The 141066-nt window shown below is 53.1% G+C and overlaps 6 long non-coding RNA genes across 11 annotated transcripts; 2 read left to right on the top strand and 4 right to left on the bottom strand.

Moving 5' to 3' along the window:
• Positions 1-10323: 10323 nt before the first annotated feature.
• Positions 10324-17474, bottom strand: LOC137227354 (uncharacterized). Of its 2 annotated transcripts, none has more exons than XR_010944816.1 (4): positions 17296-17474; positions 15793-15940; positions 13623-14312; positions 10324-10454 (listed from the first exon to the last, which is right to left on the bottom strand). It is a non-coding gene; the product is annotated as an uncharacterized lncRNA (long non-coding RNA). The 2 variants fall into 2 exon arrangements; XR_010944817.1 differs by having other exon boundaries at positions 17408-17472.
• LOC137227355 (uncharacterized) lies at positions 15718-51965 on the top strand. Its single transcript, XR_010944818.1, has 5 exons — positions 15718-16390; positions 39200-39317; positions 43043-43239; positions 51431-51690; positions 51865-51965. It is a non-coding gene; the product is annotated as an uncharacterized lncRNA (long non-coding RNA).
• Positions 51966-52852: 887 nt separating this feature from the next.
• Positions 52853-54255, bottom strand: LOC137226960 (uncharacterized). Its single transcript, XR_010944625.1, has 3 exons — positions 54037-54255; positions 53485-53719; positions 52853-53126 (listed from the first exon to the last, which is right to left on the bottom strand). It is a non-coding gene; the product is annotated as an uncharacterized lncRNA (long non-coding RNA).
• A 7581-nt stretch (positions 54256-61836) lies between these two features.
• On the bottom strand, positions 61837-81289 carry LOC137227353 (uncharacterized). 4 transcript variants are annotated; one of them, XR_010944815.1, is made up of 6 exons: positions 79798-79891; positions 72477-72554; positions 65290-65312; positions 63678-64542; positions 63163-63279; positions 61841-63016 (listed from the first exon to the last, which is right to left on the bottom strand). It is a non-coding gene; the product is annotated as an uncharacterized lncRNA (long non-coding RNA). The 4 variants fall into 4 exon arrangements; XR_010944813.1 differs by lacking the exon at positions 79798-79891 and adding an exon at positions 81097-81289 and having other exon boundaries at positions 61842-63016; XR_010944814.1 differs by lacking the exons at positions 65290-65312; positions 72477-72554; positions 79798-79891 and having other exon boundaries at positions 61840-63016; positions 63678-63892; positions 64314-65280.
• A 7144-nt stretch (positions 81290-88433) lies between these two features.
• LOC137227351 (uncharacterized) lies at positions 88434-97852 on the bottom strand. Of its 2 annotated transcripts, XR_010944810.1 has the most exons (4): positions 96852-97852; positions 93618-93682; positions 91611-91774; positions 88434-91283 (listed from the first exon to the last, which is right to left on the bottom strand). It is a non-coding gene; the product is annotated as an uncharacterized lncRNA (long non-coding RNA). The 2 variants fall into 2 exon arrangements; XR_010944809.1 differs by having other exon boundaries at positions 88434-91774.
• Positions 97853-98450: 598 nt separating this feature from the next.
• Positions 98451-118117, top strand: LOC137227352 (uncharacterized). The gene is made up of 5 exons (XR_010944811.1): positions 98451-98603; positions 98791-98979; positions 106368-108765; positions 108864-109038; positions 115508-118117. It is a non-coding gene; the product is annotated as an uncharacterized lncRNA (long non-coding RNA).
• The last annotated feature ends 22949 nt before the right edge of the window (positions 118118-141066 follow it).

Below are 141066 nucleotides of genomic sequence, written 5' to 3'. Positions count from 1 at the left end.
CAACAGGGGCCAGCATTTCCCAGCAGCCCCATGGGAGGACCACAGCTAGGGTGTGGGACATCCAGGGCACCCTGGAGAGCAGTCCTCTACACCTGCCCCTCTCTGCTGCCCACAGAGCGAGTGAGTCCCCCAAACTTCATCGCCCCCTCTCTGGGAACCACTGCCCACGGGTGGCACCCAGCCATCCTGCTTCCTCTCCTCCTCACGCCTCCCACAGTGTGCAGCCACTCTGCCTCCCTAGGGCATTGCACATCTGCGCCCCCTCCCAGCCACCGTGCCCCCCTCTACTGCTCCTCCGTCTCCCACCTGGAACACCACACCAGCCTCTTCCAGGACCCCCTCCAGGACGGCCCCCAATGATCCACACTCCACAAAGGGCCCTGCAGTTCTGGTGAAGTGTCACCCCAGCCCACGATGACCCAGTAACGCAAATGCCCCCAATCGGCTCCTTCCCTTGGCTTTGAAGGCTCTGGGGACCTGCAGCCTCCCCGCCCCCCACCTCTGCTCCAGCCAGACCAGCTATCTTCTGGCCTCTGTGCCCTTGCACATGCGGTTCGGAGGACTGGAATTCTCTCTTGTGTCATCGGATCAGCTGTTCATTCTTTGGGACTCAGCCGGGGCTTTCTCTCCTCCGGGGAGGTGCCCCTGGCCCTCCTGTGCCACGGTCTGTCTACTCGTCTCTCACCTCCACTAGACTGTCCAGAGGGGCTGTGTCTTGTTTCTCTCTAATCCTCTAGCTTGGCTCAAGGCCTGCCTGGGAGATGGGGTCACTAGTGATGGTCAAAGGATGGCTCCATCCCACCCCATCCCACTCCAGCTCCATCCTCACACCCCACTCCTTCCCTGGGACCCATCTTCCTTTCCCTCTGTTCTCTCTGTGGGGTAGCATTGTGCTAAGGGTACCCACTTTGAAGTCACACGACCTGGGTCCTGAGCCCACCTGCACCTCCTCGAGGCACTGAGCTTCAGTTCTTCATCTGCAGAATGGGGAGAACCACAGCACCTTCCTAAGGCTGTTGGAAAGATTAAGTGAAGAGTGTTTATCGTGTCCTTGGACATCATAGGAGTTGAGTAAATGTTAACTAATATTGTCCTTGTTCTGTATTATCCAGCCCAGCCTGTTGTAATCACCTCCTGGCCTGGGTCTGGGTCTCCTGTCACCACAGCTCTCTGCTCCAAGCTGCTCACAACTTGAATTGTTTCGTCTTCACTTAGAACACTCAATGGCTCCCCATTGCCTCCCCCAGGACATAAAAACTCCAGCTAATTTTAAAAGCTCTTCATCACCTGTTTTTCCGGTGAGGCTGCCCTGACTAGTGGCCAAAAGAAGACCTTCCAGGAGGAAGGGGCTTCCTCCTGGCAGGCCCCTCCCCACCCCACCCCCCAGGGAGCTGGGGGACCCTGGATGGGCCCTTCACTTCCCAGCTGGCTCCCTCAGCTGCGAAGTGGAGCCGGTACCAGTGCCTTGTGCTGGTCCCCTCCTGGGGGTATAGGAGACGGGGACGCTGCGTGCAGAGGGCTTAGCCTGGCATAGGGACGTGCTGAGCACCAGAGCCTCGTGGCTGGCTCAGGCCAGCCCACAGCCCGGCACACAGGCTCTGGAGCGAGGCCGGAATCCACACTGATCCTCGTCTCCGCAGCGTTCCCATCTTTCCACGCTGAATATCACCCTGACTTGTGTTGTAGGGAAAGGCAGAGGACATTTGTTCTTTTTCTAAAGAAAATTACATTTTTCTCCATTTACGAAAGTAATACACGTTAACTGTGGATAATTTTGAAATTAAGATAAACCAAAGAGAAAAATTGAAATGATCTATAATTCCTCACCCACCCATAGCACTTTGAGTGCCTGAGCCTCTAGCCTCCAGACTTTGTACTGGGTATGCAGCATGAGCTCTGCTTTGAGCCCAGCAAGGGGATCACAGAACATTCTGGTTTGCAACCTGGTTCTTCCTTTCACCAGCAGAACTCAAACTTCTCCGCCACCCAAGGCCTCTACCCGCTGGTACCCAAAGAGTGCTCCCCAAGCAGCAGCTGTTAGAAGTGCAGGATCTTGGGGGCAGGGGAGGGGGTAGTTCCTTGGTGGCCTCGTGGTTGGGATTCCAGGCTTTCACTGCCCAGGTGCAACCCCTGGTCAGGTAACTGAGATCCTGCAAGCTGTGCTGCAGGGCAAACAAACAAACAAACAAGAAGTGCAGGATCTCAGCCCCGGGCCCCCAGAACTGCATGGCGCCAGGAGTCCCAGGAGACTCTTAGGCACAGAAGCAGGCCCGAAGCCCCCTTTCCAACAGCAGCTGAGTGCCCACAGTGTTGGTACGCTCACACTTATTTGAGCCAATCCCCTATTATTGAACACGGAGGTGGTTTCCAAGTTGTGATATCATAAATAAGGCCACAGAGAATAGCATCACGATAGCTAAACCCTGGGCACGCCGTGGGTATTTTCTGGGAGTGAGTATTAAGGAGCTTCCCCTGAAATCTGCTTCGTTCCCCTTCTCCCCAGAACATTCTGGTGGGGTGGGGACCATCTTCATCCCCATTCTGCAGGTGAATAAACTGAGGCTGGAGGCAGGGGTGACAACACTCGCCACGGTCCCATAAACAGTGGCCAAGCCAGGACTTAAGCCGTCCTGGCCGGGTTTCCTTTCCTCCACACCCATCCTACTGACCTTTGCTGGAAGTGAGTCTGGGTCCAGTGTCAGCCTCTGTATGCACAGTGTGGGTCTCACGCCTGCCCCAGGCTGGGCACACAGCTGCTTCCGGGGGCGTCCGTGTCCCTGCCCAGTGGGACCAGTTTGCCCTGGTGACAGACGAGGCCTCGCTGGGTGGATGGGGCGGCCTCACGCCACAGCGGGAACCTGGAGGGGCTGGTGGGCGGGGCTTCAGGGAGGGGACAGGAAATGGTAGAGGAGAAAGTGGGGCTTCCAGGTCAGCAGGGAGGGGGCTCAGGCCCAGAAGAGAGGAGGGAAGGACGACGGCAGGGCACCTTCCAGTGAGGTGGCAGGAGGCACAGCCATGTGACCGTGAATCCTTTTGGGGGAAACCCTTGGCGGGGAACAGAATGCCATGATGGCAGCGGATTCTATTAAAAGCAATTCTCATTACTGTATCGTTAATTATTAATAGGATTGGGCAAATAAAAGATGGGAAGACCCAGCTGGACCTGACTCAGATTCTGCCTCCCGGGCAAATGGCTTTTGGGTCCCATCCAGGAGACCCAGCCATGAACGTGCCTGTTGGAAAGTAATCACAACCCGCGGCTGCCACGGTGGGACGGGCACCACTTATATCTGCTTTGAAAAGATAAAGGAAGGGAGCCCAGAGGAGGCAAACATGGGCCTCTGTCCATTCTCCCCAGCTGAGCTCTTAGGCCTAGGCAACCTGGCCATCAATTCCTGCAGACCTCATCCTTCTCTGAGCACTGCCCAGACATGGGGCTGTTCAGCCTCTAAGGAGATCCAGAGGGGAACTTTCTCCCTGTCGCAGCAGAAACCACAGTGAGAACTAGGCCAAGAAGGAGGGTCAGGTTTGGGCTGAGGAGACCCCAGAGAGAGAGACTTCGCCCCTCTCTCTTGCTCCCCCCTCCTTATCTACACAGAACTCCTATCCACCCTTCAGAGCCCAGCTCAGATGGCCTGTCCTTCAGGCGGCCCTTCCCAGTCCCAGCTGTGCTAACAAACAAGGATACAGACACTGTTCCTGCACTCACGGGGCTGCCAGTCTGACAGGAGTCTAGTGAGGTGATTATTCAAATAATCATCACAAACCATGATGAAAACAGGCACCGTGCTCTACAGCAGGGAAGTGGAAGCTGTGTACCATGAGGGCAGGAATCCTAACGATTTTATCTTCCTCTCCCCTAGGCTACTTCCTTTCCCCTTACTTTTGCCTGGAGCAAAAGAAAGTTCTCAATAAATGTGTCTGATTTCACAGACTGCTAATTTGGGAGCACAAGAACAAGGTCTTCAAGATGCAGAGATCTCTGGAGAAGTCAGGTTTGCAGAGCGGAGGAAGGAAGAGGCGGGGGCCTGGGCCTTTTCCCTATTCCTCCATCTTTGCAGAACTCTCCTGTATTATTAGCTGATTTATCCTGACATCCACTAGGAAGCCAAGCCGTGAACACACTACTTTTTTTGAATAAATAAATGTGCATGAATGAGTGAGTCTGAGCTTTAAAAAAAAAAAAAGCACTAAAAACCTGTGGACTTCTATATAAGATGACATGTAACTAGAAACCCTGATAGAGCCATTCTTAGTTTTCCACTAAATACCCATGAACGTAGTGAGAAATATGAAACCTTACGCATTGTGGGGAACAGCTGCCAGCCCCATGCCAGGATCTGGGAGGAGCCCATGCTGATGACAATAGTGGGGGTGGGGGGCCGGTGTTGGAGAGAGACGGGGGACAAAGGCAGGAAGGGGCTCAGAACCTCCTCCATCATTTGCCCCCAGTCAGAGACCCGGAATCTGTGCCACTCTGAAAACTGGATAGCTGTCCCTCTCCCACAGATGCTATTGGAGTAATGTCCCCTAGTCATTGAGAGAAAGTGGGCAAGCAGGGGGCTTTCATGGTGCATGGGATTCTGGGAAGCAAAGGTGATCATTGTAGGGGGAGTGGGGGTGAGGAGAACACTAGGAAACTCCCCAGTAGCAGTGCATGCTGGGACTTTTGCTTATTTTATCTGTTCAGAAAATCCAAGAACCATTTAGCTGGACCAGAGCGGATGCCACCTTCGTTCAGCTGGGCTGCAATTGGCAGAACCTGCTGGAAACTGGGACATGGATTGAGCAAAGCCCACTTGATCCTGTTGCCCAGACCAAACCCTGAGAATGGGATGGAGCCACCAAACAAGTAATAAGAGGACAGGACCAGAGGCAATCTACACATCCTGTCTACTTAAAATCCTGGAGTGTGGGTTAATGTTTCTGTGTCTGAGGGACAATACGGAGGCAAAAGCATCAACCACAAAGGACTGTGAAAGAACACTGCTGAGCATGGAAAGGGAATCAGCATTCTGCAACACGAGAGCAGGCGGCTCACAGCAGTTTCCTAAAGGAACCAGAAGACGTCAGGAAACGGTGTGGCAACCCTAACGGAAAGACGTGCTCTGCAAAACAGGAGCGGGAAAGCACAGGGCAGCCCCGACAGATGGGAAAAGGCAGCATGAGGCTATAAAAAAAGGGACGTGGACGTGGACTGTGTAGTGCCTTGAACTGTGGTCTCCAAAAAGACCTGTCCAAGTCCTACCCCTTGGTAATTGCGAATGTAACCTTACTTGGGAAAAGGGTCTTTGCAGATATAATTAAGAATCTCAAGATGAGATCATCCTGGATGAACTGGGTGGGCCCTAAATCCAATGATAAGTGTCCACATTAAAAAAGAAACACAGACAGGAGAGAAACAGGAGGAGGCCGTGCAAAGGTAGCGGCAGAGATTGGAGTGATATAGCTACAAGCCAAGAAATGCCATAAGCCAGGAGAGGGGCATGGAACAGACTCACCCTCAGAGCCTCCAGAAGGAACCAACCCTGTCAACACCTGGATTTCAGACTTCTGGCCTCCAGAACTGTGAGAGAACACACTTCTGTTGTGTTAAAGCCACCCAGTTGCCGTCGTTTCACATAGCTGCCCTAGGAAACTAAGACAGATGGGGTTAGGAAAGATCGCAAGGAGAGAAAAAACATAGTAGCAGAGTTCAAGTCCATACTAGAGACAGTGAAAAGCGGAAATTGAAATGCAGAAAATGCAGTCAGTGATGGGGAGAGGCCAACCTTGAGACATTTTCTAAAAAGTGTGGCAGAAATCGAGAGATGAAAACAAAGCATGAGAAAGTCGTGAGGATTAGCAGACAGCAAACGCATAACTGGGATTCTTGAAAAAAAAAAGGCTAGAATAAGAGATAACTTAGAATATAATGAGGAAAACTCACCTGTGCCTTAAAACCAAACAAAAAGATCTGAATATGCAGATTGCAAAGGTTCACTGCATTCTGGGGGAAAAAAATAGAGGCCTCTACTGAGACATTCTGGAAAACAATGTGATTTATACAAATAATGACAACTTGTATATGCCTGCAGGAAGGAAAGTGAGTTACTTATAAAAGAACAAACCCAGGCTGGTTTAGATTGTGACATGCTAAGTGATGAGGGAGCCATGTTTATGAGGTTTGGGGGAAATACTGAGCACTTGTTACCGAAAGATATGCTCCCATCAACTGGGAGTCTAAGAATGATAACCCCTGTGTCTTAAGAAGTCTGAAACCAGCTAAAAAGCAGCAAGTCTAAAGATTTATTGTCAGTATCACTTCCAGACTAAAGACAAGTGTCAAAAATTGTTCTTAAATGACAAATCATAGAATGGAAAAATAATAATCTGACCATCTGAATCTAGAGCTTTAAGTCACATCAATGTGGATCAAAAGGGACCTGAGAGACCTCTTAAATAAGAGGGATTCAGGATGCACTGTTTCTCCTTGAATGATCAGGCAGCTACAAATGAAAGACTTTTATCAATGTAAGATAACTTCGAGTACAATTAGAAATGAAATAGCTACAAACCAAAGTCTGCAAAAGACTAAAGCAAAAAGTCAAAGTCCATAAAACAAAATGCAGGAACAAAAGGAAGTAGCTGAGAGGATGAAGAGAAAAAGGCGGAGACCAGCTTTTCCATAGAAGTGAGATGTGCAGGGTCAATGTTAACAATGAATGTAAATGCATGATGTTTTCCTAGTAAAATACCAAAGACTCTCAGATTGGATAAAACAAAAACTAAGATGGAAATCTAACTATACGGTGCTTGTAAGAAATACACTTAAAACCAAAGGACATGAAACAGTTAAAAATAAAAGATTGCGCAAAGCTACATGAGACAGGTTCAAGTCAAAGGAAAGCAAGGGTAGTAATATTCATATCAGACCAAGAATCACAGGCAAAAAGCAGGAGATAGGACAGAGGTCCTCTGAATTGATGAAGAGTACAAGTCACAGTAAAGATCTGATTGTCACAATCTTTTATGTCCTACATTGCATTAGACCTGACCAGAGGAAGTGATAACTTAGATACATAGAAAGGTAACAACAACAACAACAAAAAACACTGGAGGAGACTTAACATACTTCTGTCTTCGACATATTTACATAATGTTCTCCCCCTCCCATGTTTGTATAGGACTGGAAAAATATAATTATTAAGGTTGATTTAATAATTGAACTTTGTACCCGACAAATAAAAGATACTCATTTCTTTGCCAGAACCCATCAAACATTTATGAAAATTGATCATATATTAGACCATAAAGAAAAATTCAATATAATCCCCAAAACACATATAATGAAAGCCCCATTCTTTTTTTTAATTAATTAATTAATTTATTTTGTTTATTTATTTTTGGCTGCGTTGGGTCTTCGGTGCTGCGCACGGGCTTTCTCTGGTTGCGGTGAGCAGGGGCTACTCTTCGTTGCCGGTGCGCGGACTTCTCGTTGCAGTGGCTTCTCTTGTTGCGGAGCACGGGCTCTAGGTGCGCGGGCTTCAGCAGTTGCGGCACATGGGCTCAGTAGTTGTGGCTCACGGGCTCTAGAGCGCAGGCTCAGTAGCTGTGGCGCATAGACTTAGTTGCTCCGCAGCATGTGGGATCTTCCTGGACCAGGGCTTGAACCCACCCGTGTCCCCTGCACTGGCATGGCAGATTCTTAAGCACTGCGCCACCAGGGAAGTCCCCGAAAGCCTCATTCTTTGACCACAATGCAATTAAGCTAGGAATTATTAACAAAAATTTAAATTAAAAAGCCAACCTTTTGAAAACTAATAACCATTTTTGTAAATAACTCTAAATAAAACCTACATGACAAGTTATTTTAAAGTAATAATGCTGCAAATACCACATATCTGAACACATGGGAAGGTGGTTAAAGTGTAACAGGGAGGAAAATTCATAGCTCACTGATGTGAATTTTTTAAATAAGAAAGGGTGGAAGGCAAAAAAGATAAAAAGCAGAATTTAAGAAATTAGAGAAGAGAAAAATAGAAATAAAAGATAAATCAATGACTTGTTGTTGTTTTTTTTTGTTTTTTTTTTGGTGGTACACGGGCCTCTCACTGTTGTGGCCTCTCCCGTTGCGGAGCACAGGCTCCGGACGCGCAGGCTCAGCGGCCATGGCTCATGGGCCCAGCCACTCCGTGGCATGTGGGATCTTCCTGGACCCGGGCATGAACCCGCGTCCCCTGCATCTGCAGGCAGACCCTCAACCACTGCACCACCAGGGAAGCCCCGATGACTTGTTTTTTTGGGCAGTCTAATAAATTAGGAAAACTTCTAGCAGATCCAATGATAGTAAGCAGAGAGAAATGAATGCACAATAGGAACAAATATTTTTTAAATTAATTATATTAAGTAAAACCTTATGATAATAAATTTGCAAATATGAATAAGCAGATATTTTTGTAGGAAAATACATATTACTAAAACCAATCCAACAAGTAGAAGAAAACCAAAAAAAATCTATTACTACAGAGTAAATTGAAAAGGTAGGTAAAGAGCTACTTCCTAGAGAAGTGTTGGCGCTGACACTTTTACTGGCAAATATTCAAATATTTCAAACATTCTGTTTCAGGATACAGGAAAGATAGAGAACTTCCCCAGCTATCTTTAAAATGTAGCATAGGGGCTTCCCTGGTGGCGCAGTGGTTGGGAGTCTGCCTGCCGATGCAGGGGACACGGGTTCGTGCTCCAGTTCGGGAAGATCCCACATGCCGCGGAGTGGCTAGGCTCGTGAGCCATGGCCACTGGGCCTGCGCGTCCGGAGCCTGTGCTCCGCAACGGGAGAGGCCACAACAGTGAGAGGCCCGCGTACTGCAAAAAAAAAAAAAAAAAAAATAGCATAACCTTAAAACGAAGAGTTGGCAGATAGCACAAAACTATAGACCAGTCCTGCTTAAGAATATGACAAAAATCCTAAATAAAGCACCAGCAAATTATCCTGGTTGGGACTCTTTGTGGCAGAAGAAACAGAAATCTGCTCAAATGAGCTCAGAAAAGGGGAAGATTCCTTATAAAGATTCAGAGCCCTCATGGAATTAAAGAGGGAGACATGTATAGCTGAGCTCCATTGGAGACAGTAGCCATCAGGGCCTATGAATGCATGATTTCACCTTTTTCTTTACGCTAGCATCCTCTGCTACTGATCAGACGGCCAGTGCCAATTGACTTTTCAAGTTGACTATTAGGGTCTTTCAGGGTCCCAAGCCTAAACTTAGCAATGAAGAGATGCTTCCTTAACATGGTTCTGGTGACATCTGCAATGTCTGCCAATCTTTCCAGTCCTCCTTCTAGGCTGGGATTGCACTTTCCACTGGGGTTAAGCAGGGCCGTGTGAGCTACTGTGTGCCACTTCTGGGTAGAAGCACTTAATTGCTGGTACAAGACTCTCCTATTCCATATCCCTTGCTTCAGTAAGACAGGAGCATTTGGTGATGTGGAGGTGCAAAGCTGAACCAGTCACAGCTGTCCTAGAGAACTGTCTGAACCCACAGCTAACTTAATATGAACAAGAAATAAACTTCTCGGAAGCCATGATATTTTGACATTATTTGTTACTGCAGCATAATCTACTTATCCTGACTAATTCAATGACAAAGAATATCTATCTCAAGCCAAACGCCAATATCATATTTAATGGTAAAATACTGGAAGCATTCTGAGCCATGTCCAGAATAAGGCAAGGATGCTTAATAATGCCTCTATAATTTTACATGGCTCGGAAAGGTCTAGACAATGCAATAAGGCAAGAAACATATACAAAAGGACAACCACTAAAAAGAAGACAAAATTATTATTTGTGGATAATTGTCTACTTGAAAGCACAAAGGAAGCAAGTGAAAAAGTATTAGATATTAGAAGAGTTCTATGAAAGTAGTCAGTTATAAAATAAACATACAAAAAATCAGTAGCTTTCTTCCCTCCCTCCTCTTTTTTGCTCTCTATTGGACTGACTGCATTTTCTTCACTTCCGTTTTCACTCTGTCAGTATAAAAGTTATACATTCCATTTCTGCATTTTAGACGTTATCTTTAAATTTTTATCAGGCATAATTGACTTAGTATAATCTAAATCAAAATTCTCCACCCTCCTCCTAGATAGTACAAAGTCTTATAGTGATTTAACTCCAATTATAGCTTCCAATCACCATGTATGATTTCCTAGTATTTTGGTTCCATCTTGTTTTGAGCCTACATTTGTTGTTATTATTATTAATTTTTACAGCCAACTCTTATTTAGATTTTACCTACATTTTAATATATTTGCTCATTGCTCATCACATACCTGATACAGGGTTTGATCTCCTTCCTCCTTAGATAATCCTTTATTAGTTCTTTCAGCAAAGCTCTGTGAGTGGTAAAGTTTTTCAGTCTTTGTCCAAAATGTCTTTATTTTGCTTTCACTCTTTAAAGGTAGTTTAGCTGAAAGACATTTTCAGTTGACAAATATTTTCTTTCATCATCTTGGATATATTATTACTGTATTTTCTTTTGGCCTTTATTGTTGTTGATGTTTTTTGTTGTTTCTTTGCAGGCTGTGTGGGATTGTGGTCAAAGCATATGACCTGGAGTTCTTGGCTGCCTAGGTCCACATCCTGGCCCTGCCATTAATAATTGTGTAATTTTGTGCCCAAGTATCTACTGCTCACAATTCTGCTATTTGGGCTGGGATCAGTTGGGAAGTTCTTCTGCTAATCTCCCCTAGAGTCACTCATGTGGCTGTTCTCATCTGGGGTTTGAATGGGGTAAAGGGTTCAGATGGCCTCAGTCAAAAGCCTGACAGTTGGTGCTGGCTGTCAGGTAGGTCATCTCAATTCTCTTCCACCAGTATTCTACACTGGGTTTCTTGACAAGAGGGCAGAAGTGATCTAAGACAGCAAAACTAGAAGCTACAAGGCTCCTTAAGGTCTGGTTTTGGAAATAACACAACATCATCTTGGCTGCATTCTATCAGTCAAAGCAAGTCTCAAGGCCAGACCAGGCTCAAGGGTGGGGAAATAGACTAAGATTCTCCCTTGTGACAAGTGTGTCCTCTTGAAGGCAGGAGGAGCAAAGTCACATCACAAAAGGGTACTGTCAAGGGGAAGTGTGATTCTTCAGGGGTCATTATTGTAACAAGAATTACTAAAGTAACATGAAGTAATAAAGATTAGCTAAACTTTCTGTGCCTCAATTTTCCATTCTTAAAAGGTTTAAGAGTGTTATTTTGAAGACTTAAAGAGCTAGTGTGCAAAGTGCTGAGAGCACAGTTTTTCCTTCTGGTTGCTTTAAGTAATTTTCTTTGTCTTTAGTATTACATATTTAGTATCTATATCTAGGTGTAGATTGACTGTTATTTATCCTTCTTGGAATTAATACACCTCTTAAATCTGAGGAGTTGTGTCTTTCATCACTATTGGAATATTCTCAGACATTATCATGTTGAATACGATCTCTCCTCCATTCTCCTCATAATCTCCCTTCTTCTAGGTCTCCTCTAAGACATATGTCAGACCTCCTCACTCTATCCTGTTTGCTTCTATTTTTGGTCTTTCTATCTTTTTATCTTTGTAGGCTGCATTCTGAGTAATTTTCTCAGTTCTATCTTTAAGTTCATGAACATTTGTTCAGCTGTGTCTAATCTGCTATTTAACACACCCATTGAAATTTTAGTTTCAGTGGCTGTTTTTCATTCTTAGATCTTTGTTTTCCTTCAAATCTGCCTCTTTTTTAAGGTATCTTTTTATTTGCTTATGGTGCCTTTTTTTCTTTTAATAATTTAACGCACACTTGGTTTATAGTCTCTTTCAGACTGTGCTATGATCTCAGTTTCACACTGTGCTAATTCTCCCTTGTGGTAGATCATTTCCTCCTGTTGTTTCTATTTTTTAGCTGTCAGCACCTCTTCACTGAGGATCTTGCCCCTTTTGGGGGTTGTATGTTATGGAATATTTCCTGGCTCTGGTTTTCCCCTCCCAACTTCCAGGACCTAGGAGTTTCCCATTCTTTTTTTCAAGATTAATTATTTCTGTTGCTGTGCTAAGTTTTGTTGATGTTCCTTAGCATAAGGAGTGAGGGGAGTGTCACCATTAGCTCAGTCTGCTAGGTCACTGGAACCAGAAGTCAAATTGAATATATTATAAAGGTATCATTTAAAATCAATAGGGAAAATATGAACTATTTATTAAGTGGTATTAAGACAACTGTTCAATAATGAGGGGGGAAAGCAATACACCTTAACATACACCATCACTAAAATAAATTGCAGAGATAACAAAAAATTAAATATAAAAGTGAAACTATAAAAGCGCTAGATGAAAATAATGTCAGTGGGAAAAGCCTGATGGTAAAATGCTCTCGAAGCTTTGACTACAAAAAAATGTAAAAGTTATGTACATTGAAGAACTATGAGAAAACCCCCAAAGCAAGTGACCAATTAGGAAGATATTTACAAGATATAATAAAGGTTCAATATCCTTAATCTACAAAGAGCTCTCACACACGCAGAAGAAGACAATTAATACCTAATAAGGAATTGAGCAAAGGACATGAATCAGTAAAACAATAAGAAAAATGACCAACAAGCATGTGAAATAAGAATTGCAAAATAAGAAAAACAAATGACCAGCGAGCAGATGAAAATATGTTTCTCTTCACTGATAGTAAAAGAAAAGAACAGAACAGAATGCACTTGGAAGCAAGAGATCCTTTTTACCTTATCAACTTGGCCAAACATTTCAAAAAGGTTAGAATATCCTGTGTGGCGAGGGGAAAAAGGAATTTTACACAACACTCTTTCCTTGGTAGGAGTGTGTGTGGGTTCAGTGGTAGCCCCCTGAAGCCATGAGCATGTCCTAACCCCACAACCCATGAATGTTACCTCATTTGAAAAAAAGGGTCTTCGCTGATATAATTAAGGATCTTGAGATGAAGAGATCATCCTGGATTATAGGACAATGTCCTTGTAAGAGGCATATGGGGAAAAAATAGACAGAGGAAGAGGTGATATGACCACAGAGGCAGAGACTGGGGTGAGGGGGCTACGAGTCAACTGACAGAAGCTAAGAGAGGAAATCCCCTGGCGGTCCAGTGGTTAGGACTCCACACTTTCACTGCCAAGGGTGTGGCTTCGATCCCTAGTTGGGGAACTAAGATCCCACAAGCCACGTGGTGCGGGCACCCCCCCCCCAAAAAAAAACCCCAAAAAGACAAAACCAAACCAAACCTGACACCCTGATTTTGGACTTCTAGCCTCCCGAACTGTGAGGGAACAAATTTCTTTATTTTAAGCCACCAAATTTGTGATAATTTGTCACGGCAGTCCTAGGACACTCACGCCGTGTCATCAGAACATTTTCAGGAGGGCAATGTGGGAGTGTGCAGACAGACCGGTCCTAAAACGTGCGCACCTTTCCTAACATGGAAACTTTTCTCCTAGAAATCACTCAAAATTAATAATTGAGCATTTGTTAAAGAATTCTCGGCAAGGATATTCACTGAAGGCTTCTTCGTTAAGGGAATTTGAATACAGCCTAAATGTTCGATGACAGAGGGTTGGCTAAGTAAATGATGGTTTTGCCATGTAACCATAAGGATAAAAAATAATAATACCTGAAGTGGATGGAATATTTTTGATGTGCTCCGCAAGGAATGAGTACTTTCTGTCTCTTGCCTCCTGTAATTCTCACCGCAAGGCTGTAAGGCAGTCAGCAGTAGCCCCACCACACAGAGGAGGACGGCAAGGTCAGAGGGTGGAGGCCACCTGCCCGACGTGACGTAAGCAAGGGGCCAATTCCTGACCCCAAGCCCTGTACTGTGCACATGTCCACCACGCAACAAGATGACTCATGGTGCAGCCAGCAGATCACCAGGTAACGGCACAGAGGGATCCTGGCTGCAGAGTGTCGGATGAAAAACAGCAGTTGAGCACGTCCTACTTTTGCAAAAATAAAAAGTGCATTCAACTTGCAGAGAAAAAAGGCTGGAAGGATTTACTATGCACGTTAACGGGGAGGTTACCTCGGGGGATGGATTTGGTGATTTTGATTTTCTACACGAACACGCACAGCGTTGGTAATCAGAACAAAATAATGAAAACCAAAACCACACCACCGGGCCTGTGCTGACCACACTGACCTCTGACTTTGCTCTGGGAGATGGGGAACAGCCAGTGCCGCAGCGGAGGGACCCCAGGCGCCTGACTCCCCCCCGCCCTTGGTCTTCTCCCCTCTGCTGCTGTCCACACCTTCCCTGCACCCGCTCTTCCGTGGGCATCGATTTTTCCATCCTTCAGAGAAGCGCCTGAGGAAAAGGAAAGAGCATCTCTGGATCAATGAGTAGAGCCCTGCAGCCCCGGTCAGGTGGTGTGTCGCGGTGGTCTGCGGGCTGTCTGTCACTGCCCTGCCCGGGACTCAAGGGGGAGGTTGGCTGGTGGGGGGAGAGTAAGCCTGGCTGGGCTTCCCCAGTGGCCCCGTGAGCGCGCCGTGTGTGCGCGCGTGTGTAGTGTAGGCGTGGTGGTAGGGGGATGTGTGAGATGTGTAATGGGGTGTGGGGCTGTATGTGGGGCAGGTGTGTGTGTGTGTGTGTGTGTGTGTGTGTGTGTGTGTGTGTGTGTGTATGAGATGGAGGTACACTAGGGTCTAGGATAGGGTGGGGGGTGGTTTTGCCCCCTGCCAGCTGCCAGCGCTGATCTTTGCCTAGAGAAATGGGGAGCAGCCCAAGCCCCCTCTGGCAGGCTCCCATCAACTCACCCTCACAGCTCAGTAAGGAAGGTGCTGGTAGCCACCCACTGCCCAGGTAGAGAAACTGAGGGCTGTGTGTGGAGAGAAAAGGCGAGACAGGGAGGGGAGGGGGAGGGGAGAGAGAGCGTATCACTTGTGGCAGCTCCCAGACTGTGAACCAGACTCCTGTGTAAGGCACCAGCACTCACCTGTGCCGGGCGCTGGGAGTGGGGGCACAGACAGGAGACACCCGCCTTGGCCCCGCCCTTCGGGGCTCCCAGTGAGGGGAGGGAGTCGGTCTATGGGCACTCTTGGGCCAGAGCTGGCCAGTATGGGTCAGCAGACACCTCCCCCATGCTCTTCAGGCCTGTCCGAGCTTCTCCCACCCACCACGCTAGCCTCTTCCTTCCGGTCAAACCGTCTCCTGACTTGTCACTTGAGCAGAGCCTGGTCCCCTCACTCATGCAAACACACCTCCTCTCGGAAGTCCCCATGGACCAAGCCCCAGCCCTACAGCTCCCTGTGCTTCTCCTCCAGGGCCCCGGTGACAAACATCCTTGAAGATTTCAGTCCACTGTTTCCCGTCTGTCTTCTCCCAGCCTAGACTGTGAGCTCAGAGAAAGTCAGGCTGAAACTGTGGGTCCTCTTGGCTGGCTGTGCTGTGCCCACCCCCTGACCAGGCACCTAAAATGGCTCAACATATGCTTGTTGCATGAATGAATGAACCATGATAATTGCTAAGAAAAGAAGTATGCAGATGGTCTATGATGGAGTTCTGTGAGCATGGATTGGGTTTGTGTCCGCGTGCACGTGCGCTGAGGTGTGCTCACGTGTGGGTACGGTGCGTTCACGGACACGTGCACAAGTATGTGCGCGGGCACGGGTGCGTGCACGTGTGCCCAAGGCACCCAGTGCTTGCGCGTGTGTGCCACGCATGTGTGTGCATGTACTGGGGTCCACGCGTTTCTATGTGCCAGTGTGTGCAGGTGTGTGTTTACACCTGTGTCTGTTTATGCTGCTTCTTGCTCAGGGTTGGAGGAACGTCATCATCCTTCTCTCACATTTGTTCTCTCTCCATGACCTGCAGCCGACCTTGCCGCTTTTCGCTTTCTGCAGCCTCCAATCCCAGTCCCAGCAAAGACTCTAGCTCCAGCGGGGCTTCAGCGCTACCATTCCAGCCCATTCCACCACTCACGGCCCAGACGTTCCCTGGAACACAACAAACGTGTAATCTCGGCTGGAGGCTTTTGCCTCTTTCGCCTTCTCATCTGTAAAGTGGACACCAAGCTCACAGACACGCATAAAAGGCACGGCCCAGGACCTGGTCTATAGTGAGCGTTCGACAAATGTTTCCCACCACGATGCTTCTGACGGTGATGGTGGTGACGACCTTCCCCTGGTGGCTGCAAACCAGGGTGACCCAGAGGACGCGGGGGAGGTAAGGCAAAGCAGCGCCCTGCCTGGGGCGGATGACTACATCCCACCCTCCTGGCCACGGGCTCCCAGAAAATGCTGCGGTGGAAGGAGTCAGGGGAATGAAGAGCAGACATGAAGCCCAAGTCCTCATCCCAGAGCTGCTTCCCTGGCCCGCTGCGGTCAGGGCGCGTGGGTTCTCCCACAGCGGCTCTTCCGGCTGGCTCCACGCCAATCACACGTGAGGTATGTACTTGAAATCAAACCCCAGCTCCTCTTCGTGGCCTGCATACCCCTCCTTCCCTGTGCTCCAGCCACACAACTGTCTTTCTGCTCTTCTTACACATGTTCCTGCCTCAGGGCCTTTGCATTTGCCATTCCCTCTATCTGGTGTACCGCATGGTCTTAGGGCTGGTCCCCCACCCCCCCCACCCCACCCCACCCCCGCTCATCCTTCAGCTCAGAGGCCCCCTCCTCAGTACCCCCAGTCACGCACCATCACACCACTTATCAACAGCTAACATTATCTTAAAACGTGCATTTATCAGGCTATTGTGTCTTAATCACCACCTGGAAGGTACTCAACAAGGACTTGTAGGAAGGGAGAGAGGGCGGGGCCTGGCTCCTGGGATCCAAACCTCATAGTTCCATTTATTTAGCACTTACTATGCGCCAGGGTGTAGCCCAAAGTCTAGCCAGCTGGGTGACCCGGGGCAGCCTGCCCTACCTCTCAGGCCTCAGTTTCTCCATCTTTAGAGTGAAAGGCAGCCCCAAGTCTCTGGAGGGATCCTCATCTCCATTTTCACGGTGTCTCCAGCTCTCTGCAACCTGGCAGTCTGCAGAGCCTGGGAATGTGAGGCCTCTGGGGTCCGCAGCCTCCTGAGCCTGCCCTGCTCTCCCGACTTTTCAGTCCGACTTCACCTCCTCTGGGATGCCTCCCTGCCTCAGGCCTCTTCGGAGCTCTCAGCACACCGTAGTTTGATCGTTTACTTCTCTGGCTCCCATTAGGCTATGAGCTCTGGGAGGCCTGGGACAAGTGTTTTCTTTCAGCATCCTAGCTCAGAAGGGGACACCCTGCAGGACCCCGGAATCTTACCCAGCTGAGACAAGGTCTGGGATGGGTCATCCAACTCTGCCACCAATTTGCTCACCCCTGGGAAGAAGCCACGCCCTTCTCTGTGTCTTCAGAAACATTGGTGCTATTTACTGCCCACCAAGAGCTCCAGACTTTGCAGCCCTTGCAATGCTATTCACAGCTTCTACCTGATGTCTGTCCAAAAGGCCCGACTCGATGAGCACCCCAGCATCTGTGCCTTTTTTATTGAGACGGGGCCTGGTTTCTGAGTTTGTTTCAGCTGTGAGGGTCCCTGGGGCGCCTCTGCAGGAGGGGTGCGGCAATGGCAGAACACTACGTGGGCAACCAGCTTCCCTGTTTTCGCTCTTCCCACCCAAGCCCCAGGGGTGGAAAACAAATCCACACTCGCCAGAAACCTGACTCGGCTGCCGAGCTGGAAAAGCTGGTTCTGGAAGGGAAGGCTGGGGGAGGGGGACTTCCGAGGCCCCAGGGCCGCTGTCTGGGAGCTGTTCTCACCAGTCAAGTGGCCCTTGGCCTCCCAGGACGCCGTCACTTGGAGGTTCTCTCTCTGGGAGACGGGAGGCTGGCTCTCAGCCAAGGCCACCTGAGCAACGACCACTGCAGGGTCTTTGGCGTTCCAGGGAGCCACCGGGAAGGGCAGTCCGTGCAGACGGTGGGGAAGGGGAGAGGGCGAAAGGGCTCAAACGCTAAGTCAGGGTCCTTCGGACTCTGGGCTAAAGCCCGGGCCTAGCAGCAGGACTTGGCCAGCGCCCGGGGCCGCGGGGCTCGGCGGGCACACATCCGAGCACCGCTGGGTGCCTGCCCAGCACTGTGCCGGCCGGGGCGAGAAGAGGCGGAGGCGGCCCGAACCAGGGAAAGGGGAGGGAGCCTGGCCGCCGCTGGGCCTCGGGGACGTGAGCGACCCCAGCGACCGCCTGGTCCAGAGTGGCGATTCCTCCGCGGGGCCGCCAAGCCCAGCTGCCGGGAACGCGCCGCGTGCGTGCGCCCAGCTCGCCGCCACCGGCATCAATTCCCGAGATGTCTGTGCATGTCTTTTTCTTTCACTAGAGGTTGCTCACTTTCACTTCTTGCTTCCTTTCCGCTCCTCCGCCAGCTCCGTGAGCGCGTGTGCGTTGGGGGGCGGGGGGTGCGCGCGCCTGTCCGCGCGCTCCCGGCGGATGCTTACCCCGCCCGCGGGCAGGGCGCTCGGGGATCGCCGGGTGCCCGCCGCCTGGCGTCAGGCGCGACATGGCCCAGCCGCCTAGCCCCCTACGGGAGCGTGAGAACCGGTTCCAACAGCCCCCAAAGCCCTGACCACCCTGCGTTGCCCTGGAAGATGGGGGTCCCAGGTGGAGCAGGCCGGAGAAAAGGCCTGGCCTCATCGCTGCGTCCCCCCTCCGCCCTCACCGACTTCTCTCACTTTCTGGGTCTTTAAAAAAAAAGTAACAATTCGCCCCTGAAGCCGCTGCTACTTCTCCTGACTCCAGAAGCATCTCTCTGGGCCTCTCCACTCCAAACAGGAAACCAAGGCCAGGATGGATGGAGCCTTGCTTCACTGAGCAGGAAGCCACATCCCGTGGAGGCCAGAGCCTTTTGCTTGAGAAAGTAGGATTTGGATGGGGCTGAGAAGGGCCTCTTCGGCTTCCTTTCCGGGCCCAGCCTGCTGGTCTCCTTACTGTTCTTTTAGTGCATCTTGTGCGGGGGTCCCGCCTCAGGGCCTTTGCACAGGCTCTGGGCTCCAACGGGCCAGAGACCTCCATTCCTCACTAGCTGTGTGACTTTAGGCAAATGACCTAACCTCTATGAAGCTTCATTTCCTTGCCTGTAAAATGGGCTCATAATAGGATGTTTGAAGGTTCAAAGTGATGCCCAGGGACTGAGCAGTTAGGGCACAGGGAAGGACATTTGGTGAGCCCAGGGCAGATGTGGGGATCGGGCAGAAGCCCAACCCCTTGGCTGGGATACCTCCCCTCACTCTTTCAGGGAACCTCGTTACCACCCATCTCCCCAGTCCCTGCCAGGCCTTCTCAAGGCCTCATCGGCTGACCTTCACCCAAAACAATTCCCTGCCCCAACCTCTGCTGTGAGGACCAGCAGGAGGCAATAGAAAGGGGACCAGGTCAGAAGGCAGGAGAACTGGGTTCAAATTCTAGCAAATTCTGCCTCACTGTGTGATTGTTAGCGAGTTGCTTGGCGTCTCTGTGCCTGAATTTCTTTCTGTGTGAAACTGAGGCAGAAGGCTGTCTGGCCTACATCTCAGGACCCTTGGCAGACAAAGCAGCCTGTGGGTGGGATGTCATTCCAAGAAGTGAAAAGCCTCAGATAGAAGCATGTTGCCGCTGTAATTTACACCCATCCTCAGAGCATCAGCTCGGGCTTGAGGAATCCACTAGTCAGCTGGATCTGAGGGGTCCCTGCCACCTGTGCTAATGGAAGGTGGCTGGAAGGCCGCTTCCAAGAAATGTACAGATTGATGGGTTCTGCCACTCACAGCTGGCCTTAGTCATCAGTTCCAACAATGGGGGTGCCTGAGGCACTGTAACAGCCCCTGAAGGGAGTATACTGCAGGGAGAAGCATCATGTATTTCGCTGATGAGTAAGGCCTTGGCCATGGGCTATGGTCCGTGGCCTTCCTCAGCCCTGCCACTTGGCCCCCACCTTGACTCTCCTTTGCCTCAGTTTCTTCCTCCTAAGTGCCAGCCCCTGAAAGTCCCCATGTGGGCTCCCTAGAAGCCTCCCATGCCCCGGGTTAAAGCTGCCATCTTTCCCCCCCAGTTCCCTCCTCCTTTATTACTGAGATCATCACATGCTGGGAGTTGCCACCGATTCTTCAAGCCACGCGCCCATGGCCAACTTGTTTGCTCCAGACAGAAACACCAGCATTGATTTTGCTGCATATTCATTGTAAAACTGCAAATGATATAAAACACGTACATTGAAGAATGGAAGTTCCCTCGTTATTTGCCCTCCAAAAATAACTACTGGCCACATTTGGTGAATTCTGGTATCTGTTTAGACTCTCTGAGTTATAACAGGCAGAAAATCCAATCAAAATAGGAATTATGGGCTCATGTAATAGAATAATGCAGAGGCGGCTGTGGGTTTCAGGCATGGTTTGATCCAGAGGTTCATGATGTTATTGACGCTCTGGCTTGACTTCTCTGCAGTTCTTTTCCCTCTGCCCTCCTCATGGTGTCAGCGGGTCCAGTTAGGGTGGTAGCAGTGGCTGCTGGGGTCCCAGGTGTTATACTCACACTGCACTATCAGAGGAGGCAAGACCAGCTCATTCTTGGTTCCCAAGTAAGAATGAGGAATCCCGTTTCTCAGAGGTGTTCTGACCCAGCCTGGAGGGGGTCAGAGAAGACTTCCTGGAGGAGGTGGGGCCTGAACTCATGTTGAAGAGCCCCCTGTCAGGAGAGTTGGGGCCCCTTTTAGGTATGAGGAAGCAAAGTGCCCTTTCACCTCTGTTGAAACTTGAGGCTCAGAAAACTTAAGTCGTGGGACTGAAGAGGCTGAAGTGGTCCAGTGGGACCGCATGAAGCGAGTCAACAGGTCAAGCTCCCATTTTGCAGACAGATCTGGGCCGGAGCCTCGGGTTGTGTGGCCTCAGGCAAGCCGGCCTCATCTCCCTGAACCTCAGCTTGCTCACTCCCTGTGAAATGAAGGCAGCAACAGACCAGCCTTCGGGGTTATTAGGAGGGTTAAGGCCCATCCCTCATGTGCACTCGGGAAACATGACTTGCTATTCATATTGTTGTTATCGGTGCCTTTGTTATTACGGCCACTTTGATAGAAACTCCTTAGCACAGTGCCAGGTACCCAGCAGGTGCCCGGGAAATAATAGCTGGGACCCTGATCATTATCGCCAGCTCCCTGGGGCACAGCAGATGTGGCTGGGCCCACCCGAAGCCCACTTGCCCATCAGAGTGACACCGCCACCCTCAATGAGCAAAGAAGGTGAGTGGTGGGACAGGCCCAGCCTGGGCCCAAGCTCGTGGGGAGCCGGTCTCTCCAGCAAGGTCCTTGCTGCACCTGCTCACACCCGCCCACGCCAGTCTTAGGGAGGTTTCTGGGCTGGGAGGGGTTGCCCCACTCCCTCCATCCATCGGAGCCTCGCTGTGTGTCTGGCTGACCGGCTACGTGTCTCTCCCTGGCAGGTGAGCTATGAAGCACCAGGCCCCAAAAGCACTGGCCTGCAGCCTCAGCATTAAGTGTATTCGCAGCCATTAGCAGGAGGCCCCAGCCTGGCCAGTCAGGGCGAATCCTCAGCCCACCCCTTGCCCCCGCTCCCTGGGGGCTGCCTGTTAAAGCTCCATCCTTGGAGGGGAGAACAGAGGCTGAGAAGAAAACATGGGGCTTCTAGGGCCCACGTGGACATTTGTGTAGGTTGTTCACTGCACAAAGATGCTGCTCAGGGGGCAAGTGGAGCTGCAGTTCAGCCAGCCCTCCGCTTCCCAGGCTGTGGGACCTGGCTCAGGCTGCATTCCACACAGGAGGTGGTGCCCTTTTCTAATCCGTTCAAAGGAGCCTTAGGGGAGAGCTGTGGCCTGCGTGGGCTGCAGAAAGAAGCTATCTGAGAACTCGAAGCCTTATGTAGCCTTTTTTTTTAATTGCATTTTTAGGGACATCTTTTTAGAGTACAGTTCTATGAATTTTATCATGTGTATAACTTTGTATAACCACCACCACAAGTAGGATACAAAACAGGTCTATCAGCCCAAAAAAGTCCCTTGTGCTATCCTTTCGTAGTCACGTCCTCCCCTTGCTCCTAATCCCTGGCAGCCCCAGATCCGTTCTCCATCATTGGTCTCTTAGAAAATGGAATCATGCAGTATGTGATATTTTGAGACTGGCCTTTTGCATTCAGCATAGTGGCCTTGAGATCCATGCAAGGTGATGCGTGTGTCAATAGTTTGTTCCTTTTCATTGCTGAATAATAGTCCATGTTCGGGACGTACCATTTTATCCATTCACCCACCGAAGGAATTTGGGTTGTTTCCACTTTGGGGCTTTTACAAATAAAGCTGCTCTGAACATCCATGCCTCTGTGACTATGAACATGCCTGTCTCTGCGTGGACCTAAGTTTTCATTTCTCTGGGATAAATGTCCAGGAGTAGTACAGCTGCATCATAGGACAAGAATATGATTAACTTTTTAAGAAACTGCCAGACTGTTTTCCAGAGTGACCATACCGTTGTGCATCCGTATCTATAATGTATGAGAGTTCCAGTTGCTCTGGACTCGTCAGCACTTGATATTGTCAGTTTTTAAATTTTAGCCATCCCAGTGGGTGTGAAGCAGTACCACATCACACTTTTAATTTTCACGTGTCCCTGATGGTTAACAGTATTGAGTATTTTTTCATGCATTTATTTGTCATCTGATAGATCTCTGATGAAGTGTCTATACAAGTCTTTTGCCTATTTTTCAATTGGACTGTTATGAAACTATTGAGTTTTGATGGTTCTTTATATATTCTGGATACAAGTCCTTTGTCAAATATGTGATTTGCAAATATTTTCTCACAATCTGTGGCTTGTCTTTTCATTCCCTTAACAGTTTCTTTACAGAACAAGTGTTAAATTTTGATGATTTATCCATTTTTTTTCTTTTGTGGGTTGTACTTTATTGTTATGTCTGAGAGCTCTGCCTAATCCCAAGTCTCAGAGATTTTTCTCCTATGTTTTCTGAAAGTTTTATGTTAGAGATTTAGGTCTATGATCCATTGTGAGTTGATTTTTTCTTTCTTTTTTAATATGGGGTGAGGTAAGGGTCAAGATTCCTTTTTTTTTTGCATGTGTCCCACAGTATTTATTAAATTAATGAATGAAAGGCACAAAGGATCAGGTAGCAAGGCTAGCAAAATGGGGGAGATCAAGATTGTGTACTAGTCAATGGATAAAGGATTGTTTTTTTCAGCAAATGATGTTAAAACCATTGGACATTCATTTTTTAAAAAAAAAATGAACCTCAACCTAAACCTCATATCTTATACAAAAAAATGACTCTCAGTGGATCATAGATTTAAATGTAAAAGGTAAAGGACTCCAGCAAACCCATCTATGTCGTAGGAGATTCCCAGCCCAGCTCCGCTGTCAGATGACATAGGACTGGTGAGAATTATACGAGCATATAGGGTAAGTCAAGTGAGAACCTTCTATGGCCACCTCTGACCTGTCCAGGGTTTGAGAGAACCAACATTTATCAAACGTGAACCCTGCACCAAGTGTTCCACTGAATGCTTTCTTTGCATCCTCTCATTGAATCCTAAAACAAATCAATAAACTTTTAGAGGTTGGTGTTTTTGTGCCCACTCTATGAATAAGGAAATTGAGCTCAGAGAGGTTAAGAAACTTGCCTAAAGTCACAAAGTAAATGGGGGAGCGAGGTTTTACCCCAGGGTGTTCACCTCTGCTGGAGGCAGGCAGGGCACAGTTGGGACAAGCTGATGTAGAGCTGCACTGTTGATCTATCACGTGGTTATGGGGCCTTGGTTGGGGTGGGTGCGGGGGGGTGGGGCAGGTATGCTTTTCTCCCAGGATTCTGGGGAGATTAGAGGCCCCCATTCTCCGGAGAGCCTGAGCTGAGTCCCCTTCGTGCTGATGCCTCCTCCTGGATGGCTCTTGTTTGGGGCACTCACCAAACCCATTCCCAACAGACGGAACCGTTGCAGGCCTGACGATGGCGGATGCCTCCAGGCAGCGCATGCGCATGACGGCATATGCCAGTCCTGGGCTGATAGGATCTTCTCGCCTGCGCTGGGGCTCCCTGCCTCCTGTGACTGGTCATTCCAGCCCCTCGGCCTTTCCCTCGTTCCTAGTGCATCCCCACCCGCACCCCTTGCCCAGCGTGTAACCCCCTACTTAGGGGGCCGTCTCCGCGTCTTCTCCCTTGTGTAAACATGACCGCTGTTTCAGCACTCAGCTCAAGTGGCGCCTTCCCGGCAGCTCCTCCGAGCCCCCCTTCATGCTGCTGATAAATACAGTCTAGTCCCACGTGGTCTGAAAAGCTGGCATTTGGTAACATAGCTTCCTAGAGATGCATGGGCCTCTCTAGAGCCTTCTGGATGCACCTAGAGGTGCGTCTGGGGGGGCAGCCTCAGCCCCAAATAGATTGTGAGGGCAGGGACTGAGTTTTTTTTTTCTTTTGGCTGCGCCGCGCAGCCTGTGGGATCTCAGTTCCCCAACCAGGGACTGAACGCAGGCCACACGGCAGTGAAAGCGCGGAGTCCTAACCACTGGGCCACCGGGGAACTCCCTGGGGCCTGAGTCTTAATCCCCTCTGCTGGGCCCAGAGGAGACTGGCTCCCAGCGCATGACTCAGGGTCCATCAGACCCATCTCTGCCACCTCCTTGCTGTGTGACTCAGTGTCTGGCATGCCATAAACGCTCCATCGATGGGAAGAGTTGCTGCTGTTGCTTTGGGGGCTGTTATTTTTATTCCCAGGATGCCTCCTAGAGCGGTGTAGCCAGGTATGGATGGTGAGAGGGTCCGCTGCTCTCGGAGGGAAGCAAAGTCCTACTGCAGCAGGAAAGCTTCCCTCCTCTCACCCCCACCCCCGAACCCCGGCCTGGAACAAGCCCACCACACCCTGCGGGCGCCACGCAGCTCCCTCCAGCCAGGGCTGCAGGCTCCTAGGGGCAGGGTGGGGGCAGGGAGAGGGACCAGCTTTTAATTCTTTTCCCCCTTCACAGCCTGGAGTTGACCCTCAGGAGTGACACTGAAGGGGCCCCAGGGAGGCTGGGGTCAGGCAGAGGGGAGCAGCCTCTTGCCTAATGAAGTCTGCCCAGAGCCCAGACCTCCTGCAGCCTAATTAGATTTCATGATCCTGAAGGAGGCACCCTGGATCCTTGCTCACCTCCAAACCTCATCAGCGCCCGGCCTTGTCCAGTCCAGGCCCTGCATCTCAAACACAGCTCCTGCTGGCAACCTGCCACTGTCCCTGGCCTCCGACCTCTCCCACCTGCTCCTGCCACCTCTCCTGTCTCGCCCACTCTTGATCAATGCTGGGGATGTCTTTCTAGAAAGCAAATCAGATCGTGTTCCCCTCCCCCCTCTCCCCACCCCCAGACTCCCACTCCCTTCAACGGGGGCCTCTCCATCTTTTTATTCACAATTATCACCTGGTGATCCTGTTAAAATGTAGAGGTATTGGGACCCATCCCCCAAGAGTATGACTTCCTGGGTCTGGAGCAGGGCCCAGGAACCTGCATTTCACAAGTCCCCCTTTAGGGCTGGGGACAGGAGCCCAGGGTGTGGCTCTACTCATACTCTCACGTTCTGGCTCAAAACCCTGAGGCCACAAGGATACAAATGTGAACCTGGCCTTCTGGAGTACTGTGAAGGTGTGTCTTCAAGGAAGGCGGTTAGAACAGGTTTGCACAGAGCAGTTTTCTAGCCAGGTTACTAACTTGTAAATGTCTAGACAGTTGATACATGGACCTCCATTTGGCCTTGGGTCCCACAAATTTGAGGAGTAGTCCTGCTTGGCTCTCAGCTCTTTATCGCCTCATCTGCAGAATAAGCTCCAGGGGGCTCAGCTTGGCTCAGGTCTCACCCCCTCCCTTCTCCACATTACCCTCCAGCATCTAGCTTATGGTCTTTGAAAACATCAGGCAGCTTGTCACCTCTGTGCCTTTGTACATGTTCCCTCTGTCTGGAACGCTCTTCTCCCACTTGTCCCCTTGGAGAACTCCTATTCATCCCTCAAAACCCAATTTAGGTTCCATGATTCCTGAGGGCCCCTCTGTGCCCTCGCCCCCTTCTCTGGTTGCACATACCCTGCTTTGCTATAACTATTTTGTTTGGTTCCTTTCCTGGAGACAGTTTATCATCTTTGCCATAATGGTTTTAGATTTGGGAGACTTGGTTTTGCCTCTGGCCCTGATACTTACCAGGGCTCTGAACTTGGATGTTGTCTACCCACCTCTCTGAGACCTTTTCATTACTGATAAAATGGGGATTAAAATATTACCCTCTGCATTGTGTTGCTTTGATGTTTAAATAAGATCACACATGTGTGGGGCTTGGCACAGTGCACGGCACAGAGTTACTGCTTCATTATTTTGACGTCTTTCCTGATGTCGGGCAAGTTCTGTGAGACCAGGGAGTGTATCTCCTCCTCTTTGGACCCTTGGGAGTCCAGGATGGGACTTCTCCCAGAGTAGACCCCAGGAGGACAAGTTGCTGGGTAGCTCAGGGCTCTGCTGTTCTGCCCTGTCTCTGGAAACTGTCCCCACTTTGAGTGCCATCTTTGACTGTGCTTAGGGAAAGGGGGGGCCTCGTGTCCCTCTAGGGACATTCATTGGAAGTGAGAAAAACCAGCAGGGCCCACGGGGTGAGAGAAGCAGGGATGGGGGCAGATGCTCAGCCCCAGCTTAGGAGAACAGCTGTGTAGTCCGGTGTGTGTTCCAGGGTGCCGGCCCCCTTCCCATCTCCTAGGGTCCTGCCCAGTGTCGGGGGGAAGACAGCGTGCCCGGGAGGCACGAGGACTGGCCCCAGCTGCAGAGCTGGAGCGAGAATCTCTTGATCTCTTGGCTACACCAAGAGGCGGAGGCAGCCGGGGCCCTGGAGATGGTCTCCATGACAACTGCTGCCACTCACTCCCCATCTCGGATGTAAATTAGTTACAATTTTATTAGTGTGCAGAATTTCAAGAGGCCGGATCCTGCCTTGGAAGGGAAAAGGGTGGTGGGGGGACAGGGAAGAGTCTCCAAATGCTTCATACTCCCACAAGGGAGCCAAACCCCGAGGTAGGTCCACGGAGACTGAATTGGGCCGCACGCCCTCATTTGTCTGGCCTGTCAGCCGGTCTGGACTGGGCGAGTCAGCCTGTCTCTGGAGAGGAAGGGACACACAGGCCCAGAGCACCAGCAGTGGGCCCCGTGCTTTTCAAGCCTTGTCTGGCCTCCTCCTTTTGGCAGCCTGTCCACCTCCCCACTTGTCGGGGGAGGCGGCTGAGGGCCACAGGGGTCATTAGCTGGTCCGAGGGTGCCCGGCTTGTCACGACCAGGCTCTGCTCTCCCCTCTCTGCTCAGCTGCCTCCCGATGGGGGGTCAGAGGTCACTGAGATGCTGCTGGGCACCAAGGCAGGCAGGTGAGGACATTGCCAAGAGTTTGGGTTTCTGAGCAAACTTGGGGCCCTGGGCGCCAGGAGTCAGCATGTGGGGCTGCTGCAGATGTGGCCGGGGGGTGCCCAAGTCACGGCTTCCTGACGTTCGATGATCTGAATCACATGTGCAGATACACAGGCGTGCACACACACACATTTTTCCCCCCAAGGAGGGAAAAAAGGGACAAATGTGTCTTTCTCCTAAGGCTGTTGTCAAAATTAGTTGCGTCTCCCAAGGCACATCGCACCGTGTGTGCCCCTCAGGTGGTGCCACTCCCTCCGCTGCTGCGGAGATCAAGCTTTGGAGGGCGGGGCCCAAAGAAGCAGCAGGCCAGCCACGCCCCCTGGGCTCCTAGCCACGCCCCCTGGGCTCCTAATTGCGGCTGGCTTGGTGGTGGGCACTGAGATGCCCTCCCAAGGGCAGAGGAGTTGGCACTGCAGGGGCAGGGGGGGTGCCGAGGGACAGAGGACAGGAGGGGATGAGGGAAAACTCCAGGTAGGTGTGAATGGCCGAGCCAACGAAGAAAAGAAAGCCGAATACAGGCTTGGAGGTGCGCGACAAAGCCTCAGCGAAGGCTCAGGGCATAGGCTATCGGGAGGACGGATGGAAAATGGATGGGGGGCTGGACAGGGGACTAGATGGGGATGAATCAGAAATGGATGGGAGGTTGGATAGGAAACTGGATGGGACATGGTTGGGAAGATGGATAAGCTGGATAGATGATGGACAGGAGGAAGGATGGAAGGGCAGGTGGGAGGCTGTTTCACACACCGGTTAGGCTTGTGGGCTACGGCCACACGCGCTGGGATTCAACCCCCAGCTAGTCCATTTAGTAGTGCTGTCACCTTGGACAAATTTTCATAATCTCTCTGAGCCTCAGTGTTCCAGACGGGAGGGTGGATGCAGGATCAGTGGAAGAAGCAGTAAACTGGGGGCTCATGCATGTAAAGCACACAGTAAGTGCTTAATAAATGCTCACACTATCATTTCATCCCCGAATCCCGAACTCGGCCTTGGGGACATGGTGGTGAGTAAAGAAATGCTGGGGTTGCCCTCGGGGGCTCGAGTCCATCGGGCAAGGTGATCGATCCTGATGCAGGGCCCCTTGGGGTGGAGAGAAAAGGAGGGGAAGGGGGGAGGAGAGGGGTCAGGGTTATGGGATCTGTGTCCCTGGGGTCTCGGGACAGGGTCAGGGCGCTGGCAGTGTTCAGGTGAAAGAGAAGAGGGCCTGGCTCTGGAGGTGCCAGTGCAAAGCGGGAGGGAAGCCAGAAGCAGGGGTGAGGAGGGCGATTGTGCTTCACGCAGGCAAGAGGCAGGCTGGACGAGGTGGAGCCAGACCAGGTGCTTTTCAACAGGGGGTGCTACTCCGACCGTCTCTCCCTCGCTCAGTCAGTACCCAGGACCTGGCCCACCCCTGCCTCTGGACTTCAGTTTCCCCAGGTGTACGTGGCCTGGAAGATTCCTAAAGGTGCTTCCAGATTTGGGGACAGTCTGCGCCTCATCCAGGTGGATGGTGGCATGGACCTCTCGCTCCTCCTTGGGAGTGAGCCAGCCATCGTGGCCGGCCCCTCCTAAATGGACTAGCTGGGGTTTGAATCCTAGCCCATGTGGCCGTAGCCCACAAGCCTAACCGCTATATGAAACAGCCCCTCCCGACAGGGATGGAGAGGCACCAGCCAGGCCACAGGCCTGCCCTCCCGAGGTCCAGCCCACATGTGTGAGACAGATGAAAGTGTTAGGGAAAGATCTATAGGAGGAGAGCATCCTGCTGCTTCGACAGGGCTCTGTGTCTGTGGACTGTCCATCTGTGATTAGATCATGGCCCAGAGGCTGGGCAGACCCCGTGGCAAATAGGTCCCGGTGACCCTGTCCTGGAAACACGCCCTTATGGATAAACCACTGATTCTACAGAGACAGCGAGACCCCTCTCTCACTCCATACTGCTGGTTCCGACCTCCGCGTGAGGGTGACGGGATCCCTGAGCTTCACCCGGGTTCAGTGTCTGGCGCCAGGTGCGTGGTAGATTCCCTGTAAGGCAAGGCCACCTGCCCATCTCCCGTCACGTGGAGACAGAAGCCCACGGAGCGAGGTGGCAGCTCTGGCTGGCTCCCCCGCCACCCCGTCTCCTCCATCCCCCATCTCACAACGCGCCATATTTTGTGGCCCGAGGGCTGAGAATCCTAACAGGCAAGAGCAGGGATGGGACCGCCCACCCTGTTCCAGTCATGTGTCTTCCTAATTATGCCGCACACCGGAAAACTTAATTAAATTGATGCTTGGTGTGTAATTTCAACTAGTTTGGAAGTAGGGGCAAATCAAACAAACAGGCACACGGCCCTGCCGGCCAGCGCCACCTTCGGCAAAATCCGGCTGGGCCCGGGATGCTGAGAGTTGCGGGCACTTGTCCTGTCCGGCTCAGCTGTGGTGAAAACGCCTATTTCCCTCTGAGCCCCCAGAGGAAGCTCTGCTCCCTGGACTTCCCAGCCCTAGAGACACACACACACGTTCACACATAAACAAACACACACGTGCGTGTACAGACACACCAGGAACTACAGGAGGGAGCTAGATAGCCAAGGGGACAGGGAAGGTGGGAAAACCCTATGAAGTAAGGGCTGCACTCACGGTTAGCAAGACTGTAGGATAAAAATACAAGGAAATACGAGGAAAGGCCAGATACATAAAAATGAAGTCCAGTGTCCGATTCTCCTGGGACTCATTTCCAGGTCACTCTAATCCTTCTCCTCCTCCTTCTTTCTGTCCCTCTTTGGGTGACCCCCTGCTCCGTGTTTTGCACATGAGGTCGCCCAGCTGCAGGCTGTGTCCCCCTTGGGGACAAGGGTGGTCCGAGAGGGAGGGAGGCCACCCCCAGGAAGGGCGTCCTGGTGCCCAGGTAGGGATGTGGTGGCAGAGGAGGGGGTGATGGATGGGAAGGGGACAGGAAGGGCGGGCAGGGAGGAGCTGGGCACGCTTCTATTTGATCCTGGTGTCAGCGGAGAGAATGTGAAGCAAAACAAGAGAGGCATCCCTCAGCAGCGGGGGGAGCTCCAGAGGTCTCCGTTGACTCAGCTTCTTTAGCCACAGCACTTAGCGGGAGCTGGCGTGGGCCAGGCACCTGGTGCACTGTGCACGGGTCAGACAGGCCCTGCTCCAGATGACTTGCCATCCAGGGCGGGAGACGCAGAGGGAACGAGGCAGCTGCAGAGACAGAGGGGGCCGCGGGCCAAGGCCTGCTGGAGAGTCCCTGTGCCGGGCGTGGTACCAACAGCTGGCAGAGTTAATTTTTTTTCATTTATTTATTTTTTTGCGGTACGCGGGCCTCTCACTGTGTGGCCTCTCCCGTTGCGGAGCACAGATTCCGGACGCGCAGGCTCAGCAGCCATGGCTCACGGGCCCAGCCGCTCCATGGCATGTGGGATCTTCCCAGACTGGGGCACGAACCCGTGTCCCCTGCATCAGCAGGCGGACTCTCAACTACTGCGCCACCAGGGAAGCCCTGGCAGCGTTACTTCTGACCCCTCATACAACAGCCTCCGGAGGCTGCTGCCATCCCCGTTACAGCCTGGGGAAATAGAGGCACAGACAGTTAAGTCACTGCCCAGGGCTCCCTGCTTGTAGACATCGCAGCTGGGCTGTAAGCGGTGGCCTCTCACTGGATTATAGTTGCTGTGGACAAACAAGGCTGCAGGGAAGGGTGGTCGAGGAGGCCCTCTCTGGGGAGGGGGCTTTTGAGCTGGGGCTGACTGACTGTGTTTACTCTGGGCTGGGCACCAGGCATCCCACCAAGACCTCACCGGAGCCCCATTTTAGAGATTAGGAGACTGAGGCACAGAGGTTAAGGGATGGGCCTAGGTTCTCAAGGCCAGGGAGAACAGCTTGGGGCTCTCAGGACCTCAATCTGCCCCCAGCCCACCTGGCCATCCTGCCCCCACAAGGTCGTGGCCTCTTCCTGGCTCAGAATGAAAAAGATGGGTGAATGAGAGAAAAGAGGCCTTGCTTCTCAGAGACGTGAGGTGCTTTTCCCAGTGTCACCGGGCCCTGCATGGCCTGACTGTCTGTCCAAGATGCTGGCGCATCTGCCCACTGCCACGGGGATGGCCCTGCAGGCGGCAGGTTGCAGTGCGCTGGGACTGCGGGCCCCCATGCTACTAAGGAACTAAGGAGGGGTGGCTCTCACCCCCACAGCTCCTGGGCCCCGGGGTCCCTCGGCCTCCTTGCCTCCTCCATCCACCCTGCCCTTGGCCCAGGAGCCGCAGGAGAGCCCCGGGTACCTGCTTGGACTGGTGTCAGCTGGGCCTGGGTTTGAATCTTGTTATGCTGCTGCCAATCCTGTTGCCTCAGTTTCCCTCTTGGGAAACACGCCTCAGAGTTTCAGTGGTTCCTCACCACTTGGGTTTTGGGCTCATGTCATCTCCTGGGAGAGGCCCTCGTGACTGCCCTCTCCCAACTCCTACCCCGCTGATTTCTCTCTTCCTTATTTGCTCACAGGTCCAGGAACATCTTTGCTCATGTGGGGCAGGCCCTTTCCTGTCTTGATCTCCCCAGCACAGGCCAGACCAGAGAAGGTGTTCAGTGGATGTTGGTGAATGAATGAGTCAATCTGACTAACGCGGACAGCATGGGTCTCTCCCTCTCCAGGACCTTCTGAGTGTTAAAGTAAGCGGGATGTCAAAGCTTAGCTGGGGCTGGGCTCAGGCCCTGGTTACATAACTAGCGGGTCTTCGCCAAGGAGCCAGACCCTAACCTTGGGCCCATCCTTCCCGTGACCTGACCAAACACTGGGGTGCCACCTGGCACAGGCCTGCTACTCAACCCAGACAACCCCAGCCAGACCCCCCAGTATCCAGGGCCAGAGGTTAGGGCGGAGAGCTGGCGGTCTCTCCCTCAGGGCCCCAGGGACGGTCCTCACCCTCTCCCCCCTACCCTTCCACTCTCTGGTCCTCCCTCCTCCCTCCTTGTCCTCCCTTCCCCCCCTCACGCTCCCCCTTCGTCCCCATCCCTGCCCTTCAGGGCCCGGCTCGCCTAGATCTCCCTCTTTCTCAGGTTTCTCTCACTCCCTGCCTCTCTCCTTTTCTCTCTCCAGTTCTTTCCTCCCCGCCTCACCCCCTCCAAGGGAGGGGCCGCCAGGGGCCGGTGATTTGCAGTTCCCCAAGCAGCCATCTCTGCAGCTGCACATCTGGGTCATTAGGACGCTCTGGAAAACCGGGCTGCCTGAGCCCGGCTCCCGTCCCTCCTCCCTCCAACCTCCTCTCCATCCTCCTGCCACCTCCCACCCTCCTCCTTCCTCTTCCTCCTTCCTCCATCCTCCCCCGCCCCTCCCCAGCTCAAGCCAGTATTTTTAGCTCGCTGCTGTGCATCGGCGTGCACGGCGCTCCTGGTGAAGCCTGCATGAGGCTTTATCTGTTGTGACAGCCCCAAGGGCAGCTGGCAGACTTTTCTCCCTCTTCAGTTCGGAGCGCGCTCCCTCTCGCGCGGGTCAGAGCCTCCGCTGGATGCGGGGGCAGGGTCTCGGCTGGGTTTGGAGCCCCCGCGCCGCGTCTGGGCCGAGAGCTTTCCTCTACCTCCCCCTCCCTGCCGCCTCCCTCCCCAGCTCCCCTCCCCGCGCCTCCTCCGCGGGCCTCCGGGCCTTTGTCTCTGGAAGACTCCGCCGCGGAGCCTGCCCGCCGCCGCACGTTGGGCTCCCGCGGCCCCGCCGCTCTTCCCTCCCTTCTCTCCTCATTTACTCTTTTCCTTGGGCTGCTTCTCTCAAGGTTCAATCCCTCTCCGTTTGTGCCTCTCCTTGCTTGCCTCCATTTCCACCTCCCCCTTTCTCTCCTCTCCCCAAACCCCTCCTCCCTGCCTTTAGGGAGTGGAACCTATTCCCGGGTTAGAGCACCGACCCCAGCCTCCTTCCCTGTCTCTGTTCCCTTCCGCCCTTGGCAGGTCCCTCCTGGACCGCAGCATGGGGGGATTGTGAAGGGACCCCGGGGCTTGGGGGTTCCTGGAGCCCCCTTCTCCAGGGTCAACCTTCAGGGGGGCCCACCTGGGTGCCCAAGCCTTTCCAGGACTCCCTAGTGTCCAGCCTGGCCCCAGTGGGACGTGCTGCTACCGGCTGGGAGCCCCCAAGACAGCCCTGCTCCTCCTGGGACGGCCCCGAGCGTCCCGTCCAGGTGGCAGAGTCGTCCTGTGGAGGGGCGGGGCAGGGAACTCTTCTCAGAAACCTAAGCGTACCTTTGTAAATGACCATTTAAGATAAGCAACCCTTTGTGCATAGCACTTCACAGTTTCCATAGCTCTCTGTTCAGTGCCACAGCAACTGTGCATCACAGACCCAATTTGATTATCCCTCGCGATAGAGGAGGCACGGGGCCTCAGAGAGGCCAAGCGCCTGGGGCACAGATACCAGGCCAGTCTGGGTCTGACGCCCGCAGCCCAGGCCTTGCATCCCCCGAGCGCTGCCTTCTACACTAAGCTCAGCACCTTTCAGGGGGGCTCTGAGCCCCAGAGAGGCAAAGTCCCTGCCCAAGGTCACACAGCCCAGGCTGATGCAGGGAGAAGCAGGGTTTGGGGGCTCAAGGGCAGAGAGCCTGAGGCCCCGAGGGGTCCTACCACCAGCCTCCTCGGCTGGACCCCTCACATGCCTGTCCTCTCCCCAGGGCAGCCTGGGGGTGGGGGCTGAGGGAGCCACCCTTTGGCCCCCTGCCTCCCCCAATCCCAGGGCTGACAAGGGATGTCATGAGGAGAAAGCCCTGGCCCATCTAAGACCCCCAGTCTCAGCCCCCATCCCCGCTCAGGGCCCCCAGTTGTACTCCGGGCACGGCTCCCACCCCCCCTCCCTGTTCCCCACCTCCTCTCCCTTATCTTGGTCTCTCCCCATCCAGCCCTTCAGGGCTCTGCTTTCATGATTCTCTGATTCTTGCTGCCAGGCCGGCCCCTCGCTGGTGTCCCTCTTTCCCTTCTGTCACCTCCCCCTCTCTCTGAACTCCTCTCCCCAGCTTTCAAGCGTCCTCCTCCCTGTGTGTTTGCGTTGCTGCCTCTCCCTGTCACCCAGCCCTCTGCTCAGTCTGGATCTCTCTCTCCCTCCCGCCCTCCCTCCCTCCCTCCCTCTCCCATCCACTGTTTCTGCCTGCCCCAACACACACACACACACACACACACACACATGCCACATGGAGACACACACACAGAGCCCTGCCCATCATCACTGCAGTAGTGATGGGGTGAGGACTGGCCCCAGAAAGCTAAGCCTGGGGTGGGCTGGGGTTCCAGGCTCCAGCGGCTTGGCAGCGGCATTTTCTGAGGCTCTGGGGCAAGGTTTACCCCTGACCAGGCTGAAGTTTCTGGAAGGCGGGATCCCCAGAGTGCCCTGCCAGTGGTCACCACGTTGCAGGGACCCAGCAGGGGAGGGCAGCTCGGAGGGCAGAGGGTTAGGTCCGGGCTGGGACCCTAGAGATGGTAACAGTGAAGGACAGAGTAGCCAGGTGGCCACCAGGCCTGCCTCAGAGGCGCCTGGTCCTCCAGGCCCTGGGTCTACCCAGCGCATGTGGACACGGCAGGCCTGCACCGAGGGCCTGGCACACCAGAGTTCTCAGGTCCCCTGCTCCCCTTCTCTTCCCCTTGTTCTCCTAGGTACATGGGAGCCTGGGCCCTGGAGTCCAAAAGTCCTGGGTTCGAATCTCACCCCCTCTCACTAGCTGTGCAACTTTGCGGGTAACTGACTCCCTCCCTCAGGGCCTCGGTTTTTTTACCTGTAACGTGGGGCTAATGCAGCTGCCCACCCTCAGGACCATTGTGAGGACCCGGGGGGGGCCTCCGTGGGAGGCACCTGGCCCACCCTGGGCTTGGGCACCCTCGCGAGCTGCCATTCGCCCGAACCCCGATTTCTCCACCATCCTGCCAACACCAGCTGAGTGTCGTTAGCCCTGAGTTGGCTCCTTGGCTCTAGCACCTGAGCAAGTTATCAGATCCATGGAGCCTCAGTTTTCTCCTCCATAAAATGGGGCTAATGATAGTCCAACCCTCCCTGGCTGCTCTGAGATCATCTGGGAATACTCTTAGTTCAGTGAATGTTGAGGGTTCGAACGGGAGTGGCTGCCGAGGGCTGTTTTGTTATTTTTGTTTTGTTTTTAAATTTTATTTTTTTTATTTATTTTTGGCCGCGTTGGGTCTTCATTGCTGCGCACGGGCTTCCTCTAGTTACGGTGAGCGGGGGCTACTCTTCGTTGCGGTGTGCGGGCTTCTCATCGCGGTGGCTTCTCTTGTGGCGGAGCACGGGCTCTGGGCCCGTGGGCTTCAGTAGTTGTGGCATGTGGGCTCAGTAGTTGTGGCTCGTGGGCTCTGGAGCACAGGCTCAGTAGTTGTGGCGCACGGGCTTCTCATCACGGTGGCTTCTCTTGTGGCGGAGCACGGGCTCTAGGCGTGCGGGCTTCAGTAGTTGTGGCACGTGGGCTCAGTAGTTGTGGCGCACGGGCTTAGTTGCTCTGTGGCATGTGGGATCTTCCCCACCCAGGACTTGAACCCGTGTTCCCTGCATTGGCAGGCAGATTCTTAACCACTGCACCACCAGGGAAGTCCCAGCTTTTTTGTTTTATCTGCTGCTTGTTGTTTTAAATATTCAGCCCTGCCTCCTGCCTTCCAGCCCGCAGGAAGTGTCCACTCTGGGGCCTGGGGCTCAGGGGCCCTGTCCCACACAACCCTTTGTGTGCCGGGCAGAGGTTGCATTGTGGAGGGACAGGGAGATGGGGCCTGTAAGAGCTGAGTCTGCGCCCCTCACCGCAGGGCTGGTGCTTTGAGCCCCTCCTCAGCTCAGACACAGGTCCCTGGGTACTGGGAGGTTGTTCTGCTTGCGGGTCTGGCTTTGTCCCCAGATTGGCAGCTGACCAAGGAAAGGAGGGACAGAGGTTCGAGGGAGGGCCAAGAGGGGGAGAAGAGGGACGGGGAACAATGGTTCCGGAGCCCAGAAGCCCTGCTCGCTCTTCCCTCTTGATGATGGGGGAGCCATCATATCACTGTGAGCAGGGGAGGGGGTGCGCCGGAGGACTCCCAGACTAAAGGAGCGTCCATCAGGACTTGGTCCCCAAAGTCACCATTCCAGCTCTGACACTGAGACCCTGCTTTCTCTGGCTGTGCCTCCTTCCTCCCCATCACACCTGTACTTCTACCTGACTTTCCATTTGCTTCTAAACCTTCAGCCTCTGGATGGAAGGCACTTGCTCGTATTCCCTGCTGTGTTCCTGGTACTGGTGAGTTGAGGAGTGACTAATAGTTGTCGAATAAATGAGAGAGCGAGTGAAAGAATGACTCATTGGGTGGCCAGGGGTCAGCCTGGCTCTTTCTAGATGATTAGACTCAGTGGTGCCAGAGGGCGGATGCTGCTGGGCCCTGGGTCTCCTTGAAGCCCCGCGGGGCATGGAACGGCCTGGTGCTTTAGGGCACAGCTGTGGAGTCAGCCCTGGGCTCAAGTTTTGACACTTAAGGTAGAGAAAGGGGGAAGCGCTGGGGGGCTGTTCCTCACCCTTTGTGGGCCTGGGCCAGCCCTCTCCTGGTGTCCACTGGGGTCACAGCCTCCACTCACCTTTCAGGTTTGCCGGTCATTGCTACCTTGATGTGCTTCTGGGTCCCCAGGGCTGCTCGCCCTGCGAGGCAAGGGCTCTTCACTCCCTCCTTTGGTTTATTTCCCCGTTTCACTTGCCTCCGGCCCAGCTTGCCTCCTCTTTGGGGCTGGTTTCTCTGGGCACTCAGTGCTGCCGGTCTAGCCCTCTCCCCTCCCCACCCTCCCACCACAAGAGCCTTTGCAGCTGCTGTTCCCTCTGCTGGGAATGCCATTCCTCGTGCTATGGCTTGGCTGCTTCTGAGATGTCAGCCCCAACCACTCTTCAGTGTGTGGCCTGATGACTGTCTTGAAAAAGCACACTGCTGCTCCGCTCTGTTGCACTTAGCACCATCTGTGAGCATCTTGTCGTGGTGTTTCTCTTTGCTCGTCACCTGCCTGTCTCCTCCTTAGAAAGTCAGCTCCGTGCTGGTTGGGCCAGGGTCTGGCTTGCTTGCCATTGCCTCCCCAGTGCCTGCACAGTGCGTAGCATGGAAGAATCACTGCATTACCAGACCTTAGAGCGACGTTTCGCATGCAGTGCAGACAACAGTGAATGAATGGACAAACAGATGAGCTTACAATGGGACAAATAAGAGGATGGGCTTTGGAATGAGACGGCCTGGGTTTGTACCCTCATCAGCTCCCACCCTTGGGCAAATCGCCTCTCTGTGCCTTAGTTTCCTCATCTGTAAAATGGGGATAACAGTAGTGATTACCTTGTAGTATGGTTGTGTGGATTTTTTATTATTTTTTTATTGAAGTATAGTTGATTTGCAATATCTTGTTAGTTTTAGGAGCACAGTGGCTTTGTCCACTGTGAGCAGCACAGTGATTCAGTAATACATATATATATATTCTTTTTTAAAAATTATTTTTTGGCTGCCTTGGGTCTTCATTGCTGCTCGCGGGCTTTCTCTAGTTGTGGCGAGCGGGAGCTACTCTTTGCTGTGGTGCGCGGGCTTCTCATTGCAGTGGCTTCTCTTGTTGCGGAGCACGGGCTCTAGGTGTGTGGGCTTCAGTAGTTGTGGCACACAGGCTTCAGTACTTGTGGCTTGTGGGCTCTAGAGCACATGCTCAGCAGTTGTGGTGCACGGGCTTAGTTGCTTCGTGGCATGTGGGATCTTCCCGGACCAGGGCTCGTACCCGTATCCCCTGCATTGGCAGGCAGATTCTTAACCACTGCGCCACCAGGAAAGCCCTATATATATATATATATATAAATATAAAATATAATATATATATACATTATATATATGTTATATATTATATATATATTCTTTCTCAGATTCTTTTCCCTTATAGTTCATTACAAAATATTGAGTAGAGTTCCCTGTGCTATGCAGTAGGTCCTTGTTGGTTATCTATGTTATGTATAGTAGTGTGTATATGTTAATCCTAACCTCCTAATTTATCCCTCCCCGCCCCTTTCCCCTTTAGTAACCATAAAGTTGTTTTCTATGTCTGTGAGTCTCCTTCTGTTGTGTGGATTAAACGACAACATCTGATAGCTCTAAGTGCACAATATGTGAGTATCAAACAGGCTTTTCCGACATACCGTGCCCAAATGCCAACTCTTGATTCCACCCCCCGCCACCCCCCCTCCCCCCGCACCTCTCCTATATTCTTCCTCCATCTCAGGAAATGGTACCTCCCACCTTTTGTGACACTGCAGTCATCCTTGACGTTTTTCTTTCTTCTACGCCCACATCCAGTCCTTTGGCCAATCCTGATGGCTCTACTTGAAATAAACCCTGAATCCAGCCATTTCTCTCTCTCCCACTGTTGCTATCCACAGCCAGGCCATCACCGTCTCTCACCAGGACTCCATCAGCTCCTAACTTCTCCAGCTTCTCTCTGGCTCCTTCAGGCTGTGATCCACTCAGACACCAGAGAGATTCTTTAAAAATGCAAATTAGCCCCTGGCTTGCTCTGCCCGCCACTGCCCCCTCCTCCCCGCATTGGCTTCAGGTATACCTAGAGAAAATCTGAGCATCCCCCCTCCCATGAGACCTGCACGTGCTGTGCCCCCCAGCCCTCAGGGCACCAGGATGTACCACCTCAGGACCTTTGCACTTGCTGTTCCTCTGCCCAGGACCACTCCTCCTGGCTTTGCACAGGGCTCACTCCCTCCCTTCACCCAAGTCTCAGTCCACTGTCACCTCCTCACAGCCCTGACCTCCCTTTCCAAATTCCAGCCCTTTTGTTCTCTGTGTAGCCCCTCACCCTGTTTTCTCTCGGACTTGTCTAGCTCTCTGGCTCTTGTATTGCCCTGTTTCTTTGTCTCTTTCTTCCCTAGCACGTGAGCCGCCCAAACTCAGGAACTGTGTCTTTGCTGCCCGCTGCCTCCCGATGCCTGGGACAGTGCCTGACAAGAACATGTGCTTGCCGATTGCCATGATGGGACAAATGAATGAGTGGGCGCTATTATGATCATTCTTGCTCTGCAAAAGCTGGAGAGAGAGAAGTTGAGGAGGGAGTTAATGTGATTGTGTCTCATAAGAGAAAATCCAGTGGCCTGACCCTGCCTGTCTCCTGCCAGAGACCAGTGGGCTTTCTGTGGTCGGGGCTCAGTCTGCCTGCTGCTATGGTTACCAGGCGCCACGGGCTCCGGAAGAAAGGCAAGGCCAGTCTGACTCTGCTATTCTACTCAGCTTGTCACACATGTTCCTTGAGTGGCCCAGGTGGCCGCCCCCACCTTGTCCTGGCTCCATTGTGCCCGCGGGAGAGAGGAGGGAGAGACTGGGGGTCCTGTAAAACTGTCCCTGCTCAATCCGCACGTGTTGCGGACCAACTCACGGTCAGCAGCCCACGGTCCCTGCCCTCAGGGAGGTCTCTGGCAGCTGGGAGTGGCCAGGAGACGGCACCGGCTTAGCTGTGTATAAAAATAGCACGCGCTCTACCGCGGGAGGGAGGACGCAGACCCCCAGGGAGCCAGTGGGAGTTCGCTCCTCCCTGCTGCACACTCGCCCGGATGCAACCCCCTGGCCTGAGGCGGCTGGGCTCCTACTTCCGCAGCGCTGGAATCCCAGATGCTTAGCACCCTGGAGCGAAGCAGCGGCTTCTATAACAGCCCAACCCGAGGCCGAGGCCAAGAGGTTAAAGGGTTTGCTGGAGGCCTCGCAGCAGGTATGGCAGCGCTTGGAGAAGGGTGTCTGGCTCTTCTCACGGCGCTAACTTGGCAGTGATGTCCTGGAATCATCTTTCTCATTTCTCTGCTCCTTCAGCTGGACACTCCAACCCAGCTCTTCACTGCAGAGAAGAGACTCCTGAGCTCCAGAAAGCCTTGGGAACTGACCACAGCTCCCTAAGGAGCTCCCGCAGACTTTGGGGGTCCGGGGCTGAGGCCTGTTACCTTCACCGTCACTATCACTCTCATCTCCATCACCACCATCAGCTCCATTACGACCACCGGTAGGGGGTGAACTGTGTCTCCCCAAAAGATATGTTGAAGTCCCAACTCCCCAGTACCTAAGAATGGGACCTTATTTGGAGATAGGGTCTTTTCAGAGGTAATCAAATTAGGATGAGGTCAGTAGGGTGGGACCTAATCCAATAAGACTGCTGTCCTTATAAAAAGGGGAAATGTCAACACAGAGACAGATACACACAGAGGGAAGACAATGTGAAGGGAGAATGCCATGTGAAGACAGAGGACTGGAGGACTGGGGTGATGCGTCCACAAGCCAAGGGATGCCTGAGCTACCAGAAGCCAGGAGAGAGGCCGGGAATGGTTCCTTCCCTGGAACCCAGTTTGTGATACTTGGTTAGGCATTCACTACCAGCATCACCCTCACCCCCTAACGTTAGCATCGCTGTGGCATCGAAGCCAGCATTACCACTGCATTAGTTTCCTGTGGCTGCATAACAAGTCACCACAAACCTGGTGGCTTAAAACAAGGTTATTCTGAGTTCTGCAGCCAGAAAGCCAAAGTCAAGGTGCCAGCAGGGCTGTGGTCCCTCCCGAGACTCCGGGAGGAACCCTTCCTTTCTATTCCAGCGTCTGGTGGCTCCAGGCGTTCCTCGGCTTGTGGCTGCATCAGTCGCATCTCCGCCTCAGCCTGCACGTGGCCTTTTCCTCTTCTGTGTCCTTGCCTTCTGTCTCCTGTAAGGACACTTGTGATGACATTGAGGCCCACCTGGGTAACCTAGGATGATCAGATCTCAATATCCTTAACATCTACAAAGAAACTTTCTCCAAATAAGGTCACATTCACAGGCTCCAGGGATGAGGATGAGGACATATGTTTTGCAGGGGCCACCATTCAACCCACTGCAACCACCAGCATCCCCACTGCCAACAGCATCTGCCAACATCAGTGAAGTACTAGTATGTACCAGGCCCTAGTCCAGGTGCTTTTCCTGTACCATCTCTTTTATTCCTTAAGACAAAGGTAGGGCAGGTACTGTTATTATCCCCATTTAACACATGAGGAAACTGAGGCTCAGAGAGAAGAATTCGTTTGTCTAAGGTCTCCCTTAAAACCCAGGCAGTCTGACTTCAGTGCCTTCTGCCTCACCATAGTTGTCCTGCCCCACCCCCACCCTGTTCCTGAACTTCTGATCGTACAGATAATTCCATAGAAGAATCAGGGTGGGGCAATGAGCACCGGAATGGGAGGCAAGGCCCCTGGGTTCTGGTCTAGGTTCTGCCACTAGTTAGTAGTAGTCAGGTCTCTTCCCCTCTCTGGGCCTCAGTTTGCCCATCTGTAAAACAGGAAAGCAGTTGGTGTGGATAATCTCCAAGATCCTCCCAGCTCTGAAGTTCTGTGATGCTGGGTGTCATCTGACAACTCAGTTCTATTCAAACGCTGCCCATGGGTACGACTCTCACACCAGCTCAACTCTCTAAACCTGCTACCTACTGCCAGAGATGGGTTTGCTTGGAAGGCCGGCAGCAAGTGCTGGGGATAGAGATGGGAAGGGCAGTGCTGTTTTCCCACCTTTCCCTCTGCCTTCCCATACCACCAGGCTGGCACAAGCTGCTGAGGAAGGACTAGGCGGTGTGGGTACAGTTGGAGCTCAGGACTTCTGGTTCATACGTTCAGGGAGGGCTCCGAAGCTCAGAGCTCTGCGTGGATGCTGGGAACAGAGCTGAAGATAACTTGATTTTGCTGCCACACCCCAGACCCAGAGGCCTTAGTGGGGAACTGGCCCTCACGCTAGACTCCAGAGAGTATGCAGAAACCATCCAGGGGCCAAAAAAGCCCTTGTTGATCATCTAAGGCCAAGAGACTGGGAGAGGCTGCAGTGACCAAACCCCAAGCCTCCTGCCCTTGGAAGGGGAAAAAAAAAACACAAAACAGCCTGAGGAGAGTCTCTGAAAGTTCAGTTTCCAAAACCTGGTCTGTTCATTAGTCGTTCGTTGATAAGTATAAACACTTTTTTAAAGTCCTTTTTATAGTGTGAACTCAGGCCTTTTTCCTCTGGCTTTTTCCTCTGCTTCTCTGTCCAGAGCACAACTGTGCATTTCAGTTAATAATTATTCAAGAGTGGGGAGTTAAGTTAGGGACAGAATTGCAAACTTTAATTAGCAGGTGAGATTAACATCCCAGCAGGGACTTCGGGGGTGGGGCATCCTTCAGGCCCATCTGATCCCCTTGGACACACCCCAGACAAACCCCCCAAGTTGAGGGCTCCCGGTGGGGTAAGCCGGGGTCAGATCAGCCAGGGTTTACACCCGCCGAGTTAATCTCCCCTCGCTGGGCCTCCAGCTGAGCCTCACCCTCTTCCAAGGCCCTGAGTCCAAGCACTGGCTCTGCTCCCCTGCCTCTGCTGGTTTTGTCCCCGCAGGTGTTTGAGCAGAATGAAAACTGGCTGTGTGACCTTGGGCCAGTTCTCACCCTCTCGGGGTACCGGAGTCTAAATGGGACGGTTTGTTGGAAGACAAGCCCCAGGCCGGTGGACGAGTTCGGCCCTCCTCCCGGGCACACCCAGGGCTCACGCGCCGCCAGCCTGCTTTTGCTGGGTTCAGACAAGGCTGAGAATTTTCTGGTCTTTATCTGGTTTAGTTTTGAGTGTTTCCAGCGGCAGCGGGGCCGTTCCACCACAGTCCCCAGGAAATTGGTCCACGTAGGACGGAGCCTTCCCGAAAATGAAGTCATCTGTTCCTTTTTTATTTTTTGTTGCCTTTCTCCTTCAGCACGAGTTACCCGGCCTCTGCAGTCTCTCCTCGCGAAAACACGGCCCGCGAGGGGGTCAGCCGGGCTGGCTGGGGGAAGGAGCGAGGAGAGAACCCCACGGGCCGGGGCTGCCCAGGGCGCCCCCTCGCCGCCCCCGATCTTTGCCCAGAGCCCGCCTCCCGTTCCCACCCGCGACTTCCCCGGGACCGCCCGAAAGGTGAGCTCCCGGTAGGCTGCCCGCGCCCCGGCGCGGCCAGCTCTGCAAACAATAACAGTAAATAACGCTCCCTTGTCAACGTAATAAAAACGGAAACGGTTACAATGTTTCTTAATAGGCGTCCCCCATCAATCTCCCTCCCTCTCTAGCTCCCCGGCCGCGGGCACCGGCAGGGCGGGGCGGGGCTGGGAGGAGGGGAAACCGGGGCGCGCGGGAGGGGGCCCCGTGCCGGAGGGGGAGAACGCCGTGGGGAGAGCGGGAGCACAGCAAGTGAGAGACGAGGGGGCGCGGGCGACCGGGGTCACGCGCGCCAGCCGAGCCGGGAAGCGGCCGCGGTGAGTAACACCGTTGCCATGGCGACGTGGCCGCGAGGAACAGGAAGCGGCAGAAATAGCAGCCGCCGCGGCCAGTGCGCCCGGCCCCTCCCCCCGCGAGCCCGTTGCCACGGAGACCGGCCGGAGCGAGGCTGCGCGGGCGGCGGCGGCCTCCTGCGCCCCGGCCCGCGCATGCGCCCTGGGCCGGCCCCGCGTGACGGACGCTGGAGAAACCGCCACAGTCCCGGTGACGCCCGGACCCCAAACCTGCCTGACCGCCGACTTGGGTGGAAAAAAAAAAAAGAAAGCAAAAGTATTTGCTGTTTGCCTTTGTAAAGCAGCCCCGCTTTTGTTCCTGGCGGATTCGCTGGTTTCCAGGCGTTGAAGGCGGGGTGCCGAGGGGGAGGGACACGTCAGCCTGCGGTCCCAAATGTTTTCTGAGCGCTAGGCGCTGGGTCGCGTGCGGGATGCCTAGGGGACGCGGTACACCGGACCTGCCCTCCCGGAGGGAGGCCTGAAGGCCTGAAGCCCTCTCTGAGCCAGACCTCCCCATCGGGAGAGGGGGGACTTCTTCCAGGTGATGCCCAGAGGTCCCCCCACCTCTGTGTTGCCTGCTCCCTTTCCCCTCATATCACCTTCCCCAGATTCTAACCCGCAGAGATCACAGAGGGAGAAATAAAATCCTGCCAAACCCCAGGCTCCCTCTCCACTCTGTTCACCAGAAAACTATGAAACAGCCCACCCCCTGCCCTTCACCCCACCAAAAAAAAAAAAAAAGTTGAGGGAAACCTAAATGTTTCATAAACAAAAGCCACTCGGCAACAACTTGTTTATGTGGAAGCCTGGCTGCAGCCTTGCACGTCTGAGGCAGTGTGTGTGTGTGTGTGTGTGTGTTGGGGGGAGGGAGGGGACATGAACATCTCTGAGGCTGTTTGTGCAGGATTTTTTTCTCTCCAGATTTTGTTTGTTTTTAATAAGGGTCAGAGGTCTGGGCTTCTGCGGGGAAGGAGGAAGGGTCATCTCGGATGGACAGGCCAGGAGGTCCCAGGAGGACAAGTCAGGGGGCCTGTGCGCCGGGGCGGAGGCCAGAAGCCAGAGCCTCCCCATCTGGCACAGCTCCTGGCAGGCAGGGGGGTGTCAGTGGGTGCCGGGCTCTCTGGGCTGCTCCCCAGGGTATGGCCCCAGCGAGGGCCCAGGCCAAGGACTCGAACCTGTTTCCCCTGGCCAGGACCTCTGTCATTTCTCCAGCCCCTGCCCTCGCCACATTGGCCAAAAGAGAAGGCAAGCAGAGCAGCCCCGGTCTCTGAGGTTTTCTGTAATGGAAATGAGAAGCTTATGTTTTTTGTATGGGGCTGACTTAGATTTTCAGCATCCAGGCTGACCAGATGGGAGTGTAGGGAGCGCGTGTGCACGCAGAGGGGGACTTGCTGCTTCAAATCTCCTCCCCACCCCAACCACCATCCAGCCTCCTTCCCCATGTGGCCTTGTGCAGGCTGATGGGTTTCTGGCCACTCAGCGTGGGCAGAGCTAAGGAGAGTGGGAGGGGCTGGAGTGATGTTCCTTGCCCCCTCTTCTCTCCCTCTTTTGATATGCGGGAGAGGGGCCCCAACCCTGAAGGGGAGGCTTGATTGATGATCAAAACACTTCAGGTCCACCATGGCCGACTTGCCATCATATTTATCCCTTTTCTTCTTGGAGGAGGAAAGAAATACACAGAAGGGAGCTAGGAGCAGTTGGCACAATAAAGACAAGCTGCCGCCTCTGTTCAGAGGGCAGTAGCTTGTGCTGAGAACCAGGGCTTCAGAACCAGCCCTCGTGGTGAACTGCCTTGGCCCCCCACAAAGCTTGTAGCTCTGGACAATAAGGACAATGCAGTGCCTACCTTGAAAGTTGTGATGGTTCCATTAAGTTAAGCATAAAAGCTCTTAGCACGGCGCCAGGCACAGAGTAGGTGCTCAGGACATGGCAGCTCTTGTTGGAGCTGGAAGAGATTTACCAGTCTCCCCGGTATGACTCAGGATTGCCGCCTTGGGCCCTGACGCCCATCTTTGGCACAAGCTCTGCCACCAACCAACTATACAATCGGAGGCAAGTCACTTACCTTCTTGAGGCCTCAGTCTTTCCATCTGGCAAATGGGAAGATAATAATCACAACCACTGACGGGGAACTTACTCTGTGCCAGGCACTACCCCAAGGTCTGTGCATTTCCTTATCTAATTTAGCCTTCAGACAACCCTGAGAGGTTAGTACCATGATGGTCCCAGTTTCACAGGGGAGCGGACAGAGCCTTAGAGAGGTGAAATCACTTGCTGGGGATTACCCAGCTAGAAGGTGGTCCGGAACGCAAAGTTGGTCAGATTGTCCTGCACCCCGAGATCAAGCTTCAGGTTGTTTGTATTACTACTGTTCTCCCCACCTTCCTGCTCATCCTCTGACCTTTTCTGTGGCTCGGACCACAGCCGTCCTTCTGCATCTGCACCCTGGGCTTCAGCCATCCTGGCTCTCCTGAGACTGGTAGGGACCCAGCCCTTTCGTTGGGAGATACCGTCAGGGGTACATCTGCTTTAGGAGAGCCAGGTGGGCCCCACACAGGCCCTGCGGTCAACCTGGCAGCTCACACCAGTTCTCCCACTGTTTTTGTCTCTCCCTGCTATATTTATACGAAAGTGTTGGGGTCCCTTATACTTCCAGGTGGACGTGTGGCATCCAGATGGTGCAGTTAATCGAGCTGGAAGCCATAAATCTCCATTATTGTCCCAGCTCCTCCTCCCCTCTGCTGTGCTGTCACTTCAAGGCACTGGTGGGAGAGGCACCCCATCAGCCCCGCCCACCCGCCCCAGGCTTTGTTCCCACTCTGTAGCCAGGCAGGAAATGGCCCAGTTGTGGCGTCCACTGCCTCCATTTGAATCCTGGCCCCGTCCCTTCCAGGCAGTGAGGCTTTGGCCAAGCACTTAATCATCCCGGTACCCTCAGTTTCCTATTCCATAAATTCAGGATGGTCACAGCACCTGCCTGTCCCACCAGATGGCCGATGCGTAATGAGCGCTCCTCCCCTCGCAGCTCCCAGAGGGTCCTCAGGATGTCACTGGTTGTAGCAAGCACTTACTCCGTGCTGGGTGATGTCATGCATTAGCTCAATGAATTTTCAAACAAGCACATTATTTCCCCATTTTACAGGTGAGAAAGCTTCCACGCACCCAGGAGAAGGGAAGTGAGTTGCCCAAGGCCACATAGCCAATTAGCAGAGGAACTGGGATTAAACCAGGCAGGTCTGTGCGGCTCTAAAACCCTTGATGTAACCCCAGGTTCCTGGCCCTCCCCACTGGAGCCCCTGTGGGGCTCTCCACCAAGGTCTGCAGCGACAGCATCGTTAGCCCTGCTCAGAGCTGCTTCTATAACCCAGGCATGAGAGACACTGGGTTAATAGGGCCTTAATGAGGCCAGCAGAGGCATCTGTATCTTCCCGGGGCAGGGACCAAGGAGCCAGGTGCAGTAGACGGGTCCTAATGAAAATGCTGGGGACGGGGAGGGGCCATGGGCGAACTGCCTGCTCTTGTGTCAAAGTCAGTCCTCTCCCCCTGAGTCACTGGCTGCCTCCCATGGAGGGAACAGTCACCCATCACTCATTCCACCCTTTCTTTCTTCCTTTTATCCATCCAGTCACCCACCCACCCATCCACTGCCCTTCCATCCGTCCATCCACATATCCTTCCTCCCTCCCATCCTTCTCTCCATCCTTCCACCAACCCATCCATCCACCTACTCATTCACTCACTTCCTTCCTCCCTCCCACTCTCCCTCCCACTCTTCGTTCGTTCGTTCCTTCCTTTCCTCCTTCCTTACATCCATTGTTTATTTTTTAATTTTATTTATTTATTTGCGGTACGCGGGCCTCTCACTGTTGTGGCCTCTCCCATTGCGGAGCACAGGCTCTGGACGCGCAGGCTCAGCGGCCATGGCTCAGGGGCCCAGCCGCTCCACGGCATGTGGGATCTTCCCAGACCGGGGCATGAACCCGTGTCCCCTGCATCGGCAGGCGGACTCTCAACCACTGCGCCACCTGGGAAGCCTGTCATCCATCGTTTATTGAGCACCCGTCTTAAGCCAAACCTCACATTAGGTGCCTAGGGTCCCTCCCTCCCAGGGCCTCAAATTCTAAAAAAGACATAAAATAAACAACTAACTATGCACGCACAGGATGCCAGGAGATGGGAGGGCATCGTGGGGACTCTGACACTGGGCTCTGCAGACCCACCTCAGCCAAACTCTCTGGGTGACCTTGGGCAGGTCACCCCCCCAAGAGGGCCACTCTCTCCCAACCTGTACAGATAAGGGCCCTGTGAGCTCCCCTATTCTGCAATTCTAAAATTCCAAGCAGGATGAGGAAATTCCTAATTAACTTGTTCCCACCCTAGTCCCTAGGACCTGCCCTCAACACCCTTCAAGTCCCCAGATGGAGGCCCAGGTCTAGTTTAACTGACCCAGAGAATGAAAGACAAGCTGGGGCTGGGGGGCTGGGGGCCTGGAGCAGAGTGGTGGACCAGGAGGCAGGAGACCAGGTGACGTGTGGCCAAAGGAGATGACTTCCCAGGTGGTCCCTCACCTCAGTTGAAGAGGCTTAGAGGACTCAGGGAACCTCAGATGTTGGGGTCATTGCTATTATTGTTAAGGTCATGTTGTTACAATGAAGGGAGCTGGTCTAGGGGGACTGGCTTTGGGAGGTGTTATTCATTCAACAGTCACCATTTATTCACTCACTCACTCAACAAATGTTTATCACTGTGACCTGTGCCGTGTACTGGGCCCCAGGCCAGGTCCTGGGACAGATACAAGATCAGACTAGACCTAAAATCTGGGAAGAGTGGTGAACAGGTGTCACCTTGGTTGCCAACTCCACACTTGGTAAAGCCTGTGTTGAGAAGCCTGTGTTGAGAAGGATTCTGAGGCTTATAGGGGAAGAGTGCTGTGATCAATTAGTCATGTCTGCCGTGAGCACGGAAAGGGAAGCAAGACCAGTGTATTTGCCAGTCTTAACACCGAAGAACAGGAAGAACCTCAGACAGGAGACCCTTTTGACTGTGACTAGCCTGGTACACAAACTTGGGCAAGTCATTGACCTACTGCCTGCCTCTTTTTTTTTTTGCGGTACGCGGGCCTCTCACTGTTGTGGCCTCTCCCGTTGCGGAGCACAGGCTCCGGATGCGCAGCCTCAGCAGCCATGGCTCACGGGCCCAGCCGCTCCGCGGCATGTGGGATCTTCCCGGACCAGGGCTCGAACCCGTGTCCCCTGCATCGGCAGGCAGATTCTTTTTTTTTTTTTTTTTTGAGGTACGCGGGCCTCTCACTGTTGTGGCCTCTCCCGCTGCGGAGCACAGGCTCCGGACGCGCAGGCTCAGTGGCCATGGCTCACGGGCCCAGCCGCTCCGTGGCATGTGGGATCTTCCCGGACCGGGGCACGAACCCGTGTCCCCTGCATCGGCAGGCGGACTCTCAACCACTGCGCCACCAGGGAAGCCCGGCAGGCAGATTCTTAACCACTGTGCCACCAGGGAAGCCCTGCCTGCCTCTTTTTACAGATGCTGATAGGAGACTCTGCATTTTTAGAGACAGAAGGAGCTGGAGCAGGACAGCCCAGTCTTCCTGTTTGATCTCCTCCTGCTCTGGGTGGACGTGAGGATCAAATGTGAGATTCCCCTACGTGAAAACACAGGGCTGTCAGTAAATGCGTGACGGGTGGGAGACCAGGAGCCCAGCAAAGCCGGCCCCCAGCTGCTCTGCTGACTGACCTTGTCTGGAACTCAGCTTCTCCACGTGCACAATGAGGAGGACAGGCAGGGGAAATCCTGAAGCGTTTCCCAAATCTGCTGTCGTCTGATGCCTGTAACGCTGAGGTCCTTGGCCGGGGTGGGGTGAGGGAGAGAATGAAAGAGAACCTCTGGAGGCAAGATGGTGGAAAGGAACTCTCCAGTACTCTTGGCAGTGTCCGACACCCTACCCCTCCGACGGCAGCTGGAGGCTGGGAAGGAAGTGGGGAAGGGGCGTGGGGCTGCTACAGCACCCGCGGGGAGGCCACCTCTGCTGGGTTCATTCTGAGGGCTGTTCAGCTCCACTGTGGGTCACTTCCCAAGTGTACCCTATAGATGCCATCCCTGAGCGAGGAAGGAAAGAGGGAAGAGAGTGGGCAATGTGGGGACCTAGGAAGGGCTGGAGGGGCTGAGACCCCTGACTGGTGGGAGTCTGTGTCCCTGGCAGTGATGGCCCCCCAGCCCCAGGGATAGTGAGCTGGGGCAGAAGACTCAGGCCAAACCCCGGTGTTTAGCAAAGTGCAGAAGGAAGACAGGGGCAGATCCCTGGAAGGCCTGTAACCACCAGTGGTCCTCGGAAACAGACCTGCCAAGTCTCCACAAGCCTGACTCGGGGGTTTGGAGCATCTAGACTCTATGACCCACCCAATCCCCTTTAAAATCCCTCGTGGTTCCAAGCTGCGTTAAGGTGAAGTACGAACTCCTTAGAGGTCGCACATGCTGCCGGGTTAGAACTGGGAGCCTGGATCCAAGTCCCAGACCAGCCGCTATCAGATGTGTGACAACCAGCCACTCACCTAACCTCTCTGGGTCTCAGTTACCTCCTCTGTCAATGGGGATGATACTAGTATTCATGTAGTGGGATTGTTGGAGGAGCCGGTGAGCCTCAGTGCTTGCGATGGGCTTCGTGTGGTGCTGGACACATTATAACTGCTCGATAGCAGATGGCATCGTTATCACTGTCGACTCGAAGACTTGGCAGAGCACGACACAGAAGGCCTTGACCGCGTGAAGCCAGGTCTGCCTCTCGTGTCTCATCAGCTCCAGCCATTGGACTCCACTCTGACTACACCGAGCTGCTCTGTCCTCCCAGCACGCCACGTTCTTTCATGTCAGGCCGCTGGGCCTTTGCTCGTGCTGCGCCCTCTGTCAGGAGCGCCCTTTCCTCTCCACGCTGCTTTCAGACCCCAGTCAGTTGTCAGTTGCTCTGCGAACCACCCTCCCGGCGAGTTGCTCGGCATCCTCTAGGCATTCAGAGTTTTGTGCACACGCGGCCCCGTGGCCATTGCCCATGTGGCGTCCGTGTTTCCCTCCCTCCTGACTCTCCTGCTGCAGCCCATCCCCAAGCTGTGAGCACTCACAGCACACGCAGACCCCTCCCCGCTCCTGCACCTCTTCTCCCTTATCAGAGAGAAGCAGGATGCCTGAGCGCCTCTCTGATGATTCCCATGGGAGAAGTTTCTATGAAATGCTGGGGCCTCCAAGTTAGAGCTCAGCACAAGGGGGAGGGTCAGAGGGCCCCCCCCCGCCCTCCCACCCCAGCCCCTGCACCTCTCCTAGCCCCCCCGCCCCTGCTTATCTCCACTGCCTTCTACTCCTGGCCTGGGCAGAGCGACTGATCTCCGGGACTGAGTGGGGAATGGAGGACAGCGGGTAGATGGGCGACAGATACCCACCCAGGTCCTACTGGAGCTGCTGGGGTCAGAGAGGATGCCCCCTCACTGCCCCGTGAGCTGTCTGCAGTGTGGGGGCAGCCGGGCAGGGGGTGCTCTGTGGCCAGCCCTGGCTGGGCTCTTGTCCCCCCTGTTCTCACTGTGTCCCTGTCTGGCCACTAGGCCTCTTTCTGCCACTCACTGCAAGGCAGCCAGGTCTCCCTATCCTGGCAGAGGGACGGCTGTTTCTCCCGTCTGGCTGGCTGCTCTACTCCCAGCCACCTGCCCCGGACCGAGGGCCTCTGCAGGATGCTCAAATTGAACGAAGTCCATTTGGCAGATGAGAGAGCTGAGGCCCAGGGAGGGAAAGGGGTGTGTCTGAGGTGACAGGGTGAACCCAGTGTTTTTTTTTTTCTGTAGCTCACTGCCCTGCCAGGAGAGGAGAAGACCTACAGACCTTGGCTTTGACCTTGAGGAAATGGAAAAACTTGGACCTTAAAGACAGATTTCCATGGCTAAGACATGGGCAGGCTGTGTGACCTTGGGCACATTACCTAACCTCTCTGAACCTCACGTGCTAGTGAGGATTCAGTGAGCTGACAACTGTACAGGGCCTAAACGGCCTCCTGGCATGGACTAAACTCTCAGTAAACCGGTGCTTTCTTATGATTCAGGAGCAGGTAAGCCTCACCTTGAACACATGCAGCCAATGAAATTTGTTTTTTTGCGGACGTGGTCATTCCCCCGCCCTTTTTTATGTTATGGGAAAATCCTCAATGTTGTAAAAGGAACCACTGCAGGTTTGTCTGGGTATAGTCATGGGGGACCTGACAGATATCCTGCTCTGCCTCTAGAAGCTGTGACCTCAGGAGAGGGACTTGCTGACTCTAGACCTCAACTTGCTCATCTTCAAAATGGGGACAATGGCACCTCCCTCCAAGGACTGCTGTGGGGCTCAGTGAGGTAACTTAGAGCTACAGGGCCTGGTGACCACAAGCCTTCCAGATCCCATAGTTTTCACAAACTAAGGATGCCCATTATGGAGAAAGTGCTTGCCTTTGGTTGTGGGCTTGGGAGACTTGGTCTTAGGGATTATGTTTCCTGGGGAGGGATGGTGTCCAAAGCTCCGGGGCTAGGTGAGCGGGGTCCCTGCAGGACAGGGAAGCCCCACCTGGCAGCCCCTCCTGCTGCCTGGTCCACAGCTGGCCATCCCTTCCTTCCCACCCTCGCTGGAGGCCCGTGATGCTGGGCCTCCTCCCCTTGCTGCCAGCGCTGCGCAGCTGCCCTTTGCTGAGGGGGCGGGGGTGCCCGTTTTCCAGGCGATGTTTCCCTGGCAGCTCTGAAAATTAATTGGCCTCTAATGTGGCACCGTATTTGTTTTAATTAGCAGGAAACTGACCAATTTCTTAATAAGGGACTCTGTGGAGACTCCATATTTGGGGGGTGTGTAAGGGGGTTTGGTGATCAAGCAAGAATGACACCCACAGTCCAAGAGGGGACTTTCAGGTACCACGGAACTTGGCCTTCCTGGCTGCAATTCCTGCTTTCAGGGAATGAGGGGGCCTGTCGTGAGGGTCAGGGAGGTGAGAAGGACAGAGGTGACAGGCCTGCCAGACTGGGAGCAAAGTCTGGAGACAGGGGGAGGGGAGGGCTCTGGGCCCGGGGACACCCAGAGGGCCAGGTGGCTTGGCCACAGGCCTCTCGGGGTCTGACAGCCTCAAATTCTGCCTCTGACCTTGGTCTAGTGGGTACAGGTCACTGATCCTCCTGGCCTGAGCAATGCTCCCTCCCCATCTGAGGAATTAACAGAGTAGATCAGTAAGGCTTTCTTTTTTATTTTTTTAATTAATTAGTTAATTTTTATTTTTGGCCACATTGGGACTTTATTGCTGCAGGGCTTTCTCTAGTTGCGGCGAGCGGGGGCTATTCTTCGTTGGGGTGCGGGGGCTTCTCATTGCATTGGCTTCTCTTGTTGCAGAGCACGGGCTCTAGGTGTGCGGGCTCAGTAGTTGTGGCTCGCGGGCTCTAGAGCGCAGGCTCAGTAGTTGTGGCGCACGGGCTTAGTTGCTCCGCGGCATGTGGGATCTTCTCGGACCAGGGCTCGAACCCATGTCCCCTGCATTGGCAGGCGGATTCTTAACCACTGCGCCACCAGGGTAAGCCCACTAGGGCTCTCTTAAAGGATAAATTCCTTTTCTTTCTGGTAGAATCAGGTTCCCTGAGCTGTGTAGTGCCCCGGCTATGACAAGACACCCCCTTTACAAAATGTGGAGACGGAGGCTCGGAGAGGTGCAGTGTTGTACCGAAGCCTCACAGGCAGTTCTGCAGAACTGAAAAGCGAAAGCCTTGCGAGCTGTCGCCATCCCTCTGCCTCGGCGTGTCTTTATGATTTTATATTTTAATTGTGATGGATGCTGACGGGGGACGTGCCCCGCTCCCTGACCAGATAACTCATCTCCAGGGCACTGTCTCACCTCTCAGTTCCTTGGGGTGTGACCCAGGAGCCTGTGTGTTCATGTGCCCATTTGGGTGAAGGAGAGAAGAACGCTTATTCCGTCTCCTGGCCTGGATCCAGAAGGGCGCCGTGCTGGGCAGCCTTCCTGCCGCTCAGCCTCCAAGGTCCAGGGGAGGGGGCTGCCCATGGACCTCAGATCTCGTGGCCTCACTGAGCCCTCCCAGGGCTGTCCAAGGATCTGCCTTGGCCTGTGGCTGGGGAAAGTAAAGCCATGACCGCTCACCCCAGCCCTAGCACAGCATCCCTGCCTCCTGCTGCCCCAGGGTCCGTGGACCCTCCCGGTCCAGAGACATCCCGGGGGCTTCTCTGCCCCTCAGCCCCTCTGCCTGGACTCAGACCTACCACGTTCCCTATTTATTTATTTAAAACCATTTACACGATGCTTTCTCTGCGCCAGGCACTGTTCTGAGCACTTTAGAGACGTTTATCCTCAGTATGAAGCAGGTGCCGTTATGTCCCCATTTTACAGACAAGAAAACTGAGGCACAGAGGGGACAAGTGACTGACCCACCTTCCCTCTGGCTTTCACTGCAGACCTCTGGGGTGGGGGAATTGGTGCTCATAGGATTCTTAGGTAATTGCTGCCCCCACGATTCCATCCAGCTGCCCGGCGTTTGCTCACGCAGGTTACCTGTCCCCAGACGCAGGCACGATGGATGGACAGTCGTCCCTGGCACACTAGGTGGAGCAAGACCATGGCCCCTGGAACCAGCCACACCAGCTTTGAATTTGGATTTGCCGCATGTAGCTGTGTGATCCTGGGCAAGTGGCTTCAGGTCTCTTTGGCCACCTGTTATCTGAAGACTGGGGGCAAAACTGTTTATCCAAAATGTCGTAACACGGAAAAAGCAGGGGAACCCATCTAAAGCACTGGTGTCCGGCTTGCAATTTTTCATTAGTAAAAGTCATATTCTCCCCTTTTCTGCCCCAACCCGTCCTCCTGTCCTTCAAAGCATAGTCATCCCAGAAGGCTTTGCCCCCTTTCCAGGGAAGAGTCCCTAGTTACAGGGTCCCCAGAGCACTTTCTGTCTGTGTCGCTCAGCCTGGTTATGTCCACTCTGGCCCCGGGACCCTCAGACCCCCAGGCAGAGGGGAGATCAGGCCAGAGGAAGGCAGGGGCTGTGCTGGGGATAGAGCCAGCATTCTGGGCTCCTTCACCTGTGAAGACCAACATTTATTGAGCACCTACTGTGTGCCAGGCACTGTGAGTGAGTCTCCAGGAAGCCCACCATGCGGTGGGAGAGGCAGACAAGTGAACTGGCCACACTGCCTCGATGGTCATCCAGGCTCAGATCAGCCCAGGGGCGGAGACTGATGCAGCTGCAGAGTCAGGAGCCTTCGGGAAGAAATGACATCCACGCCGAGGCTGGAAGTGGGGGTGGAAGCTGGCGGCTGAGGGGCATTTCTGGCAGAGGGGTGGAGGGTGAGGCAAGTGTGGTCTTCGGGAAACAGCCGGTCATTGGCTGTGGCCCTGCCCAGCATCCCTGCCGGGTGACAGGTGCTGACAAAGGTGAACAAAAGGGAGCTGGTCTCTGTCCCCCTGAATTACATTCAACTGGGAGACGGATGGGAGCAAACATCAACCCAGTAACCAAATAAATAAACAAGATCATGGCTGAGGGTGAAGAGTGAATGAGGCCAACAGAGCAGCGAGGTGGGGAAACCCGGCCTGAGGGTGCATCCGGGAGCTGGCCTCTCTCCCAGGGGTGCTGGGAGCCGGGAGCCCTGATGCAGGGAGAGGCATGGTCAGAGAGTGTTCTAGAAGAGTCCTATACGGCTGGGGGGCAGAATGGAGTACAAGGAAAGACCAGAGGCCGGGGTCAGGGGAGTCTCCAGGCAAAGGGTAGTGGCCATGGGGCTGAGAGAAGAAGGCTGATGCGAAAGCTCTCTAGGAGGTAAAGGGAAGGGGCTTGGTGATTACAGCTGTGGAGGGGGAAGGATGTGGGCAGATGAGGCCGAACCCAGATTTCTGGACCTGGCCTTGGGGTAACAACGATGCCACTTACTGGTGTGGGTCAGAGCTGCCCGACAGTCCCTCCATATCCCGCCTTTACCAAAGAAAAACTCAGGCTATCCTCCTTCCCTTCCAGTGTTCCCGACTCATCCCAGAGAGTCTGCAGTATAAAACATTCTAGAATCTTGAAGATTTTTCCTCCGGGTTCGCAAAGTCCTTCAAAATCCCCTTCCTTGCCTTCACGTTCCTTCCACTGGGACCCAGCAATCAAAGGTTCCGACTGGGGAAGGGGAGAGGCTATTTCTCGGGAAGGAAGGGGTCCCTGGGCAGCTCAGGTTCACCACCCCCCCCCAGCTTTAAAAAGCACCATCACTGCTGTCATATCCTGTGTGTTGGGTTCTCGACCCAGTGGGAAGGGGTGCTTGGGGTTGAGACTACGGGGTCTTGAGCCGTGGTCCTCGTGAGGGTAGGGTTGGGTCACAGGCTCCCTGGTTATTCTCATTGAGGGGCATTTCTCAACTCCTTGGGGGTGGGGGCTCTGTGTCTGTTTTGTCCCCACAACTGGGGGCTGGGCAGGGACCCAGCTGGGCTCTGTCACTGGGCCTTACAGACTGTTGGAGAAAGGGATGTGTGTGTGTGTGTGTGTGTGTGTGCGCGCGTGCATGCGTGTGCGTGTGTGTGTGTGAGAGAGAGCGAGAGAGCGCCTGCCTGAAACCTAATTGTCCGCTGTCTAATCTGTCAGCCGGAGGACAGCTTGCCAGCCCCTCCCGGCAGGCTGATAAATGCCGACCGAGGCCCCCCCTGCGCCAGAGCCGCCTTAATTGGTATCAGGACGTGCCTGGACTCCATCCTCCTGGCCCCCGCCTTCCTCCCCTCCTGCCGCTGCCTCCAGCCTGCAGGCCTCCACCCCGAGCAGGGCTCACAGCCCCAGGAGGAGGGTGTGAGACCAACAAAGACAGCTCCACTTACACAGCACCTACTGTGTGCCTCCTGCACGCCCTCCCCCACCCTCATGCAGCCCTGGGAGGTGGGGGACCACGCTGCTTTCCCATCCACACACACACAGGACATATTCCCTGAGCCCTCCGCAGACTGGGTGCTGGGGTACATGGGGAACAAGGCGGACTCACAGACAGGACTGCCTTTCCCCGGGGACCTCCCCATACTGGCAGGAAGGGGCTGGTTCCCAGACATTTGGCCTGGTAGGGCTCAAGGGTAGGAGTTAATCCTTTGCCCATTTTAGACAGTTCAGAGAGGTCTGGCAACCTGCCCAAGATCACACAGCCAGGACAGGAGGGAGAGAGAGCAAGGCTGCCCTCAAGACGACCACACAGTTGGTTTGCAATGTCATGTGGGTCTGAATCATTCAGGGCGCAAGTTAGAAACTCATATGCCTCCCCCTGAGACTCGGAATGCGGGTCTGGGCGCCCCAAGAATCAGCATGGACGTTTGGCTCTCCAGTGAGTGGGCCACACAGGACCCTGATGAAGGTTAGTTCTCTGTTCCCCACGCTGATGGAAAATCAGGGAGGGGCAAAGCAGACAAGATGAGGGTGTCGTTTCATTCATGCATTCATTCAACCAGCACTTACTGAGTGACTGCCTCGAGCCAGAGCTCCTCGTTCTGGACACAGGCAGGGCCAGCCACGTGATCTGCGGGGTTCTGTGCAAAAGGAAAACAGGGGCCCCTTTTCCAAAAGGTATCAAGAGTTGGAAGATGGCGACCCCAGAGCATTAAAGCAAGTGGGGGCCTGGAGCGATTGTGCAGGGTGCCCTGCAGGGAGACAGCCAAACCGGCGAGCCCCAGCCCCATCCTGATCTGGCCCCCACCCCTTATCTGGAATTCTGAAATTAACAAAAGTTCTGAAAATCCAAAGTTCTTTTGTAAGATGGTGGCAAACTCATTTGGAGGCAAAACCTGACCCCAACCAACAGGAAGCTATTTATAGCTTTATTTATTCCCCTTGATGGGAACATTTGTACATTTCATTGTAGTGCTATTAATGTGTTTGACTATGGGGGCTGCCCAGGCCCTGCTGGGGTGTTACCTAAAATATACCATATGCACCATATTACTCTTCTAAAGGGACAACTCTGAGTCCCTGAACACCTCTGGCCCGGCGTTTAGGAGAAGGGATTTGGAATCACACAAGACGGTCATCTATGCCCTGTACGGAGCAATTGCCATGCGCTCCATTTTTTTTTTAGTGTAATTGACACATGACATGTTAGTTTCAGTTACAGCATAATGATTAGATATTTGTATATTCCATTTTTTTCTGCACCATCCAAAGAAGATGAGGGTCTGACAATGACCCCAGTTCCTGGCCTGCCCATTCCTTGCGTGTTTGGTAGCTGCTCTGTGCTAGGAAGGGGGCTCGCTGATCTGATGCCCAAGAGGGCTTGGGTGGGTATCATTCTCAAGGTCCACTGGGATATTTTATTTCATAGTGAAGGGGTTGGGGAGAAGATGTGAGGTCAAGCAACAGAGCGGTTTTCTTTTCTTTTCTTTTCTTTTTTGGAGCGGTTTTCTTGAAAAGAAAAGAAAATAGTTTTGATTTTGCATGTAATATATGCTCATCATCATCAAAAAAAATTAATAGAAAAGAAGAAAGTAACCATAATCTGAAACTTACCCTCTCCACAGTAACTACTGTGGACATTTCTGTGACTACCCTTCCTTCCAGATTTTTCTAGATAGATCTTTTTTTTTTTCCCCCAGAGATGGGCTTCACCACCCAGTGTTTTGCAACCTGCACTTTTTCCCATCACTGAACAATATGTTGTAGCCATCTTCCCACACTTCCGTCCTTGTGTTACAGGGAGACGGGGAAATCCGTGTAAACACATAACCAGCTCAAACAATCCCTTTGTTGGCTATTATCTGATTACAGCTTTTCATTGTGTAGATTCCCAAGACGGCATCCTTGTGCACACGCAGGCCTATGCCCTTAGGGCACGTCCATAGATTTGGAACCCCCAGGTCTACATGGGGTGGGAACCTCCATCACACTGGAGGTGCTGCCAGATTGCCGATGCCATATTCCCTGCCCTGGGCCCATCTCTCCCAAAGTGCCATTCGCTGATCATTCAAAGAGTGGCCCATCCAGGCTGGACAAAGGGTCCTGCCAGAGGAGCCCCTTGCTCTGCAGGAGAGGCGGGAAGCCGGCAAGGGCGCCACATCAGCGCTACCTTGACGGCCCTGCGGCCGCCTCTGTGTGTCTGTCTCTCCCTCTGCCTCCACTGGTTCACAGTCTACCTTCCCGGTCTCCATGAGGCCCCTCGGTTCTCTCTTCTCAGGCGGGGATAAAGCCTGGACCCCAGGCCCCATCACACCCTAATCACTTGCATTTTCTCCTGATTTGCACGTCCTTAAGGCACCTTGATTAATACCCCTTCCTAGGATCTTCTGCGCTCCGACCCCGAGGGCGCTGATTGCAAAGTGGCCTCAACTTATTTAAAAATAAGATAAATCCCCCCAATGCAAGTGGAGCCCATGCTTCTCTGAACAGTAAGAGAGCTGGAGGCGTCTCCCAGGAGCCCTGTGAGCATGGAAACACTGGAAATTTCTGGACAGAATCAGGCCATTTCTCTAACTGGTAGTCTAGAGCCTGTTATCAGCACAGACATGAACTCTGATGGTAGCTGTTGGGAGCGGACATCACCTTCCCCATCACCGAAAGGAAACTGGAGTTCAGAGAGGGCAAGCTATGTGCTCAAGGCCACCCAGCCAGGCAATTTTCAGCTCAGTCGAGATTTGAACTCAGCACTGTCTGATGCCAGCTAGACACTTATCTGACACTCTTCACTGCCTTGTTAAACGCAGGCTGGGCCTGGAGCTGGGGCTGCGGAGAGGATGAGACTGCATGTCCTTGCAGTGGATGAAGCCCGGCCGCAGACCTAGGAAGAGAACCACATGCCCCTCTGCTATCCCCCAGCTGTGTGTTTTCATGTCTGGGGGTTGGCACAGGGGGTGCTGGGTTTTCGTGGCTGTTACTGCAAGACCTCTTGGGACCGTGGTCATGACGCACAGTTGCGCCCGTGCATTTCCCGCGCGTGGTCTAATTCTCACATGCCCTCCAGTCTACACTATTAAGAGAGTGCGCCCCACATGCAGCCCAGGAATTCTGGTTGCTCTCTGTTGCTTGGAAACGCTCTTCGGGGGTCTGTGTGGGGCAGGATGGTCCCCAGGGTGGCAGGGAGCAGAGACCTACCTGGCTAAACTCTCTGCCCTGCCATCCCCTTGGAGGTCTCCCTTCCCTGTCTGCTGCAATTCTTCCTGCTTCTCATTAGGGCCGAGCTGTGGGAGCTGCAGGGCTTCGAACACTGTGAGTGGAGCACACTGTTCGCCTTTCATCTCCCTGGTTGAGCCATTTCCCAGCCCACTGCTTCTGCCACCGCTCTTTCCTGGGTCCTCCCTCTCTCTCGACAGGTGGGTTGTCAGGGTCTCCCAGACCATTTGCAGGGCCCCTAGGGGGGCCTGGACTCTCCCATGAGTTCCTGTTATCCTGGACATCTCAAGGTTTGCTGAGCTGGACCTCCAGCTGAGTGTGGCTGTCCCCGACAGGGACCTGCCAGGTCACTGGGCCTTGGAGCAGGTGTGCCCACACGGTCCACTGGCCCGAGCCCGGAACACGCCCTCACTGGCCTCTGGAACACGGTGTGCTGGGGACTCCACCTTCCTGGGGAGCTGTAACAACTGTTCCCACTCCACAGGGGACACCTCCAGGGAGTGGCGAGGCGGCCATGGGAGGCACAAAGCAGGCTAGGAACGTTCTCCCTGTGCCAGGCCTTGGGGCCCAAAGTGCAGGCATCTGGAACAGCGGCCCCTGGGCATCCAGCACCCCCCCCAACTGCTGCTGGCCCCTCGCAAGGGCAGCTGCCCGCCCCTCCTGCATTATTTCTCCCAGCTGGAACAAATGGAGGGAATTCCCTGGTGGTCCATTGGTTAAGACTCCGCGCTCCCACTGCAGGGGGCGTGGGTTCGACCCTGGTCAGGGAATTAAGACCCCACATGCAAGTCACTTCCCCTTCCTGAGCCTCAGCTTGTCTCCATCTGTAAAATGGGTATGTGTACAGTGAGGATTCCATGAGCTATGCATACCAAGTGCAGAACTGAGCCCTGGGAGCCGGAGCAGCTTCTCCCCACCCCCATCTCCTGCTTGGGGCTTCTCCTGGGAGGCACCAGCTCCAGGGTGTGTGGAGGGAGCAGGGTGAGGGCTCCCCCAGGGAGGCCTTGCTTCCCAGCCAGTTGTTAGCACCCCATGAATGACCCCCTAGGGAGTGCAGCCCCCTGTTGCTGGCCCCTGGGGACACCTGCCTTCACCCATCCGTCCACAGTGTCCCGACGGCAGAGTGAGCCAGGAGAGTCCCTCCGGGAGTTGTCTCTGAGCAGGGGTGGCCCTAGCAGAATCAGGGGAGGGTTCTCTGTTTTTCTCTTTTACCCCGTCCCCACCCCTCCCCAGACCCGCCAGATTGTCCACCCAGACTGTCCCGCTTTCCACGTGGGTGACCCCCTGCCCCGGAGCCTCAGCTCTCAGACCCACAGAAGGGGGGCTGGCCCAGCAGCCTCCTCACTGTTGAGGTCCCAGGGGGTGGTGGGGCCGCCCTGCCCTGCGCCCCACAAGGCCTGTCTTGTGCAAGCCTCTCCTCTTCCAGAATCCAAACCTGGGGGGCTGGGGGGAGCTGGCAGCAGTGAGGCAGAACCTGAGCAGCCGGGGGGGGCGGGGGGCGACAGGCAGTTGAGAGCCGCTGGGTGGGGGGCGGGCAGCAAGCAGTTAATCAGAAGGGCCACTTGGCTTGTGGCTGCATCGAAGCTGTCCCCCTCACGAGGCCACCCCAAGGCAGCCCCTGCGAACCGTGGACCCGGAGGAGGCCCCTCTCCTCCTGGCCCCTCCCCCCACTCTCCACAAGCCCCCTCCTTCCCCCCTTCCTCTCATCCCCCCAACTTCGCAGGCTTCCTAGGCTTTGGTTAGAGAACAGGCAGAGACCCACCCAGGCTAGGTGTGTGCATGCGTGTATTGTGCTGTGCGCATGTGTGCACACGCGCGTGTGTGCACGGGTGCGTGTGTGCACACGTGCACGTGTGCACAGGTGCAAGTATGTGTGTGGTGCCTTGTGCACGCGTGCACGTGTGTGCCTTTGTGCACATGCTTGTGCATGGGTGCTCGTGTATGTGTACACTATGCATGTGTGCACACGTGCACGTGTGTGTGTGTGTGCTCGCGTGTGTGCCTGTGTGAGCGGCGTGAGGCCTCGAGGAGGGGGCCCGCCGGGCTCGGGAGGGGATTTAAAGCTGCTTCCGCGGCTGCCGGCGTGAGCGCTCCTGATAAACACCCCGGAGCCGAAGCGCTGCCGGCGGCGGGAGGCTGCGTATCAGAGCTCCTGGCAGGCTCGCAAAAAGCTGTCCTCGGCCCCGCGAGCCGCTCTATCAGCCCACGGAGGGAGGGCGGGGGAGGCAGGAGGGAGGGAGGGAAGAAGTATTTGCTTCAGCCCTTAATCACGGAATTTGAAATCCCAGCAAGTCGGTGCCGTTTATTTTCAGAGGCTGTCGAGGCGGGTTTCAGCGTTTAAAAGAAAAGGAGGATAAAAAACATTTGCATTTCCCTCCCTCTCTGCTCTCTCCTCTCTCCCCCTCACTCTCTGCTCACCTCGCTGCCAGTTGGGGCTGTGTGTTGGGGAAGGGATGCCAGAGAGAGATTTTTCAAGGCGCTTCGGGCACCGGCCAGTGTGGGGGGCAGCCCCGGTCAGAGGCAAGGGTGTCGGTGTGATGGGTGGGGGGGAGGACCAAGCCTGGTGGAAGGGGACAAGGGATGGAGGTGGGGAGCCAGGCTTGGCCGGGGCTGCTGTTTTGGGGGGTGCTGGGGGCTGTCGGCGGGGCTCTCCTGGGTCCCTTCAGAAAGGAGCCCTGGCCCCCAAATTTGCCCCAGCCCCGGCGGACCCCACCAACTCTTCCTGGCTTCTGCAGTGGAAGTGTAGGATGTTGAGGCTGCCAGGGGAGCTAGGACACCCCCCGGGGCAACACCCTCCCTGCACAGATAGGGAACTGAGGCCTGGAAGCGGAGAATGACACGGGCAAGGTCACACCCTGGCAGGACCAGGGCAAGGAGGGAGGCTAACTGGGTGTTAAGCATATGCTGGATGCCAAGCGCTACGCAGCACCAAGTACGGGGCTCTGATCGGCGCTGGACGCGGAGCTGGGGTCTGGGCAAGGAGGTCTTTGCCATCAGATGGACCAACCAGGGCTCCAAAGCCAGCCGTGATGCTTTCCAGCACAGTGACCTTGGCCATGGCCTTCTCTCTGACCTTCAGCCGGAGCCCATGGTACCTCCCGTGAGGACCATGTCAATGTGTGCACTGCATTGCGGAGGTGGCTCTGTCACCAGCATCCTTCCCGTGTCCACCGCACTCACTGTTCTTGCCTGGTGTCTCTTGGGGAATGACTTGGTGGTTGGATGATTCTGTCCTTGAAGAGGCTGGGGCACAGAACCCCCCTGGGTCTGCTCCCCAGGGCTCCCTTCTGAGACTCAGTTTCCTCACTGGTGAAATGAGAAAACCCACAGAATTACGGTCGTATTTCGATGAGTTAATGCATGTGAAGCCCTGGGCAGAACACAGAGCACTGGGAGGTGCCCTCCCACCGCCATGGTGATGATGACTTTTAGCTTCATGAGTATGTGCCCACCTGTCTCACTCTGAAGATTCCAGACGTCTCTAGGCCAAGACCCTGCGGTTCGTCTCAGAATGCCTCTTGGTCCCAACTTAAGGGAGTGATGCTGAAAGGTGCCCAGTAGTCCCCCTGCTGAGGCAGATGGAGAGAAAGCCATCTGTAGGGGAGAAAAGAACCCCGGCCCTGTGGACGGACGCCCCACTTTGCCTGAACTGAGGCTGGGAAGTAAGTTCTGGTGTCTTTTGCAGACACCCAGGATGCCCCACTCCCCGCCCCCCCCCCCACCATTTGCTGATTTTTTTAATTAGCAAAATGAGCCATCGTCATTGTTATACCACAGAAGGTATAAAGAAAATAGTAAAATCGTCTCCCTCCCAACACCTCCCAATTCAACTCCCTAGATAACCAGCGTCCAGAGATTAAGACTTCTGTCTTAAGTTTCTTCTGTCAACAGAAGCCCATCTAAATACTCCTTTTGATAACAGTCGGGCAGTGCTCTACATCCTGTTTGGCAATTTATTTTCCTTTACACATTACAGTCTCCTTTCCAGGTCTATACGTGTGGCGACCTCGCTCTTCCTCGCGACTGAATAGCGCTCCCTTGTGCGCATGCCCCTGCGCGCGGTGATCCAGTCCCCGGTGGATGGGCGCAGAGGTTGTGTCCCCTCTTGCCCTCTCAGGGCTGCAGAGAACGGGCTGGCCTTCCACAGCAGGCAGCGTTGTTGGCATCGGAGGGGCCGCTGTACTGAGGGTGCACGGGGAGGACAAGGGCGTCTGGGGGAGCCCCCCACCCTTCCCCAGGGACAGGCTGGTTGGTGCCCTGCTAGGACCAGGGCTGGGTGGGGAAGATAGCCTCAGGGAAAGCAGGGTCCTGGGGTCCCAGCCCTCAACCCTGCAGGGGAAGGAAACCCCTCACCCGGCCACCTGGGGGCCCCGGGGTGTGGAAGCCGTGCGGAGAGGACCCAGTCTGGGCTGTTCCGGCCGAGCCCCTCCCCACCTCCCTGCCCTGAGGAGGTGGAGCCGTCTGTGTCCCTCGGGGCCGGGGTGGGGGGGGGGGGGCAGTAGCCATCTCCCTCTCCTCCGCCTTTAGCACCTTCTGTGGCCCCCCGTGCCTGCCTCCCTCTCCCCTCCACACTGCCCCCGCCCACCAGAGGGGAACCCCAAACCTTTCATCCACGGAGAGAGCCTAAGTCAGCCAGGAGCGGCTCTGTGTGCAGCGAGGTGGGCCTTTGTTCATGATTTTGTTGTTTGTGCATCGAAGGGAACATTCAGTGTGGCTTCTGGAGACGGGCTGACCCGTGTTCAGTGACAGCTCCATCCATTCCAACTCCAAATCCTCGAGCCTCAGCTTCCCAGTCGTGGTACCCAACTTCCCCACGGGGGCACCGACAGCACCTGCTTCACAGGGGTGGTGGGAACTCCGTGAAGGGGTCCACGCGAAGCCTTCACGAGTCTCCTGACCCGCAACAAGTTCTCAATGAACGCCCGCTATTGTCATTACTATTTTTGTTATTATTCCTAATCGTGATGTTTTCAAAAATCTGCAGTACAAAAAGACCGCCTCTGAGTTGGGTGTCAAAACCAAGAAAAAGTCTGCCGTGGTGTGTATGCTGTGGGTGGTGTGTGGTATGTGATGTACGGTGTGCGTGTGAGGGTGTTATGTTTGATGTGTGTGTGGTATGTGTGTTAAGTATGGAGTGTGTGGGGTGTGTTACATATGGTATGTGTGTGAAGAGGTGTGAATGCAGTATGTGTGGTGTGTGCAGCATATGTGAATGCGGTGTGCGGTATGCATGTGTGCATGTGTGTCCTATGTATGTCAGGGTGTCCTCACACCATCTTTTGTGCCCTCTGCCCCCTGCCAGGCACTCTCTCCATTATCTCGGGCCCCTGGACTCTGTCCCTCTCCCTGGGAATCACTGTCACACCTACATCTTCCTTGTTACTGAAGGACAAGCCTGTTGACCTGGTGGCCTGGGAAGACCCGAGGACAACCCTGGGAAGCCGAAGAGGCCCCCCCTTCCCTAACTACGTCCCCATCCGGCCCCACCCCGCAGTCTCTTTGAACACGGGTCCACGTGGGCCTCATGTTCGGTGGGGTTTAGGTCAGCATCACCACTGGCTGTGGGAAGTTGCTTCTACCTCTCGGGCCTCAGTTTCCCCATCTGGAAAACAAGGATAAGAACAATAAGGTCCTAAGATTGTTTAAGCTCCTCATTTGCTCCCAACAGACAAACAAACAAGCGAACAAACAAAACAAATGAACCAGAAAATGCTCAACCTTCCCAGAGACACTGAGAGCAGGAAGAGGTGTGTCCAAGCAGGCGATCCGCACAGACTCACATAGCACACAGGCTCCTGGGATGGAGCGAGACTCTTCCTCTCCCTTTCCCCCAAGAGTTGTGTTATTGTAAGCCCCCTGCCCTCCTCAGTGGCTCTGGCAGTATTTCTAGATTTGCTGGGCAGGGTGAGCCAGGTGGAGCTGAGCTAAAAGGTGGGGTGTGAGCTCCCCAAGGAATGGGCTCTTCTGACACCCTGAGAACATTGCCACGGCCAACATTCCTGAGCGTGCCCCATGGGCCATATCTTGAGCCAGCCCCTCCTCACCAAGTGTTTTCTCACCCCGGATGCCGAGAAGAGAAGTGACAGGAGTAAGACCCCATGTGCGTGTAGACCCTTAGGGCTTTTTCAAGGCATGTTCGTAGATCTTGTTTATCATACTAGACAGTGAACAAGTCTCTTCCTCTCTCAAGGCCTCAGTTTTCTTATCTGTAAAATGGGGCTATGACGATGAGTCAATGAGCTGAGGATGTGAGGCTGCCGGCCCAAAGCCCCACATCTGGTAAATGTGAACCAGTGTTAACTCTTGTGGTGGATGGGGCCATTGTGCCCAGTGATTCTGGACCCTAAGAAGGTGACATCTCCCTGCCCTGGGGTCAGCGACTCACCGTGCCTCCCTATGGGCAGAACATACTTCCACACCCACTGGCAGCAGGCTTGGCCACGTGAATTGCTCTGACCAATGAACTGTGAGAAGTGACCACATGCCAGTGCCTGGCAGAAGCCTGAAAATCTATCCTGTGGTTATGCCAGCTCTCTGGCTCTTTTCTCTCAGGTTTACACGTCCTAGATAGGGGCTGCATCTTCAGCCTGGACCCCAAAATAAAGATAGCATGTGAAGCAGAGTGGTGCAGTGGAGGGGCAAGCAAACTGTGGGCAGCATTAAACCTCAAGGAAGATAAACCTTGGCTATGGTAATGTACTTATATTTAGGGAATGCTTGTTATGTAGCATAACCTAGCAAAATCTGACCAATACAGAAATTGGCAGCATCAAAAATTTGTAGCACTGGCTCTAAGAGTAGGTAACAGATGACAGGTGACAAGGAATCAGTTATTGGGGGTAGGAGAGATGGTGACCCATGTTATACAGTGGGAAACATTTGGGAAGATTCTTGTCCACAGTAACTTGCAAAGCTGATACTATACTGCACTTGTGGCTTTAGCTGAAGAGCTTGGGAAACAGAAATGTCTAGAATGTCTTTTCGCTACATGTCATGGGCTGAATCAAGTCCCCGCAATTCATATGTTGAAGCCCTAACCCCCAGTACCTCAGAATGTGACTGTATTTGGAGACAGGGTCCTTAAAGAGGTGATTAAGATAAAATGAAGTCTTCAGGGTGGGCCCTAATCCAACATGACTGGTGTCCTTCTAAGAAGAGGAAATTTGCATACAAATGTGTACAGAGGAAAGGCGATGCGAAGACAGGGAGAATATGGCCCTCTACACACCAAGGAGAGAGGCCTGGAACAGACCCTTCCTTCCGGGTCTTCAGAAGGAACGAGCCCACTGACACCTTGATTGTGAGAACCAGCCTCCAGAATTGTGAGAAAATAAAGTTCTGTTGTGCTTTGTTACAGCAGCCCTAGAAACTCATACACTGCCTTTCACAAGCACATCAGAGATGCCCTCTGAAAGGAATTAGCCTGCTTACAAGCAGGAAAGACAGGGAAAGGGAAAATTCAGAAATTATGGGTTTGCAGGGTTGAAAAATGCAACGATTTCTCATCTCTAGCCAGTGAAAGGGAAAGGAAGCAGGAGCTCCACGGGCCCGGTGCCCAGAGGCCTGGAGCCCACGGGAGGATGCAGAGATGGCATTAGGGGAAGGGGGCCCCTGTAGGATGCTGAGCTTGGGTGTAAACACCTCATCCCCAGTGGAAAAAGGTGACATTCCCCACCCCCACCCCAGCAGTTTTTCTTCCAGAAAACCTAGAGAGAAAACCCAGTCCCATTGTGGGAAAAGCCCGCTCTTTGCATGACAAGTGGGCGCAACAGACCCAGGTCCTGCCCCTCCGGCAGTTAGCAGATTCCGCAAATTCGGAAATGACATTTTAGTAAAAGTTCTAATACGTGGGTGTTTGGAATACACGATGTGACCTTGGAGCAGATAATGAGTTTAAATTTTAACTGTCTGTGTCCCCAGAAATGTATTGTTTGAGAAGTCTAATTGTAAATTTGAATCTTTACGTAGAGGCCTGCAAAATGGGTAATCCACAAATAATCAATAAAGAATATTCTAGACTTATGAAGAAATAATAAAACTAAGAAATGCCGGGGCTTCCCCGGTGGCGCAGCGGTTAAGAATCTGCCTGCTGGACTTCCCTGGTGGTGCAGTGGTTAAGAATCCGCCTGCTAACGCAGGGGACACAGGTTGGAACCCTGGTCTGGGAAGATCCCACATGCCGCGGAGCAACTAAGCCCGTGCGCCACAACTACTGAGCCTGCGCTCTAGAGCCCACGTGCCACAGCTATTGCAGTCCGCGTGCCTAGAGCCCGTGCTCTGCAACAAGAGAAGCCACCGCAATGAGAAGCCCGCACACCGCAAGGAAGAGTAGCCCTCACTCACCGCAAATAGAGAGAGCCCGTGCGCAGCAACGAAGACCCAATGCAGCCAAAAATAAATAAATAAATATAAATAAATTTATTTTTTTAAAAAAAGAAATGCCTCGGGTGATAGAGTCTAGTTAAGACCCAGTGTCAGGGTAAAGATTCCATAGGCATATGACCAGCACTCCCTTGGTTAAAACCTCTGGTGAGGGGCTTCCCTGGTGGCGCAGTGATTGAGAGTCCACCTGCCAATGCAGGGGACATGGGTTCGTGCCCCGGTCCGGGAAGATCCCACATGCCGCGGGGCGGCTGGGCCTGTGAGCCATGGCTGCTGAGTCTGCGCGTCCGGAGCCTGTGCTCCGCAATGGGAGAGGCCGCAACAGTGAGAGGCCCGCGTACCGCAAAAAAACCCACAAAAAACCCTCTGGTGAGCTCAAGATACCTGTGATAAAGTCTAGAGAGGCAAGTCTAGAAAAAGTGGATGCATCTTCAGCATAAGAAGCTGAATGGCAACAAATAGAGAAAGGGTAACTAAGTTCTGAAGATGGTCACACTGTCAAAAGAGCTGCCAGTCTGGACTAAAAGAGGCTGTGACCGTTCACGACTTCAAACAGCATCTGGACCCCAAAGGGAGGAGAGCTGATGAGCCCCATCGATGTGGCCAAGGAGGTGATGGGAAAGGAAGTCCTCCCAGAGGGTGACCCAGGGGCCACAGGGAACAGGGGTCTGGGAGCAGTTCTGAGGGAGCACAGATTGAAGAGTGTTTTCTTCACCTGGGGGAGGTGACCCCCACAGTGTCCACCCAGTGGGACTCAGGATCGCCACGCACAGTGCCTGCGGCTTCCCTCCCAGCCCTCCCCCTTCTAAAGGAGCATGTCTGCAGGTTACCCTGTCCCTCTTCCACCCCTGAGTATCAGGCGTGTGGATGAATTGCTAGGGCCGCCATAACAAATACCAGACTAGGAGGCTTAAACAGCAGAGGTTTACTTTCTCCCAGTTCTGGAGGCTGGAAGTCCAAGAGTAAGGTGTCAGCAGGGTTGGTTTCTTCTGAGGTCTCTCTCCTGGGCTTGTAGACGGCCTTCTTCTCATTGTGTCCTCGCACGGTCTTTTCTCTGTGTGCACACACACGTGTCTGGTGTCTTTCTGTGTGTCCCTCTTCTTACAAGGACACTGGTGGGTTAGGGCCCACCTTAAAGGCCTCATTTTAACTTAATTACCTCTTGGGAATTCCCTGGATGCCCAGTGGTTAGGATTCTGCACTTTCACTGCCGGGACCCAGGTTCAATCCTTGGTCAGGGAGCTAAGCTCCTGAAAGCCGTGTGGCACGGCCAAAAAACAAACAAACAAAACCCCAAAAGTAATTACCTCTTATAAGATATATCCAAACATGGTTACATTCTGAGATACTGATGGCTGGGACTTCAACATGCAAATTTTGGGGAGACACAATTCAGTCTATAACTGTGTGTGAGACCAGAAAACGTTACCCCATATACAGAGCTCCGCATCAAGAGAAGCATGGGGCGTGGGGTGGCATTGACGCAGTTGCATTTAGCCGGCAGCTGGGCTGGAAGGTCCAAGGAGTCTTACTTTGTAGGTCTGGAACCTCAGTGCTCCCCCACTGGCCCCTCTCTTTTCTCTCCCTCCCTCCCTCCCTCCCTTTCTCTCTCTCTCTCTCCCCCTCCCTCTCCAGGTCTTCCTCACAGCATGGTGGATTTTTACATGGCTTCCAAGAAGGAGCATTCCAGGAAGGGTGAATGCAGAGGCTTCAAAGCCAATCCTGGGGCCAGCCCGGATTCAAGGGGAGAGGGAAAAAAACACCAGCCAGGTCTTGATGGGAGGATGACAGAGAGCCTGCAGCCATCTTTAATCTCCCACATGCTCTAGAAAGGGCCATTACACAAGCTCCATGTTCCATACGATACAAGTCCAATTGGTGAGAAGTCTACTCATCTTGGGCCCTTTATATTTCTACATCCCTCCATTCTCAGATATTCAAAGTCCTTAAATTCATCCATTTTTCTAGAAGTAATACCTGGTGAGCCTGGCACCTCAAAACACCACCTATTCTTCCTCATCTGCGGAACTCACTGAGGGCGGCAACCCAACCTAGGAAGTCACCCTAGTCTTCACAGTTGGGCTCAGACGCGGTGAACCCCTGAGTCATGCTCTCCACAAGTGTGGGGGCATTGCCTGTCGGGGCTGAGTCCTGACCTTGGACCCCTCTGGGCCCTCACATGGGAACCCTGTGGCTCAGAGAGGTTATGTGACTTGCCCAAGGTCACTCAGCTAGGAAGTAGTAGCAGAGCCAGGATTTGAACCCATGGCTGTTTTGCTCCCGAGTTCTTAGCCACTGGGGTCTCCTGCCTCACAGTCTCTAAGTGGTCTACAGATATTTAGGATATGTAGTAAGCGGATAAATAAACTACTTCGTGTTTCCTTTGGCAACCTGGGAGGTTCTGGACGCAGTCACAGGGGTGTTTCAATCTCAAGAGTTGACTAGAAGTCTAGAAACTAGAGTTAAGGTAGGATGCATTAACCGGAATCCACTTTCCTCCCCTGCCCTCAGAGGAAAAGTGGGTGCTTTTAATGCAGAATGTGGAAAATGCGCAAAAATAATAGCGACTTTGACATTCAATGAGAGCTCGCAGTGCCCAGCCACGGTCCTGAGAACCTTCCATAGATTAACTGCATTTACTTTTCCCAGGGACCTGATGAGCTTAGGGGGCATCATTATTCCCATTTTACTTATGAGGAAACTGAGGCACAGAGTAGGTTAAGTCTGTGCTTCTCAAACGATCTGTGGTGAAGGAACTTTCAGAGAAAAAATTTCCAATCTGTGGGAAGGGACGCTTTTGTAATCTAGACAGTCGCAATTGGCTGTAGGCAGTGCCAAACTGCTATGGATGTTTCTAAATGATCAGTTTCTATACTTCTCTTATCATGTCAACAAACAGTGTGTGGGCCAGCACCAGCTTGTGGACCACACTTTGGGTTGCACAGCATCGAGTGGCTTGCCAATGGTTATCCAGCTGGTCAGCGATGGGGCCAGGATCTGGATCTGAATCCGAGCTCTTGACCACTCACTCTGTCAGCAGGAGGGATGGAGAAGGGTTTGGCCATTGAGTATAGATCGTAATAAGTATCTGAGAAAGTAGAGAAAGAACACAGAGTGACTGAAAACCTATAGGTTGGTATCAGAAGTGTTAAGGAGTTTGTGCAAAATTCCAGAGCTACTATCGAGAGAACTGGGGCGAGAATAAAAGGGCTGCTGAGAGCTATTGCCGTGGGTTGTGAATTAGACCTCTTTGAAGTTCTTTGGGGAACAAGTGAGTTCAGAAAACTCATTTAAATTACTTTCGACTGCTGGACTATTAAGTCAGTCAGCGCTGAGACTGAGCTATGTGGAACCTTGGCTTTTATTTGGGTTACACCGACGTGAGCTTAGGTCTCTGCACATCTCTCTCCACCCCCAAGGAATTTAAACCACCACCAAGTTGTGACCTACTGAGGGTTCAATGAGCACTTTGGGAATGAATGAGTAATGAACAAACAGGTAAATGGTCAGACACAAAGTCCTTCTTACAAGTCCATTGGGTGCAAGACTCCAAGAGAAAATGCTGGATATGGAGGACCAGGAGGGGAAGCAAGCCCTCCACATGTCAAAAGTGACCATCATTAAATTATAGGATTAAAAGTGGTCTTATTGTCTGTATTGAGCTTATCTGTATTTTCTACAATATCTATAACAAGTATGTCTTACTTTTGTAGTAAACATGAAGTTATTTGGGAGGAAATAAACAGTCTCTACTTTAAGTGTGCCCCCAGTTCAATTGGAGAAAAGATGGTCAGATCACGGAGAGTAAGGATCTAGGCAAACGGGAGGTGCTCAATGCGTTTGGCTTAAATTTCAGTCATGCACCGGAAGGAAGGAGACCCTTTCTGAGAAGGGCACTTTTCTTTATTTCTTTATCTCTTGTGCCCGTAGGTACCACTGTCCTTAGTCTGTAGGCTCACCGTGGGCAAGGCCAGGTTGCCTGGACTGAAGCCCCCCACCTAGTGCTGGGTCTGTAACAGCCACCGTTGGCCCCCCATGTGGATGGCAAAGTCTATCTATCTGCGTGGTTTACTTCTCCTTCCGGTTCTCTGGTCTGTTCAGTTTCCAAGGGGACGAGGGATGGGGACAGCCTGGGGACCTCAGAAGACCAGGCAGAAGAGGCCGCCTGCTTCCCCTTCCTCAGGGCCTCTGTGGCTGGCTGTGCCTGCGGCATGGCCTGTCTCCTTCCTTTCTTCTAATTTCCCATCACCTGGCTGGGCCCCTGGGGCAGAGTGCAGGCTCCTGGGGCCACAGTCCCAGCTTCTCTCCCCCTTCCCCTCCCAGCTCCTGTCTCTCCCCTTTCTGGCTGCCTCAGCTCCTGCTCAAGGTCAAGGAACGAACAGACCTTTCCCTGGAGCCAGCCACGGAGAGGACGCCTCCAGCTAGAATCCAATTCTGAGTCACGGCCAGGGCTTTCTCTTTCCTGTGAATGTGAAGACAGGAAGGAAATTTTCTGTAGCCATAAAATCAGTGAAAAAAAAAAAAGGTTTGTAGGCAGAGAAGAAGCCAAGCACTTGGCTTTGGTTAAAGGCACTAATAACACATGGAAATGGTCAGACCTGGAGAGGGAGGGTCTGGGGGTAAACTCGAATATCCTTGTAGCTTTTAGCAATATCTTCTTTCACCTGAGGGCCAACCAGGTGTTGGTCGTGGGATTGAGAACATGGGATGGCTCCCTTGCTTTTGGGGACAGAATGGGGGGGGGTCTAAGTGGAGTCAAGTGTAGGGATGAGCAGGGAGGTGAAGACTCAGGATGTTTCTAGGCTTTGGGTCAAGACAGTCCAGTGGCTGGAGCCAGGACCATGGTTTTGGAGACCCAATATGACTAGCAATGAACTTGATGGATTTCTAATCTTAGAGGGATGAACCTGGAACCCAGAGAAGGCAGCACTGGCCAACTTGGGAAGGGTCTTATAGGCAATGAGAGCGATTTAGGACTTTACCCAGAGGACAGATAGAAGCCATGAAAGGTTTAAGTGGGAGAATCGAATGGTCAAGTGTTTAATGTGGAAAGATCTCTCTCATTGCACCGTGCACGTGGCCTCATGGAGAGCAAGCCTGGAGGAAGGGAGAGCAGCAAGGAGGCTGCCACTCTGATCCAGGTTGGTGGCTGAGCAGGTGGAGAGAAGATTCAGGGTATGTCAGAGGAGGGTATGCCTGCCGGTACGGGGGACACGGGTTCGGTCCCTGGTCCAGGAGGATCCCACATGCTGCGGAGCGGCTGGGCCCGTGAGCCACAATTACTGAGCCTATGCTCTGGAGCCAGCGGGCCACAGCTACTGAGTCAGCGAGCCACAACTACTGAGCCCACATGACACAGCTGCTGAGGCCCGCATGCCTAGGGCCCGTGCTTTGCAGCAAGAGAAGCCACAACAACGAGAAGCCCACCCACCGCAACGAAGACCCAACGCAGCCAAAAATAAATAAAAGAAAGAAAGAAAGAAAGAAAGAAAGAAAGAAAGAAAGAAAGAAAGAAAGAAAGAGCCTGTAAGGGTGGGGCTGTAGGGATCTAACCCTGAGACATTGGGACTTCGGGCGATGGAGAGGTGGGGGAGGGCTGCAGGAACTGGACGGGCCTATTTGGAGGGGTCAGTGAGGAGCAGCTGCAGGACCGCGACTTGGCCTTCCACATCCTTCACACCCCTTCCCACAAGCCCGTGTGCCTGGCTCTATGCCAGGCAAGGTGTCCCCGCTTGATGCCCTCCCCCTGCTGCCCACTCCAGCCTCAGAGCTGGCCTCTCCCTGGCTCTCTGGTAAACTACTCTCTCTTAAGCTAAAACCAGAACGCGACCCGATGTTTCCCTAAGGGGCCTTTGTCTCTCGTCTCCCATCTGGCTGGGAAACACTCTCCGTTCCACATTTTACCTGGATTGCTTCTACCCATTCTTTATGTCTCAGCTTAGAGGGTCTTTGTCCTGGAAGCCTTTCCTGTCGCCTAAATCTGGGCTGATTGTGCCTCTCCTGTGCTGAGGAAACATTCTTTGGGTGGATGCATGGGGAATGAATGGACATTTGGATGAGTGGATGAATGAATGAAGGAATGAATGGGGGAGATGAATGAATGGAGATGGGTGAATGGATGGGGGATGGATGGCTGAATAGATGAACTAATGGATAGACGGGTGAAGGGGACGATTGGTGAACTAGGTAGGTGGATGGTTGGGCAGATGAAGAGCAGAGGGTGAACTGGTTAGGTGGGAGGTAGGGTAGGTGGGATAGGTGAATAGGTAGGTGGGTTAGCGGATGGAGGTGGATGGAGAGTGGCGGGCACGTGGAAAGGAGACTGGATGTAAAGGAAGGCAAAGGAGACGAGGCTGGCTCAGGCATGCGGAAATTTGTGGAAGGCCCAGCGTGTCCAAGGCAGCAGTGGAGTCGGAATCTTGTTCTCCTTCCTCTGACCCCTCGGCTTCCTCAGACCATTGTGCTCCCACATTGGAGGGACCCAGCTCTGGGCACTGCAGTCAGAGATGTAACTGGCACCAGGAACCTTCTTCCATTTTCCCTCTTTTTTTTTTTTTTTTTTTGCGGTACGTGGGCCTCTCACTGTTGCGGCCTCTCCCGTTGCGGAGCACAGGCTCCGCGCGCGCAGGCTCAGCGGCCATGGCTCACGGGCCCAGCCGCTCCGCGGCATGTGGGATCTTCCCGGACCGGGGCACGAACCCGCGTCCCCTGCATCGGCAGGCGGACTCTCAACCACTGCGCCACCAGGGCAGCCCTTCCCTCTTTTGTATAACTCTTCATCTTGTGGATTTTTTCCCAGCTGGTCTGATTACTGACAATGCCCTGCGTCTGGGGATGAACTAAGAGATTTCCGTCTCTCCGTAGCCATTTTCCTCCCGCTTCCTTCCTCGCCTTCTCCACCCTTCTCCTCCTCTGCTGGGGCCTTGCAGCACAGAGCCGAATACCCACCTGTGCTGGGCCGGTCTGCAAGCACAGCCTTAGCCAGCAGCGGCTGCCTGAGCCCCGTTGCCCTCGGCCCCAACCAGCCCCGGTCCCTGCTGCCTGGTGCCCGCCCCCGCCCGGCAGCTCCGATTTTCAGCTCGGGTTTGATCGCCTGCCAGGATCTTCCAAATGTCAGCTGCAACGTTAGCATCTTTAAGAGAGCGCCCGAGGCGATCTTTAAGCAGGGAGGCTGGGGCCCCATGCTGATGAGAGGAGCGGGCTCCGGGCTGACAGCTCTGCCTGCTGCCTCCCAGCCGCAGTTCTGGGAGCCTGTGGCCCCCCAGTCTTTGGACCTGGACAGTACTTGGGTTTATTTTTAAGTCTGGATGAAGCAGGGCTTTGCCAGGAGTTGAGCTCGATCCCCATCGCCTCCCCCTACCAGGGAGCCCCAGGAGGGAGAGGGGGCCGGTGTTGTCACTGCTCTAGCCCCAAGGCCAGCGTGAGGACTGACCCTGAGGGGGAGGGGATAAATATTTGTTAATCAAATGACCGCACGAGCATCCTAAGCTGCCCCAAAGAGCGAATGCTGAATAGGGTGCTTTCTCCCTCACCTTCGCCTTGAGGGTGAGATGCTCAGGGTGAGGGGAGACGAGCAAAGGCTCCAGCCTTTGGAGTCAGACCGACAGATCCAGCATGTGGGAGCTGTGTGGCTTTGGGAAAGTTGCTGGCCCTCTCTGAGCCTTGGCTTTTCTTTTTAATAAATTTATTTACTTATTTATTTATGGCTGCGTTGGGTCTTCTCGTTGCTGCGCACCGGCTTTCTCTAGTTGCGGCGAGCGGGGGCTACTCTTCCTTCTGGTGCGGGGCTTTCTCATTGCAATGGCTTCTCTTGTTGTGGAGCACGGGCTCTAGGCGCGCGGGCTTCAGTAGTTGTGGCTCGCGGGCTCTAGAGCTCAGGCTCAGGAGTTGTGGCTGGCGGGCTCTAGAGTGCAGGCTCAGTAGTTGTGGCACACAGGCTTAGGTGCTCCGCGGCACGTGGGATCTTCCCGGACCAGGGCTCGAACCTGTGTCCCCTGCATTGGCAGGCAGATTCTTAAACACTGTGCCACCAGGGAGGTCCCTCAGAGCCTCGGCTTTATCATCAACGAAATGTGCAAGAGGATAGAATGCCAGCCACGTAGTTGTTGGGAGGATCCACGGGCTAATGAGATGGGAACACTGGGTACAGTGCCAGCACATAGTAGGGACTCAAGGGAGTCGGTCCCCTTCCTCTCTTTCCCCTTTCTGCCCCTCTGCTGCCCCTATGGCTTTGCAGGTGCTATTCCTTCTGCCACGAAGGCCCTTCTCCAATCACCCTTGTCCTTCCAGACCCTGAGCACGCCTCTGCTCTGGGACCCCTCCTCACCCGCCCAGTCCAGGCACAGTTGACACTCCTCCTCAGGTCCCCCAGGACAGAGCTGGCGCCTGACACCCATGCAGTGTGACTGTGGTTTCTGTTCCAAGCCAAGGGTCGGCACATTTCTTGGGGGCAGAAAATATTTGTATTGATTTCTAGAGTCTTAAACAGGTCCTAGTACACAGCCGATGCAGAATGAATGAATGAATGAATGAATGAATGAATGCCTAGTTAGTTGGTGTGAGCAGAATCAAGGAACGTTTCTGGAAGGTTTTAGTAATAAGAGAATGTACACCTCAAAGGCTGAGCCCTGCTAAAACCTTCAAAAAACTCCCCATGGTGTTGGTGAAAGGCTGTTGCCTTTTCCCAAAATGCCACGTTTCTCTCGGATCCTCGGAACAAGGATGATTATTCTCAGTTTTCAGTTGCCGTTTGTCACACAGCGGGAGGAAGGTGCCTGGTCCAGACCATTCTTCTGATCCTTGGTCCCTGGACTGGTGGGTCATGGCCCATCCCAGGGCCGCCACTGGTGCCCATGGCACACTCCCCAGTGCCCTGATGATCAATGCCCTTTGCAGGGTGGTAAGGCTATGGAAGTGGCCTCCACATTGGTGACTTGGTCTATTTCCACATTTTTGAGGCCTGTCACTTGAGACTGAAATGCCCAGATGGGGAGGTGAAGCGACTCAGAAAAGGATAAGAAGCGCCTAGAGGCCAGATCCCACCCAAGGGGAGGCAAGCAGGGGGCAGCAGCCTGAACCTCTTACACTGGAGTTGCGGTCTTGATGGGGACCAGTTGGAACTGGTGTGCTGAACTGGGGGATGGGGAATTGGTACACTTCCACAGAGAGGGCAGGATCCGCACCCAGCTCACATAAGCATATGTTTAAAAACTAAAAGGTGAAGGAACCGGACTCAGAATGGTTACAGAATAAAAACAGAATGAATAGACGAATGAATGGTGGGTGAGTGGTAGGTGGATGGATGGACACATGGGTGGGTGGTGGTTGGCTGGGTGATGGCTAGATGACTGGATGAGTTGATGGATGAATAGATGGGTAGATAAATGGATGGATGGATGGTGGATAGATGAGTGGGTGGGTGGATGGGTGAAGAGATGGATGCGTAAATGGGTTTACGCAGGGGTGGGTAGGTGAGTGGATCGGCGGATGGATGGATAGATGGGAGATGGGTGGATGGATGAGTAGATGGATGAGTGGATGGATGGATGGTGGATGGAGATGTAGATGGGAAGATGGACAAGTGAATGGGTTCATGGATGGGTGGGTGGGTAAGCGTGTAAGTACATGGATAGATGGGTGGATAGATGGGAAGATGGATGAATGAGTGGGTAGGTGGGTGAGTGGATGGATGGGCAGATGGTGGCTGGGTGGAGGGATCTGCAGATGATAGGACAGGAAGCATAGGATGGACAGGAAGATGGATGGGGAGCGGGATAGGTGGATGGGTGAGTGGGTGGATAGAGGTAGCGTTGGTGTAGAGTGAAGAGCAAACTGGTTGAGGGTTAGGGAATCTTGCCACTGCCCCGATTCTCACCCTCATGCCCTACGGGCCTTGTGCTGGTCATCTGACCTTCTTGGACGTCAGCTTCCTTACCTGCCTAAAAGGGCAATAGTCCCCGCCCCCACCCACTACCCAGGGATCAGAAAAGACCCCTGGCTGTGAGTACTCCCTGGCACCATGACCTCTCCAGCCCTCCTGCCCGTGTCACCCTGCCCGTGTGCCCATCCTGTGCTGAGCTTCCTCTTTCCCGTGCCCAGGGCACTCCTGTGCAGTTTCCATCAACGCTTTCTAATAGAGGTCAAGGGAATTCTGTTCACAGCCCAGTCCAGCATGGGCAACACCCACAGCCCTGAGTCTGGTCGAGCTTGGCCGATATGCGCTGGGGTTAAGAGGCCATCTCTGAGATCAGGAAGTGGCAGCTCCGGCACTCAGTGCGGTGGGACCTGAGGCAAGTCAACACCCCTCTCTGAGCCTCACTTTCCCCACCTGAAAACAGGGCTAGCAGCAGCCACCCAAGGAGGGTGCCTAAGAGGCCCCACGACGCAACACACGTGGGTGTTCAGCCCAGCATGGGGCCCAGGGCTGGGCTCGGAGAGGCATAGCTGCCCTTGCTACTATCTTCACCAGAACCAAATGCTGGCCCGAAGGGCTTACTGTAGAATGAGCATCCCAGGGGCGAAGGTCTGGCTGCACGCAGGCTTGTGGAACGGGGAAGTTCCCGGGAGTCAAGTACCCCCTGGTACAGGCAGGCTCACAGCCGCAGTAGCCAGCTCGGAGGACAACTCTGTGTGGCGGCTTTGTGGCTTCACATGTACCTCGTTCTCGACAGCCCACAGCCTGGCGCTTCCCCTTGCCAGCTGGGTGACCCCGGGCAAGCGACCTCCCCTCTCTGAGTCTTGTTTTCCTCACCTGTAAAAGGGGGGTTTCGGAGTTACCGGTGTGCTTTCTCATTTGCCTCCCAGCAAGGGGGTGGGACCGGCACCCTTCACCGCTGGAGAGGCAAATGCTGGGGTCCAGAGAGGTTCTAGATCGACTTAAGTGCAGAGCTAGGATAAGAATGCAGCCCCCTCCCGAGCGCCCAACCTGCCCTAAGTATTCTAGCTGAAGCCTTGGGCTGGACTTTGGGCTCTGGGGCCCCCATCCCGCCTGCTACTGCTACTCCTGGCCAATGCCTGACACTTCCTGGCCAGGGTGGAGTCCTTGCTGTGAGCGGGCGGGGGCGTGGGGCGTGTCACAGGGCTCTCCTTGACATGGAGCCTGGAGAGACTGCCCCCCAGGGGACCCTCCCCCAACACCCGCAGACCCAAGGGGCACCCACAGAGTCCGTGGGAGTTCGGGCAGCCCAAGTGACGTGGTTGTTGGGTCAGTGCCCCCTCAGACCTGGTGCCAGGGGACAGGAATGGGGACCCAGGGCCCCTGGGGGTGGCAGCAGTGCAAGATCCCAGCCCCCACCAGCCCTAGGGTCCCCCCTCCCCTTCCCCAACTGCTGCAGACTCTGGTTAAAATGGCATGCCACCATCTGTCATCCTTCCCCCACTCCATGGGCTGGCTGTGACTCTGACTCGGGGACTTCCTTGCCTGTAAACAGGAGGCAGGCAGGTCCCCAGGGCCAGGGGGGTGATGGGCCTGGTGCTGGCCCAGGGCTGCTGAGCTGGGGAGGAACCCGTGGGTGGGCGGGCAGGATACCAGGTACCAGGGGGTCTCCAAGCCCTCCCGCAGCGGTGCTCCTACCCCCCAGGGGTCCCTCAGTGACCCTGGCCCCCATCTGCACCCACCCCCTTCCCTGAGCTCCTCCAGCTGCCAGGATCGCTCACATCCGCCCCCGCCTTGCTTCTGCTGTGTTTAGAGAATTTCAAATCAATACCTGGGTCTGAGAGCGTTGATGGACCCTCCCTAACGAGGGTTGCCTCCCTGGGCAGCCTGCATCCCGCCCCAGGCATCTTTGCTTTAAAACCGGGAAAACCCAGGCCAGAAAGCAGGGCAGTGGGAGAGCTGGGCGTAGACCAGAACTCACCCCGGACCTGGCCCTGGCTTCAGCTTTGCCTCGCAGTCGGAAGCAGCAAGGGGGAGGGAGGGAGGGGTGACACAGAGGTGAAAGGCTCTGAAACTGTAAACAAGCCTCCTGGCCTCACTTTTCCCATCTGGGGAATGGAGGAGTCAAGGCTGCTCGGAAAGAGTATCTTTTGAGCCAGAGAGCACACGGGGACTTGTTCTTGTCTCCTAAAGCCCGGCAACTTGGGAGGGGCAGCAGTGCGGCTGGGGGCGGTGAAGGGGATTCCTTCTGGGAAAGAATCAGTTCGGGTCAGCCCCCTCCACGGTCCTCCCCCGCCCCAGTTCTGCAGCTTCTCCCTCCCCCCACCACAGGGCTGCCAGCTGCCCCCTCCCCTCCCCGCCTTCTGACTGCCAGCTCCTCCCCGCAAAGCCCCCAGACCCCAGCTGCAGTGTTCTTACAGCTTTGACCAGCCGCTCAGTCCCTACTCTCCCTCCCCTCCGCCTCCATCTCTCCCCCGCTCTCATCCATCCTCTGCCCCTCCTCCTCTTCATCTTTCTCCCTCTGTTCTCCCCTCTCCATCCTCTCCCCCTCCTCCCCTCCGCCTCCCCCTTCCTCCCTCCCCCTTCCTCCCTCCCTCTATCCTCTCTCCTCCTCCCCCCCCCCTTCCTCCCTCCCGAGCTCTCCCTCCCTCCCTCTCTCCGGGGGAAGAAAGGTCACCGTGCAGCTGATTACTCAGAGCTCAGTTGCTGTAGCAACCGGCGGGGGAAGTGGGACAGGCTGGCTTTGAGGACGCGTGAGGTCGGCCGCGGGCGGCTGGAGCCGGCGCGGGTCTCTGTGCTCCTGCGAGCGGGAAGCTGCCGGCAGCCCGGCTTCTCGGCCGCCGCGGGCCCGGCTCCGGGGTTTTTTAATGAAGAATTCCTGCTCCCCTCTCGCACCCCTCCCCGCCTCCTTCCCACCTCCCTGGGGTCTGGAAGGAGAGGTTCGCCCCCTCCTCGGTTTGGCTGCTTCTCTCTGGTCGTCTGGTCTCTGTCTCTCCCCCTCTGCTAGGTTCTGATGGCTTCTTTCCTTCTCGTTCTGTCCCAGAGCTCAAAGGCACAAGCCCCTTCCCCACACACGCGCGCGCATAGACGCGAGAGCGCGCGCACACACACGAACACACTCATCTCTCACCGGCTTGGTAAGAAGACCAGTGAAACCCTCAGCATCTCCATCCCCAGCCTGTGTCATGGGCCTGGGAGGCTCCAGGCTTCCTCAGCACAGCCAGAGACAAGAACCCACAGAGGGTCTGGCCCGCTGCTCCCTGAGCACAGCGGCATCCGCCTGGCACCCACTGTGTGCCCAGCTCTGCCCTCCAGGAGCTGGGGCGCGGGCTGGGGAAGGCAGCACTCTGCTCAGAAAGGAAGCCAGACCCGTGAGGGGGAGGGGGGATTGCGTCCCAAGCCCTGCTGTGGCTTGGTCCTTCTCCTGCAGCTCAGAAGCCCAGGGCGCAAGACCTACTGGGACAGAGGGTCCTGGACGTGTCGGATGCAGGCTCTGTAGTGGGCTGGGCCTGGGTGCCGGTCCCCACCCTCCTCTGGGACCCTCCTCCACTGTTAGTGGGAATGTAAAGTGGTTCAACCACTTTGGAAAACATTAGGCAGCTTTTTCAAAAGTGAAGCATACACCTTCCATATGGTCAGACCATTGCCCTCCTAGGCATTTATCCCAGAGAAATGCAAACTTAGGTCCACGCAGACTTGGACACGAATGTTCATAGCAGCTGCATTTGTAACAGGCAAAACTGGAACCAACCCAAATGTCCGTCAGCAAAAGACGGGCTCCGCAGGTCCTGGACATCCCTATGATGGGGCAGGACTCCGTAAACAGCAATAAGAAGAAATGAACTGCCGACACTGCAGCAACGTGGAAGAAACTCAAGGTCATGATGCTGAGTGAGAGGAGCCAGGAGACAAAGAGTGCATACTGTGCATACATTTCTAGTACATTCTAGAAAGTGCCAACTAACCTATAGTGACAAAGCAACTCAGGGGACACCGGGTGCTAGGAGCTCCCACAAAAGTCACCAGAAAAGTTTTGGAGGGGGGTGGACGTGTTCACTGTCTTGATGGTAGTGACGGTTTTATACATATCCCGAAATGCAATTTTTTTTTTTTTGGCCATGCCACGCAGTTGCAGGATCTCAGTTCCCCAACCAGGAATTGAACCTGGGCCACAGCAGGGAAAGCCCGGCATCCTAACCACTAGGCCACCAGGGAACTCCCCGAAATGCAGTTTAAATGTGTGCAGTTATTGTAAGTCCATTCTACCTCAATAAATTGAAAAAAATTCCTGCTCTGCCACTCACTGGCTGAGTGACCTTGGGTGAGTCACCTACTTCTCCAAGCCTCAATTATGAAAATGGAATAATGATAGTGGTAACCTCACGGGATGGTTATGAGGATTCAATTGCATAATGTTAGCTCATCACTCAGCTCCATCCCAACCAAACCGAGGGGGCCCCATCCAGAGCAGAGAAGAATAGCACTGGGGGACCTGCCTACAGTTCCCTGTTTCGGTTTGTCCCCCGCTCACTCACTCATGCCTTGGCAATGAGAAGGGGAGCCCCTGATCCATGCTGGGCCTGGCCACTTCCTGGGTAAACAAGGGAGAAACCAGCCCTAACCCCATCCTCATGGGTACCTAGTCTGGGGCAGTTACAACACGAGGAAGAGAGGTCCAGGCACTTGCAAAGGCCCTGTGGCTGGTGGGAGCCCTGTATGTCCCAGAAGCTGAAGTGCAGGCAGCAAGAGGTGCACAGACAGGCCCCATCCTGTGACCTCTTGCAGGCCCTGGCAAGGAGTTTGCAAGCCTCCTGAGGGCTGCCACACTCCTGGTGTGGTTCGTAGGGGACTGTAGTGTTGGCGCCACCTCCGTGCAAATTCCAGCTCTCAGCTCACCTCCCCTTTCTCTAAGCCTCGAATTCCCCATCTGGCAAATGGGAGTGATGATCCCTTATGGGACCTGGCCCAGTGCTCAGTGGTTAGGGGTCTGGGGTGTGGCTGACTCTGTCGTCAGGTTTGCCACACTGTGTTCTAATTCTTGGACTCTGGATAGCTTGCCCGGCCCAACTGTGGGCTCCTGGGGGCTGCATGTGCAGCCCCCTCCCCTCTGAGCCTCTGTGTCTGGCACAGAGCAGGCACCCAATAAATATCTCAGGATGTGAATAATCAAGGCACCCATGCAGGATAGAGGGTCCACGCTCTGGCTGAAAGACAGACTACCCTCCACCCTCAGCCTTGGTCTGAGGACTTCTCTCAAGTTGAGAGTAAGCATGGGGACAGTTTTCTTGGGGTTCCGAGCTGTGGTTAGTTTTGGCCCTTTGACTGCGAATGACTTTGACCAGCCAGGTTGTCCCCTTTACTCGCCTGAGGAGGCCCTGGAGAGGACGAGGTTCTGAACACCCACCCCGACCCTGGACCAGCTGCCCAGACCATCAAGGGGGATGGAGTTGACATGAGAGATTCCCACCAGGCATCTCATGCCCAGAGAGGAGGCAGACCTGGGCCAGGTGCACAGGGAGGCCATGCCAGAGCCTGCCTTGGACTCACCGTCCAGTGCTCTTCCCACAGGGCTGGGCCAGGCTGCAGGCTAGCTGCCCCAATCCTTTTTGGCCACCGAGGCTCACACCGGAGCTTCCCAGATTTGCACCAGGGCCGGGGGAGTAAAGCATTATGTTGAGACCCTCACAGAGTTTGCCAGGAAGGCGGGCTCTGGCCTCTGAGGGGCTCACGTTTCCACCACCCCTTTCAAACCTCCTGAGCCCCTGCGCCTGCCCTGGGAGCTGAGGGAGAGCCAGGGCCAGAGGGAGCCCAAAGCCACAGTCCCGACCCCATGGAGCCTCCCAGGCTCTCCCTCGACTTGGCCGAGCAGTGCACCCCCCCCCCCAGCCCCGATGGCTATGGTCTCAGGGAGAAGCTTGACGGAGAAAATCTCACCACGTAGCACTAGCCTTGGCCTCAGAGGCCAACCCCAACCCCCCACATGCTCTGTGACCGCGGCCACATCACTGTCCCTCCCTCTCTGACCCACCTCTTCCGAAAGCTGGGCCTGCATCACTCACCCGCAGGGCGCTGGTACCACAAACACCCCGAAAAGCAGTCATTACTGTTAAGAAGCCCATTTTCTGGAGAAGGAGCCGAGGCCTGCGGGGTCTAGGTGAAGTGTCCGAAGCCACCAGGTGGTGACTGATGATACGCACAGCCAGAATCCGGGGCTCCCACCCCAGCTCCGGTGTGACTGTGTGACCTTGAGCAAGTCGCAGCACCCCCTCAGAGCCTCAGTTTCCTCATCTGTGACCTGGGGCTGATAAAGGGACAGAAGGAGCTCGAGCAAAGGTGGCTCTCGGCACAGAGCGCGACACCGTCACCGGTATGATTGTCTGTGGGCAGAGCCCTCCAGCTGCTCTTGCATTTGTGGCAGTGGCCCAAGGTCTTCCATGGGACCATGTTGGGGCCCTGGAGATGGGAGGTTACATTTGCTGTGACAATGGCCCCAGGAGCTGCCTCCTTCTCTCTCCGGCACACATACCCCAGAGGCCTGAGCACGACCCACCAATCCTCCCAGCCTTCCCTTGAACCTTTTCCCAGACACCTACTGTGTGTGGGCATAGAGAGGCCCTGAAGAGGAGGACCTGTCCAGTGTGGCCAGGGGGGTGATGGGGGAGGGGGGGCAGGGTCTAGAGATGCCTGAGGAGAAGAGGGCTAACCTGAAACCCAAAGCTTGAGTATCAGTCAGCCAGGCAGAGGCTGTGGGGATGCTCCCGGCAAAGGACACAGAGCACGTGCAAAGGCCCAGGGGCGAGAATGAAACAGAGCTAATTCAAACAATTGAAAAATATTCAGTTTCAGAAGCCGAGAGCTACAGAAAGTATCACTGAAGGATGGCGGTAGAGAGGTCAGCCTGGGTCGGGCCATTACCAGGCTTGTGTTAGTTTCAATGTTATACTGAGGGTACTGGGGAGCCATGGCAGGTTTTAGGCAGAGGAGTGACACATTCAGAAGAACCTTCCAGAAAGATTGCTCTGGCTGCCCCGAGCGGAAGGGACTGAAGGGACAAAGGGAGAAGCAGGGAGACCAGCAGGGTGGCTGTTGCAGACGTCCAGGCAAGAAATAATGGGGGGCCACACTGGAGCAGCAGAGGGAGGGGCAGAGCAGACTGACGGGAAGGACCTAAAGGGTCGATTTGCTGGACAAGGGGATGAGGGAGGGGGAAGAAGAGGGTGCACAATGTGGGGGATGGTGGGGTCATCTCTGAGGCCACGCGGAGAAGCAGGCAGGGTGGTATCTTCGGCGCCTTGGGTCCCACAGCGCCGCCGGCTGCCTCATGGTACAGCCCTGACCCTAAAACCGCCCTCCTCGGCCCCCAGGGGAGCTGTCCTCATGGAAACCAGGGGTCTCTGGCAGGTAGAGGGCCTCATGGGTAAACAGCCGGCAGTCGTGGGGGCCGATCCCAGGGTACAGGGGGCACCACCTGCAGCCTGCAGAGCGTCCCGGGATGAGGCGTCCAGGGCACAGCGGAGTGAGGAGGGTCTGGCTCCAGCCCTGGCGGATGTTCCCTCTGCCTCCGGTTTCCTCCTCGCTGAGACAGACAGATGCAGATGGACAGACTCGCCGCCAGCCCCTGAGGGCCCAGATGGCTGGGCAAACACGGCACGGGGCCTCCACTGATCAGAAAGAACGAGGACATGGGGTGGGGCTGCGGGTCCCAGGGAGCCTGTCGTCTGGGGGTCGCCCCACTTATGGGGGGAGTTTCTCACCCCAACCTCAGGCCCCTCTCTGTCCCAAGTGCTGAAAAGTGAAGGTCCCCAAACTCAGGGTCCTCCCTGACCCCGACACCAGGCATAAGCAAGTCCTGTTGGCTCTGTCACCAAATCTGTCCCCTGTCCCTCCGCACAGCCACCCCGAGGTCCAGCCTCTCCATCCCCCCCCCCCCCAGGCACACCAGCCTCCTCAGGGCCTCCCTGCCTCCGCCTCCCCCTTCCCCGGGGCCTCCCACACAGTGCAGCCCCAGGGAAGCCCACAGCGCCTTCAAAGACATGACTGGGTTCATGTCTGACCCCCGGTGGCTTCGCATCGTACCCAGAAGGGCATCGGACTCTGTGCCCACAGCAGCAGCCCACGCACGACTCCGCCTCGGTCCCCATCTTCCTCGGTCCCCGTCTTCCATCCCTCCCTCCATCTCACACACAGGCTGCCCTCGTCCCCTCCTCCAGGCCTTTACACTTGCCGTTCCTGACACTCGGAGACCCTGTCCCCAGGCCTTCCGGGCCTCCTCAGATCGATTCTTCCGGCCTTAGCCCACAGGTCATCTCCTCAGGGAGGCACGGGCCCAGCCGCATTCGCTCCACTGCTTTCCTCCCCATCAGCACAGATTCACAGCGCTTAGCAAGCCGGACCTACCCCGTCCGCGTGCGCGCTCTCCGTGTGTGTCGTCGGCTGCCCTGCAGGAAGCTCCCTGTGGACAGACGCTGGGCTCACCTGCGTACCCTGTTGTCCACATGGTATCTGAGTGAGTGAATGAGTGAGCATGTGAAGGAGTGCATGAATGATTGAGAGAGTGAGTGAATAAGTGACTGAGCGCATGGATGGATGGACGGATGGACGGATGGATGGAACGGCCGCCTCTGCGTTGGGGGAGGAAAAGGTGGCGGCCCAGGGCTGTGAAGATACTGCCCTGCCCGCTTCTCCCCCGCCCCTGCTGTGGCCTGTTGCAGAGATGACCCCTCCGTCCACCCCACTGTCTGCCCCCTTCCCCCTCCTCCCTCATTCTGGAGGCCCCAGGAGGGGGTGGGGCAGAAAGGAGGCCTCTCTCTGAATCCACACAGCTGCCTCTGAAGGACCTCCCCTGGAGGTGGGCCTCCACCTGCCTTCCTGACCGTTTCCCACCTTCCCACCCAGCCAGCCACCCGCTGGAACTACTGAAGCCAGAATACAGAAAGGGCGGGTCCCCCACCTTGTGCAGCAGAGGTGAGTCCAGGGTCCTTAGGCCTGGAGCACCCCACCCCTCATTCCTTCACCAAGAGGTGGAACCATGTGGTGCCTGAGCTCAGGCAAACAAGGTTCAGACCCCAGCTCCGCCATCTTCAAGCCGCAGGCCCTGGGCAAGCTTCTTCATCTCTCCGTGCCTCCGTTTTCTTGTCAATAAAATGGGGAGAATAACCGTACCTCCCCCACAGGGCCAGGGTGAGGAGTCCGCAGATCCCCGCCCGGCACAAACGGTTGAGCTGGTGTGCACAGCGTGTGGTAAGTGCTCAGTAAACGGCAGCCCCTCGACAGCATCTGCCCCCTCGACAGGCTCCTGCCCTGAGCCAGGCCTCGGGGTCGTGCCAGGTGAAGGGCAGAGGCCTGTGTTTGGAAGCCAAGGCCCTGTTTTCTTTCTGCCCAACAACACACATCCATCTCCTTTCAGAATCCCCTTGGTGTGGGATGGGCCGTCATCCCTTGGGGTGGGAGCTTCGTGAGGCCAGGGACCACGGCTATCTTTTTCACTTTGTGGGCCCCGCACAGGCCTGGAGCCTGTGAACAAATGAGGAATGCTGAATGAGTGAGTGACTGAATGAATGAATGAATGAGGCCAGAATCCATCTGTCTCCCAAGGCAGCCTCCCAAGAGAAGCCCACGTTGGCTCCAACCTCTGTGGGGTCACCAGCCCAACAGCGGAGGTTGCCAGTATTGCCAACGGTTCGGAGGCTTCTAAGAGTCTCTTGACAAAAGGATCAAAGGAAGCAGATGAGAGAAGGGCAGGAAATGGCTGCTGGTGGGGTGGGGATGCAGAGCCATCCCAGGCCGGGATGAAAGAGGCACAGGAAAAGGACACAGATGGACCAGCCATGGGGTGGGGGTGGGGGTGGGGGGTAAATGACAGGATGTGGACAGAGGGTCTCAGCCACTTCCCTTTGCACAGAGGATGAGCTCGATGGTTTTCTCCTCCGCGCAGGACCCTCCTTTCTGCCCCCAGCCAGCAGCATCCAGCCCTGGTCCTGGCACCCAGAGAATACCCAGAAAATGTTTGCTGAATCACCGTGTGCATGCATGCATGAATGACTGAATGAATGAATGAATGAATGAAAGTGTTTGTCAGCTCTTCCTGAGCTTTCCAGTAGGCAAGGAGAGTGGGTCAATCCGGGGAATTTTGACATAAAAGTGCAGCACAAACCCCTTGTTGTTTCAAGAAGAACATTAACAGTAGTTATGACTAGCCAATATTTTATAATAACTATAAATGGAGTATAACTTTTTTTTTTTTGCGGTACGCGGGCCTCTCACTGCTGTGGCCCCTCCTGCTGCGGAGCACAGGCTCCGGACGCGCAGGCTCAGCGGCCACGGCTCACGGGCCCAGCCGCTCCGCGGCATGTGGGATCCTCCCAGATCGGGGCACGAACCCGCGTTCCCCGCATCGGCAGGCGGACTCCCAACCACTGCGCCACCAGGGAAGCCCGGAGTATAACTTTTAAAAATTGTGAGTCGCTGTACTGGACAGCTGTCACTTTTATATAATGTTGTACATCAACTACACTTCAAGAAAAAAAGAAAAAAAAAACAATAGCTATTATTCCAGCCAGCGCTTACCAAGCAGTTACTATGTGTTAGGAGCTCAGTATCTCTGCATTATTTCCCCATGATCTCAGTGACTCCTTTTGCCATACTCTATGAAGTGTTGTTAGTTTCCAGATGAGGAAGCTGAAACTCCAGAAGAAGCAGGGAGGAGGTGGGAGTGGAAAAAATAAAAAAGACGCAGGATCCTGTTCTGAGCCACCGGTAAGTCAGTGACAGAGCTGAAATTAAAACTAGTCTTTCAAAGTCTCTGAACTCTGCTCTTTATTTATTTATTTATGGCTGCGCTGGGTCTTCGTTGCTGCACGCGGGCCTTCTCTAGTTGCGGTGAGCCGGGGCTACTCTTTGTTGCGGTGCACGGACTTCTCATTGCGTTGGAATGAGAAGCATTCCACCTTCTCTTGTTGCAGAGCGCGGGATCTAGGTGCGCAGGCTTCAGTAGTTGTGGCACGCAGCCTCAGTACTTGTGGCGCACGGGCTTAGTTGCTCCGCAGCATGTGGGACCTTCCCAGACCAGGGATCGAACCCGTGTCCCCTGCATTGGCAGGTGGATTCTTAACCACTGCACCGCCAGGGAAGTCCCTGAACTCTGCTCTTAAATACACATTCTTAGGCTGGCAGCAAAACGCCCTCTTCGCTCATCCAGCCATTCATTCATTTACTCATTCACTCATTCCGCCAACAATTACTAGACTCCTCACCATGCTGCCACACCCTGTGCTGGGCACTAGGGCTATGCCAATGAATGAAATATGCACACTCCCTGCTGGCTCAGGACTCCTCGTCTGGAGGGCAGTGCTTCACCCAACAATGAATGCATCATGATTTGGAAAGTGCTGGGAAGGAGAAAGCTGGAATGCAATGCAAAGCCAGCTGACACACAGGGGACCTGCCCAATCTGGGGGCCTCGGAAAACGCTTAGCGTGCAGACTGCGGGATGGGAGGGCATCACCAGCAGGGAGGTGTGGACAGGTGGGGGGCAGGCAAAGTGTGGAACGGATGGAAGAAAATAATAGTCATAATCCGGGTCTGAGTAGGCACCGTTCATTGAGCTCCTCCTCTCCACAAGCACCTCGCATGGGTTATTTTATACATCTTTACAGTAAGATGGAGAGATGGGTGCCCTTCTCATCCCCACTGATTGGAGAGATAGGCTCACGCAGCTGCTAAGAGGCAGAGCCAGGACCGATCTGATCCGGGGCTCTCAGCTCCTGAGCGTGGACCCAGCCTCTGCAGAAGACAGCCTCCTGATCCGTGGCTGGGGGTGAGCTGGACCCGCGGGGGCACAGTGCCCACCGGAGGTCGTGCTTCCCCTCCTGTGTCGCCTACCAGCCCCCCTTGGGCTGAGAAGGGCTTCGTGTCCAGAGGGCAGTATTTAGGCAGGAAATGTCTCTAAGCTCAAACCAGCCAGTGCCGCATTCACAGGGTGTGGAACGAAGACACCTGCCAGGTCTTCTGCCCAGGCTTTGAGAGCCTGAGTGCTGCAAGGTGGACCCCAGCCTCCAGCCCTGGGCTGGCAGAGGTTGCCATGCTCCGTTGAGGCAGCCGTGCAGCAGAGCTGCAAGGCCCCCAGTGTCACCCATCTCTCCATGTCCCCAAGCCCTGAAGACAAGGCCACTTTCCTGTTCTTTCTTTGAAAGGAAAGAGGAGGCCTGAGATACTCCCCAGCCTGGTCCTGAGGGGCTGGGTGGAGGATTGCTGTCTCTCAGTGCTTCTCTCCATCACCTAGAGGATGCAGGACATGGGACGGAGGCCCCCACGAGGCAGCCAGAGCAGTTCCAGGGCTTGGTTCTCAGCGGGTCTCTGTATCCCTTGGGAAAGTGCAAAGCACTCACCTGTGACACCAGTGATAGCGCACATTTCCTGAGCGCCAGCCACGTACCTGGCCCTGTGCTGAGTGCTTCCCCCAGGGCACCTCCCTGAATCCTACGTGGCAGCGGCTGCTGGCTGCTGCCCAGTATCCATTCTGCCATCTCCCCTTTAGTAACAGAACACCCTCTCCCGGGTTTTACTGAGGCACAGGGCTGCCAGGCTAAATACTACATTTCCCAGTCTCCCTTGCAGCTAGTCACGGTCATGTGATCGGTTATGGCCAATGGGATACAAGAGAGGTGATGTATGCACTGTCCAGCTCTCCCTTAAAAGGGAGGAGCGGTCTCCACCTCCTGGGTCCCCCCCAACACACACAGGAAAGAATGGGAAGGGGGAGGTGGTGGCCATCTTCCACCTTGTGGATGGAGGCAATCCCCGATGGGATGGAAGAGACAGAGAGAGCCCAGACCCTGGACAGGCTCCCGGCACAGAGCCCCCTAGACTGACACGTGAGGCTCCTCTCTCCTTCAGCTGCTGTTCCCTGGGTTCTGCTAGAGCAGCCGGGCTGCATCCTAACAGGAGACACGGAGGGTCCCAGAGGGAGGGCCACGTCCGCTGGAGAGTGGTGAAGCCGAGATCTGAACTCAGGACCGGAAAGGGTTGACCCGGAGCCTGTGCTCAAAGCTGCTGGGCTGGACATACTGCTGCACGTAGCAGGTGCTCACTACATGATTTTCAGGCAGATAGTTGCATAAATGAATGGGGGGCTTTCTAGGGAGGATCTAACACTGGAAGAACTGATTGCTCTGGGCCCTAAATACTGGTCAGTTTCCCTGATAGGAGCCTCAGCACTTACTTCTAATCTCTATGCCCTAAGATGGTCACGGTGGCAGTGTCCTCCAGTTTATAAAGAGCTGCTTCACGTTCACTGTCACCTTTAACCGTGAACCCCTCCTGTGAGGTCAGCGGGGAAGCATTATCATCCCATTACAGGTGAGCAAACGATCCCGCACACGTCACCTGCACATGGGAACCACTTGACACGTGGCAGGTCTTCTCATTCCTTTAACAATGTTTTCTTATTAATAAGCTACCACTAATAACTTCTAAAATATCACTTTTAAAGAGGAGTAGGATGTGGGAGTGCATAGGAGAAGCCCACGTGGAGGACTGAGACGTCTCTTCCTCTCTTCGATACCCATTTCCCCTGGTATAAAATCAGGGCATTGGAGGAGATGGTCCCCTCTCCCTATTCCCATGCCAGTTTCTGCTGCTGTGTACCCCCGGGGGTGGGAATGGCCAGAGTCCCTGGACACTGAGGGCAGAAGCAGCCCCACAGTGGGAGGGCAGCATGTTTCTTCTTGGACCTCTGCTGGCATTTCCCAGCTCACTTCCTGAGCCTGGCTCTGAGTCCTGGGTCACATGTCAGCTCTCAGTGTCCTCATCTGTAAAATGGGAATGATAGTAAAAGTAAGGACATTGCGTGTATGACTGTCATGTCAATTATACAGGTTTATATAGAAAGTGCTTAGCATAGAGTCTGTCTCAGTAAGTGCTCAGTTCATGCTATGGGTATTACGGTTATTGACTGTCAGTTATCACTACTATTATTATTAATCACTATCATGAAGAGCTAACGAGCATTTACAGATGACTGCAAGAGAAAGCAGCACACCTTAATGTCAAAGAAATGGCAGCTCTGCTGGAAGGCCAAGGGCTGGGGGCTTGGTTCTGTGCCCCTGGGTGCCTTTCCAGCGTCTGTGGGTTCCCATTCTGGGCACCTTAACCTGTGGTTACCTTCTGTCTCTGTTAATTTTTCCCATCTGCCCCGCTTGGGCAGGTCAGTTATGTTAAGAATGGAAATGCCCAAAGTCTCAACATTGAAAAACATCTCAAGGTTGCCTCAGCCAATCCTTTTCCTGAGTCATGGCTCTGTACATACACACACACATATGCCCTACTTGTCCTTGAATACCTCCCCAGGTGGGGCACTCACTACCTACAAGTCTGCCCTGACAATTAGACAGTTTATCTTGTGAGGCAAAACAGACCCCTCTGGGTGACCTCTGGGTGACCTCCCTTAGTTCTGCCTTCTGGGTCTTCCCAGAATAAGTCCACACCCTCTGCCCCAACTAGCTCCTCAGGCACCAGGAACAGAGGCCACTAAATCAGCTCCTCCCCACCTGACACCTCCCCAGTGCCTTGATCATCCTACTGGAGCAGGAGAGGGTTAGGCTGTGTTTGCACAGAGTACTGGCCCGGGGTTGGGGGGGCGGGAATCACATGATACGGTCCTGCAGATAGCCCAGGGAGCCATGCTGGCCTGCAGTGCCAGCCTGCCTGCCTACCACCAGCCCTGGTTCCCTCCTCTTGCTGGCCTGGCCCTTTCCCTTTTGTACCAGAACTGCAGGCAGAGAAAAGGCAAAGATTTGCCTGAAGCAAACACCCATTCCCCAGAACACTGACTCCAAAGATACCAGGGAGAAGAGGCCTACTTGATTAGATTCCTTTGGGGTCTGTCACCTAATTTTGTTGCACATCTTAGCCTGAGATCCCTGTAGTGACTGTAGCGTGTTTGATTTCTCCAAGCCATTCATAGGCAGTGTATAAATTCTCATCTAAGGATTTTCTCATGAGACCCTTGTAAATTACTGAGGCCAGTGGTCCTGCAGACGGCTCTCCTATTCCAACCTCCTCGTTCCCCAGTGCTTTGTCCCTCTGCAAGTCACTTTGCCTCCCCTGGCCTCAGTTTCTCCATCTGTAAAATGGGGACAATAATTGTCCCTACTTCTTAGGGGTTTTGTGAGTGTCCAATCAGGTCAACTATCTGAAGCCCAAGATCCAGTCCCAGGCACACAATAGGTCTTTAGTAAGTGTTAGAAACAATTAGCTCTCAGCTGGAAGGTGAGCTTGGTGCACAGGTAAAACTGTCCAGAATTAGGGGAGATGAATCCCCTTTGTGAGAGGAGCTTGGTCGAGACACAGCATTTTGTGCTTTCTGGCCCCTGGGTCAGTGAGTCTCAAACTTTACTGAGCTTGAGATGCACCTGAGGGAGTTTTAAAATGCAGAGTGCCAGGCCATGTGCTCAGAGAGCCTGATTCAGTAGGTCTGGAGGGACCCAGGAATCTGCAATTTAACAACCTCTCCTCTGTCCCTAACACCCCATCCCCTCCCTGAGCTGGGAATAGACATTACCACTAAATTCACTTTGACAGCCTGCACTGTGCTGAGAGCTGGAAATACTTTGCCGAAGGAGAAGGAACCAGCCCCTGCCCCTGGGAGCTTACCACCTAACAGCGGGTGTTCCTTGGCGTCAGTTGAGAAGCCTGGGTTCTGGAATGAGCAGGTACAGCTGTGGGAATGGAAAGGTTAGAAGAGACCTACTTCCTGGTACTGTGTGGTTGTTGTCACAAGACAGAAAGTCTCCTAGGCTGGAGCCCCTGGGCATGAAGGCCTTGGGACGGAGGGCACGGGCTGGTCTGGAGACAAAGGCTGCTTTCCCTGACCTTGCCTGGGCTGGACCCATGGTGGGGACAGGTGAGATATGACACAGAGTAGATGAGGCAGTAAGATGGTAAGTGAGTGCACTGAGGCAGTTCAGGGTGTTGCCTGTAGCATAAGATCTGGGCTGGAATCCCAGCTGCGGTGTTCTTTTCAGCTGTGTGACCTTGGGCCAGCGACTTCCCTCTCTTAAGCTTTGTTTCCACCTCTGCGAAGGAATAATTGTGTCCCCCACCTACAGTAGCAATTTACCAAGAAGCTAATGAAGCTTCAGGTTCAGGGACTCTTGTCAAGGCCCCGGGTTTAACTGTGTATTCATAACTTCGCATTATTTTTCTTAAACAGGGTCCCCAAGATTGTAAAAGCTTCAGGCCCCACAAAACCGGAATCTGTCCAGGTCCACCTGATACAGCTGCTGTAAGATTTGGTGAGAAGACAGTAAACCCCTTGGCAAGCCTGAGTCTGAAAACAGAAGCCTCCTTAGCTCCTGAGCCTTGGAAGGAAAACATACTGACACACTGAACAGGGGAGTCTGAGCCCCACGCCTATTCTGACAGTCCCTTGTCCCCATGGCCTCAGGGCTCCAAACCTTTCCAGCCCAGATGGGAAGCAGGGAGGAGCAGATCGGAAGGAGAATGGGGGACATGGGGAAGGGAAGAGGCTTTGGAGGAGGGAAGGATGTGGGGAGAAAGCGGATTCCACTGAGGCGCACGCGGACCCCTCTAGCTGCCTTATGCACTAGCCTTCGGAGGGCCAGGCTAGTAAGAAGCCTGCCAGAGGTGAGAGCCCTGGGCAGAGTCCTTGGCTTTGACATGGCTTTGATAACGACCTTTCAGTGTCTGAAAGCAAGGAAAGATGCAGGCTCTCCAGGACCCACAGATGGGGACAGGGGAGAGGGAAGGATATTGGGGGCCTTGGCATATTCCCCTCAATGTGAACAGAGGACCCCACACACACCCCACTCTGTGCCAGGCCCTGCCCAAGTGCCCCATTTTACTGAAACCTCATACCACCTCCTTCAATTCCTCATTCTGCTCTTCTCCATCCAGCAGTTGAGGAAGTGGAGACGCAGAGAGGGCAAGTCCCTTGCCAAAGGGCACACAGTTGGAGAGAATACAGTACAAACCAGGAATTGGACCCAGCTCTAACTCCAAATTCCTGCCCTTAACCCTCTCCTGCCACCCGCCACACTAGGCTCTGGGCACAGTGGCATGCAGTGGGCTCGCAATAAACATGGGAATGAATGAAGTAAGAAAGGAAAGAATTCACAGGCCGGGCTCTTCCCACGCCACCCACCCCATCCCCAGCCAGCTCTTTCCAACCCAAGCCTCCCGCTCTCCACCCCTCTCCCCAATCTAATTGGGTGGTATCTCAGCTATCTTGCTTCTGCGGATTCCCCCGCGCTCCTCCTGGAGCCCACCCCGAGGCAGCTTTCTCACAACAGGACCCCCGGCGTGGGGACGCCTGCCGACCCCCGAGGCCCAGCGGGAGAGCCGCGACCTCCCGGGGGGTGGTCTCCGCAGCCGCTCTCCCCCTCCCCGGCCTTACCCGCCCCTCCCCTTCCCGGGGCAGCTGAATAATTGATTCGCCCATAAATAATTGATCAGTGTTGCGGGCGCGCCCTCTGCCCCCAGGGTGCGGGGGTTCCCCAGCAGGGTTAGGGGAGCCGGGCTGGGCTGGGGGGACGGGGACCACGGAGCTGAGCGGGTCCGGGGACGCAGTTTCGCTCTGCGGGCCTTTCTCTTTCTCTCTCGCTCCCTCGCGCCGGCTTTTTCCCTTTTGCTTTTCTCCTTTTTTTCTTTCCTGGAGCGGAGCCCGGCGCCAGGAGTCTGGAACCAGCTTGACAAGCTTTTGAGTTATGGAGGGGGGAGGGGAGGGGAGGGAGCGGGCGGGCGGCGCTGGGAGGGGAGGGGGGGGCGCCACAGCGGGTGGGGGCGGGGCGGTGGGCTCCGGCGGGCAGGGGCGCGGGCACCTCCATTGGGAGACCCTCCCCTACTTTGGGCAAAGGTTGTTAGAGGGTCTGATGGTGGCGGCCGGGAGGGGGGCGGGAGTGGGCGGCGGGGCGCGGGGGTGAGTCATGCGGCGGACCCGCGGAGCAGCCCGGCTGGCGGAACGAGCCCGGCTTTAGAGCCGCAATAAATGAGGCCCGGGGAGGGGCGGCGGGGTTTACACGGCCTCCCCCGCCGAGCAAGACATTCCTTTCCGCTGAACTGGGCGCCTGGGCCCGCGCCGCTGCCGCGCCCTGCTCGCATCGCCCTCGGCGGCCTGGCCCCGGGTGGGGAACGGCGCCCGGCCGGGGGCGGGGGTTGTGGTGGTGGCGGAGACGAGGGAGCGGGGAGCAAGGCCTGGGGTGGCCCCTTTCCCTCCCTGCGCTGTTCCCGGGAGCTCGCTGAAGCCTCAGCTGCCTGGGAGGGAAGGGATCGGTTTGCCCATTTAAGGGGTGGGGGACCTGAGCCCAGTGAGAGTCATCACTGCGGGGTGTCTGATTCCCCCCCCCGCCCCCCGCCCCATTCCTTTGCCCAAGGCCTGAGACTCTCCCTTCACCCCTCTCCCCGGGTTGTGACTTTGGGTCTGCTGACAGCCCTGGGGTCTGAAGGCCAAGCACACTGTAGGGGCACCTTAGCCACTGGCTGACTGGGGTGCTTTTCCAGGGACCCCGGAGCGCAGTGAGCAGGCCCGTGCATCTGACCTCACAGTGTCAGACGCCCACAGCCCCAGGGCCGGGCAGGGGTGGGAGGTGTCTGGAATTACTGGTTTACCAAGACTGGTTATAGGGAGAAGTTTCCAGACCCCTTGAGGTCTCCAGGGGGACTCAGTGTAGGAAGAGGACACTCTTAGATGCTAACAGAGACCCCAGGGCCAAGCAGGCCTTCCCCTGGACTGCAGATCGCGGTCGAGCCGTGGTTAACTTCTGTGTATCGAAGTTTCCTTTAGGGGGCCCTAGTGTTTCCCCCACCCCAGCCACCCCTGGGCCCCTTCCAGCCCTTCCCGCTCCCAGCCGGTTAGTGACCTGCACCTACTGGGTTCCAGAGTTTGGCCTCAGCTTCCAGCTGTGTAGCCTGGGGCAGCCGCCTTCACCACTGGATCCTCTCGCTCACCTGTGAGATGGGTTAGTAACAGTGCCAGCCTCGCCTGGGCTCTGGAAGGTTCCGTTAGGCCAGTCTTGACTTAGCACAGAATCTGGCACGCAGTAAGCGCTCAATACACAGTCGCTGTTGTTGGAGCTGGTTGTTTATTACTGTTATTTCTGAAGGACTCACCAAGGCCTAGCGAAGCCCCCCTCCCTGTCCTCTTAAGCAGAGCCGTGAGAATGCTGAGCCTCGCAGCATCCTGGCTTCTCCTCCCCGTCCCCCATGAGCCGTGTCGAAATCCTCCCAGAGAAGCTGCTGGGCAGAAACTTCCAGTCTCCCTGGCAAAGCCGGGAAGAGTTTGGGTGCGGCTCAGAGACGCAGTTGGGCAGGCTCTGCGGGGCCAGGGCTGGGGAAGGGCCCCCAGATGATCTTCGAGACCTGGGAAGCACCCCCGACCCTGGGCTGCGCCTGGCCCCCAGCTCCAGCCCCAGTGCTGTTACAGCCCAGGCAAGAGCCCACGGTCCTGCTGGTCCTGAAGGCTGGGGGAGGAAGAATGCTGGCCATACCCCTCCTTTGGCAAGCCCCTGTACCGCAGGAGTCTGAGTGAGTGCCCCTGGAAGATGGGATAATGGGGTCACTGTGAGCATCCCACAAGTGGGGGCTCTTTGCTTTATTGACTGTCCCAATTGTAGGGGCCACCGGGCCTCCAAGAGGCCCACTTTGCTGATTCCTTGACCACCAGGAGGACCAGAGGCTCTGATCAGGATGGTGGGTCTCACTGGGGCTGTGGGGAAGTGGCCGGGGGAACCCACCAGGGACCTGGCAGACAGACTGATCCTTGCTTTGCTCACAGGGCTGTGTGACCTGGGGTCACAATTCAGCCTCTCTGGACCCTGTTCTATCTGCAAAACAGACAGTGGCCTGTGAGCCTCACTCATCAGCGGGAAGTTGGGCGCACTGCAGTAGGAAGAGATGGGAGTCGAGTCCCTGTGCTGCCCACAACTGGACAGGTGGCCTTGGGCAAGTCTGAATGAGACTGACTAAGACTGAATAACTCGAATGAGTAGAACGTGTCAGCGGCGCTCTGCTTCAGGCTGATGTTGGGTGTTTTACATACATTGTCATCTCACTGTTACTCTTGGAGGGAGGTTTTATTATTGACTTTATTTTCCAGATGAAGTAACTGAGGCTCAGAGAGGTCAATTCACTTTCTCAAGGACACACAGCTAGGAAATGAGAGAGTCAGGATTCAAACCCTGATCTGCTGGCTTGGAGCCTGAATCCCTAAAGAAAAAGCAAGTTGAATGTTTTCAAAAATAAAACATTTGAAGCACCTACTATGTGTAAGACGTCGAGGTAGGTGGCAACAAAATTAAGAACGGGGTGGCCTGAGAGCCTTCGAGAAACTCATAGTTGAGTGAGAACACACGACTCCAATAACACCCTTGTGAAAGTTAAATGCGAAAAGCACCACCATAAAAGAACCTCCGGGGCTGCAGGGCACCAGGAGAGAGGTCGAGGGCAGGGAGGGCAGGAGCTGGGGGAGGAGGCCCAGAAACAGGGAAGCCTGGTTTGCAGCAATGAAGAGGAATTTTGGTGGAGGCTCTTTGCAAGGGCAAAGGCATGGCAGCCTGAGAGGAGGTAACACACTTGGGGTGGTGTTGCTAAAAGCCTTAGAAAAGCTACCTTTGCTGTATAAAGGTAGGGAGCCACCGAAGGTCTTTGAGCAGAGGTGGGTATGATCCTGCGGGAGTTGGAGAAAGACAGTTCTGTAGGCAGAGAAATGTCCTGGAAACATACATGCAAAAAAACTAGAAGGACGGGTGAGGATGTACTGCGTGAACTTTTGCAGCACTTCCTTAAAAAAATTTTTCTTTTGCCTGTACAGGTATGTCTATTCCAAAAAGAAAGAAAGAAAGAAATTTGCAAAGGAAAGAGCCGGGAGACAGAGACATAGAAGACTGCAGCGGACTGAGCCAGGATGGGTGGGTCCAGGCCACCTCTGACTGATGGCTTTCCGGCGATTTGAGTGATGGGCCATCTGGCAGCACCTTCTCAGAGATGCTTACCTCTACAGGTGAGGCCAGGGGCTGTGGGGCTTGGAGACCCTCCTGTTACCTAGAGCCTGAGCCTCCCCTGACTGATGGCTTCAGCCTGTCCCTACTCGCCCCAGAAGACTGTCCTTAGCAAACTCATCCCCACTGTGGGACACAGGCTGAGCCTTAAATCCCATTCTGGGCTATATGGGGACAGTTATCCCAGGGGCCTCCCTCTGTCCTGGAGGACAGACTGTCCCATGTAGGAGCACCAGGCCCTGTGCTAGGTGCTTTACGGGCAGTGTCTTTTAATCTGAATACAATCCAGAAAAAAAAAAAAAAAATATATATATATAATATATATATATATATATATATATATATATATATATATATATATATATATATATATATATATGTTGCTCTCCCCATTGGACAGATGGGGAAATGGGGCTCAGAGTCTTGCCCAAGCTTCACAGTGGTGGCGGTGGTGTGAGTCTCGCCCAGGGTGGGGTCACCCGGGAGTCCCGACCACTAGGCTGTACTGCCTCCAGCTCTTTAGGAGAAAATCTATCCCTCTGGTCTCCCCAGATCTCATGCCTTTGGCCTGCTCTGGTTCCCAGAAGAGGGGCCTCAGCCTTCCCTCTGAGCCATTCCCACTGCCTGGGATGCCTCTCCTCCCTTCTCCCCACCATTCACAGGGCGAACACCTCCTTGACCTGTGGAGCCCAGTGAAACCACGACTTCCTCTCCAGAGAGCCCCAGACTGTCCCTCCTGTCCCCTTATCTATGTTTCCATAGAGTTCCCAGGAGGGGAGGAGAAAACTCAGGGGATATGGCTGGGAGATGAGTTCCAGCCCAGCCCCGTGTGGGCGGAGAGGAGGAAACAGCTGGTTCTGGGTGCTCAGAAGGGCAGGACTGGGGCAGGGTAGACGTGAGAGGGAGGGAGGCCTTGCCTCACCCAGGGAAAGACGGATTGGCCAGCCCCTGGGGTTAGTTGAAGGAGAAGGACACATTCCAGAAGGAGAGGGAAGCAAAGATCCAGGCTGCCTTGCCTGGTCTGCTCCGCTCCGCGTTAGCCCCAAGACGGCGGCCCTTTTCTGCCTGGCCCACCCACTGTGTGTGCACGCAGACCTCTGCGGCTAGGCCGGGGGTGGGAAACTGTCTTCTGTGCACAGGTGCCCTAGACCCCCACCCCAAGTGAGCCTGAGCACAGAAAATCCCCTCTTAGAGCCCAGAGACCTCCACCCCAGGGTGGAGATGACCAGCATTGGGAACAGAGTGGCATGGGTTCCTCCTAAACTCAGAGAATCCCCAGTGTCAAGAACAGTAACTGGCACACAGTAGGCACTTAAGCATCAGTTGGATGAACAAATGAATGAATGAGTGATTGCCTGACCCCAGGCCCAAGGAGGAGGGCCAGGAGCCTTGAAGTCTGTGGCCTGCTCCCTTGTGAAGCAAGACCTCCCGCATCCTGTTGAGCCCCTGATGTGCCTGGGCTGGGGGCCGGGGCTGGGAGCACGCGCAGGCTTCAAAGCGGGGGGGGGCAAGTTGGGGCACTGGGAGTGCCACGGTGAAGCAGCCACGCTTCTGGTGAAACCCCCTCTGATGCCTGGGCCCTTGCAGCACTGGCGGTCCTGAAGAACTTTCAGGTACCCCCGGATCATCCCAGAGGGGACCCCCACAAACAGTTCCACAGGGGGCAGTATGGCATGGGTGTTAAAGCCAGGGGCTGTGGACTTGGACATCTCTGGGCTCCAGCTTCACCCTTCGCCTGCTAGACCACTGCCTCAGTGTCCTTGTCTGCAAAGGGGCCTGATGGAGCCCCTGCGGCACAGGTTTCCTGGGGAGAGCACATGAGAGGTACCAGCTCCAGCACCTTCTGTCTGCCATTGTTGTAAACAACGGCACAGGAGAGCAGGGAGCAGAAAACACCCAACACCCAGGCCCTGGGTTCTGGGCCCTCCATGCCACTCACTCACCGGGTGCCTTTGGACAAGGCCCAGCCTCTCCCCAGGCCTCAGTTTCCCCATTGTACAGTCAGACCCTGTGACCCTTCCCCCAGCCCCAAGCCAGACTGCACACAGCTGCCTCCCCCAGACTTACACACAGCCCTTGGGATTGCCCAGAGGAACACAGGCAACGCTCACACACACACACACGCAGGCCCTCACACAGGCTTACACGCAGGCCCGTGCTCCCTCGGGCACACACGTTCACACAAGCGGACACACAGGCACACAACCACACTCATACACGTTTACACTTAGACCTCGCGGGCACATCCCACCCTCTCACTCCGCCCCCCATGCCGCGTTCAGGTCCTCCCCACCCGGCCCTTACCCTTGCCCACGGCCTCCACACCGGCTCACACTCATGCTCGCTCACACACACCCCAAATCAGCCGTGCACCAACTGTTGGCGCGGGCGGGGCTGGGAGCGGGAGGGAAAAAAGCCCACGACTCAGCCAGGGAAGAGGGGTGCGGGGGTGCGCGGGCGAGGGAAATGACAGCCCGCGGTCCCCCTCGAGTCCCGGCTCATGAATATTAATGCGGCGGTAATTAAAATGCAGGGACGCAGCAGGATGGATGCGGCTGCCTCCGGAGCGCTGGGGAGCGCGGCGTCTTAGCAGGCGGGTGGAACCCGCTCCTCGCCGGCAAGCGCGGAATCGGGCTCCAGGGCCTGGATCCCGGGCCGGGGGCTGGGAGCGGGGTGCCGGGGGTGAGGGGGGTCGGTATTTTTCGGCGCGGCGGAGCGTGACGACCCCGCGTTCCTCCCGCCCGCGCCCTCCCGCGCCCTGCCCTAGGCCGGGCTGCCCGCCAGGCCGCCGTTTTCCGGAGCCGGCCCCCTCCCGCCCTCGCGGCCCGGTGATGTCATCTGCACAAAACTTTCCGCTTCCCGGCCGTCTCGGGGCCCTGAGTCATCACCGCCCCCGGTCCGGCCCGCGCCGTCTGTCTGTGCAGAGCTAGGCCCCGCTGGCCCCGGCCTGACGTCAGGCTGGCCGGGCCTGGAACCGCGTGGGGCCCCTGAGCCCCGCACTGCGGGCCGCTAGGGGCGGGGACAGCACTCCTGGAGGCTTTGGAGTAGGCCGCCTTGAAGGGCACACACTGGGGTTCCAGGTTCAAATCCGAGTCGCATTATGCGGGTTGCTTGACCTTGGGCAAGTCCTTTAGGCTCTCTGGACGTCGGTCTCATCTGCCACTTAGCAGGTGCTCAACAAATCTTCCCAGACTCAGTAAGGGAATTGCACAGACCCAGGCCCAGAGGTGGAAAGAGACTCACCCAAGGTCACACGGCACGTGGGCAGCAGAGCTGAGTTTCCGGGCCCAAGTCCTTTCTGCCTTGCCGCAGGCTCTTAGCCACCTGCAGTTGAGGGCCGTTTCCGCAGATGCTGGGAAAACCGGCTGCATACATACAAGGTGGGGGAAGGGGGCGCATTCTGGAGCAGGTCCGCCTGGGTTTGAGTCCTGGCCAGTTTTCTCATTTCTAAATCACGACTGATAATCTAGCAAGAAATAAGAAAAGGATAAGATATATAAGAAAAGACCATGCAAAGTGAAGGCTCTGGGGCAGCTGTTAGCGCGTGACCCAGATTATGAACCTACCGCAGTCAGGTGAGAGGGCCATTCTGGAGTCCGGTCACCTGGGTTGAAATCCTGGCTGTCGTCGCCCACCCCATGCCCTCCTCTGTGCCCTCAGGCCAGGTACTAACAGCTGAGCCCTGTGCCAGGGCTGCCATCTTCCGCATCTCCGGCCTCCTGGGGTGCTGGGAAAGCTTGTTAGCAAATGCCCACCCCACCCTTCACCAGAGACACACACAGACTGCACTGAAAACGTGGACAGTTCTTAGGCTCTTTCTTGGGTCTTTGACATATAATCTCGGGACCCAATTTATAGACGGGAAACTGAGAACCTTCTAGCTACTGCTCTCAGCGGCTGAGCCGGGATTAGGCTCAGGTCCGGGATCCCAGACCACACAGCTTCCCAGATGCGCGTGGCCGGGGCTCTGGCTGTTCCGCAAACGCGGCCCCACCACCACCCAGCATCTGCCCCTGGTCCAGGCCCGCCCCTCCCGCCTGGTCAGTGCGGCTGAACCCTCTCGGCGCACCCCCTCCCCCCCAACTTCCACCCGCACTCCTGCCCGGCACACCCTCAAGCTATCAGAGAAAGAGACCCGCCCTACCCGTCCCCCAGCCTCACTGGAACTCTTTCAAGTACTCCAGTGCTCTGGGCGCCCTCTTCTTGCCTAGAGGTCTTTGCATGTGCTGTTCCCTCCCTCTGCCCGGAACACCTCCTCTGCTCCCCCGTTTTCCTGGTTAACACCTCTGCCATCTCTCCTTAGCTCTTCCCCTGGGGAGTGTCCCAGTTACCACCACCCCACAACACACACACCAGCACACAGGCACAGACACACCCCAAGGCACACACACACGCTTGCGTGTGTACACACTCCATATGCCATAGGCCGCAGACACACATCCCACCCATATCACACAGACCATTCAATGTGCACACCTTACATACCCTGGCCACACAACAGACACACACACATTCACACACAGACCTTTCAACAGTGGTGCCCCTCCTCTGGGTCCTATAGACTCTAATCTTGCTTCCCCGCCATGGCATTTACCCTCCGCACTCCGGTGAGGGCAGGGACCCATCCTCCTCTCCTCCACTCCAGCACAGGGCCTTGCACCAACTCTGGCTCAGTCAGTGCCTGGACCCGTGACCCCCTCCCATGGCCAACATTGTCCCAGTCCCACCTCCATCAAGGTCCTCTCAAGTGAGTACCTGCCCCCATTTGTGCCAGGAGCTGTCCTCACTCCCAGTAGAGTCACTCCAGGCCTGGCCCTCTCACCTTCAGGTCACACACACTTACCTGGGCTTTGGTCAGCCGCACTCCCACCCAGACCACAGCTACTGGAGTGGAAGGACACTGTCTTAGATGCTCCCCACCCCCACACCCTCTCACCCCCACCACCCCTCCAGTGCCTCAGGAATATTTGGTGACTTGAACAGCACCAGAGCCTTGAGGTCACTTCTCTCCATAGTCTCAACTTTCTCATCTGTAAAATGGGGTCACACTGAAAGTGCCTTGCAGAAACTCAGAAGTGTCAGAGTGGATGTTATTTCAGGGCTACCGGGTTCCTGCTGGGCCGAGTTTGTGAGTGAACTGAGCTGTGGTAGGTGCAACTCATCCCCTGTGTGAGCCCTTCCCCAACTGAGTGTCCTGGTCATGCCCTTCCCTTCTGGCAAACTGGGTCCCTGGGACACTTTGTGCCAAGTCCTGGGGGTGGGGTGTTTGCTTGGGGTTCCTGACAAGTAGCTTGTAGAGCTACTTGTAGAGAAGGAGGGTGGACCTCTCCTGGAGAGTGACCAGAGTCAGGAGAATAAGGAGGGGAGAAAGGCAGACGCGGGGAAGGAACTGAGTTACCCGCTTTCTTCAAGGAGATGGGGAAGATGAGCGTAGACCCTCACAGCATCCACCCTCGTCCCCACTGCCCCTTGGGTGTTAGGGCCCCTCCCTTGGCCCAGCAGGAGCCCAGCAGCTCACCTGAGCTCAGGTGCAGGGTGGCATGCACCACCCCATAGGCAGAGATGGAGAAACAGAGGCCAGAGCGGGGAGACGGAAAGGGCACGCGGAAATGGGGGGGTACGGAGCGGCCACGCGCTGCTCTTGGAGTCGCTTGTATTTTCATTCACCGGGGTTCACTGGCACCTCCGTGTGCCCGGCATGGAATTGTGTCCTGGGTACATGGTGAGGAACGAATCAGCTGCTGCCCTCATGGAGCTTAGGGTCTAAGGAGTGAATACATGAAGGCAGCATGAGAAAGGCAGGAAGGAGGGATGCTGGGATGGTGAAGAAGGGGCACGCGTGCTCATTCATAAACACTCCCTTACATCGGGACTTCCCTGGCGGCCCAGTGCTTAGGACTCGGCGCTTTCACTTCCGTGGCCCGGGTTCAATCCCTGGTCGGGGAACAAATATCCCGCAAGCCATGTGGTGCGGCCAGAACAAGACCAAAAAACCACTCCCTTACGCGGACCTGCATTTGTGTCCCGGAGTTTCTTCCAGAACTTTTCTTATCACTTCGCTCATACTCATTCTGTCTATGAACGTGTTTGTTTTTTGTTGTTTTTTTGGCCGCACCACGCAGCATGTGCGATCTTAGTTCCCCGACCACGGATCGAACCTGAGCCCCTTGCACTGGAAGCGTGAAGTCTTAACCACTGGACCACCAGGGAGGTCCCTACGAATGTGTTTTGAACACCTTTGCCTGAAGCAGGGGGCAGAGTGATTAAGAGCAAAATCCAGACTCCTCCTCCTGGCTGTGTGACTTCGGGCAAGTCACTGTCCCTCTCTGAGTCTTCATGTAGTGTCCTCCTCTGGAAAATGGGTACATATCCCACAGGGCTGTTGTGATGAGTCCCCGAGATGTGGTGGAGTGTCCCCTCTGGCATGGGGACCCAAGCTTGAGTCTATTCCAAGTGCCCCCTGGGCATGACTGCCGTGCTCAGGCCCCCTGGACCACTAGCCTCCTGTCTCTGCCTGAACCCCAGTACCTGGCAGCTCAGCTCTTGGAGGGTATGTGCAGTCCCTGGGAGGGGGAGGCCCAGCACCAGCTGGCCATGATGACAAGACAGTTTGGTTACCCAGCCGAGTACTCTGGGCTCCTGCCTGTCCGAGGTGGAACGTTTCAAATAGAGATGAGTTCTAGAACCACAGGGTCAAGTTGGTGAGGGCAGCCATGGGCCCTGCCTCCTGCCTCTGGGGCTCACTGATTAAAAAAGGAAAATTGACCACAGCTTCTAAGTACTGACCACCCCCACCTGCCTTGCCTAACTCACACCCAACTGTTCTCCATCCATTCAACTCCCTGGGCATCACCCATAGGACCCCCACAGAGAGCCTTGGCCTGAGACCTGGGGACGGGGCCTGAAAGCAGGTACTCACCAAAGGGCAGATCATCAGAGGAACTTGCCAGGAAGCGTCATGAGACCCCAGGGTGTCAGCCTGGAAGAGAGCTCAGGGATCACCACTTTGGCAACCCTATGTTGCACAGACAGAAAATCTTCAGCTCAGAGAGGTAGAGACAGTGGCCCAGGGACCCACAGCAAGGTACTGGCCCAGCTGGGACTAGACAGGAAGAGGGAGGTGGTTGAGCTTTGGAACTCAACTGCCCAGGTTCAAATCTGGGCCTGTTGCTTGCCAGCCGTGAGCCTAAGTCTCTGAACCCTCTGTGCCTCAGTGTTCTCATTCTGTAGAATGGGAAGAATAATAGTTCCTATTTCAAAAATGGCTGTGAGAAATAAGCATACACTATGAATAAAAGCAGGGCTTGGTATACAGTGTGCAATGGATACTGTCACTCTCAGGTTCCTGATTTTTATTTTTTATTTTTTTGCTGCACCTCGTGGCTTGCAGGAGCTCCCATCAGTCCGATTTCTAGCCCAGTGCAGACCCATCTGTCCAATGAACTTGCAGCGTCACCTACTCTGGGCCAGTCACTCTGCCAGCACTGAAGATGGAGCAGTGAACAAGACAGACCAAGTCTGCCCTCCTGGCGCCTATAGCCCAGATGCGAAACACCTGAAATGGGTAACTCCAGAGAGAATCGGCTCATTACGGTGTCGCTTCTGCTGATCCGGGGATTCAGGCAGGGTCCCATGGGGTGGGGACTCTTAAGCTGATATTGGCAAAATGAAGAGCGGAAAGCATGGTTCCAGGCGAGGGGAATGACACGCCTGAAGACCCTGGGGCAGAAAGGACATAAAGCTGTCCAGACTGGAGAGAAGGTCCAAATGGCTGGATCTTAGAACCGAAGGTGATGGGAGGGGAGGAGAAGCTGAGAGGAGCCAGATATCCGGAGCCTGGGAATGCTGCTTTGAAAGCCTGGAGAGCCAGAAAGGGAAGGAAGTGATCAATCATGCTTGCATATTAGAAAGATCTGTCTGGGGGACATAAAGGGCAGACTGGGCAGGGAGGTGAGCAGAGAGTGGGAGCTGGGGGCCCAGCCTGGATTGGGGCAGGGGCAGTGGGCACAGGGTGAAGGGAGCTGACTTCTTGAAGTGGGAAGCTCTTTAGGTCTTGGTAAGTATTGGGCTTGGGGGTTAGGGAGAAGCAGTCGGCGATGGCACCTGGGAACTGGGCAGGGTCAGGTGCATGGCTGGAAGCGATGGTCAGGGGCAAGTTCCAAAAAGAGGGGAAGCGCTGCATCCAGCTTGGGCCACCCCAGTCTGCAGCAGTGCCCGGGGACCACAGCGCAGTCCTCAGACCCCAGTCCCAGTCTAGACAGCGGCACTCTGGCCCTTTTCTGATTGTGCCTTTCCTCATGGGGCAAGGAATCTGTGATCTGGGCACCTGAGACCATGGAATTCCCTGCTCAATGCCCCCCAGCCCACTTCCTGGGTCCATCCTCCTGGGGGTGGTCTGAGCTGCCTGTTTGAGTACCCCTAATCCCTAGGGGTGGCCAAGAGGTGGCTGTTTGCCATGGGTGTGGGCAGGCTGGAGCGTCAGCACCCAAGCTCGTAAAGCCCCTCGTGGAAAAGAGCAAAACCTGCGCAGAAAGAAAAGAGGGGCTGAGTGGAAACCGGAGGCCAGGGCTGCCTCTCCTCGTGCTGCCACTTCCAGCATGGACCCCAGGGGCCTGAGACTTCTAATTACAAACCCAGCCTTCCAGGGGTGTTTGTCCTTAGGAAGGTGTATTTGTCAAGGACGGAGGACAGAACGTATTTTATTTAGTAGTTCGGCAGCTTGATTTATAACTTGTAAATACTTAGACACAAGGTATGTGGCCTTTGCTTGTGCCCTGCCCTCCAGTGTTGCCCAGAGAGGAGCCGCCGCCCGGGTTCCACATCGGCGTCGGCTGGCTGACCCTGGACCTGGAGGTCGGCCGCAGGGGATGCTTCAGGCTTCTTCAGAGCTTCCAGACCCAACTTCATGTGCCCCCACAGCACATCCATCCTTTTTTAAAAAAAAAATTTATTTATTATTTATATTTGATTGCATTGGGTCTCTGTTGTGGTGCGTGGGCCTCTCATTGCGGTGGCTTCTCTTGTTGCGGAGCACGGGCTCTAGGCGAGTGGGCTTCAGTAGTTGTGGCACGTGGGCTCAGTAGTTGTGGCACGTGGGCTCAGTAGTTGTGGCTCGCGGGCTCTAGAGCGCAGGCTCAGCAGCTGCGGTGCACGGGCTTAGCTGCTCCACGGCATGTGGGATCTTCCCAGACCGGGGCTTGAACCCGTGTCCCCTGCATTGGCAGGCAGGCTCTTAACCACTGCGCCACCAGGAAAGCCCCCATCCTCTGTCTTTATCCAAGGGTCCTCCTGCCTCCCCCTTTGAATGTTCACCTCCAGCCCCTCCTGCTGCAGGAAGCCTTCGCTCCCTGGAGGCCCTGGCTCTCCAGCTTGTCCCTGGTGTTATTAGGTCACAGTCTCCTCTTGCGTGGCCTGTCTGGGGATGTGAGTCCTGTCCCTCCTGCGGGACCAGGAGCTCCGAGAAGCAGCATCTCCCAGCAGAAACAGTATCTTGCATTGGGTAGGAATCCAGGCTCAGAACGCACACAGGCTTGGGGTCAAATCCCAGCTCTGTCACTTTCGTGCTGTGTGACCTTGGGAGGCGCTTCTCTGCTCTGAGCCGCTTTCTTCTTCTGAAAACCCATAATCATAAGTGTACCTCTTGCAGTGAGGAGGCAATGTGGAACACGGAGCCCACGTGTGCCCGGCACTTGGCAAATACTGGGAAAGGAATTAGGAAGGGCAGGAGTTACATCATTCACTTCTTTTTACAGCTGAGAAAACAAGTAGAGGAGGCTGAGGGAGGTGAGGTTGTTTGCCCAAGGTCACACAGCCTGTAGGAGGATGGGGCCCGAGAGAGGCTGACTGACTTGTGCTCTAACCACTGAGCTCTCTGCCTGCGGGCCAGCCCCCCAAGTGCCCTTCCCAGCCTCCGTGGCCCGTGGACTCCCGAAGGCCGTGTGGGGCCGCGGGGACAACTGGCACGGCCAAGGCTGAGTCCGCGGGGCGGGAAGGGTTAACGAGCTTCGCCGCATTGGGCCGGCCTCCGGGGGAACCAGCCAATGGGCACGCGCCGCGATGAGGTAATGCCGGGACCTAGCGGAGTGGGCGGAGCCGGCGGGGTCCTCGCAGGATTTGAGTTCTTTCCCTCCCCACCTACCCCTCACCTTTGACCTTCATGTCCCCCGCCCCGCCACCCCGCAGCCTTACACCCGTAGAAACCCCTGTGGTGGAGCTGAGGGTCTCGGGTGGCCCTGCATCCCTTAAGGTCTGCGGCAGGAACCCGGAGACGTACTGCCTCCTCCGGGACTCAGTTTCCCCTTTTGCAAGAAGATCACTGAAGACCAGACCAGCGGTGGACGTTCTTGGATCCCAGGACGATTTTCAACCCCTCCCTGCCCTTGGCCCACACTGTAGAGGGCACAGTCCTGGCCCCCCTCAGGCAGTGCCCAGCGCCGGGGGGTGGGGGGGGGGCAAGGAGTCTGCCAGGCCAAGGGGAGGGAGACTCACCGGCCCAGTCACACCCTCCTTGTGACCCCAAAGTATCAGCCCCTCCCTATCCCTTCGGTGTCTGCGATGTCGCTTCGCTGCCTCCAAGCCCCAAGTTAGCTGCAAAAGCAGCTGGAGGAGCCGGTTTGGTGGTCACAGGTCAAAGTTCATCGAAGCACCAAAATTAATTGAGCGTCTACTACGTGCGGCTCAGAGCTTCGGGTCTGGCCGCTGCCTGGCCGGCTTCCGGGGCTGCCCACGACTCGGGGTCCCCATCCCGGCCGGCCTGCAGGGGGCCGAGCGCCAATCCCGCAGTCTGGGCACGAAGTGGTTAAAGCCTTTCTAGCCTAGCTGGCTTTGCTGCCGGCCCGGGCTTATTAGTCAGCTCGCGGGGAGAGGGGCGGTGGGTGGGGGAGAGGAGGGGCTCGAGTTGAGAACCGCAGAAAGCTATTCTCAGGGGCTCCCAAGTGTGGGGAGGGCGGCTCAGCAGGAGCTGCTGCTTCCCAGAAAGTTGATTATTTTTAACCCAGGAAGAAGAAAGGAAGGAGGCGAGGGAGAAGGACTCAGAGAAAAGAGGAGAGGATGGCAGAAGAGAGGAGAGGATGGGGAAAGAGAATGGAGAGGGGGAGGGGGAGGGAAAGGGGTGGGGAGGGAAAGGGAAGGTGAGCAGGAGAGAGGGGTGAGGGAAGGCAGAAGGGGGGGAAGGGGCAGACTGTGGGATCAGCGAGGGGAGTGCGGGGAGAGACTGGGCCAGCTGGAGTGGCGGAAGCCAGCTGGGGGTGAGGGGTCTCTGGGAGGGGAATGGATGTGGAATAGGGCACTGCCACCCTTGTAGCCCCTCCCTGCACCCCTCTGGCTCCTCTTCCAGGCCCCTGGCTGGGGGCGGGGGTGCTCCCGCTGGACCCACCCCCAGGCCACCCATCCTGGTCTTGCCAAGCCTGAGCTGAGAGCAGCGCCCCCTCGAGTATCACCAACCCAGGGCTATGCAAGGCACTGGGGCTTGGGGAGTGGGGGGCAGGGTGCTCTCCAGCCCACAGCAGCCTGGTGACTTGCCCTTGTCGGGGTGGTGATCACTGTGGGAGGGGCAAGGAGGGCCACCCTGAAAACCCCATGGCCTCTGCAGGGAGGGGTTCCTGGAGAGAAGGGCGGAAGCAGGGCAGAAGGGACCTCGGGCCCCCTTTCTCCTGCCTTGGGGTGGAGTCAAGCTGAAAAGCAAACCCAGTGAGGGGGCCTATGGGGAGGGTGCTGGGGTCACAGTGACAAACAAGACAGACAGCCGGGTCCACACGGGGCTCACAGTCCTGCAGGGGAGGCTGAGGCTGCGCAAACCATTCTGAATAATGCAGTAAATGATGACAAGAGGGCGGTGGGCTGGGAGGGGACTGTACAGGGGCTGAAAGGGCTGGTCCCCACGGCCTGATCTCTGCAGAGATCATAGGAGGGATCCCGGAGGAGGGAGGAGGGGTGCCTGAGGACCGGAGGGTCTAACTAACGAAGGGAAGAGTGACTGGTGGAGGGAGTGAGGATGGCGTGGATGGGGGTCCCAAAGATACAGACCTGAAGGCCCAAGAGAGGATCAGTGTGGCCGACCAAGGCCCTTGTCCTAGAGGCGACTGGAAGCTTTGGAAGTTTTATAGAGCAGAGTGAGGAGATCAGATCCGCAAAGTTCACTTGGGCTGTAGGGGACAAGAGTGGATACAGGAGTGGTATCAAGGTCCCAGGAGAGTGAGGGCAGCCTGGCCCGGGGCAGCGGCTTCTGAGACAGAGGGGAGGCTGGCCTTGGACGTGATTGGGGAGGTCCAGAGGACAGGAGTTGGTGTGTCATGGTGTGGGGCTGACGTAGACCAAGAAGTGGTGGTCTACAGGGAAGTACCAGGCTGCAGCTCCTGCAAGGACAGAGTCAGGGGCTGTCCCCTGAAACAGAGGGCAGCCCGGGGAGCAGGCTCACAGGAGGTCAGGCATTTGTGTTGGGACAAGGTGGGGACAGGCTGCAGGGACAGCTTGAGCAAAGGCACGGAGAGGAGAAGGGCAAGGGGAACCACATGTGGTACCTCGGGATGTGCTGAATCTTCCAGAAAGAGGGGCTGAGTCTGGTCATGGTGGCCTTGACTGCAGGCAAAGGCGTCTGAACTCAGCTTATAGTCAGTGTTGAGCAGTGGAAATGTGGGAACAGAAGAAGGACGCAGGGAGGGTACCTAGCAAACAGTGACCAGGGCGGGCAGGGGCCTGCACCCCAAGGCCGGAGGGGGGATGGGCATGACTGGGGCGTGTCATGAGCCCGCCTCTGGGACAGCCTGTGGGGTGGGTGAGCGAGAGTAACTGTGTGTGTGTCCCTTGCACTGAGTGTCCTGCCCTTCACTTGAGGCAGGACCTGGGGGACACATCCAAATCCTCCAGGACCAGAGAGTGGTCTGACCAGGCCAGACCAGACCAGGGGGATGATGGATGGAGGAGGACCTCAGCCCCTGGCCACAGCTCTGGAACTCCTTAGACAGACACACACACACACACACACACACACACACACACACACACACACACACACACACACACACACACACACACACACACACACACACACACACACACACACACACACACACACACACACACACACACACACACACACACACACCCCATTCTGGAACCTGGAAGCAGCATCTGACCACCCCCCAGCAAAGGAACTGGTGTGGGCGGTGCTAGGTTATTGGCTGGAGGGCAATGTCTGTATGCTTTTAACTACTGCAATGTTCCGAGGAGGCCTTGTTGCAGCAACCCAGGGTCACCCGTGCCCGCTTCCCACTCAGGGCCCAGGTTGGTCCTCTCCCAGGACGGGAGGGCAGATCTGCTCAGCCTAGTGCTGCATTTAATAGGAGGGTCCAGTGGCTCAGCTGAGGCCTGATTCCAGATAGTGGCTGGGGGCTGTGGCCTGGCCACCTGCAGCTCTGACCCCACCTTCAGACTCTTGGACCACATGGACCTGTGGCTTTCCCATCAGTCCTGCTACCTACCTTTAGCACCCAACCCCCTAGGGCAGGTACACATCATAAAGTCATGGTTAAGATTAAGGAACAGGGCTTCCCTGGTGGCGCAGTGGTTGGGAGTCCACCTGCTGATGCGGGGGACACAGGTTCGTACCCCGGTCCGGGAGGATCCCGCATGCCGCGGAGCGGCTCGGCCTGTGAACCATGGCCGCTGAGCCTGTGCGTCCGGAGCCTGTGCTGCGCAATGGGAGAGGCCACAACAGTGAGAGGCCCGCGTACCGCAAAGAAAAAAAAAAAAAAAAAGATTAACAAACAAACCTGAATCCATACCCATTGCTGCCTGGTGGGCTGAGAGCTCTGGCTTCTGTGCCTCAGTTTCTTCATCGGCAAAATGGGGATAATAATGGCAGAGGCAGAGAAACTATGGAGGTAAGGCCTTTAGCAAGGAAAGGGGCCTGTCCCAGTTCACTTGGGGCCCTGAAGCTTCCCCATCAGTACAACGACGAGGGGTGTGGGCTGCAGCCCTCCAAGGTGGAAGAGAATTGGACTTGCCACGGGTCAGGTGGTGGTATTGTTCCCATTTTGCAGATGAGAAAACAGAGGCTCAGAGAAATCTGTAACTGGCCCTACACAAAAGGAAGGGTTCACATTCTCAGGCCTGCTGGGATTTGGGATTCGGTTCCCACCGCCCTCCAGATAAAGAAACTCAAGTGCAAAATGCATTTCCCCGCCAGGACACCCTTCTCTCCCTCCCCAAAACCCACACACAGTGACTCTGGCCTGGCTGTCTGGGCCCAGGAGGAGCCGGGTCCCCATCAGGCATCTCTGAGCTGGCTTTCACATCGATGGAGCACAAAGGGGGGTAAGCCGGGCAGAGAAAGAGCCCGACAGGCGAGGAGCCGGCTCCGCGGGCGCCTTCCTCCCTGCTTTCTTCCTCTCTCGGCTCTTTGTTACGCTCCCTTTCAGCTGAGCCGGCAGAGCCTGGGTGTTCCGAGCTGACAATAATTGCTGCGTCTAGACAGTGTCTGGTATGAGGCCTCCCTCTCCCGCGCCTCGCTGGCCTCCCCGAGGCTCCCTTTCCCAGCGCTGCCGGCCCTGCCCCACGCCCTGTGTTTCCCACACCCCTTCCCCTCTCTGGCTGCCCGGGGTCCCCGTCTGTCCCGGCTCCCTCCTGCTCAGACCCTACCTCTCTCTCTCCCTCTCCCCCTCCCACCCTCAGACTCACACGCGCCCCTTCTGGTCCCCAGGCCTGAAATCAGGGAACAAAAGTGTTTTTGCATGGGCTGGGGCTGGGAGGCCTTGGAGGAGACTGAGCCCAGCAAACCCTCCTGACTGTCGGCCGCTCACCTTGCTGGATTCTGTGCTGAGCTGGGAAGCACTGGGATTCATCGGCTCCTCCCCTCCTCTTTCCATCCAGGCTTGGATGGGAACCCAGAGGAATCACCAGAGGTCCAAGGAAGAACCTCCTGGTGACTCTGACCATCAGCCGTGGATAGAGCGCTTTCAGGAGATACAGGGGGTGGGAAGTGAATTTTCACAAGTTCTAAGATTTGTCCCTGCCCCAACTCAGACCAGTAATTCTGGAAGATTTTCCAGAATCTGGAATGTCCTCACTGGGATCAGAATCGAGACCCTCAGTGTGATTTTGAGACAGTAATAATAACAGGCAGCCTTTGCTCAGCCCTCTCCCTGCGCCATTTATTTAATCCTCCCAACAGCAGAGAGAGAGAGGGAGAGAGAGAGAGAGAGAGAGAGAGAAAGCACACACGTGCGCAGAAGCCTATGATTTGTCCCATTTTACAGATGAGGAAACCCAGGCCCAGAGAGGTTAAGTAACTTGCCCAAAGTCACAAAGCCAAGCAAGTGGAGGAACCTAGATTTGAAGCCACAGAGGCTGGCTCCAGAGCCCCGGTAATTAATAGCAATAGGAGCATTAAATGCTTACTGAATACCCGTGGCTGAGATTAGCACTTTACATGTACTATTTCCTTTATCCTCATAATGCTGTTAGATAGGATCCGGGATTCTGCCCATTATTTACATTAAAGGAGAATAGCCCAGGGCTGCTGGGTGTGGCCAGATGGTGACCTAACTCCACATCAGAAAGGCCTAGTAATCCACGTGCTGCACATGAAAGGCTTGGCCTTGAGTAGAAGCTCAATAAATGTTGCGATTCCATTTCCGACTTCTTCCCTCTGGGCTTTCTTGAGCCCTGGCTAGGCTGGGGGAGACAATGTGGGGCTCTGTCCTCCTGAGACCCTGGCCTAGAGGGAACTGGCAAATCAGTCACTTTCAAAGTAGACGGGGAATTATGATGATATGAGGGAGGCAGGGCCTCTGGGGGTCAAGGGGAGGGACCCTGAATCCAAGAAGGCTTCCTGGAGGAGGGTGAATCAACACTGTCCTGGAGGATACATAAGAGTTGGGCAGCTTAAGAGGGAAGGGAAAGGTGTTCCAGGCAGAGGGAACCACACATAAGGAGGTCCCAAAGTGAGAGAGGAACAGGGTCATCTCAGAGAACCAGAGGTCCCTAAGCAGCTTTGTTGGACTGAACAGATGCAGGGGCCAAGGAGGGAGTTGGGGGAGCCATGAGGTTGGAGCTGCAATTAGGAAGGGCCTCAACTGCCAGGCTGCTGGGAGGTGGGACCTATCCCAAGGCGGGGAGGCTGGTTAGGGAACTGCAGGGCTGTCATAACCAGGAGGATGTGGAATGGGGTAGGCTGGGTGGATCAGAGAGAGACCCTGAGGAGTTTTAGAAGGATGGTCTCCTCTGATGTTGGGGCTTGGCCTATGTGTTTGCCTTCAGTGGCATTCCAGACGTGGACATAGTGAGGACGAAGGCGTGGAGGTGAGGGGAGCCAGGTGTGTGCTCTGGGAAGGAGACAGTGGGGCCAGGTACCAAGTGGCCTTTGGAAGCGAGGTCAGCAGCGAAGGTTGGGCAGCTCAGGTAGGAAGATTAACTGGGAAGATTCATCTGGAACCTTTGCAGGATGGATTAAAGGGGCAAAGCTGGAGGCAGGGAGGCTGGGGAGGAGGCCAGGAGGAGGCCGCTGTTGACCGGGTTTTCCTTGCCAAGCAGATTTGTCCTCATCTCCGGCCGCTCTTCCAGTCTGCAGAGTCATTTTGATTCTGCACCGACTCCTTCCCGTAGGCTGCTTACACCCTCCGCCCCCAGCTGGAAACGGAAGGGGGACTCTCACCATTCAGTCCTCATCCAGGCCATCGACAAAAATGTCAGACAGCGTGAGTCCACGCCTGTACGCCTCTCGGCCGCCAGTGGCCAACACTGGCAGATCCACCGATGAGCTCCCAGCCTGCCACCTCCGGGCCTGCCTGCAGCACTGGACCTGGGTCTTGACTTGGAATGCGAAGCCTGGGCCTAACCGGGAGCCATGGACATGCAGAGACAGCACCTCCCGTCTCTAGACTGAAACGCTGAACTGTGTATCTGATGCTGGGAGTTCACAGGCTGGAAGAGGAGAAGAACAGGAACAGGGACATGATATAAGGCTGATGGGGATGGTACAGGAGCACTTATGGTGAAGACCACACAGGCCCACCATCCCGGACCCCAAATCCCTGGGCGGATGGGTCCAGAGCTCGGAATGTTTCCAGTTGTAGGAGGAAAGCATGACACATAGACCACATCGCTCCTAATACCGCCAATGAAGGGTGGGGCACCCCCGTAATCGAACTCGTTAACACATCTGCAGCAAAGCCTCTGAACAAAGACATAAATACTCTGAATCTCAGTTTTCTCATCTCTAAAGTGGGCAATGGCGGTAGTCGGCTCACACAGTTGCCCTAAGAACTTTTTTTTTTTTACATCTTTATTAGAGTAGAATTGCTTTACAGTGGTGTGTTAGTTTCTGCTTTATAACAAAGTGAGTCAGTTATACATATACATATGTTCCCATATCTCTTCCCTCTTGCGTCTCCCTCCCTCCCACCCTCCCTATGACCTAAGAATTTGCTGCTTCTCATGATACCAGCCAGCCCGCAGGGCCTCAGACACAGGCTCTTGTCCTGCCCCAAGCCCTTGGCACTTGCTGCTCCTTTCTGGAATATTCCTCCCCAGACATCTCACAAGGTCGCTCTCTCACCTCCTTCAGGACTCTCCTCCAGCACGCCTTGCCCTGGCCGTCCCAGTCTCCTCCCGCCCCTCTTGTTCTCCTTTCTCTTTGTTCCCAGCCTCTAACATCTGACGCATCATTGATTAAATTACTCATTTGTTAATTGCCTGCTCTCCCACGGCGGAATCCAAGTTTCGTGTGGGCAGGACTCTGTGCTGTCACCCACTTTGCCCCAGGACCTAGGACAGAGCTGGCACAGATGGGCACTCTGATTTTTGCTGAATGAACGATTGTCTGTTAAATGTGCCTCGCACATCAGAAAGACTCAGTAAAGCACAGCTGGTGTCATCACCATTACTGTTATTATCGATGCTGCTGCTGTTATTATTATCATCATCATTACTATATTCCTGAGCTGATCCCAGACCTTGGTTCTCCAGCCTCTGAAATGGGCATCCAGGGGACTGAGATGTCGGCCGCCACCAGAAGCGGATCAGGTCCTTGCAGGAGAGACAAAGAACCTTGCCCGCCCCCCTGGGGGTGCCTGCACCCCTCACTGGAGAGAGAGGCCGGGGAGAAGCTTGGAGAAGGCACACAGCCCCAGTGAACAGGGCTGCCAGAAGGCCATACATAATTCATTGCCAAATGGGGCGGTGGGCGACTGTGCGCTGGGGCTCACTCTGCGCCTGGCGCTTTGCTGACTGCTCCTCACACGCTGCCTCATTGCATCTTCGCGGATTTGCAGGGTGCGAACCTTCCCCCGCCTCCCCGTTTTCCCCGGGGGGGAGACAGGTTCCAAGGATGGGGCCACCGTGCAAGTCACACAGCTTCTCAGTAGCCAAGCAGTGTCTCTAGTCGCTGCCTCTCTGTGGAGGAAAGAGACAGCCCTGGGGACGGAGTGGAGACAGAGACCTACCCCAGACAGGGCAGCAGAGGACAGGCTGGGTCACAGCAGGGCTGAGGAAGGGGCAGGGGACCCCCAGCCCACCTCACCCTCCTCTCCTGGAGGACGCGTTCCCTGCTGTGGCCACCAAGAGTGCTGGCTCTGGAGTTTCAAGGGCTCACTTTGCTCAGTTGGAAGAGTGACAGAGCCCACGCCCTGGGGCTCTGCAATCCTCCCGACAGGATGCTGGCCCCAAAAGTGGCATCTGCCTAGGGGAAAAACCAATCCCAAAAGGTTACATACTCTACTATTCCCTTTACATAACATTTTCGACATCACAAAATGTTAGCAATGGAAGACAGATTAGGGACAGGCTGGATGGGGATGGAATGGGCATGTGGTCATAAAAGAGCGACAGGCGGGATCCTTGTGCCGATGGACAAGTTCTGTATCCCGACTGTGAGACTGTGACGGAGGATCCACAAACCTGTGATAAAACTGTATAGAACGAAACGCACACACAAAATATTACAAGTAAAACTGGGAAATCGGAGTAAGGTCGGTGGGTTGTGTCAATGCCCACAGCCCAGCTGTGATCTTGTCCTATAGCTCTGCTCGGTGATTCCATTGGGGGAAACTGGGTGAAGGGTACAGGGGATCTCTGTGTCATTTCTGATAACTGCACGTCAGTCTACAATGATGTCAATGGAAATTTCAATTTTAAAAATGCCATCTTGGGGGCTTCCCTGGTGGCGCAGTGGTTGAGAGTCCGCCTGCCGATGCAGGGGACACGGGTTCGTGCCCAGGGCCGGGAAGATCCCACATGCCGCGGAGCGGCTGGGCCCGTGAGCCATGGCCGCTGAGCCTGCGCGTCCAGAGCCTGTGCTCCGCAACGGGAGAGGCCGCAACAGTGAGAGGCCCGCGTACCGCAAAAAAAAAAAAAAAAAATGTCATCTGGGGAATTCCCTGGCGGTCCAGTGGTGAGGACTCTGCGCTTTCACTGCCGAGAGCGCAGGTTCAATCCCTGGTCGGGAACTAGGGTTCTGCAGGCTGCGCAGAGTGGCAAAAAAAAAAAAAAAAAAGCCGTCTGCCTCTGCCCAGAAAGGGTTACGTAAACTACTGCAATTCGTTCTCGCCCAACCCCACAACCGCCCAGACCAGGACAGGGACAAGTGGGCATTTACCAGGCAGCTAGAGTTTTCCTCAGCTCTGAATTGTCCTTCCTGCCTCACTTGGAGGGCCCTCAGTCTTTATTCCAGAATGTTCCTGTCCTCTCTCACCTTCCCATAGACAAGAATTCAGTACGACCCCATGGGACTCGAGATGGACACTGGAGGAGGACGAGGAAGGCCTTTGTCATCAGTCTCCTGTCTGCATCCGGCTGGGACTCCTAGCCACGCTCAGAGGCTCCCAGTCAGGATCATGAAAACAGCAACCCTCGCCCACCTTGGTCTCCTGCTCCACGAGAGTGTGGGGCAGCGGAAAGAATGCTGACATCTGGTCCCACGGGTGCCAGACCCCACCAAGCTCCTGCCTCACCATGTGCGTCTAGACAATCCCCGTCTTCTTTTTGGTTCTTAATTTCCTCATTTGAAGCACAAAAGAATTGGACTGGATTATCCTTAAGGGTCTTCCGGGCCGGTGAAGAGGTGACCCTGGCCCCCATCCTGCTACCCAGAGGACTCTCCTTCACGTTCATGTGGTTGGACAAGAAGAGCTGGGCCCTAGGCCTGCCTCTAGCCCTTCCCTGTGCTTGCATGCATGACCTTGGGCCCTCCCTGCCTTTCAGCATCAATACAATTGAGAGGGTTACACAAGCTCAGGTCATTAAGTCACTCAACAAACATGTATTGAACACTCACTAACTGCCAAGCACTAGAGAAAAAAAGCGGGGTTGGGGGAGGCAGGGAAATGCCGTCCCTGCCTTTGTGGAACCTGCGGTGTAGGAGGGAAGAATGCCACAAAGAAATAAAAAATTGCAGCTGATTTTATGCAAAGAAGAAAAGCATCAGCTGGGATGGTGTGTTTCAGGGCCATCCTTGAAAGGATGGGCTTCCCTGGGAAGTAACAGTTGAGCTGAGGTCTGAGCAAGGAATCAACTGTAAGCAAAGAAAGGGGAAGGTGGCCAAGGGCAGAGGCTGCTCCAAAACAGGGAGCAGCAAGAGCTGGGGGCCTGTGCAGAGTGAAAGCCCAGCGTGAGAGATCACGGTCCAGGAAGGGGCAACAGCTTCAGTGGATGACACAGGAGAGCAGGGATGAGGGGAGCAGGGATGACGGGAGTCAGGCTGAGCAGGCTCGTCTCCATCCCAGACAGAAGGGATCCTTTGAGTCACATTAAGCAAGGGAGTTACCAGATTGGATTTGTGTTTTGAAATTTTCCTCCTGGTTACCAAGAGGAGAGGGGACCTCATGAGCCCTCTTTGTTGCCTTAAGTGATTTTTACTGTGGTGTCATTCGGACAGGTACAAACATTAAATGAAGCATAAACTCCTCAAAGCTCTTATACAACCATAAAACCAAGACAAATTGGTCGATCAAATACAAAATCAATTCAAATCAGATTAATTTCATATAATGTATCCTTTGTTTGAAACCCTGTCACCACCTACAGTGCAAGTGTGACCGAACTATGATGGCTTTGAGTCTGTGGGGCAGAGCAGGCTGGCTTTATAATCCAAGAAGAAAGAGGCAGACAGCTCAAGAGAAAAATGGAGGAAGTGAATTAAAGTACTTCACAAGTGAATAGCCAACCGGCAAATGCATGATAAAGTGCTCAGCTCCGTAACTCATCAAGGGGAAATGCAAATTAAAACCACAGTGAGCTACCATATCAGACACAAGAAAAGCTAAAGTGAGGAAGACTGACAACGTCAAGTGTTGGTAAGCACGTGGAGCAACTGGAACGCACACCCAGCTGGCGGGTATGTGAATTGGTACAACCACTGTGGGAAGCATGTGTCAGGTCTGCTCAAGTTGGGCATGCCCTACCCTCTGACCCACACTTCCACTCCAAGGCATGTACCTAACAGAAGTTGATCCTTGCGTTCTCCAAAGATGTGACTGGGGATATTCACAGCAGCGCTATTCACACAGTAGGGCTGCTGGAATGAATCCAAATATTCTGGAGCTGGAGAACAGACAATTTGTAGACTAGTCCTGCGGTGGATGGCTGGGCAGCTTTAAGGATGGATGACCTACAACGAGCCACAACAGTAGAGATGAACCTCACGAACATAATGTGGAAAAGACGTTTACATAAAGGACAAAAACAAGCAAAATTAGTCTGTGGTGTTAGAGATCAGAGTAGAATTACCCACAGGGAGGAGGGTTAGTGACTGGGGATTTGGAGGAGGGAGAGACCAATGGACTAGACAGTGTGGAAGTTGCTAGAAATAGCACTGTGGTCCTCAAGGCTCTGGACTCAACTGAGAGGCCAGACATGGGGGGAGGAGAAGGACACGTAGAAACGCAGCTCAGGGTCCCCTGGCCCCCTTTCCTTGCCCACACAGGCCAACTTGCAAGTGGTAACCTAGGTGCCTGGGCTTGGCTGGAAGGAACTAGACATCAGGCATAAGAAAGGGCTGGCCTTCCAAGCCAGAGATGGAGAGCTCCTCTGGGGAAGAAGCCTTGCCTGTAGCCCTGGGGCACTGGAGATTGGTGGAGACCTTGGCACCAGCTTCCAGGTAAGAAGAGGGTGCTGGGAAGCGTGAGGCAGCCTCACCAGCCACAGGCCACCGACCCCAGGCAGCCTCAGGGAAGCTCAGCTCCAGTCCTAGCTTTGAGGATCCACTTCTTTGTACCTTAAGCCCTCCCCCACCTCCCAGGTTTGGAGCAGGTAGAGGAGGAGGGTCATTCCCTGCTCCTGAAAAGCAGACGTATAATCCACATGCCGGTGAGAACGGTCCTGACCGTCTGGTATGAAGCTGTTGCTCAGCAAAGTCTGGCTGGATGAACGCCCAGCTGAGCATGATGCTCTGTGCGTGGCTGACTGGGGCCTCCCCATGAGAAGTTCATCGACAGGTTTGCAGGAAAGGGATTGCAAAATAAGTTCAGAGTTTTCACTTAAGAAGCACCCACCATGGGCCAGGCCCTCTGCTCAGAGCTTTGGTGCACAACCTCATTTAATTCTCCTATTTAACACACCAATAATTCAGACATGACTATTTTTAAAATCAAGTCTGACAATATCTGCCTTCAGTTGGAGAGTCTAGAGCTTTCACATTTAATGTACTTTTTTTTTTTTTTCAGTACACGGGCCTCTCACTGTTGTGGCCTCTCCCGTTGCGGAGCACAGGCTCCGGACGCGCAGGCTCAGCGGCCGTGGCTCACGGGCCCAGCCGCTCCGTGGCATGTGGGATCTTCCCGGACCGGGGCATGAACCCACATCCCCTGCATCGGCAGGCGGACTCTCAACCACTGCGCCACCAGGGAAGCCCTAATGTACTTATTATTGTGGGTGGGTTTAAGTCTGTCATCCTGCTACTTGTTATCTATTTGTCCCCTCTCTTCTTTTTTCCTTTGTTCTTCCTTGACTGCCTTCGGTTGGGTTAATCAAGTATTTTTATAAACATTCCATTCTGTCTTCCCTGTTTGCTTTTTTAGCTCCACCTTTTTAAATTTTGGGCTGCTCTCAAAGGGATTACGATGTTCATTCTTAAGTTATCACAGTCTGCCTTCCAATGAGAATGTACCACTTCATGTATTCTGTAAGGACTTTACAAAAATAGAATTCCATTTCATCCTCTCCTGTACTTTGTGTTATTATAGTTGTATATTTTACTTTATATGTGATATAAATCCCAGGAAAACTGTCATTTTGCTTTAAGGAGGCAATTAATTTTTAAAGAAGTTAAGAAAAGGGAGAGTCTTTTGTATCTATTCACATATTTACCATTCCCAGTGCTACTTTTTCCTGTAAAAATTTCCTTGTAAATTTTCTACAGTTCTATCTGGTATCATTTTCCTTAAGCCTAAAGACCTTTCTTTAGCATTTCTTAGAATTCAGGTCTACTGGAAACAAATTCTCTGTTTTATCTATTCAAGAATGTTTTGATTTTTCCATTTTGAAATATATTTTCACTGTTAGCATTCTAAGTTGACAGATTTTAACTTCATCTGTGGTTAATTGTTCTATTGTCTTCTGACTTGCATTATTTTCACGAGAAGTCTGTTGTCTTTTGCATCATTGTTCTCCTATACATAATTATTACATATTTTTTTCTAGCTGTTGTCCAGATTCTCTCTTCATCTTTGGTTTTCGGCAGTCTGACCATGACGTGCCTGAGTGTGATTTTCCTTGTATCTATCCTGGTTAGGGTTTGCTGAACGTCCTGGATCTGCAGGTTGACTGCTTTTTCAAACACGGAACATTCTCAGCCAATATTTCATCAAAAAAAAACAAACAATTTTTTTGCTCCATTATCTCTCTTCCCGCCTCTGGGACTCAAATTACACGTATGTTAAGACTGCTTGATGCTGTCACATAGGTTATTGAGACTCTGTTCATTTTTTCAATCATTTTTCTCTTTGTGCTTCAGTATAGATAATTTCTATTGATCTGTTTTTAAACTCACTGATCCTTTTTGTATTGGGTCTAGTCCCATCCAATGAGTGTTCAACTTCAGTTATTGTATTTTCAAGTTTAGAATTTGATATGATCCTGTTTTTTAAGAAAAAAAGTTTCCACATCTCCTCTTGTTATGGGTTGAATTACGTCACCCTCCGAAAAAAAAGATATGTTGAAGTGCTAACCCCCTGTACTTCAAAATGTGACCTTATTTAGAAACAGGGTCACTACAGATGTAATTAGGTAAATTAAGGTGAGGTCATACTGGAATAAAGTGGGCCCTTAATCCAATATGACTGGTGTCTTTATAAGGAAAGCAGAGAGACACGGGGAGAACATCATGTGATGACAGAGACTGAAATTCTTGCAAGCCAAGGAATACTAAGGATTGCTGGCAGTCACCAGAAGCTAGGAGAGAAGCATGGAACAGATACCCCTTCAGAGCTCTCAGAAGGAATTAACCCTGCCAACAACTGGATTTCAGACTTCTAGCCTTTGGAACTGTGACAAAATACATTTCTGTTGTTGTAAGCCACCCAGTTTGTGGTAGTTTGTTCTGGCAGCCCTAGGAAACTAATAACGCTTCTGAAATTTCCCACACCTTCATCCACTGCCTTTTCCTGTAAATTCTTTAACACATTTATCTTAATGATTTAAAAATCTGCCAACTAATTCCAACGTCTAGATCGCCTTTGGATCTGTTTCTACTGACTTTTAAAAGAATCTTTTCCCTGTGTCACATGTTCCTGTTTCTTTCCATGTCTATCAATAATAATTTTTAATTTTATTCTGGACATTGTGAGGCTATAATGTAGAGCTTCTGGATTGTGTTATCTTCCTCTGAAGAGTTTTGTATCTCATTTCTGTTTAATTGTTGGCCATTCACCTCGATCTTGTGAAACCCTTGTTTCAGACTTTGTTAGGGCAGGTTTATTTTGGTCCTTACTCCTAAGTAATGGTCTCCCAGGATCTCAGTGAAGAGGCTGGCATGTTTACCAAGCCACTCTAACTGGGTGAGATTTGAACTAGAAAATTTGGATCCCCAATGCCAAGCAGCTGCAGAAGTCTCTGCTCAGCTCTTTCAGCCCTCTGGCTGTGTTTTCCCCCTGAGCTCCTTGGAGTCATGCCCCACACCAGAGTCAGCCAAGAATCTGAGGGGAGTTTGCTCCCTCTGCAGCTCTGTTTTCTGGGATGTCTCTCTCTCTCAATTTCCAGCTGCTCTGCAGGCCCTGAACTCCAACTTCTTACTCCTCAGTCAATAAGGCTTCTGCTTTCTGCTTGAGTTCTATCCCCCATGCACAACGTAAACTAGGGAATGCCCTCAGGGGAAAATCCAGATAAATGTGTCTCTCACCAGTAGAGTTTCCTGGTTTCAAGGGTCATATCTCCTCTAGTCACTCTGCTTTTGGTCACTCTCCAATAGTTCCAAGCAAATCTGTTTTATATATTTTTGTCCAGATTTTATAATTGTTACCAGCAGGAAGTTAATCTGATATAAACGACTCTTCTACTACCAGCAAGTCTATGCTTTATAAATCACTCCATCATGTTGCCTAAGACATAATTTAGTGCTCGTGTTTACGTCTAGTTTTAGACTTGACATTGGAAGCAATACGGTTTAGCGGAAAATGCAGGTCATTGTGCTGGGGTCTGGAGCCAGCCATTCAAACGGTTCAGTCTTGATTCGGATACTTTGCTGTGTGACCTTGAACGAAGTTCTTCATCTCACTGAGCCTCAGTGGCCTCACTTGTGTAACAGGAATAACAGTCCCTGTCTTCCGGGTGAGGAATGGAAGTAACCTGAGCAAAAGCCCAGACCCATGTCTACACATGCTAATGGGCTCAATAGATGGAAGATGTTATTAGCAGTGAATTAGCAGTTCTGTTCTTGCAAGCAAAGATCCCCAATGACATGATGATCAGCCAGACCCAGTATTGACCTTGAGTAAATCCCCACTCCTTTTAAGAGTAAATCCACACTCATTTTAAGAGTAAACCCCCACTCTCAAAATGACACATTTTAAGAGACAAGCTGATGTCTTCAAGTTTGGTTTCACAGTCATGTCAGAGGTGCATCTTCTAAGGGCAGCGAGAGACCTGCATCCTCTGGGATGGCCCTAACTCTGCCTTTTTGGCAGCAGAATGTCCCCCGTTAGAAGACCGACAAGGACTCCTGCTAACTCGTGTCTGGGCTAAGTCAAGTCCTGATCAAATGGGCTGGGCTGGGTTGGGTGACACTCACCAGGCTTAAACAGCAACCCAAATAAGAAGACACCAATATATCAATGGTATTTATGGGGAGGGTCCCCCTCTGGAGGGGCAAATGCCGTCAACACAGCAACCAAAACAATTCCCTTGACAGAAGGGCAGAGCTGTGGAAGCCAAGCCTGCATTCCGGACCAGCCAATGGCCTTCGGCAGGTCCCTCCCCCTCTCTGCATCTCCTTCCACCGTCCGTATGAAGCGCTGACCTCTAAAAGTCCTCTCAATGTGGGCTCAGACATCGGGCAGCCTGACGCCTAGCCATGGTCCTGCCTCCAACATGGGAAGTGAGGTTGGGCACCTCACTTAATCACTCTCTGCCTCAGTTTCCCCATCTGTAACATGGGGTACACATGCTCAATACTCCCTTTTGCACCAGGCTGCCATGGAGCCCTTGAAAATAACAAAGCATTCTGAAAGTCAGAATAGCAAACACGTATATCGTACCCCAGATCTACAGCCTTGCACCACGGTTGGCAAACTCAACAGAGTCTTGCATTATGAAGACAAGGAGGGGAAATGTAGCCAGCCCACCCTTGGGAAAAAAACGAGAGCTTTCAAAGAGAGACAAATAACTCGCAATTTAAATGCATAAGAGACCAGGCTGTGCCACCGCATATGCAGATAGATGCAAATGATATGCAAATGGACCAGAGCAAGCCTGGGTTTGCCAGGGTCCTCTGCCAAGCAGCCAGTTATGGGGTTCAGCCAGGTCTGCTCTGTGCCAGAAGCTCACATCTGGGGCCCAGAGGCCTTGGGGTGAATATCCGATTGCGCCTCCTCCAGAAAGCTTTCCAAGACCCAGCAGGCCGCAGCCCCGCCCCCTCTCCCCAGGGCTTGGAGCCTGCCTCTGGACTCTGCTCGGGTACCACCATCTCCCCCTCCAGACAGCGAGCTCCTAGGGGCAGTGCTCCGTCTCATTCACCCCTGCACCCCTGGAACTTTCACAGGCCCTGGCACCAAGGAGGTGCTCAGAGGCTGCAGGCTGAGTGAGCACAGGAAGGCAGGATGGGTGGGTGAATTCACTTATAAGTCCTCCTTGACCCAAGGAACAGGCCGAATCCTCTTCAGGGGCTTTGGGTTCTGCCGTCACCCAACAATGGGTGACCTTCATCACTACCCTGTTCCCAGGGAAGATTAAAGGACGGAAGTTTGCAGGTAACACCTAATTTCTAAATTAGGAAAGATGCCACTTTGTTGGTACAATGACATCCTTACCCCTCTCTTTCGTTCTGCTGTCCTTTCTGGGGTGGGCGAGGGCCTGACTCAGAATCAGTGTCCGATAAATATCGACTGATGAACGAATGAGTGAATGAATGCATGGACAAAAGAATGAGGTTTCAGCTAACTTTCCAGAAATTGCCCGTAAGCCGTAGCCCATTCTGTCAAAATACAGACCTTAAGTTGAGCTACTGATTGTGTCTACTTGTTGTAGCACGTTTGAATTCTTTTTGCTGTGTTTCTAGACTTTAGGGACTGTAGCAGACACTTCTGTGCCACATCACATCTCCTTGTTCCACCTCTGATTTCAGCTGCAATGAGGTGGACAGTCCTGACTCAGCATGACTCGTGCCATCTCAAGCAGGAGCCTTTCTGCCAGGGGGCTTTTCCCAAGGCCTCCTGAAGCCACTAGACAGCTCAGGAGTCGGGAGTAAAGACCCCTGAGCAACCTTCTGCACTAGAGGACAGGAGCCAGTGGACGGATGCTCCCACCTCCTGTCTTCCAGAAAACAATTCCGGGAGGCATCCTGTATGCTTCTAGAGTTCCTGGTGGAAACCAGCCTTCTCTCACCCACAGCAGGGGACACCCCCATCGCTTCTCCTCCTCTCCTGCCTTGCTCTCCTACCTCCTGGGGTCACCCCGAAGTCCTTAACTCAGGCTCTGCTTCAAAGGATCCCAAAATAGGACAGTGGCCGTTCTCAAATCTGGTTGCGCCCATGGCTGTGCACCTCATGAATATGATACACACGTGAAGGTGGAAACCAGATCGAGAATGTCTTCACAGCCAGTGGGAACTATTTCATTGATAAGCCAGCGTTCAGTGGGGTTGAACCAGCACTCATTCTTTCATTCACCCTACAGCAGGCAAGGCCCCGCCCTCTCGCTGCTACGGCCCAGTGGCTGTTGTGATGAAGATATGCGTGGACCACCGGGAAGGGCTCTATTGAATCCTGGATCCTCAAAACCATCTCGTTTCCCTGTGGGCAAAATGGTGCCCTTTTCAGATGAGGAAACCAGGACTTGTCCTGGGGAAGGTCAGACAGCTCCTAGGTGGTGTAGCAGAGTCCACATCTGGGGCGTGCAGAGACACCACCCACCAGGTGGTGCCCGGGGCTGTGAGTGAAGGAAGGTCTGCTTAGGAATCACGTGGCCCACACTCTAGACCAGTACTTCCCACAGAAAAAAGACACCAGCCACAAACACAACCCACGTGGGTCATTGTACCTTTTCTGGTAGCTTCATTACAACAAAGTCAAAAGAAACTGGTGGAATTCATTCTAATAATATTTGTATTTAAGCTAATACATGCAAAATATTATCGTTGTGACATGTCATAAATATTTAAAATTCTTAATGAGACGTTTACCCTTTTGATTTTTCACACTAAGTCTTTGAACTCTGGTGTGTATTTTACACTGAAGGCACATCTCAGTTCAGAATTTCAGCGCTCGGGGCTCACTCGGTGGTGACGCGCGCAGCTCTTGGCCTCTGGATAAGGCAGCCCTAACACCCCGACTCCTCACATCCCACCCCCAGCTTGTGTGATCTTGGCCGAGCCCCTTCCTAGTTTGTCTTCATCAGAGGGGAAGTGCTTTGTAAACTCACTGTGAGCGGGTCACTGCGACCTCCTTTCATCCGTGTACTACCTTGGCAGCCAAGGCACCCACAGAGACAAAGTTGCTGGGGGCCACAGCTCTGGGGAGACACACACCCAGTTCCCCTTGTGGAAAGAGATGTCTTCTCAAACTTGGGCCGGGGAGCCCCACGCACCCGCGAGAGGGGGAGGGGAGGGGCTGGAGGAGGAGTCCCTCCCCGCACCCACCCCCCCCCCGCCCCCCGGGCCCAGGATGTTACAGCAACCAAACTATAACAGCTGCTTTAATTTTGTAAAGTCGGAACTCCGTGCTTGGAGCTGGTGCTCTGGGAATGCCGGCTCTCTCGTTCATGCTTTAGCCGCACGTTTATGGAGCGCCCCGGCTGTTTACGCTGTTACCATGAAGATGCCGAAGATACAAAGGAGAAAGCAGCCCGGCCCGGCCTCCTCCCCATGTCTGGTGGCGCAGGCCGGTCAAGGGAGAAAAGCGCCCCAGCGAAGCTCCACGGGCAGCGCTTCAGAGGCTCTGGGTGGGCACCCTGCCTGAGCGAGGGGGTGGGAACAGCAAGTTCAAAGAAGGGTGAGACGGAGGGAAAGAAAGGTGAGACGGAGCTTGTGATCAGGTGTGTGGCTGGAGGGCAGGATGCCTGGGAGGGCTGGCAGGACATCAGACAGTACCCACGGGTAGGCTGGGTCCAGCCCAGGATGGATCTGGAATGTTCTCTGAGACCCCTGCTCCAGACAGCAGGACCGCCAGAGGAACCCTGACTCGCTTTGCTGCGCCTTTGGCAAAATCGCCGATTAGGTGAGTAGGACACCAATCGCGGCAATTCAACTCCTCGTTTCACTATTCACAGGGGCCTCTATTGATGCTCTGCTGTGGGGAACACTGAGATGCAGAAGACAGTAGAAACCAGCAAAAAATATAGGACTTTTATTTCCAACACAATTGTGAGTTACGCTGCAGAAAACCCTCCTGCTACAAAACACTACTTGGAAATGGTGGCGAAAATATAACAAACATCCTTTTAAATGCATGGCTGAGCTTGCAAGAAAGGAAGGGAACTCCCCAGGGATAAAAACAAAGAAGGAGCTGAAAACCAGAGCAGGAATCAGGAGGGCTAGTATCGGTGCTGCACGGGCAGGGTGGAGCTGTGGGTCTCAGCCGCCTGGGGTTGGATGTTACAGCCCCTGTGGGGACGAGAAATAAGGCTTTGGGCACCACAAAGCCAGGAGTTGTAAATGAGACCCACCTCCAAGCCAGACTCTTCAGAGTTATAGTCTCGGTGAAAAAGTGGGCAAGGATTTAAAAACAAAAACAACCCACTCTCTGCTCAGATGATCACCAATCAGCTCATCTGCTACAGCCTGGGCTCTGGGAAGACCAGACTTAGCCCCAAGGGCTTTGGGATTTAAATTTACACTACCCTGCTTCCCTTGTGTTCAGGAGACTCTGAAAGCAAGAAGTTAACACAGAAAAGGGTCCCTGGCTGGAGATGCCTGTGGGCACTGGGCAGAAACAAATGCAAACACTCCCTAGAGGGCCGTGACCTCAACCTAGGCTGCCCAGTGTTCCCACAGACAAAGGTTCCTGCAGATGAGCTCACAAAGACAAAATTACAAAACAAAAGGAGTCATAAGACAGAGTCAGTGGCAGAACCAATAAGCTTGCCTCACCCTCACCCACCCACCCAACACTACCACCACCACCACCACCACCACCACCCCCTCCCCGCCACCCATCCCAAGATGATAGATCCAGGAGATAGAGATCAGAGGATACCTGTGATTACAATGACTAAGATGTTTTGGGAAATATCAAAAAGAATTAATATAATGAAAAAAGAACAGCCAGGGTTCCTGGTTGCAGACAGAAGGTTAATATGTGTGCTGCCCAAGCGGGCACATAGGCAGCAGATTAGGCACAGGCATTTACCCCTGCTCCCTCCTGAAACACCTTTAAAAGTGGCAGAAAAGGACTTTTTCAAGTACTACAATGACAAAGAAAATGGGATAATTTCGAAATTGGAAAGCAAACCGACAAGTGGGAATTGACTTAGTGGATGCAAAAAGACTGAGTCTTAAACGGGCAGTGAGGAAAGTCGAGGACACACAGAACCCCCAAAGGTTCAGGAATTGAGTATCAGGTACTTCTGGAAGCAGAGGGAACCACAGGGGACTTGTTGAAAGAGAGTTTAAAAGGCAGTTAGTAACCAAGATCCCATCTCCCAAGGTGACTTTCTCTACTATATCCCTGAGATATAGTAGAGAGAGAATGTTATTCCCTGGAGTGGATAAAACCATGGGACTCGGCACTGGGGAAGAGCAGATCCAGCTGGGGGCAGGGGCATCACACTGAAAATGGGAGAATTAAGTGAAGGTCTTCACACTGAATATTAATACTCCTAAATGGCAACCGGGCTTAGTATGAACCTCCAGGCAAGAGAGCAAAGATCTTTGCAAATTTGAGAAACCTAGGAAGGAAGACCTAAAGGCAGTGACATCAGAAGTTGCTCAGTGAGGACTTCCCTGGTGGCTCAGTGGTTAAGAATCCACCTGCCAATGCAGGGGACACAGGTTTAAGCCCCAGTCCAGGAAGATCCCACATGCCGCAGGGCAACAAAGCCCATGAGCCATAACTACTGAGCCTGCGCTCTAGAGCCTTGCGAGCCACAACTACTGAGCCCACCTGTTGCAACTATTGAAGCCCGCACACTCTAGGGCCCGTGTGCTGCAACTACGGAGCCCGTGTGCTGCAACTACTGAAGCCCACGTGCCTAGAGCCCATGCTCTGCAACAAGAGAAGCCACCGCACCGCAACACCGCAATGAAGAGTAGCCCCTGCTCACTGCAACTAGAGAAAGCCCTCATGCAACAAAGACCCAACACAGACAAATTAATTAATTAATTAATTTAAAAAATTATATTAAAAATTTTTTTAAAAAAAGAAGTTGCTCAGTGAAAGAGGCTAGTCAGATCATGCTTCAGTGGAGTCCTTGGTGGGCAGCCAGCTCTGAGCTTTGAGTTTCCGAGCAGACTCTGTGTGTAGAAGCCAAGGATCACTGGGCACATAAGGGAAGCTCCTAACTCAGAGCCAAACAATAACAAACAGATAAAAAGCAACTTGGAGGGAACACACATGATGATGATAAGAAGAAAATGCCAAAAAGTTATCATCAGTAGCATCAAAGACATAAGAGATATAGCACATATTAAACAAGTACAGGATGTTATTAAAAAGGAATGTTCCGAGAAGAAAAAAATCTCTCTTGCATAGAACAAATTAAAAGCTTAGTGGTAAGTTTAGAAGATAAGGTTGCAGATTAGGCAATTTCCCAGAAAGTAGAGCAAAAGGACAAAGCGTAAGAGAGAAAAGACATGAAAATTAGAGAATCAACCTGGGAGATCTAACATCCAAATAAAAGAAATCTCAGAAAGAACAGAGAAAATAAAAGGGGGAGGGGGACTCATCCAATAAGTTATTCAAGTAAATGTCTCTGAATTAAATTACATGAGTTTCCAGATTGAAGATGCCCACCAAGTATTGAACAAAATGGATGCTATTTGCACACTAAGACATATCATTGTGAAAGTTTAGATCACTAAGAACAAATGAAAAATCATACAAACTCCCAGAGAGGGAAAAACTAGATTTTACACAAAGCATCAAAAATCAGAATGGGAGACTTCCCTGGCAGTCCAGTGGTTGGGACTCTGCACTTCCACTGCAGGGGACATGAGTTAGGTCCCTGGTCAGGGAACTGGGATCCCACATGTCGAGTGGCTCAGCCAAAAAAATAAATAAATAAAATTTAAAATTTTTAAAAATCAGAATGGCATCAGATTTCTTAAGAGCAACACTGATTTAGACCACAATGCCTTCAAAATCCAGAGAAACACATATATCAAACTTAGAATTCTCTACCCAGCCAAACTATCAATTGTGAGCATAGAATAAAGATTTTCAGAAATGAATGGTCTCAAAAATTTTAACTCCCATGCTTCTGTAACAGAGCAGGACCCTATGGCACCTTCCCAGAACAGAACACCCATTCCATCCTGCCATGTCCTCCTCCTGCCTTTTGTCTGTAGAAAAACTTTAGTCAAAGAATACATTTAATCAGAGAAGTGAGAAAAATCAGAAAGAAAGGAAAACAGTCAAGCAAGACAAAATAATAGTTTAGCCATTAAACAAAGCCAACGACATTTAGTTTCTTCTCAAGGGCTATAGGTAATATTCTGGGCTCTATCCTTTGAGTTGTTTTGCAGATACTGAAACCCGCACCAGGTGGAAGAAGTTACCTCTATGCTCCCCACAAGCACATTAGACCCCAGACCAGTTGAAACCAGAAGGTTGATGATGTTGACTCCCAATTACCTCACCACCAACCAATCAGAAGAATGTCCCTGAGCTGATCACATACCCCACAACCCCCTCCCTCACCCTATCTTTAAAACCCTTTCCCTGAAAGCCTTTGGGAAGTTTGGGCCTTTTAAGCACTAGCTACCTGGACTCCTTGCTTGATGCCCTGAACTTTCCTTCACCACAGCCTGGTGTCAATAGATTGGCTTTACTGCGTGTGGGCAAGTAGACCCAGGTTTGGTTTGTAACATCCTTTCTTGGGAATTTCCTAGAGAATGTGCACCACTAAGACAGGGAATAAATCAAGAAAGAGGTTAAGGTGAGAAATCAACGCATGAGAGAAATCATGTGAATCCTCAAGCTATTGATGAAGGGAGAGCCAAATAGGCTTGGAGAGCAGCCAGAAGAAATTGGAAGAGACAAGAAAGGTCTGTGAAAAATGTTTCCAAGATGATGCAGTTGGGAAATGTGCTTGGATATATCAAGAGGCTGTTGGTTCTGTTGGAGAAGGATTTGGGATGAATTCATGATAATTAGACAGAAAACTAAGCAAACAAATAAAAACTAGACAGTATTAACTACGAAGAAAACAAAAGATTGTGGAAGAAAAGAAAAATAACTATCGTGTTCTACATGGCACAATGGTGAATAGAGTTTATGTAATCATAATAATGTAAATTTTAAATTATGATTTAAACTCTATTGGAAGAATGGTGGGATAGGAAGTGTGTGTGTGTGTGCAAGGTAGAGGGAGGGGTGGTGCTGGTGGAAGCCAGACAGTTCCTCATTTTCTATTGTGGAAAGTTGACAGATAATGCCTAAAACTGGGCGGGGTGGGGGGGATGGGGGAGGAATAATAAAGCATATTATTGTGTGATGTAGAGGTAAATTCCAAAAGCAGTAGTTAAAAGAGTAGAAGTTGCTTGGCCCTGGGGAGCAGAAAATGGAAGACTTGGGGGATGGAGGATAAGAGACTGCAGTTTTTATAATAAGCCTGTGGACCTACTTGACATTTTAAACTATATGCGTGTATACAAATGAAAATCTAAAAAACAGATGAGAGAGATCTGGACCATAAACTTCTCATATGCTCTCATATGCCAGCTTGAACCCTCTCAGCTCCACTAGTCTACAAGAGTCTTGGCCAGTTGTTTTGTCCCAACCAATTTTGCATGGGCTCTGTTTAACTCCACAGGGACACAGCATGATAGCATTTCTGCCTTCTACCCCCATGTGCTTCCCTGTGGCTGCTGGTGCTGGAAATGCCATGGATCCACTCAATGCCCAGGCATGTGCAAGATAGTTCCATGAGATGAAGCAATCAATCGTGATTAACATCAAGCAGTGGCCAGCTCAATAATGTACCTTCACATTGGTTCTCCCTCCTTTCCTTTTTCCCACTTCAGCTTTCCTGGGATTACACTCCCTAAAACATTAGTGGCACTCCACTTTCACTTTAATTCTGCTTACTAAGGCCCTAGAAAGCAGACCTTTGGTTTGGAATTTGATGTTGGATTATTCACGTCATACATAATTATGAAAGACGGAATGTTTTCCCCTTAAGATCGGAAACAAGGACGCCCTTTCTCGCTACTCCTGCTCAACAACATAAGAGAATTCCCAGCCAGTTCAATAAGGCAATAAACGAGGCATACGGCTTGGAAAGGAAGAAATCTCCTTCTATTCATAGGTAACATGATTGTCTATGTGAAAAATCCTTTAGAACTAATAAGTTTAGCAAGATCACATAAGTCAATATACCAAAAAAGAAAAAAAGTTTTTTTTTGTTTTTTTTGTAGTACGCGGGCCTCTCACTGCCGTGGCCTCTCCCGCTGTGGCACACAGGCTCCGGACGCACAGGATCAGCGGCCATGGCTCACGGGCCCAGCCGCTCCGCGGCATGTGGGATCTTCCCGGACTGGGGCACGAACCCGTGTCCCCTGCATCGGCAGGCAGACTCTCAACCACTGCGCCACCAGGGAAGCCCCCCCCCCAAAAAAGTATTTTATATACTCACAATGAATAACTGGAACCTAAAATTAAGAAATAGCACTGGAAAAAATGAAATACTTGGGTATAAATCTGCATGCTGAAGACTATAAAACACTAATGAAAAAAATTTTAAATACCTAAATAAATGGAGAGATATACCATGTTCATGGATTGGAAGACTGAATTTTGTTAAGCTGTCAGTTATCTCCAAGTTGATCTACAGATTCAGTCTAATCCCAAAGTCCTAGCAGGCTTTTCTGTAAAAATCAACAAGCTGATTCTAAAATTTACATGGAAAGGCAAAGGAACCAGAATAGCCAAAACAATTTTGAAAAAGAAGAACAAAGTTTCAGGATTCACACTATCTACTTTAAGACTTTCTATAAAGCAACAGTAATTACTATGGAACTGGTCAAGGGATAGATACATGGATCAATGGAGCAAGGAATAGAATCCAGAAATAGAATCACACAAGTTTGTCCAGCTGATTTCTTACAAAGGTGCAAAGGCACTTTTACTGAGAAAGAATAGCTGGTTGTTGTTGTTTTTCAACAAATGGATTTTAATAATTTGGATAGCAATATTGAAAAAAAGATTGTCAATCTTTGTCACGTGTTACCCAAAAATTAACTCAAAATTCATCATAGACCCAAATGATAACAGTAAAATAATAAAACTTTTAAAAGAAAATATGGGGGAAAAGTCTTTGTGACTTTGGAATAACCAAACCATTCTTAGGTATAACACCAAAAGCATGGCATATAACAGAAAAAATTGATAAATTATGTTATATCAAAAATTTTAAATTTTGCTTCTGTAAAAGGCACTGTTAAGAGAATGAAAGATAGGGACTTCCACCGTGGTCCAGTGGGTAAGACTCTGTGCTCCCAATGCAGGGGGCCCAGGTTCAATCCCTGGTCAGGGAACTAGATCCTGCATGCCTGCTGCAACTAAGAGTTTGCATGCTGCAGCTAAGAAGTCCGCATGCCGCAACTAAAGATCCCACATGCCACAATGAAGATCCCGTGTGCCGCAACCAAAATGACCCAGCACAGCCTAAATAAATAAATAAAAATAACTTAAAAAAAAAAGAGAATGAAAGATAAACTGCAGATTGAGAGAAAATATTTGCAAATCTCATAGCCAACAAAAACTCAACCAGGATATGTGAAGAACTCTCAAAACTCAATAAAAAGGCAATACTTCAAATGGGCAAAAGATTTAAGCAGTCACTTCACAAAAGAAGATATATGAATGGTAAATAAGTAGATGAAAAGATGCTCAATTTCATTCTCTAGTCACTAGGGAAGTTCATATTAAAACCACAAGGGGGCTTCCCTCGTGGTGCAGTGGTTAAGAATCCGTCTGCCAATGCAGGGGACACAGGTTTGAGCCCTGGTCCAGGAAGATCCCACATGCTGCAGAGCAACTAAACTGGTGCACCGCAACTACTGAGCCTGCACTCTAGACCCTGTGAGCCATAACTACTGAGCCCGTATGCTGCAACTACTGAAGCCCGCATGCCTAGAGCCCATGCTCTGCAACAAGAGAAGCCACCGCAATGAGAAGCCTGCGTGTGGCAATGAAGAGTAGCCCCCCTCGCTACAACCACAGGAAAGCCCTCGTGCATCAACAAAGACCCAACGCAGCCAAAAATAAAATAAAATTAATTAATTAAAAAAAAACCCACATGGGATACCATTACACACCAATTAAAAAGGCTAAATTAAAAAAAAATTATCAAGTGCTGTCAATAACATACCATGATCTACGGGGATTCATTCCAGGAAGCAAGGGTGATTTAACAATTATAAAATCTTTTTAGGGCTTCCCTGGTGGCGCAGTGGTTGAGAGTCCACTTGCCGATGCAGGGGACATGGGTTCGTGCCCCAGTCCGGGAGGATCCCACATGCTGCGGAGCGGCTGGGCCCGTGAGCCTTGGCCGCTGGGCCTGCGCGTCCGGAGCCTGTGCTCCACAATGGGAGAGGCCACAACAGTGAGAGGCCCACGTACCGCAAAAAAAAAAAAAAAAAAAAAAAAAAAAAATTTTTAAAAAGTCAACATAATTCACAATATTAACAAAATAAAGAATCAGAATCATATGATCATCTCAGTAGATGCATAAAAAGCATTCAATAAAATTTAATATTCATTCAGAATAAAAATTCTTAATAACTAGAAGACCGGAAATTTCCTTAATCTAATAAAATATCTACTGTAAAGTACAGCAAACATCATACTTAATTGCAAAATATTGAAAATTTTCCTCCAGAGGTTAGGAAGAAGATAAGGCTGTTCACTATCACCACTTCTATTCAATATTGTAGAGGAGATCCTATTCAGTGCAATAAAGCAATAAAAAAATTTTAAGTATAACAACTGGAAAGAAAGAACAAACTGTTACTATTCACAGACAACATGAACAAACTGTTACTATTCACAGACAACATGAGATCCTATTCCGTGGGATAAAGCAATAAAAAAATTTAAAGCATAACAACTGGAAAGAAAGAACAAACTGTTACTATTCATAGACAACCTGACTGTATACATAGAAGACCCACAAGAATTAAAAAATAAATGATTAGATTTAATAAGTGAATTTAGCAAAGTCCCTGGCTAAATTGTCAACATCAAAAAAATCAATTGCCGGGCTTCCCTGGTGGCGCAGTGGTTGAGAGTTCACCTGCCTATGCAGGAGACACGGGTTCGTGCCCCGGTCTGGGAAGATCCCACATGCCTTGGAGCGGCTGGGCCCGTGGGCCATGGCTGCTGGGCCTGCGCATCCGGAGCCTGTGCTCCGCAACGGGAGGGGCCGCGGCGGTGAGACGCCCGCGTACCGCAAAAAAAAAAAAAAAAAATCAATTGCCTTTCTATATACTAGCAATAAACAATTACAAGATGAAAAATAAACAATGATACCATTTACAATACTATCAGAAAACATCAAGTACCTAGGGGAAAACGATAGACAAGATCTCTATACATGAAACTGCAAATCATTACTGTGAAAAATTAATGACCTAAAAAGATATACTATGTTCATGGATCAAAAGATTCAATATTGGAAAGAATATAATTCTCCTCAAATTGATCCATAGATTCAATGTAATTCCAACCAACATTTCAGCAAATATTTGTGGAAATTTACAAGTTGATTCCAAAATATAATAGAAATAAAAGGGCTGGGCTTCCCTGGTGGTTCAGTGGTTAAGAGTCCACCTGCCATTGCAGGGAACACGGTTCAAGCCCTGGCCCAGGAAGATCCCACATGCTGCGGAGCAACTACTGTGCACCACAACTACTGAGCCTGTGCTCTAGAACCCACGAGCCACAACTACTGAGCCTGTGCACCACAACTACTGAGGCCAATGCGCCTACAGCCCATGCTCTGCCACAAGAGAAGCCACCGCAATGAGAAGGCCGCACACCACAATGAAGAGTAGCCCCTGCCTGCAGCAACTAGAGAAAGCCCTTGAGCAGCAATGAAGACCCAACGCAGCAAAAAATAAAAATAAAAAAGAAATTAAAAAAAAAGAAATAAAAGGGACAATAATAGCCAATACAACATTGAAGAAGTACAAAATTAAAGACTTACACCATCAAGAATTATAAATTTGAAGAAATTGATGGTGTGATATTAGCAAGGATAGAAAAAAAGGCCCACAGAACCACAGAACAGAATAAAGAGTGCATATAGAGACCCATACATATTTAGTCACTTGCTTTGTGACAAAGATGTCCCTACAATGCAACGGGAGAAAGGTAGCTCTTTTTAGTAAATGGTACTGAGTCAACTGGATATCCATATAGGAAAAAAATGAATCTTGACCCCTGCCACACCATGTGTAGAAATAAATTTCTGTTAGATAATAGACCTAAATGTAAAAGATAAAACAATAAACCTTTAAGAAAACATAAGAGAATTGGAAATAGATCGTGGGCTAAGAAAATATTTCTTAAGTAGGACACAAAGGGTTCTAGTCTTTAAAAAATAATCAACAAATTAGACTTCATTGGCATAAGAAGTTTTGTTCACACACCACACAAAAACCATCAACTGAACAAAAATGTAAATTAGAGTGGAATAAGATATTTGCAATACATATTTCCAACAAAGGAACTCATGTCCAGAATATATGATGAGTTCCCACAAAGTAATTTTAAAAAAACAACTTCATTTAGAAAATGGGCAAAAGACTTGCATAGGGGCATCAAAAAAGAGGATATCCAGATAACCAATGAATATCTGAAAAGGTGTCCAACATCATTAATTATCAAGAAAATGCAAAAAAAAAAAAAAGAAAAGAAAATGCAAGTCAAACCACTATGAGATACCTTTGTACACACTAAATTAAAAATTTTTAATTGATAAAGCCAAGTGTTGGCAAGGATGCAGGGCAAGTGAAATACTCATATTCTGCTGGTTGGAGAAAAAATTGGCATAAACACTTTGAAAACAAAAGCACTATCTACTAAAGCTGAATGTATGTATATACATCCTAGGTATATAGTCAACAAAAAAATGCATACATATATTTAACAAAAGACATGCCTACAAATGTTCATGGCAGTTTTATTCATAATAGCCTTGTCTTAGTCAGTTCAGGCTGCTGTAACAGAATACCATAGACTGAATGGTTAACAAACAACAGACATTTTTATTTCTCACAGTTCTGGAGGCTGGAAGTTGAAGATCATGGTGTCAGCATGATTGGCTTCTGGTGAGAAGCCTCTTCCAGGTTGCAGACTGCTGACTTTTCTTATATCCTCACTTGGCAGAAAGAGAGTGAGCAAGCTCTCTGGGGTCCCTTTTATAAGGGTACTAATCCCATTCATGAGGGCTCCACCCTCATGGGCTAATCATCTCACATAGACCCTCTCCCAATACCACCATATTGGGGTTAAGATTCCAACATATGGACTTTGAGAGTACACAAACATTCAGTCCATAGCAAATTCCAAACTGGAAACTACCTAAATATCCATCAGTAGTATAATATAGTTAAGTTTGATATAATCACACAACAGAATACTAAAAAACATTAAAAATGATTGAACTATCGCTACACAGGACAACATTATGAACTTCACAAACACAATGTTGAATGATACAAGTCAGAAACAAATAAATATACTCAATGATTCCACTTATAAAAGGTTCAAAAACAAGCAAAACTTACCTCTGGTGATAAAAGTCAAATTCATGATTATCTTTTTGGAGTTAACGACTGAAGAAACAAGAGGAGAGGCTTCTAGGATGCTGCTAATATTCTAATTCTTGTCCTCGATGGTGATTACATAGATGTGTTCACTTTGTAAAAATTCACCAAACTGAACATTTAAGATTTGCACCATTTTCTCTATGTTATTATTCTTTAACAAAATGTTTACTTTAAGCAAATAGTTTTGGCTGTTTTACATAGATATCATATTTTAAAACTTGGTATACTAAAAAGTATAGAGGAGAATAAAAATAACCCATGATCTCTCATCCATGTATAACCACTGTTCACATTTTGGTGGACTACCCCATTCAGTGTACATAAGTTCCAAGAGCTTCACTCATACTAAAGACAGAACTTCATAAGCTATAACTCAAATATAGGGACATGTATAATTAGTCCTCTAATCGTCAAGCAAATTATCTCAAATCTAATGAGTTAAAACAACACACTTTATTTTCACATGGTTTCTGTGGGTCAAAAGTCCAGGCAGAGGTTAGCTTCTTCCTTTGACTAAGGTCTCACATGGCTGCAAAGTGTCAACTAGGCTGTGTTTTTATCTGGAGGCTTGACTGGGGATGAATCCACTTCCAAGTTCAATCAGGAGATGAATTCACTACTGTTAAAGTTCAAAGAACGAAACCTTCTTAGAAATGCTTTTAAATAAACATGCTCAAGCTTCACAAAGAGACAAGGAAAGTAACAACAAAAAACATGATATAAAACAGATATGAATCAAGAACAAATGGATATAAAAAATTATAATCATTGACGTAACAGCTCAAAAGATGGAATAAACTGTAAACTAGATGAAGAGAGAGCTGGGTAATAGAAAGATTGCACTGAAGAATTCATTTAGAAGGCAATATAGAAAAAGTGATGGAAAATATGAGAGAGAAGTTAAGAGAAATGGAAAATAACATTAGAAGATCAAGAATAAATATAACAGAAATTTCCATAAGTATGATGTAGAAGGAATTACAAGAGAGCAATATTCAAAGAGATAATAGCTGAGAATTTTCTAGAAGTGAAAAAAGATGTGTGTTCTCAAAATAAAGAAGCCCAACAAATGCCACGCTAAATAAATAAAAATTAAAATTCCACCTAGATACATTCACAATATCAAAGATGAAGAGAAAAATCTTAAAAGCAACCCTGAAGGTGAAAAACGGTTGCTCACAAAGAAATGATAAATAAACTGAAATGAGAATTCTCAACCACAAAAGAGATAAGAAAACAATGCAATAATACCTTCAGGTATTCCGGGTATTGAGGGAAATTAATTACTAACAGAATAATATACCTAGCTAAACTATCACTAAACAAAATGAAAACATCTTCAAACTTACAAAAACCAAGAATTTTTCATCCCCCAAACTTTTGATGAAAAAACTCCTAAGAGATGTTCTCTACCAAGAAGAAATAGAAACTGGGGACTCCTCTGGTGGTGCAGTGGATA

This window comes from Pseudorca crassidens, chromosome 7 (assembly GCF_039906515.1).
Source record: "Pseudorca crassidens isolate mPseCra1 chromosome 7, mPseCra1.hap1, whole genome shotgun sequence".
NCBI lineage: Eukaryota > Metazoa > Chordata > Mammalia > Artiodactyla > Delphinidae > Pseudorca > Pseudorca crassidens.
This window is presented reverse-complemented; position numbering and strand designations above follow the sequence as displayed.